This window comes from Dendrobates tinctorius, unplaced genomic scaffold (genome assembly GCF_039654945.1).
Source record: "Dendrobates tinctorius isolate UK_male_01 unplaced genomic scaffold, ASM3965494v1 ptg000155l, whole genome shotgun sequence".
Taxonomy (NCBI): Eukaryota; Metazoa; Chordata; class Amphibia; order Anura; family Dendrobatidae; genus Dendrobates; species Dendrobates tinctorius.
Genome location: NW_027361822.1, coordinates 18331132 through 18475310, shown reverse-complemented (window position 1 = coordinate 18475310; position 144179 = coordinate 18331132). Strand labels below are relative to the sequence as shown.

The following is a 144179-nucleotide window of genomic DNA, read 5'->3' as shown; positions in this document are numbered from 1 at the left end:
GATACATATAAACGCCATGCACAGGTATACACTACACTTACACTATACACTTTTACAAACAGTTGGACAGAAGTATGGCAATGCTCATAGATAACTGTAAATCTGTAGACATTTTATTACTTGCATATGATGTCCCTCTGATGTCCTCCGTCCTCAGCAGCTCCATTTTTGTGGTCTTCTGGCTGTCCATCCATCAGCACTTACTGGCCAGATCTCCAACTGTTGCCAGTCCTTCTATCTCTTTACTGCCTCTGTTGACTGCGAGGGGCAGCCTCCGGGCGGTCGGTGGGTCTGTCACTTCTACATCTTTCTGAGAACTTCTGGAAGCTGCTTGACCCATGTGAACATCGGCCATCACATCTCTTTTCTGCTGTCACCTAATGTATTGTACGCAAGTTACACCCAGAGCTGCAGTCACTGTTCTGCTGTTACCTAATGTATTGTACTCCAGAATATGTACAGGACTGTGCCTGTGTAATGAGCAACGCAGCAGTGATGCCTTTAACGGCTGTAATGTGCCTGTACAATAATGCGGTCGTTTTGCCACGATGTCTAAGCAACTGTTGCTGATTGGTCGCTGCCTAACTGCCAGGACCAATCAGCGAGGTGGGATTTCCATTACAGACAGACAGACAGAATTAGACAATTATATATATAGACTAGATGGTGGCCCAATTCTATCGCATCGGGTATTCTAGAGTCTGTTAAAATAAAAAATAGTAATATACTCACCTTCCGACGGCCCCCAGACTCTTTCTCTCCTCTCACCATGCTCCCGGCATCTTCCGGTCCCAGTAATGCTTAGCAAGAAACAACGCTGATGACGTCGCACTCTTGCGAGAGTGACGTCATCTCCGGCCCTTCTCGCTAAGCATTACTGGGACCGGAAGATGCCGGGAGCGTGGTGAGAGGAGGGACCCAGTCCAGGGGTCATCGGAAGGTGAGTATATAACTATTTTTTATTTTAACATTATTTTAACAGAGACTCTAGAATACCCGATGTGATAGAATCGGGCCACCATTTAGTGTACTATACTCCTGTTACACCCAGAGCTGCTGTCACTGTTCTGCTGTTACCTAATGTATTGTACTCCAGTTACAGCCAGAGCTGCTGTCACTGTTCTGCTGTTATCTAATATATTGTACTCCAGTTAATCCCAGAGCTGCAGTCACTGTTCTGCTTTTACCTAATGTATTGTAGTCCTGTTACACCCAGAGCTGCAGTCACTGTTCTGCTCTTACCTAATGTATTATACTCCTGTTACAGCCAGAGCTGCAGTCACTGTTCAGATCTTACCAAATGTATTGTACTCAAGTTACATCCAGAGCTGCAGTCACTGTTAGGCTGGAGTCACACTAAGCTGCGCAAAATCCGCTCCGTATTTTACATGCGTAATACGGATGAATCACCACTAAATAGTGGTCCGTAGGTCATCCGTAAGCAAGGTGTGGTCGCGCATTTTGCGCATGTGTGTATCCGTATTTAATCCGTATGCAATCCGTATGGCGAGATTTTCTCACAGCCTTGCAAAATGGACATTTAACGGTTTTGAGGCCTGCAAACAATTTAAATCATTAGCCTGCACCCTATTTAGACACTCAGAAACAGGTGGCTGCCTACATTCTGTACATTTGTCACCTTGCTTTCACGAGGTGTGTTGGTGTTCTTTGTGCAGCATGGCAGAGGGTCTGACATTCAATACAACTGAGCAGGTTCTCTTTACCTGGCTTTTGTCACGGTGCTTTGGGCAACCATATCCTGTGATAATGGATCCGCGGAGGAGGAGACGCATGTGGGTGCATCCACTTTTGAGGCAACGACTCACAAGAGGGCATTTTCACTGCCTCTATTCGTCTCTGCGGGAGCATCCGGAGAAATTTTACCAGTACTGTCGAATGAGCATTTCCACATTTGATCGCCTCTTGGAGACAGTGTGCCCTGGGATCACCTTTCAGGACACTAGGATGCGCAAAGCCATATCTGCAGAGGAGCGACTTCTACTCACAATACGGTATGTACTACACAACCACATTCTCTATGTTCATAATGTGTGTGTTAATTTATGTTTTTTGGCCTTCTTGGACAAAGTTTAATACCCTCATCTTACTCAAAATATGTTTCACCTGACACAGCAGAATGTTACATCTAATATGTCCTGCATATCACTTAATCATTGTGCCACCAAATATGTGTGTGTTGTTCTCTCTCATTTCCTACCAAGTTTGGTCGGCATGTAACTGATTTTTTTTTACTTTAGCCATTCTAAACTGTACTATTTCTGTTGTTCTACAGCTTCCTGTCCACTGGCCTGTCTTATGCCGCCCTCCACCATGAGTTTCTCATTGGAAAGTCAACCATTTCAGGCATAGTGAGGTCTACATGTGCACAAATCTGGACAAGACTCCATCAGGTGGTCCTACCCGAGCCCAGGATGGAAGACTGGTTAAGGATTTCAAGGGACTTTGAGGAGGACTGCCAGTTTCCAAATTGTATTGGGGCCCTGGATGGCAAACATATCAGGGTGCGTAAGCCGCCGAACTCAGGCTCCCAATTCTTCAATTATAAACAATACTTTTCTGTTGTATTGTTGGCTCTGGTAGACCCTCAATACAAGTTTATAATTGTTGACATTGGGGCCTATGGATGGACGGGAGACTCTAGAGTCTTCAATACTTCCATAATGGGTCGGCGGCTACGCACCAACCAGTTGGATCTACCACCACCACGCCAGCTACCAGGCTCCCCCGAGCAATCAGTCCCTTATGTCCTTGTGGCAGATGAGGCCTTTCAGTTATCACGCAATGTCATGAGGCCATATCCCCGGCGCAACCTTGACCACAGGCGCAGAATTTTTAACTTGCGCCTATCACGTGCTAGGCGACTGGTGGAGTGTTCCTTTGGGATTCTTTGTGCCAAATGGCGGTTACTCCAGTCTGCCATTCAGTTGAGTGAGCAAAATGTGAATGAAGTTGTCAAAGCCTGTGTTGTTCTGCATAACTTCACCAGGATACATGATTGTTCCTCCTCTGATGGTGTTGTGCGTAGGCCGGACATTGTGCGCAGGGTGAAACCACCTATCATCCCTCAACGTAGACCGCTCTCTGGCCTCAAAGTGCGTGATATATTCACGAATTACTTTATCTCACCTGAGGGGGCAACTTCTTGGCAAGAGAATGCTGTGACTGTCATGGTTAGGACATGGTTAATGTCCTGTTCTGACAGGGTTAACATTGCCGGCCTCTCTATGGATCTGGGAGGGGTATTTATGCTCACTCCATACTGGCATTCTCTGTCAGTTATACTGCTACTCTGGTGTGTCTGACCCCTGGTGTGTGTGTACTCTGCATTGTTTGTTTGCTTCCCGTGTATGACCCGGCTTGTTCCTTCACTCTGTACTCCGTCTCTCGTTTTTGGTACCATTGTCTTTTCTGGTTCTGACCTCCTGGCTTGGCTATCGTTACTCCGTTACAGTTTACCCCTATTGTACCGTCTAATACCTGTTCTGGTTTTCTGATCTATTGCTACATCCCGACTATTCTTTCTGTCTCAGCCCTTTGGTACTGTCCTGCTATCTCGTGCTTTGACCCGGCTTGATCTGGTGTCTGTCTCTGTCTATGCTCCTTGGTAACATTGTCCTGTAGTTACCCTTCTAGGAGTTTCCCTGCAGCTCCTAGCTCTGTGGAGCTTAGGCCACGCCCCCAGCAGTCACATGATTCAGGTCCTGGAGCATGCATTGTCACCACTGCTGCTCGCTCCGCAGGTATCTTTGTGCACAGTCTTTGTACTCAGGACACGCGCCCTGGCTCAGTGAGCAAGTGCAGTGCGGTGTTCCTGACAGTGTCTATGTTATAATTTGTTTCTTTAAAAGTGTGTCTAAATATATATTACTCAAGCCTTTATGATTCTATGACTGTTTCATTGCATTGGTTGGTGTCTGTTAGTATGTTGTGAGGGATTGTGAAAAATCACACAGAGACGTTAACTAGAGTAGACAAATTTTTAGTTTTGCCTTTTTTTGTTTTGTTTTGCTTAAAGGCAAACATAATTTTGCCATAACACAAATTTGGCAATGGCCAAAATGACCCTTTGTGCCTTCTTTAACTTGGTGTAACATTACAGAAAAAAACTGCAACAAACATTATGCAATAACAACATTGCTGCATGCCTACATTAACCTTGATTAGGCAACAAAGGGTGAGCTCCATCACCTAAATAAAGTCAATAAGATAACACTCACATTTCCTCATAATGTTATCCAATCATAGAAAGATTCCACCATGACAGGCAAGGCTACCTCACATCTTTCACACAGATATTACCTGTCTGTATAACAGACAATATTTAAGCATGCTATACTGGAAAGGATGAAAATACAAAACTCACTTGTTAAGACATAGAGAGAGCGGGATATTCTGAATGCTGGTCGCCTCAAATTGTTTTACTAGAGAATGCTAATAACAAAGTTGACTACTTAACTAAAGGCAAGCACGCCTTTCCTATGCGTTAGCAAGCGAATAGTGTATTTTCATCCTTTCATGTAACAGTATAGCGCATTTAAATATTCTCTTTTATACACACATTTAATATCTGTGTGAAAGGCGTGAGGTAGCGTTGCCTGTCATGATGGATTGTTTCATATGTTTGGAAAACATTGTTTAAAAATGTGAGTGTTTAGTTATGTTCTAAATGTTGGTGAAGGAGAACACCTGTTTTTTTGTCTAGATTAGAAGCACCAGTTACATGTCACTGGACATCTCCAAACTTTTGAATCATAAATCCTCATATGTAGGGAAGGGGAACATGGAGGAACAGCCTGTGGGTGCTGCTGGACATTGTGGGCAACATCACCCTGTGTGGGGCCATACTGGTGCCCATGATGCTGTAGTTGTCCAGCCTCCTGGGCCTGTTGGTGATACTGGCCAGAGTACTGATGATGGTGAGGGGCTTCTTGTTGGCTATGGTAGGCCCGTGGCTCATACCCACCAACATAGCCAGAACGTCACCAACCAGTTTGGGACCAGCCTCCAACACTGGGTGGGTACAAGTGGCCATATTGGTGGGGTTGGCTTGAGGAAGACATTTGGGGCTGCGGAATAGAAGGATGGGTAGGGGGAGGAAGGGCTTGAGGTGTTGGCCCACGTATTAGGGGCTGTTCAGACCCTGCTTGAGCATGCATCTGTGTGGATGGTCTCATGCGCATTAAATTTCTTGGTGAGAGCTGCCACCTCTCCAGAAATTCAAACACCTCATATGGGGTATTGGGGGGGGTGCTTGCATCAAGCAGGATCTGAATACATCCCCTAATACGGAGCCTGACCTCACGGGTAAGGGCACGGAGATAAAGGGTGAGGCTACGTGCATAGGCCTCCTCACCACCATCTGTAGTGACTCTGGACAAGTAATTCAGCACCCCTGTGTCCACATTGGTCCTGCTCTCTTGAATGGTGACCTGGCGCCTTCTTCTTATTCGCCGTGATGCTAGAGCAGCCTGTGGGGAGGGCCTGATCTGGGCAGTTGGGCTGCTGCTCAAGTTGCCCGGCTTTTCCAGGATGGGTGAGGTTGTAGCAGCAGACCGTCCTGATGGTGTGTTGTGTAGGGCAGCCATTGTGTGTTCTGGTGATGCCTCCTCTTCAGCCATCCTTCTTGTAGGGGGAGAAGATGGGCCAGCCACCTCATCCCCTACAGGATCTATAATGGGCTCTGCCTCTGAGGCCGTTCCTCGATCCGTAAGGTTGGATTGAGTTCTGTTATGAAATAGAACAGAGGCAAAAATACATCAATATTTTTGTCCCTGTAAAGTATTTGTGTAATGTTTTTGTGTCATGTGGTGTGAGGTATGTACTTACGGTCTCAGAGCCAGAATTGGGGCGAGGAAGTTCAGCTGGTCATAGTATATATATTTGCGCTTTACATGGCCAGCATCCCCACTCCTGGACCGCTGCTGGCGTTCCCGGCGGTACTGGTCCCGGATGCTTCTCCACCGTTTCATCACATCTTCCACTGCAATGTGACAGGAAAGATTGTCAAAATCACATATTTGAGAGGTCACATTTTCAAACAGTAGTCTAGGCATGGGGCCTTCTGGGGTGTGCGTTCTACCCATGGTGGCATATGTAATTGGGCCGATACCCAGGTTCTCATTAGCCCCAACTGAAACTAATTTTATTGGCTAGGAGGATGAGGAGCTTGTGGCCTAACCCCTAATTATGGCTGTGTGAAGCCACGTGTCACATCCTAGTGTAACGGCCTCATGAGGCTAAGAAAAGTACATGCACAGGAAGGGGGGGGTGCTGATTGTACATTCATTTTATAGCGCGCGCTAAGGTTAATTATATTTTTATGGTTGCACTTACGAATTTTATGCTGCTCATCACGTGGTCTGTCACCAAAGTCATGGTACATCTGGCGACAGATGCGCCTCCATGATGCCTCCTTTCTTGTGCGGTTCGCATAGTTTGTGTCGCGTGCGTCCCATATTTCTGGACGCTCCTGCACCAGCACAATGAGGAGCTCTACATTAATGTATGTGGACGCCATGCTGCTGTACTCCGTGGAGGCGTACTTCCGGGATGTCTGGAGCGGTTTTTTAGCTCATTTGCATGTCTAGGCTTCCTGATGATGGATTGGCCCATTTCCTGTTCACCAGCCAAAAGACCTGCATATTGCTCGCAGGTCACACGTGTGTTCCGTGTGTAATCCGTATTTTTTGCGCACCCATAGACTTGCATTGGCGTACTACGGGCGTAGTACGCTGACAATCGCAGCATGCTGCGAGTGGCACGCAGCGTAGGATACGGAGGAGAAATATACGCCTGGTGCGAGTGACCCCATAGAGAATCATTTGTCCGTGTCTAATGCGTGCTTTTAGCGCCTCTCACTCTCCCGTATTCCTTGCCAGTGTGACTCCGGCCTTACACCCAGATCTGCAGTCACTGTTCTGCTGTTACCTAATGTAGTGTACTCCAGTTACACCCAGATCTGCAGTCACTGTTCTGCTGTTACCTAATGTACTCCTGTTACACCCAGATCTGCAGTCACTGTTCTGCTGTTACCTAATGTATTGTACTCCAGTTACACCCAGATCTGCAGTCACTGTTCTGCTGTTACCTAATGTACTCCTGTTACACCCAGAGCTGCAGTCACTGTTCTGCTGTTACCTAATGTAGTGTACTCCAGTTACACCCAGTTCTGCAGTTACTGTTCTACTGTTACCTAATGTATTGTAGTCCAGTTACACCCAGATCTGCAGACACTGTTCTGCTCTTACCTAATGTATTGTAGTCCAGTTACACCCAGATCTGCAGTCACTGTTCTGCTCTTACCTAATGTAGTGTACTCCAGTTACACCCAGATCTGCAGTCACTGTTCTGCTGTTACCTAATGTAGTGTACTCCAGTTACACCCAGTTCTGCAGTTACTGTTCTACTGTTACCTAATGTATTGTAGTCCAGTTACACCCAGATCTGCAGACACTGTTCTGCTCTTACCTAATGTATTGTAGTCCAGTTACACCCAGATCTGCAGTCACTGTTCTGCTCTTACCTAATGTAGTGTACTCCAGTTACACCCAGATCTGCAGTCCCTGTTCTGCTGTTACCTAATGTATTGTAGTCCACCAGTTACACCCAGATCTGCATTCACTGTTCTGCTGTTACCTAATGTATTGTAGTCCTGTTACACCCAGATCTGCAGTCACTGTTTAGATCTTACCTAATGTATTGTACTCCAGTTACACCCAGAGCTGCATTCACTTTTCTGCTGTCACCTAATGTATTGTACGCAAGTTACACCCAGAGCTGCGGTCACTGTTCTACTGTTACCTAATTACCTAATGTATTGTACTCCAGAATATGTACAGGACTGTGCCTGTGTAATGAGCAACGCAGCAGTGATGCCTTTAACGGCTGTAATGTGCCTGTACAATAAGCAATGCGGCCGTGTTGCCACGACGACTGAGCAGCTGTTGCTGATTGGTCGCGGCCTAACTGCCGCGACCAATCAGCGAGGTGGGATTTCCATTACAGACAGACAGAATTAGACAATTATATAGTAGATTATATATATATATATATATATATATATATATATAGTGTACTATTATCAGTGTGTGCATATACACATACATACAAAGATAACCACAGTACACGCCATACATAAAACATTTTCGGCCATTACTGTGTGTATGTGTGTATATATATATATATTTATTATACAAACACAGATAACCACAGTACACATAGATACATATAAACGCCATGCACAGGTATACACTACACTTACACTATACACTTTTACAAACAGGTGGACAGAAGTATGGCAATGCTCATAGATAACTGTAAATCTGTAGACATTTTATTACTTGCATATGATGTCCCTCTGATGTCCTCCGTCCTCAGCAGCTCCATCTTTGTGGTCTTCTGGCTGTCCATCCATCAGCACTTACTGGCCAGATCTCCAGCTGTTGCCAGTCCTTCTATCTCTTTACTGCCTCTGTTGACTGCGAGGGGCAGCCTCCGGGCGGTCGGTGGGTCTGTCACTTCTCAGAAAAATGTAGAAGTTCTGGCAGCTGCCTGACTCATGTGAACATCGGCCATCACATCACTCTCAATCCCCTGTGGCCACTTACCGCCTCCTGTATGAGGGGGCTTTGTTGTGGAGTGGCTGCACTGGCCCACTCAGGCAGCAATCACACTGCTGCTATTGCATCTGAGTGGGCCAGTGCAGCAGTTTTCCATTGGAGCCCCCTCAGTGCGGGGGGGTGCAGGTGGCTATAGGGGGCAGGGGTATTGGTGTGATGGCTCAGGTGACCATCAGTAAGGCAGTTCAGTTGTCAGAGCTGCACGGAGGGGGGGAGTTGGCGGATGTACTGACTGCTTGGAGGTTTTTCCTGACGGCAGTCAGAGGCGGAATTGGCTGAGATCAACAATACTTACCAGGCCTGTTCCTGCCTGTGCCTGAACTAGCAGAGAAGCTGGGGGCATGTCCAGGAATCCCAGGAGGCATGTCCAGTGATCCCGAGGTCCTGCATCATAGGATGAAAGGCAGCATCAACTAGGAGGACAAGAAGGGGCCCCTTCTAACATATTCTGCCGAGTGCAGGGCCCTCTCTGATGGCACAAGACTCGGGTACGGGCCCGCTTCCTTTCCTTTTAGGGAAGATGCTGCCGCTGGCACTGAGAGAAAGTAATTTCAGCAGCTGATCAGGCCCCCTCTCCTCCGAGGCATGAAGTACAAAAAGAAAATGAAGCCAGCTCACCACATTCCAGGTGCACAGGAACTCCGTCCTGATGAGACGACATACAAAAGAAAAAGACAAATCTTTGTTCCAGCTCCTTGCGTAAAAATCTTCAAAATGTTATTCCAATAATTAAAACATGACAATAGACATGCTCCAAGACCGCACCATATGTGCACAAAGGGACAGCAAGTCTTGGAACATGTCTATTGTCATGTTTTAATTACTGGAATAAAATTTTGAAGATTTTTTCGCAAAGAGCTGGAACAAAGATTTGTCTTTCTCTCCTCCGGTGCCCCTGTCCAGCCGCACCAGCTGCACAGGTGGTATATCTGCCCCAGATGTTGGCCCATGCAGGCTGGATGTCTTCTTGCAAGTGTGGCAAAAGATTGAATCTCTGTTTATTTCTTCTAACTCTAATTCACACATCAGTGATTTTTTTTTTTGCAAAAAAATGCATCACTTGTGGGGGGGTTTCCACTCTTTAGGCACATAAGGGACTCTCCAAACCAGACATTGTGTCTGCTAATGATTCCAGCAAATTTTGAATTCAAAAAGTCAAATGGCTCTTCTTCCTTTCCGAGTCCTACCCTGCACCCAAACAGTAATTTTCTCCACATATTGGGTATATCAGGATAAATTGCACAACAAATTGTAAGGTAAATTTTCTCCTGTTACCCTTGTGAAAATAACAAATTGAGACAAAAAAAGATAAATGTTTGTTTTTTCCTTCCATATTCCATTAATTCCTGTGAAGCACCTGAAGGGTTAATAAACTTCTTGAATGAGGTTTTGAGCACTTGAGGGGTGCAGTTTTTAGAAAAGTGTCACTTTTGGGTATTTTCTGTCATATACGCTCCTCAAAGTCACATCAACTGTAATGTAGTCCCTAAAAAAATGGTTTAGTAAATTTAGTTGTAAAAATGAGAAATCGCTGGTCAACCTTTAAAATTCTGAAATTATGTTTCAAAAATTGTGCTGATGTAAAGTAGACATGTGGGAAATGTTGCTTATTAAATATTTTGTGTGGTACAACTCTGATTTAAGGGCATTCAACTTAAAAGTTTGGACATTGCTAATTTTTGCAAATTTCTGATATTTTCACAAATAAATGCAAGTGAAATCTAACAAATTTTACCAGAATCATGAAGTACAATATGTCACGAGAAAACATTCTAAAAATTGGTAGGAAAATTTTGACTGGTCAGGAAGGTGAAGGCTTGGGGGATAAAGGGGTTAAATGTGCTGTCTATAAGATTAGAATCATCTTAATAATACTGACCCGAACAATCATGTTACACACGGAACACTGCAACAATGAAACCCACGTAATATCAGAATTGTATTTTCTCCACCATTTCACCCCACTTGGAATTTTCTTCACGTTATTCAGCATATTATAAATGGATTTCACTTGTCTTTCGCTAGGTGGATTTGTCAGGGAGTCACAAAAACACTGAACTTTAGGAAGGAAAAGTTTGACCAGCTTAGAGATGACCTTAATCTGATTGACTGGGACAATGTCCTCAGAAATAAGAATACTGATAATAAATGGGAAATGTTTAAGAACATCCTTAATAGGCATAGGCACTGTAAGCGGTTTATACCTTGTGGGAGTAAAAGGACAAGAAATAGGAAAAACCCAATGTGGCTAAACAAAGAAATAAGAGGGGCAATTAACAGTAAAGCAGGATGGCCCCGTTGAAGCTCTACAAAACTATAGGGAGAAAAATGCGTCATCTAAAAAACTAATTAAAGCTGTCAAAAAGGAAACAGAAAAGTTCATTGCTAAGGAGAGTAAAACTAATCCCAAGCTGTTTTTCAACTAGAGCCCATGCCAGCTCACCAAACTGCCACAGGTGCTCGGAACTCCATTCAGACCCAACGTGGAGGTAACAAGAAGCAAAAGGATTGACATTCCAGCTCCATAAAATCAATTTTCTTAATTGGACAAATATTAAAACCATAGATTGGCAGAAACATCCTCCAATACGGCGAGTGTACACACAACTGCTGGTATAAAGGCAACGCGTTTCGATCATAGATGGATTTTTTCATAGCTAGCCTAAGTTTAGCAGCATCAAACATGTGTTGGCTAAAGCAGCCAATAAGGATGGTATGTTGTATCAGGTGACCAATTTCATTAAGGTCCTAGATAGGAACACATAACCTGAAACAAAGTATCCAACAATGCTACCATAACAGAAAGAATTAATTAAAACATTATTATACTGTTACACACATTTGAGTTAACACATAAATGAATATTAATAGTGGAACATTAGTTCATTTCTTTTATTTAAACCATCATTATGTCTCATGCCTAGATTATATATCCAGAACGCCTCTCTAGTGAGCAGGCGCCTGCGCATATCGCCTCCCCTCTTAGTGTTCCTAATTTATTCTATCGCTTTAATGGTTAGTGAATCTGTGTTTCCATTATGTTTATTAACACAGTGTTTTGCCACCATAGATGTATTGTGTGCAACATTATCGTTATTTATATCCCTAATGTGCTCTGCAAAAATGACACCAAAATTGTATTCTTTCCACCATTTCACCCCACTTGGATTTTTTCCATGTTATTCAGCTTATTATGAATGGATTATTTCAAAACCATGACTCATCCAGCAGTAAAAAAGCCCTGGTACAGCTATGTTGAAGGAAAAAGGAAATATATGATTCTTGAAATAAAACATTAACCCCTTTCTGACATTTGATGTACTATCCCGTCCACAGTACCCGGGCGCCTATGACCGGGGGGAGCGCCGCTGATCGCAGCCGGGTGTCAGCTGATTATCACAGCTGACACCTGGCACTATGTGTCAGGGGCGGTCACGGACTGCCCCCGGCATGTTAACCCCTGGCACACTGCGATCAAACATGATACCGGAGGAACAGGGAAGCATCAGCAGGGAGGGGGCTCCCTCCGTGCTTCCCTGAGACCACCGAAGCAGCACGATGTGCTGCGCTGCTCCGATGGTCTCCTTCCCTGCAGGCCCCCGGATCCAATATGGCCGCGGGAGCTTGCAGGGAGGCGGCTTCCTCAGTGCCTGCAGAGCGCAAGCATGAGGAAGCCTTGTGCAGCGCCTGTCAGATCGCTGATCTGACACAGTGCTGTGTGACATTGATGTCCCCCTGGGACAAAGTAATAAAGTAAAAAAAAAGTGTAAAAATAATTTATAAAAAAATAAAAAAAACAAATCGCTAAATAAATTTAAAAAAAAAAATATTCCCTAAAAAATTCATTTTTTGGAAATAAAAAAAACCAAAACAATAAAAGTACACATATTTGGTATATCCGCATCCGAAATGACCCTACTAGTCCTACTAATTAACCCCTTAAAAAATAAAAAACAAAGCAAAAAATAATGCTTTATCATCATACCGCCAAACATAAAGTGCAATAACGTGCAATCAAAAAGACAGATACGAATAAACATGGCACAGCTGAAAACGTCATTTTGTCCCGCAAAAAACGAGCTGCCATACAGAGTCATCAGTGAAAAAATAAAAAAGTTATAGCTCGCAGAATAAAGTGATGCAAAAATAATTAGTTTTTATATAAAATTGTTTTTATTGTATAAAAGCGCCAAAACATAAAAAGACCGACATAAATGAGGTATCGCTGTAATCGCACTGACCCGAAGAATAAAACCGTTTTATCAATTTTGCCACACGTGGAACGGTGTAAACACGCCCCCCAAAAGAAATTCATGAAACGCTGGTTTTTGTTCATTCTGTGTCCCAAAAATTGAAATAAAAAGCGATCAAAAAGTGTCACGTGCCGGAAAATAGTGCCAATAAAAACGACAACTCATCCCGCAAAAAATAAGACCTCACATTACTCGGTGGGTCAAAATATGGAAAAATTATAGCTCTGAAAATGTGGTGATCCAAAAACTATTTTTACAATAAAAAGCATCTTTTAGCGTGTGACAGCTGCCAAACATAAAAACTCGCCATAAATAGTAAATCAAATCCCCCTTTATCACCCCCTTATTTAAGGAAAAATAATAAAATAAAAAAAAGTATTTATTTCCATTTTCCCATTAGGGTTAGGGTTAGGGCTAGGGTTAGAGTGTTATGAGTGGCGGAAGGCACTAAAAAAAAATAAATAAAGTGCCTTCGCCACTCGGGGTCCACCGTGCGGCAGATGGCAAAACCGCTGCTAAGGGAGGCAGTGCACTACAGCGGTAGTGTGCACAGGGTTCTAAATCACCCAAGTGCAAAAGAGGCAGTCTCTGTTATGGGACACAGAGCTGCACAGAAAAATAATAAAGAAAAGGTAACGCTGAGCCTGTTAAACGCACAGGGGCACAGCGGCACACGTACGGTAGCCGAGCACAGGAGTAGTTAAAGTGGCACTACAAGCAAACGGACTTACCGTGAATGAGCGTGTGCACGGCGTCGCAACTGCGAACGCCACAGAAGTCTGCAACCGCAATAACGCAAGTGCGATGCAGGACGCTTTGCTGCTGAGATGGCTGAAGCTTGAGCGCGCTGGCGCTAGCGCTGCTACTGGCTGACCCAATCACTCACACACTCGTAATGACCGAGGGAAGGGGTTTCATAATAAGTCATCCACCAGACCAAGCATCCATCAACAAACATACAGCAGCAAGTATCAGAAAATACTAGCGCATGGCATAACGGCCATGCGCACTTTTTATAGTGACCGGGACCTTCCGGAAATCTCCAGAGACCTGAGCTGAACCAATGGAATCAGGAGCAGGACCTGAGCACCTGACTCCTGAACTCCAATGGGAGCTCATTCCAGGAGCATGCTCACAAGCTGGCAGAAAGGACTTAGCATCTGGAGATGAATGTGAGGATCTGGATCTCTGCATTAGTATGGCAGGACACAGATTCCTAACATTACCCCCCTCCTAAGGCCCCCTCCTCCCCGAGCCCTGGTAGGAGTTACAGTAACCCGAGACACCTGGAAGGCATCAGAGGAACCGAGGTCACCAGGTTTCAAGAGGGACACTTGGGAGATAGTAGGAGCGGGAGTGACAGAGGCATGCTGCCGCGTGTCGGCAGATGTCGCCACCCTCTGTCTAGGAGGGTTAGGCTGAGCACACAAGGTGCAAGCCTGAATAAATCTTTTTATGTCCTGAGCTCTATGGGGCCACCAATACGCACCAGCCAACAGTTTTGAGAACTGCATATAGCCCCGATGGTGGTGCGTGTTAGGCGCATGCGCCCAGGCGAGCACCTGAGCCCTAAGATGAGGAGGAACAAAGGTCTCGATAACCGGTTCAGACTCCAACCTTTGAGGGGAGCCGGCTTCCGGAGAAACCGCACAGACAAGATGACAACCGCAGATGGACTCCTGGTCGGAGTCTGAATTAAGGTTGGTACGAGATATCTCCATGGGCTCAGGAGGTAGAACCTCTGGCTCAGCCAGCTCATGGGGTTCAAAAAATTTGGGAGCTGAAACGGATTTGCGCTTGGAGTGCGCCCGCTCCCTATCGTGCTCCGAAAAATGGAGGTCAATCCGTGAGGAGACGGAGATTAGCTCCTCTAAGCTGGTGGGGATCTCTCTAGTAGAGAGAGCATCCTTCACATGCTCCGCTAGACCTCGCCAAAAAACGAGGATTAGGGCCTTGTCGGACCATTCCAACTCGGACGCCAGTGTCCGAAAACGGACGGCATACTGGCTAACCGAGAGTGACACCTGAGTAAGGGCGAGTAGCTGCAGGGACGTATCATGCGTGACCCGAGGACCGAGAAAAACTTGCCTGATGGCAGTCAGCAAGTTAGCCGCGGACCGAATCTCGGGGTCACCACGCTCCCACAGAGGCGTAGCCCATTCCAGCGCCTTGCCCGACAGTAGGGAGATGACAAAAGCCACCTTAGCCCGCTCCGTAGGGAATTGCGCAGCCAGCAGCTCTAGGTGTATCGAGCACTGACTGATAAAACCCCTACAGGAGGCGCCATCCCCAGCATATTTATCGGGCAACGGGAGGCGGGTAACTGTCGGCGCAAGGGCGGACATGGACATACGCCCTACCGCGTCCATAAGTGCCTGGACGGCAGCATCTGTAGCCTGCGCAGCTGCGAGAGACCTCTCAAGGGTAGCAAGACGAGCCTCGAGCTGACGCACAAGCTGTAACAGCTGCTGCTGATCCGCCATCTCTAGCCAGACCCTGGCGCTAGTATTATGTTATGAGTTGTGGAAGGCACTAAAAAAACCAAATAATTAAAGTGCCTTCGCCACTCGGGGTCCACCGTGCGGCAGATGGCAAAACCGCTGCTAAGGGAGACAGTGCACTACAGCGGTAGTGTGCACAGGGTTCTAAATCACCCAAGTGCAAAAGAGGCAGTCTCTGTTATGGGACACAGAGCTGCACAGAAAAATAATAAAGAAAAGGTAACGCTGAGCCTGTTAAACGCACAGGGACACAGCGGCACACATACGGTGGCCGAGCACAGGAGTAGTTAAAGTGGCACTACAACCAAACGGACTTACCGTGAATGAGCGTGTGCACGGCGTCGCAACTGCGAATGCCACAGAAGTCTGCAACCACAATAAGGCAAGCGCGATGCAGGACGCTTTGCTGCTGAGATGGCTGAAGCTTGAGCGCGCTGGCGCTAGTGCTGCTACTGGCTGACCCAATCACACACTCATAATAACCGAGGGAAGGGGTTTCATAATGAGTCATCCACCAGACCAAGCATCCATCAACAAACATACATCAGAAAGTATCAGAAAATACTAGCCAATAACGGCCATGCGCACTTTTTATAGTGACCGGGACCTTCCGGAAATCTCCAGAGACCTGAGCTGAACCAATGGAATCAGGAGCAGGACCTGAGCACCTGACTCCTGAACTCCAATGGGAGCTCATTCCAGGAGCATGCTCACAAGCTGGCAGAAAGGACTTAGCCTCTGGAGATGAATGTGAGGATCTCGATCTCTGCATTAGTATGGCAGGACACAGATTCCTAACATAGAGTTATGGCTAGGGCTAGGGTTAGGGATGAGATTAGGTTTAGGGGTGTGTTGAGGTTAGGGTTGGAGTTAGAATTGGGGGGTTTCCTCTGTTTAGGCACATCAGGTGCTCTCCAAACGCAACATGGCGTCGATCTCAATTCCAGCCATTTCTGCATTGAAAAAGTCAAACGTTGCTCCTTCCCTTCCAAGCTCTGCCATGCGCCCAAACAGTGGTTTACCCCCACATATGGGGTATCAGTCTACTCAGGACAAATTGCACAACAACTTTTGTGGTCCAAGTTTTCCTGTTTCCCTTGGGAAAATAAAAAAATTGGGGGCAAATATATCATTTTTGTGGAAAAAAAATGTTTTTTTTATTTTCATGGTCTCTATGTTATAAACTTCTGTGAAGCACTTGGGGGTTCAAAGTGCTCACCACACATCTAAATAAGTTCCTTGGGGTGTCTAGTTTCCAAAATGGGGTCTTCTTGTGGGGGTTTCAACAGATTAGGCACATCAGAGGCTCTCCAAACGCGACATGACACCCGCAGACCATTCCATCAAAGTCTGCATTCCAAAACGTCACTACTTCCCTTCCGAGCTCCGACGTGTGCCCATACAGTAGTTTTCTATCACATATGGGATATCAGCGTACTCAGGACAAATTGGACAACAACCTTTGGGGTTCAATTTCTCCTCTTACCCTTGGGAAAATAAAAAAATTGGGGACTAAAAGATCATGTTTGTGGAAAAAATATGATTTTTTTTATTTTCACGCCCGGGCATTATGAACTTCCGTGAAGCACTTGGGGGTTCAAAGTGCTCACTACTCATATAGATAAGTTTCTTGGGGGTCTAGTTTCCAAAATGGTGTCATGTGTGGGGGGTTTCCACTGTTTTGGCACATCTGGGGCTTTCCAAACGCGACATGGCGTCTGATCTCAATTCCAGCCAAAAAAGTCAAATGGCGCTGCTTCCCTTCCGAGCTCTGCTATGCGCCCAAATAGTGGTATACCTCCACATGTGGGTTATCAGCGTACTCAGGACAAATTGCACAATAACTTTTGAGGTCCTGTTACCCTTGGGAATTAAAAATTGGGGGTGAAAAGATCATTTTTGTGGAAAAAATATGATTTTTTAATTGTACGGCTGTACGTTATAAACTTCTGTGAAGTCCTTGGGGGTTCAAAGCGCTCACCACATATCTAGATAAGTTCCTTGGGGGTCCAGTTTCCAAAATGGGGTCACTTGTGGGGGGTTTCCACTGTTTAGGCCCCACAGTACCTCTAATTGGCCGACCATAGGGAAAAGTCGGAGGCCGACTGAAACACGAAACCCAATGCAAGTCAATGGGGAAGCAAAGTCGGCAGGGAGTGGAGGACAGGAAACACGCCTACAGTGCCCATTTCAATGCCAAAAACATCAATTCTTATAACTGAAGCTTGTCAACCTTAATTTACTTCCTAATAATAGTTACGCATTGAAAACTGGGGGTTATTTGGCTAAAGTTGTTGGGGGGTTGGGCTGGCTCCAGGTTTTCGTGTGCCCTGGGCCAAAGAGTGTCAGTGCTCCCCTTTAACACATACCACAACTCATGATGCTCCGATACGGCACAGAAATATAGGTATAGTACAATGAAAAATACTTCACTGCTTACATGCCATGACTGATCTTTTTTAAATTGTACAATAGCTCAAAAACAGGACAGTATATTACTCCATACAGTGTTATGGCCACCACATTGTGCGCCATACAGAATAATGAGCCTCATATATTTCTCCATACCAAATAATTAGTCACATATAATGTTCCATACAGTATCTGATGAGCTCCACATAATGCTCCATATATAATGTGCCCCATTTGTAATGCTCCAGTGTATAATGTGCCCCTTAGATGCTGCTCCAGTGTCTGATCTGCCCCATTTACATTGCTCCAGTACATGATGGGCCTCATGGATGATGCTCCAGTGTATGATGGGCTCTAATAATGCTCCATATATAATGTGCCCCATTTGTAATGCTCCAGTGTATAATGTGCCCCTTAGATGCTGCTCCAGTGTCTGATCTGCCCCATTTACAATGCTCCAGTACATGATGGGCCTCATGGATGATGCTCCAGTGTATGATGGGCTCTAATAATGCTCCATATATAATGGGCCCCATTTGTAATACTCCAGTGTATGATGTGCCCCTTAGATGCTGCTCCAGTCTGATCTGCCCCATTTACATTGCTCCAGTACATAATGGGCCTCATGGATGATGCTCCAGTGTATGATGGGCTCTAATAATGCTCCATATATAATGGGCCCCATTTGTAATGCTCCAGTGTATAATGTGCCCCTTAGATGCTGCTCCAGTGTGTGATCTGCCCCATTTACATTGCTCCAGTACATAATGGGCCCTATTTTTAACTAACCCAGGCATGGTATGTGAAAAGAGCTCCATGGAGTAATCTGAGGTGTGTGCTTCCACATCCTTCACTTTTGGTGTTAGTGAAGGACACAAAGAAAGGGGTTGCTCCTGACCAGAAGCCTGCAGTTACGACTCAGTGCTTGCATTTTTTACAGCTTCAGCATAGGAGGCTATAGAGCTGGAGGCTGTTTCAGCAATGTAAGCCACAAACAGTTCCTGATACTCCGGCTTTAAAAGCAGTCTACCTACTCCCAGAAAAGGGAGCCTTCCAGAGCTACACCATAACGCTGGCTCAACACCTCCTGCCTTAGCTGCTATTGTTTTTTGGCACTACCAGCAGATGCACCACCATCACCATCAGTACCAGGTGGCCCTCCATGCCCACATCCGCGTCCTCTTCCACCATACGTCCTCATGTTTTTGAAAATGGACCCAAATTACCAGCAGATATATGGTACTGTATCATAAATGTACAGCTCTATACAGTCTATGAATAACAGTAAATCTCCGTATATATTTCATGAGGCATACACAGACGCTCACAGGCTAAGTATGGATTACCCAATAAAATAACAAGTTGAAAAAGGTACAGTATCACCAGATAAAAGGTATATATAGTATAGTGTAAACATTCTGATTCTCCGTATACATTTCAGGAGGCAGACACAAACGTTGTCAGGCCCAGTATGGATTACACAAGAATATGAAAAGCTGTAAATGGGTTATGTAACACAAGCGTACAGCTGTATACAGTGTTGGGGTAATCGGAGTGACAGACGTTTACAGCCTCATTATGGATTACACCAGAATCTAAATAGCTAAAAAGGTTACTGTAACAGAAGCGTTCTGCTGTATACAGTGTTGGCCAAATTGAAAATATCGGTATATATTTCCGTAGTCACCCTCAGACGCTCACTCAGTTTGGTTTTGACCATAATAAAAAATGTTGTAAAAAAGTTCCTGGATAACAGGATAACAAGTATATATTTTTAGGGGACAATTGAAATCTCCGTATAAATAGTCCCGTAGTCACTCTCAGACGCTTACACAGTATGGATTTGACCGTAATGCTAAATGTCGAACAAAGGTACTGTATAACAAGATACAAGCTGCATCGAGTATAGTGTAAAAATTTGTTTCTCCGATTCACCGTATATATAGAAGGCGTAACCCACACACGCTCACTCACTATGGATGATATAGGGAAGGTGGACTGACAGACAAACTATCAGAGGTGTAGCGCAGTGTAGGTGTGAAACCGCTAAGAAAAAGAGAAAGGGTGCAGTGTTTTAGCTTGCCCATTGGAGGGCAGTGGAGAGTGTAGGAGTGGGACTGAATAACTGCCATAGGTCAGAGAAACTGTTAGGTGATGGTGGGCGGAGTTACCAGAACTGGAAGTATAAAAGGCTGAGGGAAGGTTCTGGAAGAGTCAGTCAGCAAAAGGAGCACAGTAAAGATGAAGTTCTGCTGAGGAAATAGAGACAGTGGAAAGGCTCCAGAGAGGACTGACAGTTGAGGCAGTCACGGGGGGGTGGGCCAGAGGACGGTAGCCGCAGACGAAGAGGGCCTGGGGCTATCATACGGACGGTGTGCTCAGACTGGTGCAGCGCTGGGGTGGTTGGGCCTAGGCCAGCCACAGTGGAAGAGCCACAGATGACACCGTGATTATAGTTACAAAGGAAGTGAAGGTACCGGGGCCTGTGTACAGAGAAATGTGAAACGGCTGTGGTGAATTGCTGTTGTTGACAGGATGGGCACTAAAAACGGACCTGTTCAATACAAACTCTATCTCAGTCTCGTGTTTGTCTGCGACAAGAAGAGGGTCCCCCCCACAGTTGGTTATCCTACAGATGATACCTTAATACAAATTTTTGACACAAGGTACTGTATCAGCACATACCAGGTGTGTCCAGTCTAGGGTTAAATTTCCATCTATACTTCCGGAGTCAGACACAGACACTCACAGGCTCACTATGTATTACACAAGAATTAAAAAAGTATAAAAAGGGAAAGGTATTCATACTGTACATCAGTATACAGTGTTGTGGTACTTTTAAATCTTCGTATACATTTCAATCTCAGTAAGCCAGTCAAGAATCTCCGCTACTGGAAACTACATGGATACAAGTATAGACGCAAAGTCGAGTGTTAGCAGAAATTTTGGAATTACTCATCGCGGGGAAACCTCCCGGTATATGTTGCAGAGGCAATGCAGACCCTCAATTACTGTGTCTGTGGAGAAAGCGAAAAAGATTCTTTGTGAAGAAAGGATTGCTTTATCGCAGTAGCGTGGATCACATCACCGTTACTCGTCTCCATCAAATTATGATCACAGGGAGAGATGTACCCATGGTCCTCACTGCCTATCATGATGTGTCTGGTCATTTTGGAGTGCAAAAGACAGAAGCCACAGGCCGTAGGCGATTCTATTGGATTGGCATGAGAGGAGACATTGAAAAAATGGTGGCAGGAATGTCACACGTCTGTGACTATCACAACTGTGAAAGGAGATCATAAACCACCACTACATCCGCTTGTAAGTTGACGTCCATTTCAAATGGTAGCCATTGATCATCTGAAGGTAGAGGCCAGCAGGACAGGCCATAGTTACATCTTAACCATCATTGATAAATACACCAAATTTCGAGTGGCCGTCAATGTGAAGGATTTTACTGCCCAGACTACACAGCGGTGGAGCAGGGAGAGGTAAGTATTGCAACTTGCAAGTGCTGTGGCCATGACCAAGCGGGTGGACACAATCGTGGTCGACTGTGCTGGCACAGGGCCCCTCATAGTACGCTCGTGTCTGACGGCAAGTGGGCCCTCCCACCATCTGAGACACTGTATTGCACTATGAGTGACCCTGTGCCATTGCCGGCGGCCATCAGTGGGCCCATCCACCTGTTCAGAGCAACGGCACTTGCCAGCAGGGCTGCCACTAGGAATTTCGGGGCCCCATACTGGCAAAATTTATGGGGCCCTCCTTGAGACTCCGCCCATGCTCCACCCCAGTTCGCCTCCACCCTAGCTCCTCCTCCACCATGCGAACCTTCCAAAATCCCACCGCCCTTTCTTGGAAAAACGGCTGAGCTGCAGGTGGAGACAGTCAACATGTTAGTACTGTGCAGCACAGTCTGTGCTGGCTAAAAGGATAGGACAACAGCTGAGCTGCAGATGGAGACAGTCAACATGCTGGTACTGTGCAGCAGCATCTGTGCTGGCTGAAAGGATAGGACAATGGCTGAGCTGCAGGTGGAGACAGTCAGCATGCTGGTACTGTGCAGCACAGTCTGTGCTGGCTAAAAGGATAGGATAATGGCTGAGCTGCAGGTGGAGACAGTCAACATGCTGGTGCTGTGCAGCACAGTCTGTGCTGGCTAAAAGGATAGGACAACAGCTGAGCTGCAGATGGAGACAGTCAACATGCTGGTACTGTGCAGCACAGTCTGCTGGCTAGAAGGATAGGACAACAGCTGAGCTGCAGATGGAAACAGTCAACATGCTGGTATTGTGCAGCACAGTCTGCTGGTTAAAAAGATAGGACAACGGCTGAGCTACAGGTGGAGACAGTCAGCATGCTGGTACTTTGCAGCAAAGTCTGTGCTGGCTAAAAGGATAGGATAATGGCTGAGCTGCAGGTGGAGACAGTCAACATACTGGTACTGTGCAGCACAGTCTGTGCTGACTAAAAGGATAGGACAACAGCTGAGCTGCAGGTGGAGACAGTCAGCATGCTGGCACTGTGCAGCACAGTCGGTGCTGGCTAAATGGATAGGACAACGGCTGAGCTGCAGGTGGAGAAAGTCTGGCCAGCATGGCCTATACAGAGAGGGTTCTGCAGCTGCTACCTGACAAATACAGGTCTGCTACATGCCTGTCTCATTATGGAGAGGGCTCAGCAGCTGCTACCTGACAAACACAACTCTGCTACATGCCTGGCCTATACAGAGAGGGCTCTGCAGCTGCTACCTGACAAACACAGCTCTGCTGCATGCCTGTCCCATTATGGAGAGAGCTCTGCAGCTGCTACCTGACACACAAATCTGCTACATGCCTGGCCTGGTCTATACAGAGAGGGCTCTGCAGCTGCTACCTGACAAACACAGCTCTGCTACATGCCTGTTCCATTATGGAGAGAGCTCTGCAGCTGCTACCTGACACACACAAATCTGCTACATGCCTGGCCTGGTCTATACAGAGAGGGGTATCTGCAGCTGCTACCTGACAAACACAGCTCTACTACATGCCTGTCCCATTATGGAGGGCTCTGCAGCTGCTACCTGATACACACAGCTCTGCTACATGCCTGGCATGCTGTGTGTGTCAGGTAGCAGCTGCAGAGCCCTCGCCTGTGTCTGCACCAGGCATGTAGGACTCAGTCAACATGCAGCATGCCTATGGACACTGGAGATTTGTCCCCCACAGCCCCACTCCTGCCCCATCCATTATGAACCCGGGCCCACACATACCACCGGAGACGTCAGAGAGAGAGAGAGAGAGACAGATTGAGACACAGACAGACTACTTACTCTGCCGCTGCCTCATGGCTCTGCCTGCCATTGGTCTGCTCCTCGCTGTCCACCATCTTCTGCAAGTCCAACTGCTCCCACAGCCTCCCAGTCCCACGTGGTGGTACACTGCAGCTCCTCTGCTCTGGGAATGAGGAAGTGGAGCAGAGCAGTGTGTGACGTCAGGTGAGGGCGGCGCTGTGGCTGGCCTGGACCATTGTGAAGGGGGGAGATTGCGGCACTGGCTGGACTATGGTGTGGGGGGGCCCCGAGGGGCCCAGCAGGCACTGGGTTTTGATTATAAATAAAGCTGGAGAAGCCTGAACAAAATTTAGGGGGCCTCTAGCGCGGACCAGGCTGCCAGCGTGCTCGGGCCCCCCTAATCACTGGGCCCCATACACATGTAAGGGCTGTCATGCCCTGATGGCGGCCCTGCTTGCCAGGGTGCACCAGGTCTTGACTCCAGCCGTTGGGGGAGGGGTTGCCAGCCCAGTTAGGGAGGTTTAAAAATTGGCATATGTAGATGTGTTGGCAGGACATTCAGCTGCTGCAAAGGGCGTAATTGGGCAAGTCTGAGGAAGAGGAGGTGTGCTTAATGGTGGTGGTGGGTCTTACAGTGGGGGTAGTGATGGAGCGTTGTTGGCTACCTTCAGTCGGAGCAGGTGCACATGTGCTAACTGAGGTTTTGTAGTGCATCCACGCTTGCAAGTGCATGTTGATTAAATGTCTAAGCATGCAACTGGTATTAAAATTTCTGAGTTGTTTACCTCGGCTAAAGGTCCTTCCGCACTTCTTACAGGTAACCTTTGCCTCATCAGTAGGATTTTGGACAAAGAAGTGCCACACTGCACTCTTCCTACTATGGTAAACATTTTCTGGCCTTGCACGCTGTGCTAAATTGACCGTCTGGTCAAGCTGTCGTGCATCTCTTTTAGTTTTTGTTCCACGTTTTAGGACAGCTACGGGCCTGCTAGATAACTGCTGCTGCAATGTCAAAATGTCAATAGCTGCTGCGGATCCTTCTCCTTATCTGAACTATTGCCAGCGCCACCCTCCTCCCCCAATGGATGCCAATCCGAGTCCAGAAATGGGTCATCCATCACCTCCTCTTCAAAGTCATCTGCACCTTCCTCTTTACCTTCCTCTGTGTCACCGTGTAAGGTGGTATGGTATGCGGGAAGGGGCACCTGGGTTTCATCAGGGTCAGATTCTGGATCAATAGACTGCGAGGGCAATGTGCTGTGGGTCAATGTACCAGCAGAATCATCTAGCAGTGGCTGTGCATCAGTGCAGTCCATGTAAGATTCATCTTGGTCTGGGGAATTCAGGATTTGACTGGATAACCCAGGCATGGTATGTGAAAAGAGCTCCATAGAGTAATCTGAAGTGTGGGCTGCCGCATCCTTAACTTTTGGTGGGGGTGAAGGACACAAGGAAAGGGTTTTTTTATGACCAGAACCCTGCACTGACAACTTCGTGCTTGCAGGTTTCGAAAATTCAGAAGAGGAGGCAATAGAGCTGGTGGCTGTTTCGGCAATGTACGCCAAAACCTGTTCCTGATGCTCCGGCTTTAAAAGCTGTTTTCCCACTCCAAGAAAAGGCAACCTGATAGGCCTTCTTGGGCCAGAGGATGACGCAGGCTCAACACCTCCTGCCTTAGCTGCTATTGTGCTTTTGCCAGAACCAGCCGATGCACCACCACCACCATCAGTACCAGCCGTGCCCCGCTGCCCACGTCTGCGGCCTGTTCCACCATACTTCCTCACGTTTGGGAAAATGTAACCAAAATACCAGCAGAGAGATGGTACTGTATGAGGAGCGTCCAGCTGTGTAAGGTGTATTAAACAAATTAAATCAACGTATATATTATGTTAGTCACAGACGCTCTCACAGTATGTATTGGACCGTAATCCAACAAGCAGATATACAGAACTGTTTGAAAAACGGACACGACTCTAAGGTGTAGGTGTGGAAAAACGGACAAACTCCTCGTTTTTTTCTTTCCAGAGTCACACACAGGTAGCTTCTATTTGGCCGTGCTAGAAGGCGTTACATGGTAGTGTGTGAGGAGCGTACACCGCTGTATGGTTTGTGTATGTAAAATTGTCAAGCTCCGTGTATTTGTGGAGCGCCCTCGCTCACCAGGGCCGTGGGGTACTCGGTACCGGGCCGGTTGATCTTCTCAACGGGGGTTGTCACGGCAGCAGTGACCCGGTCCGTTGCCCTGGGGCTCCATTACAAAAGGGGTTGTTTCAGTGTGGTTATGGTGGTGAAAATTTATAAGTGATTCGTGACGCCACCTGTGGTGTTCGGCAATAGAGATGTAAGCTGATGCTGCAGACAGATCCTCTGGGACAGATGGTGTGGTGCAGCAGTGATGTTATAGCCCTCCACAGGCAGGGCTGTAGTCCCAGGGCAGTGTAGGTGAAGTGACACGTAGATGGTGTAGTGTCAGGTGCAAGGGATGTAGCAGTGCTGGGCAGGTTGGCGCAGGAATAAGTGGAGGACACCAGGGCATGTAGTTCCAAAGCTTTACTCACAGTCTGTTGCAGGTACAGGTGCCCACATCTGTGACGTGTCCTCTGGGTCAGGAGCTCAGTCAACTTCCAGGCAAGATGAAGTACTCCTTTCCAACACTCCGCCAACATATGTGCCTTTTCTGAATGTCTACTTTTATAGCGCCTTTGAATGAAGTACTCCTAATACTGAGTTACACTGGAGTTCCTCCTGTCAGATGTTCCTATGAACTCTACTTGTACGGCAGACAGCTGTAGCCTGCTTTGGGGACTCCTTGCTACTAAGTCCCGGCTCACTAATATGTTGCTGTTGTGCCCGCAAGTCTTGAGTGGGAATAAAGTGGTCACTACTTCTATTCCTCCGGTGTCTGCTGCAGGACCATTAGTATCCATACAACCTCGGGGACCGGACCCCGGCCATGCGCTTAGAACTTCAAAAGGGTTCTCCTCTAACCCTGGTCCTTGTTCTCTTATTCTCCTCACATTCTGTGCTTATCCTTCTTCCCAATGGAGAATCAAGCTTCCTTTCTGTGTCTCTTTCCTGTGCCAGCAGACCCAGATCACTGTGGCCTGCTGCAGCACTTCCTTCTTCCGTCCCTCTCCCGGGGATCTTCTCTGTCTCACACTCTGTCCTTCTGCATCCTCACTCATTGACTGAATGAAAGACTGACTGACTGACTCAACTCTTCCCGCTCTTTTGTGCGAACTAAAACTCCACCCACCTCCCAGCACGTTTCGTGTTCCAAGCAGGGAGCCACCAAGGGGTGCTATGCTACACTCCAAGCAGGGAGCCGCCGAAGGTGCTTTGCTACACTACTTTGTGGTGTGGGGTGCAGGTGTTGGAGTGTGGTCAGGTGTCTCCACCTTACCTGGATGGTGGGGTACCACACCTCAGGAGGAGATGCAGTACCTCTATTGCGACTGAACCCTCAGGGGCGCCACATTTGTATATGGCCTGACACACGCTGTCTCTGTCTAATTTTGACTGTAGTCAAACAGCAGATATACGAAACTGTTTGAAAAACGGACACGACTCTAAGGTGTAGGTGTGGAAAAACGGACAAACTCCTCATTTTTTTTTTCCAGAGTCACACACAGGTAGCTTCTATTTGTCCGTGCTAGAAGGCGGTACACGGTAGTGTGTGAGCAGCGTACACCGCTGTACGGTGTGTATGTAAAATTGTCAAGCTCCGTGTATTTGTATAGGGGCTGACACACGCTGTCTCTGTCTAGTTTTTACCGTAATCAAACAGCAGATATACGAAACTGTTTGAAAAAAGGACATGACTCTAAGGTGTAGGTGTGGAAAAATGGAAAAACTCCTCGGCTTTTTCTTCCAGATCACACCCAGATAGCTTCTATTTGTTCGTGATACCAGCCGGAATACACAGTAGTGTGTGAGCAGCGTACACCGCTAGACGGTGTGTGAAAAAATGAATGCTCAGTAACTCACCAGGACAAAATAATAAAAGTTGGAGTGCTTTGAAAAAAGCAGTTTGAACAGCAGTGTGCACACAGCAATGCAGCTAGCAGGTAGCCTTACAATGCAGCCTAATCACCACCAGCGCTGCTGCACATAAGAAAAAATCCTCCCCTTTCACTGCACACTAACTGTACAGTGAAAAGCACTATCAGCAGAAGCAGTTTTTTTTTTCTTCTTCCCTGCCTAACGCTCTCCCTGTTCAGAATCAGCAGCACCTCTCCCTATTGTAAGATCGGCAGAAGATGGCGGTAGCTGGTCACAGCCTTTTATACCCACTGTGACGCCACACAAAGCCAGCCAATCACTTCAATGCCCTTCTCTAAGATGGTGCTGGCTGCTGCCCATGTCATCGCGTTGCCCACAGTGTGCGTTCTCCATCATTGGCTGAAAAAAGGCGCTGAAAGCTTCATTTGAAACGCAACTTTGGTGCTCGGGTCGCTGACATCATGGCCGACCTCACGCTATGGTCGGGTTTCGTTTCATGAAACCCGACTTTGGCGAAAGTCGGCGATTTTTGAAATTGACCGACCTGTTTCGCTCAACTCTACCTGAGGTCAATCTCATGACAGAAAGGTAAATGACAGCAGATAAATGACTGCCTACAGGTGTAGCAGGGCAAGAACTCAGTTAGGCGCCCCTCACCATTCACAATTTGTTGGAATAGTGGTTGTGACATCTCTACCAGAACCTGCTCCTGCAACTTCAGCTTCCGTCACCAGACACCATCATGTTCACCCTGCTGGCGGCACTGGTGATAGAAATGTCACATCCAGGAGCTCTGGACGGCGGACTCTGTGCAGTCACAAAGGTTACAGTGGCTGGGACCTGTAGTGCCATCAGTCTGGCAGTATGGGTGCGTGTGTTTCCAGCTGATGTTATCAGCTCCCTGCTCCAGCCAGTTGGAGAACAATACACCTTACTAAGGCTTACAACTTGCTGCTGGAAGTTGCCAGAAATAGCTTAGTGTTTCCCTGACATCATACGAAGAAAGCAATCACTGGAGAAAGACATTATGGTGAGAAGATCTGAAGGAACAAGACGAAGAGGAACATCAGCAATAAGATGGTTTGACACAATTAAAATAAAGGAGGAAAAGAGCCTGGTGGAACAATCTAGGCTTGCAGAAGATCGATCTTCCTACATGAAGGCTCGAGATCAAGCCGAAGGCTGATAAATAATAATAATATCAAGCTGTATTTCCATGCTGGGTGTCCCTTGGTTACGTTCTTATATAAACCACAGCTGCTTTTCCGGTAGATTCTGGCTCCCCCTTACCTCACGCTATAAATGTTCTCTGTCAGTTTTCTGATTGCTGAGCCCCTTGTAGACTTTCTCATATTATACTGGTTTTCTGTCTATATTAGGCCTGAGGAAGGGTCTGTGAGCTGAAACATTGCCACCACAAGAAAGACTATTCATGACTGAGGGTCTGGAAAACCTCACAATAAAGAGGCAAAACCTGGTGATTATGGAGCTGGTACATCTCTCTGTAAATGCTGTGAAGTCTCCTGAGCAAGTGGTCGCTCTACGGGAACGTGCCCCCTGTGTGCGCTGCCTGGACTCCGCTCCTCCAGCACCAGGACAGCCAGCACAGTCCTGTATATACTGAGGCCCCTGATCATGTGACCCTGACTCCTCCCCTCCTGTGACCTCATCCCAGGTCCTGTGCGCACAGAGCAGCCATATATGTGGTGTGCGGCTCTGCAGGTGGAGGTAGGTGCTGGAGATTCCCCATTCCTGGGCTGCACAGGGGGCAGTAACCCCTCCATTCCCGGAGATAGCGCCCCCTGCAGGTGGAGGTAGGTGCTGGAGATTCCCCATTACTGGGCTGCACAGGGGGCAGTAACCCCTCCATTCCCGGAGATAGCGCCCCCTGCAGGTGGAGGTAGGTGCTGGAGATTCCCCATTACTGGGCTGCACAGGGGGCAGTAACCCCTCCATTCCCGGAGATAGCGCCCCCTGCAGGTGGAGGTAGGTGCTGGAGATTCCCCATTCCTGGGCTGCACAGGGGGCAGTAACCCCTCCATTCCCGGAGATAGCGCCCCCTGCAGGTGGAGGTAGGTGCTGGAGATTCCCCATTACTGGGCTGCACAGGGGGCAGTAACCCCTCCATTCCCGGAGATAGCGCCCCCTGCAGGTGGAGGTAGGTGCTGGAGATTCCCCATTCCTGGGCTGCACAGGGGGCAGTAACCCCTCCATTCCCGGAGATAGCGCCCCCTGCAGGTGGAGGTAGGTGCTGGAGATTCCCCATTACTGGGCTGCACAGGGGGCAGTAACCCCTCCATTCCCGGAGATAGCGCCCCCTGCAGGTGGAGGTAGGTGCTGGAGATTCCCCATTACTGGGCTGCACAGGGGGCAGTAACCCCTCCATTCCCGGAGATAGCGCCCCCTGCAGGTGGAGGTAGGTGCTGGAGATTCCCCATTACTGGGCTACACAGGGGGCAGTAACCCCTCCATTCCCGGAGATAGCGCCCCCTGCAGGTGGAGGTAGGTGCTGGAGATTCCCCATTACTGGGCTACACAGGGGGCAGTATCCCCTCCATTCCCGGAGATAGCGCCCCCTGCAGGTGGAGGTAGGTGCTGGAGATTCCCCATTACTGGGCTGCACAGGGGGCAGTAACCCCTCCATTCCCGGAGATAGCGCCCCCTGCAGGTGGAGGTAGGTGCTGGGGATTCCCCATTACTGGGCTGCACAGGGGGCAGTAACCCCTCCATTCCCGGAGATGGCGCCCCCTGCAGGTGGAGGTAGGTGCTGGGGATTCCCCATTACTGGGCTGCACAGGGGGCAGTAACCCCTCCATTCCCGGAGATAGCGCCCCCTGCAGGTGGAGGTAGGTGCTGGAGATTCCCCATTACAGGGCTGCACAGGGGGCAGTAACCCCTCCATTCCCGGAGATAGCGCCCCCTGCAGGTGGAGGTAGGTGCTGGGGATTCCCCATTACTGGGCTGCACAGGGGGCAGTAACCCCTCCATTCCCGGAGATAGCGCCCTCTGCAGGTGGAGGTAGGTGCTGGGGATTCCCCATTACTGGGCTGCACAGGGGGCAGTAACCCCTCCATTCCCGGAGATAGCGCCCCCTGCAGGTGGAGGTAGGTGCTGGAGATTCCCCATTACTGGGCACAGGGGGCGCTAGGACATTTGTAGGATGCAGGGAGAGGGATGAAGGAGCTTACCGCGCTGAGAATGTGGAGCTGGAAATTTGGGCCGGAGTTCCTCCTGGTGATCACAGGGAGGGAGACAAAAAATGGGGGAAGATTCCGGCACAACCATCCAGGGGTAATATGGATCCTTTATATAACTGTAGGTAAACCTTACAAGGCCTCGTCCCTTTCCTGTACAGCGTAGTGTCAGCCATTGTAGTAATGCTGTCACCTATAAGCGCGGTGTCTAAAAAGGGAGTACTGGTGGCTAATGGAGTACAAGACATGGGAATGGAGACTGGCAAGCCACGAGCCCTGGAGATTCCTGTCACCTTCTAACCCTGCCTACTCCCCATACAGGACAGAGGACAAGTGCACATTTGCGGAATTTCAGAAATTTCCACAGCATCTCCGCAACTCCCGCCGTGGGAAAAACACATGCGAATTCACGTTTCTTTTTCCCACAGAAAATAAGCGTTTTTCACGCGATTTGAAGCATCACTTGAAATGTGATTGACAGGTTGGTCACACTTGTCAAACATAGTGTTTGACGAGTGTGACCAACCTTTTACTATTGATGCTGCCTATGCAGCATCAATAGTAAACAGAATGTTAAAAATATTTAAAAAAAAATAAAAAATCGTGATATTCTCACCTTCCGGCGTCCCCCGCAGCCGTCCCTGTCCTCGCAATGCTCCCGCCAGCTCCCTTTCCCAGTAATGCCTTGCAGCAATGACATGTGATGACATAGCATCTCACAATACCGCTACATCATCACAGGTCCTTGCTGCAAGGCATCACGGGGAACGGGAGTTGCCGGGAGCATCGGGAAGACTGCGGGGGCCATCGGAAGGTGAGTACATCACAATTTTTTATTTTAATTCTTTTTTTTTCATAGGGATATGGTGCCCAGGGAGTCTCCTCTCCTCCAGACCCTGGGTACCATCCGCACATGATCCGCTCACTTTGCTCATGGTGGGCATAGCCACATGCGGAATGTAAGCAGATCTCATGCATTCCTATGTGTGCGGAATCGCGGTGATTCCGCAAAAAAACCCGCAGCATTAGCACAGCATTGCGGAGTGCCATAGAAATGCATGGTGTGTGTTATGTGTTTTCGCTGCATTTTCACGGCGAAAAAACGCTTATAATCTGCAACGTGTGAACATACCCTTACACTCTCATGTAGGGAGCAGTGGTGAGAATGATCATTGTGACAAACAGCGGTGTGATGCTGGGAAGGACATGCAAACTTGCCCTCATTTCCCCATTCGCCGGTCAGATAAGGGGGATCTGTGGTGGCTCCAGATACCGACCTATACTGTTCTCTGGTTTGCTCTGTTCTCAGTGACACCAACACTTATTTTCCTGTAAGGTCAGATCCTACCACCGCTTTCAGATCCGCTCTTACACATTGCCTTAATGAGGGGATGAGATTGGGGGTATTAAAGGGGTTGTCCGGGCTTTTGACATAATCTCAGTGCATATCTGGGCTGCAGAATGCTGACAATAAATAATTTACCTTCTGTGGCCAGTTTGCAGGGTTTGCTAGATATCAGCTTTGATTGTAAGAAAAACATCCGGGGGGGGGGTGTTCTGGCATTGAAATGAGAACTGGTCGTTTCCTCCTCACTAGTTTCACTTTCCATAGATCACTGTTCATCGTGTGTCTGGGGGAGGAGCAGCTGGGTGGTTCTGCTCTCTGCACTGAGGCTGTTAGAGGGGGAGGATTTGTTACTGTGTGAGGAGGGCTTGTTCATGTGGTCAGGGAGGGCCTGTAGCTATGGAGGGTGGGGTTGTTGCTATAGAGGGCATGTTTTTAGAAGAGTAGGAGGAAACGACCAGTTCTCATTTCAATGCCAGAACACACCCCCCGGACGTTTTTCCTACAAGCAAGAGCTGATATCTAGCAAACCCTGCAAACTGGCCACAGAAGGTAAATTACTTATTGTCAGCATTCTGCAGCCCAGATATGCATTGAGATTATGTGAAAAGCCCGGACAACCCCTTTAAATTCCAAACTACTTAAGTGGCTCAATCCAGATTTTCTGGTCATTCCTGTGTTCCATGGTTTGCCCAAAGTTCATAAGAATTCTTCTTCACCACCCTTAAGACTCATAATTCCTGGGATTGATTCATTTAACGAAAACCTTAGTGCATGGCTTGATGGATATCTTCAACCCCTCCTTTCAGGACTCCTGCTTTTTTGAAGGACTCTTCCATTGTCCTAAAGGCTTTTCAAACATTTAAATGGCTGGATGGATATTTTTGTGCAACATGCGATGTTGTAAACTTATACTCCTCTATTCCTCATGCCACAACTATGACAGCAATACAATTTCATTTGGATAAATACAGTGCATAACCTTCACCTTTGAAACAGTTTATCTTACTGTCACTTGATTACCTTTTGAAACACAACTATTTTATGTTCCAATCAAAATTTTTCTACAGACACTTGGAGCCACGATGGGATCTAAATTTTCTCCTTCTTTGGCAATACTTTATATAGCCTAGTGGGAGGAAATTTATATCTTTACCAATAACAACCCTTTAATTCCACACCTGGTATGGAATGCCAGATATGTGGATGACGTCCTTCTAGTCTGGAAAGGTGATGCCTCCACTTATTCTGAATTCACATCATACCCCAATTCCTGTAATATCAGATTTTCTTGTACTCCATTAGCCACCAGTACTCCCTTTTTAGACATCATGCTTATAGGTGACAGCATTACTACCATGGTTAACCCTACACTGTACAGGAAAGGTACGAGGCCTTGTAATGTTTTAACTACGTTTATATAAAGAATCCATTTTATCCCTGGATGGTTGTGCCGGAATCTTCCCCCATTTTTTTTGTATAACGTTTGTATTTGTCATTCTGGGGTTCATATAAGGCAAGGGTCAGGAACCTTTTTGGCTAAGAGAGCCACGAACACCACATATTTTAAAATGTAATTCCATGTGAGCCATACAATATGTTTAAAACTAAATACAAATAAATTTGTGCATTCTAGGTAAGTCTTACATAAAATGCACACATTTACTTGTATTTACAATGTTTATATGTTACTATCAGTAAGCACAACGCAGAGGGATGATAGTAAGAGATAGAGTTGTACTGTAAAATGACATTCCTGAAGTGTATGCTTCAGGGAGGAAAGAGTCACAACCAGCAGAGCGTCCAGTGAGGTGGGTGGAGAGGGACCAAGCGCAGGTATGAGTGCTAGGAGACTCTTGGTCAGTCTGTAGTTGGCCCCACAGAAAATTGTCAAAAACCAGTCCAAACAGTTTTCGAGTGTTCAACCGATGAGGTTAGGAGAGCCTGTGTTGATAGTTGCCACAGTGGTATGGTAGATAGCAGTGTTTACCTTATCTTTTGCCAGAATTGAGGCTGCATACCAATGCGGAACTAGTGAGCAAATGCCGTTTGTAGGTATTGCTGTGGAGTAGATGAGGCAAGGACAGGAGCGGAGTGCTGTCCCGGCCTGTAACAGTCGCTCCATGCAGCTCTACCGGGCAGGCATGGATGTTCAGGTGCTGCGGTCGAGTCCTGTGGTAGGATGGTGACCGGATATTGCAGGACCTGCATGACGTCAGTGGTCACATGTAGCCCATATGACTGCCACAGATACGAGGCGCCGTAAGGACCAAACTTATCTTATGCGTTTCAGAAATCAGTGGTTTCCTTCATTATTTTTTGTCAAAGATTTGAGATGGGCGCACACCTGGATGTTTGGGTTCGGCAGAACAGTTACAAAAAGTTTGGGTTCAGGTACCAGAACAAACCCGAACTCGGGCCCTATTCACTTGAATGGGGGGCCCGAACATCCAGTGTTTGCCAGCTGTGAGTTTTGCCTGGCTGGTTAGTAAAAATACAGGGGAACCCATGCCGTTTTTTAAATTATTATTTATTTACAGTGCTGGAGCGGCTGATGAATACTTCCATCCGCCGCTCCTGCTCTCACTGTAATTAGTGGCAGCTGGTGTCGGATGATGGGATCAGTAGTCCCATTAGCTGACACCAGTGACTGGAGGTAAACTTTATACCTCCGATCAGCGCTAAGCTTTCATGATGTCTTTTGACAGCATGGGAACCGCGGCTTTCTGACTGGCGGGGAAGATTTCACCGCCGATCAGAAGCAGTGTTTGCCGCGCTATCATGCACATAACAGCATGACTAAAAACCCGGTGTTCAGGCAGCCGAACCCAAACAGTAGTTGTTCGGTATGGATGCCGAACTTTACTGCCCGGGTTTGCCCATCTTTATTAAAGATTTGTCTAAGAGCCAGATGCAGCCATCAAAAGAGCCACATTTGGCTCGTGAGCCATAGGTTCCCAACCCCTGATATAAGGGAACCTGTCACGATGAGGGTAGAAAATGTCAGCGATTCTCTCACTGTCTTCCTGCATTGTCACCAGTTAGAGCCGCGCTCGTTTCTCCTCCGTCCCATAGACAATGAATAGAGAGAAGCGCACACGTCCCCTGTAGAAGCCTCTCTGTGGCTCTATATACCGGACTTGTTTCTATCGCGGCTTCTTCAGGTGACATTTATAAGTGCGGTAGTTATAATGAAGGACTCCTGTAAATCCCCCTCATGGCCGCTCCACGGGACCCTCCCAGTGTCATTGCACTTTGGATTTTCGGAGTCCCTGTGACCAGAACGTCTCCTGTATTAATAATCTGCACCATTATCCGTGTAGATGGCAGATTCTGGGGAAAGGACACAAAACACATCGAGTTCAGCCCGCCCTCCATCTTTATGACATATTTCCACTCCATCTCTCAGGCGTCCATTGTTTCCTTCAGTCAGTTTACATCGCTGCAGTGACGATACTGGATGCCGGTATGTCTGAGATGTAACTGTTCTGTTACATGAAAGGGCGCATGCTCTCAGTAAACTATGCGGCCACCTTGAGGATTTGACATGAAAAACATTTATTAATAACATATGGAATAGAATCTTTATGATGTTATATCTTTTTTCCATTCAGGTCCCTACAATATTGGATCCTCTCAGTGGAGATATTTTATACAAGATACATTTCCTGATGGACCCATCAAGGACGGATAAGGACAGGAAAAAGATGGTGGAGAAGATATTACATCTCACCCTAGAGATCCTCTTCCGGCTTACTGGAGAGGTGAGAGATTCTGATGACGTCACATTACATCATTCTTATCTATGGGAATAACAGATGGACAGAACTGGAGAGGTGAGGACTCGGGAAATGTCTGTAGTGAGATTTATTAATGTGTCTCTCCATAACCAGGATTACACAGTAGTGAAGAAGACCTCTAGTGAGCGCTGTCAGGACCCTGCGTCTGAGGGATGGGAAAGACCCCTAAGTCAAATCACGGGGCCTCCACCCCTCCCCCTGATACATGAGGACATCAATGACCAGGAGATCTTGGAAATCGTCTACAAGATGATAGAGCTGCTGACTGGAGAGGTGACACTGCTGGGAATGCTGGGACATTTTACAGTAACACTATGAAGGTATCGAGGGATGGCGATATCATTGTATGTGTATCAGGTTCCTATAAGGTGTCAGGATGTCGCCGTCTATTTCTCCATGGAGGAGTGGGAGTATTTACAAGGACACAAAGATCTGTACAAGGACATCATGATGGAAGTTCCCCAGCCCCTCACATCACCAGGTAATAGACAGGACGAAATACACACGGTCTATAATTATCTGTATGTAACAAATTAATTCAGTCCCTGTATGTGTTTCCTCCAGTTGTATGCAGTAAGAGGATAACGCCAGAGAGATGTCCCCGTCCTTTTCTTCTGCAGGACTGTAAACAAGAAAATCCCAATGTTCCTCAGGATCATCAGGTAGATGCTGCCACCACGAAGATGTGATGTGGAGAAGATTTCATAACATTTTGAATAGATTTTTTTCATGATGTTACTTTGGTTAATCTTCTTCCCATTCAGGTCCCAACAATATCTCATCCTCTCAGTGGAGATCTTCTATACAAGAGAATTTTCCTGATTGATCCTTCAAGGATGGATAGGAGAAGTGACAAGATCGCGGAGAGCAAATTACACCTCACCGTAGAGATCCTCTTCCGGCTTACTGGAGAGGTGAGAGATTCTGATGACATCACATTACATAATAATCTACAGGAATAACAGATGGACAGAACTGGAGAGGTGAGGACTCTGGAAATGTCTGTAGTGAGATTTATTAATGTGTCTCTCCATAACCAGGATTACTCAGTAGTGAAGAAGACCTCTAGTGAGCGCTGTCAGGCCCTTGTATCTGAGGGATGGGGAAGACCCCTCAGGCCAATCATGGGGACTCTGCCTTACCCGCATAAACATGCAGGAGTCAATGACCAGAAGATCCGAGATCTCACTTACAAGATGATTGAGCTGCTGACTGGAGAGGTGACACTGCTGGGAATGCTGGAACAGTATACAGTAACACTATGAAGTGATCAGGGGGATGACGGTATCATTATGTGTGTCAGGTTCCTATCAGGTGTCAGGATGTCACCGTCTATTTCTCCATGGAGGAGTGGGAGTATTTAGAAGGACACAAAGATCTATACATGGAGAACATGATGGAGGTTCCCCAGCCCCTCACATCACCAGGTAATAGGACTAAATACACACGGCCTATAATTATCTGTACGTAAAGAATGAATTCAATCCCTGTATGTGTTTCCTCCAGTTGTATGCAGTAGGAGGACAACACCAGAGAGATGTCCCCGTCCTCTTCTTCCACAGGGCTGTAAAGAAGAAGATCCTAATGTTCCTCAGGATCATCAGGTAGATGGAGAGAAGGTGTCATGAGATCTCCCCTATGATGTGTAGACGGCTGTGAAGATCTTGTGCTCAGTCTTGTTTTATCCACCAGTATTATATGTTTTATACTTGTGTAATGAGAACGGTGGAGATGGCAGGATTAGAGCTGATCATAGATGTGACTTCTCCATCTGTCTGTGACTTTTACAATATTTGTTTCAGGGTAAAGATCTGACCCATATTAATACTACAGAGACATATGTGAGGGGTGATGAGCGGTGTAAAGAGGAGATTCCTACAGATAATCGACCAGGTGAGCAGTAACCACTAAATGCAGAGAAATCACAGATTATCCTTCCTACAGAATTCTAGTTTTCATTTTTAGGGTTTGTTTTTGCAATACTTTTTGATGTGCATTTTTACTGACCGAAGGATTTAGTGCTTAAACAAAAGAACACCCTCTTAAACACCTATTAAAGCATTTTAGCTACAACATTTCACAGGCTAAAACTAAAGTAATTCAGTTTCTCCACAAAAACGAATATAGGGCCGATCTCTGTACAATCTGCTCTGACCGTTTGGATATGTGATTGCTCCAGCCTAACTCATCCACAGCAGGAAAGGATTAGTCTCAGTGATTGGTTAAATCGGTCACTAGTTCATCCTAAAGAGGAGGCATGGAGACTGGCGGGGCACCTGGTCATCAGGGGAAGGGGATTATTAGTAATAATTATATCTCATGAGCGATAAACCCTTGAGGGCCATGGACTTGGCATCAGTGTGTATAGGGCATGTGTTGTGTATTAGTCCCACCATGGACTTGATGTGGTGACTGTACAGAAGAGGTAAGTAACCCCTTATACGATAGACGTCTTTGACCTCAAATTAAGGATTCGGAGAATATGTAGAAGCAAGACTTGTACAGCGATAATTGTTGTGAGTTCATTTTCCCCTTCACCGTCGATGTCTGATGAAGTCCCTCTTCTGGTGAAGGAAGGTAGTGAGGCTGATTACCAAACACCTGATCTGGTAGATGATGACTGGGTAACAGGAACTTCTGACTGGATATAAGGCAGCAGACGCCCTTCTGAGTCGCTGGTGATTTCTCTGCTGGATTCTTGGAGACCAGTCTGATTCCTGCTTCCCAAAGATAAGTTTTTGCTCTGCTTTTGAACTTATTAGTTTTGTTTACCTTGTTTTTTGGAGTTCAGCCATCCCCGGTCGGGGGTGTGCTGAGTTCCATTTTTGTCTCTGATCAGTTTGCCTCTTTGCTCTGTCTTCAGAATTTACCTGAGTGCTGATATAGTCATTTTGAAGTCCTAGCGACTTCAGGGCCTGTTTTTCCTATCAGACGGTTGGGACATTTTTTGGTAGGGTTTTTTACGGATTGCAGACAGCACCTTTTCTATCCTGTCCTTTTTAGTTAGCTTGGGCCCCATCGTTTGCTCAACCTATCTTTCTATCTGTGTTGGTGTTTTCATCCGTCATTGTATGTTGGGGGCTGCCTATTGCTTTGGGGTCTGCTCTGGGGCAGTTTAGATTTCCCCTTTCTTTCTTTAGGCCTATTTAGTTCTCTGGCTGTGATCGAGGGGTCTAGGGCATCGTAGGAACCCCCACGGCTACTGTTAGTTGTTGTGGATAGGATCAGGGGTCTGCAATCCGATAGCTACCAACCTCTCCGGTTTTCTGGACTTAGCTAGTATTTTTGTTTTTTCCTCCTTAGGTGACTCATTCATAACAGAATCACCAGCCATACCGCAGATCCTAGGGTACTCAATAGCAGGAAAGAATTGTAAAAATGAAAAAAAAAGAGTTTGTCAGAATTTTTTTTTTTGTGTGTGTATATTTTTTCCTCTATGTCTCTGAGGCCGTAGGGGGAATTTTTTTTTTTTTTTTTTTCTTGCTCAATGGAGATGAAGCAATTGTCTGATCGTGTGGAGCAGCTCACTGCTGAAGTGCGGGGAATTTCCGCCTATCTTACTCGTTCACATGCTGCTGAACCAAAGATCCCTACTCCTGATGTGTTTTTTGGGGATCGGTCAAAACTTTTGAATTTTAAGAATAATTGTAAATTATTTTTTGCCTTGAAGCCTAACTCGTCGGGGAGCTCCGCGCAGCAGGTTAAAATTGTCATCTCTTTGCTGCGCGGCGATTCCCAGGATTGGGCGTTTTCTTTGAAACCTGATGATCCTATTCTTACTAATGTGAACGCATTTTTTCAAGCCTTGGGGTTGTTGTATGATGAACCTAATGCTATTGATCAGGCTGAGAAGGCCCTGTTGGCATTGAGCCAGGGTCGGGATTCTGCAGAGTTGTACTGTCAAAAATTCCTAAAGTGGGCGGTCCTTACTCGCTGGAATGATGGTGCCTTGGCAGCTCTCTTTCGGAAGGGTTTGTCAGAAACCGTAAAAGATACTATGGTGGGATTTCCTGTTCCCTCTGGTCTTGACGATTCTATGTCATTAGCCATTCAGGTTGATCGGCGTTTGCGTGAACGCAAAACCACACGAGAGGTGTTGCCACCTGTTGAACAAATGTCTGAACCTATGCGATGTGATAGAGTTTTGTCTAGGGCGCAACATCAGGAGTTCAGAAGGCATAATAAGCTGTGTTTCTTCTGTGGTGATGCCTCGCATATTATTTCTGTCTGCCCTAAACGAGAGAAACGTTTTGCACACACATTTGCTGTGGGTGGTGTTCAACCTAAGTTTCTTCTGGCAATTACTCTGATCTGCTCCCTGTCCACATTTTCCGCTAAGGCTTTTGTGGATTCGGGAGCAGCTCTGAACCTGATGGACTTGGATTTTGCTAAACGTTGTGGATTTCCTATGACACATCTGCGGACGCCTATCCCTTTGAGGGATATTGATGCTACTCCTTTGGCGAAGAATAAACCTCAGTTTTGGACCCAGGTGGTAATGCGGGTCGCCCCAGACCATCAAGAGAATTGCAGATTTTTGGTGTTGCATAATTTGCATGATACCATTGTTTTGGGGTTTCCCTGGTTGCAAATCCATAATCCAGTTTTGGATTGGAAATCTGTGTCTGTGGTGAGTTGGGGTTGTCGGTGTGCCCTTAGTGATGCTCCTGTTTTCTCTACCTCTCCCCAGTCGCATGATGTTCCTGACTATTTGGCTGATTTTTATGAAGTATTTAGTGAGAATGAGTCTGCGTCTTTGCCTCCTCTTAGGAGTTATGACTGTGCAATTGAGCTGAGCCCTGGGTGTAAATTTCCCAAGGGTCGACTTTTCAATTTATCTGTACCCGAGCACGAGGCTATGCGATCCTATATTAAGGAGTCGTTGGAGAAGGGTCATATTAGACCATCCTCTTCACCCTTAGGTACTGGGTTTTTTTTTTCGTGGCTAAGAAAGATGGGTCATTAAGGCCTTGTATTGACTATAGTTCCCTCAACAAAATTACTGTTAAATATCAGTATCCGTTACCCCTGATTTCTGATCTATTCTCCAGAGTTAAAGGTGCTCGCTGGTTTACAAAGCTTGACCTCAGGGGGGCGTATAATCTTATTCGCATTAAGTATGGGGATGAATGGAAGACGGCGTTTAATACTCCGGAGGGACATTTTGAGTACCTAGTGATGCCTTTTGGGCTCATTAATGCCCCTTCTGTCTTCCAGTGCTTCATGAATGATATTTTCCGAGACTTGGTGGATAAATTTTTGATCATCTATCTGGATGATATTTTGATCTTTTCCAAGGATTGGGACTCTCATGTGGAACATGTTTGGACTGTGTTCCGGATTTTGAGGGAGAATTCCCTGTATGTCAAGGGATCGAAATGCCTTTTTGGTGTACAGAGGATTTCATTTTTGGGATTTATTTTGTCTCCGTCAACTATTGAAATGGACCCGGCCAAGGTACAGGCCATTTATGATTGGGTTCAGCCCACTTCTTTGAAGGCCCTCCAGAAGTTTTTGGGTTTTGCTAATTTTTATCGTAAATTTATAGCTAATTTTTCTGGTATTGCCAAACCATTGACTGATTTGACTAAGAAGGGTGCTGATGTGCTGAATTGGTCTCCGGAGGCTGTTTCTTCCTTTCAGGAGCTGAAGCGAAGGTTCACTTCTGCTCCGGTTTTGCGGCAACCTGATGTCTCACTCCCGTTTCAGGTAGAGGTGGACGCTTCTGAGATTGGTGCAGGAGCTGTTTTGTCCCAAAAAGATCCTGTAACATCTAAAATGAATCCCTGTGCTTTCTTTTCCCGAAAGTTCTCCCCATCCGAACGTAACTATGATGTGGGGAATCGGGAACTGTTAGCCATGAAATGGGCATTTGAGGAGTGGAGACATTGGTTGGAGGGAGCTAAACATCAAGTCGTGGTCCTTACTGACCACAAGAATTTGATTTACCTGGAGTCGGCCAAACGCTTGAATCCTAGACAGGCTAGGTGGGCCTTGTTTTTCACACGTTTTGATTTTGTGGTCTCTTTTCTTCCGGGCACTAAGAATGTCAAGGCACACGCCCTCTCTAGGAGTTTCTTTGCTGATTCTCCTGTTGTGACCAAGCCTGCTACCATCTTAGGTGAGGGGGTAGTTCTTTCTGCCATCTCGCCCGATTTGAAATGTGCTCTGGAAGAGTTTCAGGAGGACAAACCTGAGCGTTGTCCCATTGGAAAATTGTATGTTCCTGACCAGTGGAGGAAGAGAGTAATGTCTGAAGTTCATTGCTCTGCATTGGCTGGTCATCCAGGTATTTTTGGTACTAGAGATTTGGTGAGTCGGTCTTTTTTGTGGCCCGCCTTGTCTTGTGATGTCAGGAATTTTGTGCAGTCCTGTGGGACTTGCTCTCGGTCTAAACCTTGTTCTCGCTCTAGCGGGTTGTTGATGCCTTTGCCGGTGCCCAGGAGGCCATGGACCCATATTTCAATGGATTTTATCTCTGATATGCCTGTCTCTCAGAGAATGACTGTTATTTGGGTGATTTGTGATAGATTCTCTAAGATGGTCCATCTTGTACCACTCCCTAAGTTGCCATCTTCCTCAGAGTTGGTGCCCTTGGTTTTGCAACAGGTGGTTCGCTTGCCCGGGATTCCTCAGAACATTGTATCTGACAGAGTAGTTCAGTTTGTGTCTAGATTTTGGAGGACTTTCTGTTCCAAGCTGGGAATTCAGTTGTCCTTCTCCTCTGCGTTTCACCCTCAGGCCAATGGGCAGACGGAGAGAACAAACCAGACTTTGGAGTCGTATTTGAGATGTTTTATTTCTGCTGATCAGGATGATTGGGTTTCATTTTTGCCCTTGGCCGAATTTGCTTTAAATAATAGAGCTAGTTCTGCCACTTTGATGTCTCCTTTTTTTTGTAACTTTGGGTTTCATCCTCGATTCTCTTCAGGGCAGGTGGAGCCTTCTGCCTGCCCAGGTGTTGACACTGTGGTGGAGAGAATGCACCAGATCTGGGACCAAGTGGTGGATAAGTTGTCTCTCTCCCAGGAAAAGGCCCAGCGGTTTTCCAACCGGCATTGGACCATTGGTCCCCAATTTAAGGTGGGTGATATGGTTAGGTTGTCATCAAAGAATATCGCTATGAAGGTGGCTTCTCCAAAGTTTAAACTTAGATTTATTGGACCTTACAAGATTTTGGAAATTCTTAATCCAGTCTCTTTTCGATTGGCTCTTCCTGTTACATTTAAGATCCATAACGTGTTTCATAAGTCTCTGTTAAAGAGGTTTGTTGAGCCAGTAGTTCCTGTGGTGGCACCTCCTGACCCGGTATTGGTTGAAGGTAATGTGGAATATGAGGTTGAGAAGATACTGGATTCTCGCCTGGCTAGACGGAGACTCCAGTATTTGGTTAAATGGAAGGGTTATGGCCAGGAGGATAATTCTTGGGTCCCTGCATCCAATATTCATGCCGAAAGATTGGTTCGTGCCTTTCATCGGGCCCATCCTGATCGCCCTGGTGGCGTGGATGAGGGTTCGGTGACCTCTCCTCAAGGGGGAGGTACTGGTGTGAGTTCATTTTCCCCTTCACCGTCGATGTCTGATGAAGTCCCTCTTCTGGTGAAGGAAGGTAGTGAGGCTGATTACCAAACACCTGATCTGGTAGATGATGACTGGGTAACAGGAACTTCTGACTGGAAATAAGGCAGCAGACGCCCTTCTGAGTCGCTGGTGATTTCTCTGCTGGATTCTTGGAGACCAGTCTGGTTCCTGCTTCCCAAAGATAAGTTTTTGCTCTGCTATTGAACTTATTAGTTTTGTTTACCTTGTTTTTTGGAGTTCAGCCATCCCCGGTCGGGGGTGTGCTGAGTTCCATTTTTGTCTCTGATCAGTTTGTCTCTTTGCTCTGTCTTCAGCATTTACCTGAGTGCTGATATAGTCATTTTGAAGTCCTAGCGACTTCAGGGCCTGTTTTTCCTATCAGACGGTTGGGACATTTTTTGGTAGGGTTTTTTACGGATTGCAGACAGCAGCTTTTCTATCCTGTCCTTTTTAGTTAGCTTGGGCCCCATCGTTTGCTCAACCTATCTTTCTATCTGTGTTGGTGTTTTCATCTTGCTTCACCGTCATTGTATGTTGGGGGCTGCCTATTGCTTTGTGGTCTGCTCTGGGGCAGTTTAGATTTCCCCTTTCTTTCTTTAGGCCTATTTAGTTCTCCGGCTGTGATCGAGGGGTCTAGGGCATCGTAGGAACCCCCAATTGCTACTGTTAGTTGTTGTGGATAGGATCAGGGGCTGCAATCCGATAGCTACCAACCTCTCCGGTTTTCTGGACTTAGCTAGTATTTTTATTTTTTCCTCCTTCGGTGACTCATTCATAACAGGTAATCCAGCGCCACATAGGTTAAAACATCACTTTTATTCCCTGGTTAAAACTATTCCTTCTGTGCAGGTTTGTGCTAACAAAAAACACATACACTTATGGCGACATCCCAGCCGACGCGTTTTATGCTTGTTCACCACAGCCCTTATTCATAGCTCGGGGAACAATACCCATTATCAGAGTATTAAACACTGGTGATTACATGGTACAGGAATAATCACTTAATCCAACAGTAGAAAATACATCGTAACAACATAGAAAAGAGAGAGATACAATATATTTTTCTCTTTTTATTATTATAAGATGTTGACATTTTTACATGAGATCCTTCTCTTCGAGCTTCAAGTTCTAGTATTCATTTTGTCTGGTGTTTTAGAAGGATTCTTTTCAATTTTCGTCATCGTGAGGTCTTGTTAACCTTTTCAATACTATCAAGAGAAAAAAGCAATACAGAAAAAGGTGCACACCTAAGAGTACAAAAGCAATTACATTTTATTAAACACCATATAGCTCCAAGATTAAAAACAAGTAAAATGAAAGCCTCCCTATAGACATACAAGTGCTTCTCACAAAATTAGAATATCATCAAAAAGTTAATTTATTTCAGTTCTTCAATACAAAAAGTGAAACTCATTATATAGCGTCATTACACACAGAGTGATATATTTCAAGTGTTTATTTCTGTTAGTGTTGATGATTATGGCGTTTAAAAAGGTCCCTTAGTCTGTTTCCAGGCAGTTTGTAGGCTCCACAATCATGGGGAAGACTGCTGACTTGACAGATGTCCAGAAGGCAGTCACTGACACACTCCACAAGGAGGGTAAGCCACAAAAGGTCATTGCTAAAGAGGCTGTTCACAGACTGCTGTATCCCAAGCATATTAATGGAAAGTTGAGTGGAAGGAAAAAGTGTGGTAGAAAAAGGTGCACAAGCAAACAGGATAACCGCAGCATTCAAAGGATTAAGGGGGGGCGTGGCCTGCATGCAGACCAGAGAGGCCACATAACTCACAGGCTCCTGCTTCTCTGGACTTAAACCGGCTAATAACAGCACTCTATATTACCTCTCCTCCCTGTGCACAGCAACGGCTCCTGGAAGGTCCTGGGCACATGATGACCCGAGGGAGAGCGCAGAAACGCAGTTCCCCGCCAAAGCTCCCGGACTTCTTGCCCCGAGGAAAAACTGCACATGTTGCAGGTAAAATGGCTGCGGCTTCCCCCTCAGCTTCCTCCCGCTCATCGGGTGGCTCTGGGGGGAGGGGGGCTTCTGAGACTCACAGCAACCTGTCTCCTATTACTAAAGGAGACATGAGAGACTTTCTGGCCTCCATTCGTGCTTCCCTAAAGGAAGATATGCAGTCCATGCTGCAAGAGATTAGAGGGGAAGTCTCGTCCCTGGGGGAGAGAACTGCTCATGTCGAGAGCAAGATGGCTGAATATGCCAAGACTATAAATGCACTAGTGGATGAGAACAAAGCTTTGAGACAGGATATGGCTGTGGTCCAGGATAAGATGTATGATCTGGAAGATAGATCACGGAGGAATAATGTGCGTGTCAGGGGCATACCGGAGGACATTCCAGATAAGGATCTGGCTGACTTTTTGCTTAAATTCATGCAAACTGTACTCCCAACCTTGCTCCCCAGGGATTTCCTGATTGACAGGATACATAGACTCCCCAAACACCGGCATGTGGACCCAGCCTTGCCCAGAGACACTTTGGCGCGCGTTCACTTCTATACTACCAAAGACGCCTTCATGCAGGGGATGAGGAAACCCCCTGAGCGCCCTGCTGAATACCAAGGCTTACAGGTGTTCCCAGATTTATCAGCGTCCACGCTGGCAAGGAGGCGAGAATTCGCTCATGTTTGTAAAGCACTACGTGATGTTCACATCCGATACAAATGGGGATTCAATCCTGTCAGGCTGATAATATCTTATGAAGGTCATGGTGTGGTCTGCCAATCTCCCAAACAGGCTGAGAACAAGCTAACCGATTGGAAGATTTCCTTTGCTCCCCGCCAGAACCCGATGTGAAAGAAAATTGTTCAGGACTGGATTCAAACTTGAAGAGGAGGATGAGACGCTGTCCGGATGCAGGACTCTGCTGTGAGGGTGCTACGGATTTTGTCACCGTTTTTTTTTTTTTTTTTTTTTTTTTTTTTTTTTTTTTCTTTTTGCTCCAGCACCCCGTCCAAGATAACTCTCGGTTATTTTCCATCTTTTTGGGAGTGAACCTTGGAACTGCCCTGAGCTGGCATTTACCTGCGATCTAAGACTGACCACTCAGGCGTTTCACTGCCTGACTAGCCTGGCCTTTGGCCTAGTGGCTGCATGACTTTGTGTTTAGAATTTTTTTTACTTTTCTCTGTGTTTTGTTTCCCTTGTCTCCTGTTTTTTAGGTGCACCTCCGAGATGGGTCTTTTTAATGTGGTTACTGTGGTTCTCTATGTTGCCAACACACAAGCCCAGATGTGGATGATGTGGGTTCATGAAGATGTATGTGTGATAGCAAGTTTTATAATGTATAAATATGAGTGTTACCATTATGTCTTTAAATGTTAGGGGGTTTAATTCCCCCTGTAAGAGGTCCATCCTATTGAAAGAGGTGAAAAAATCAGGTGCAGAGATTATCTGCCTGCAGGAGACGCATCTGATAGAAGCTGATAATTTTAGGCTGTCACCCACAGTTCTCTAATATTTACTTTGCTAATAATAACACTAAAAAGGCTGGGGTGTGCATCATCTTTAAAAATACATTAGCCATCAATTGTATTCAGAAGGTAGCGGATCCTGCGGGCAGATTTCTGTCCCTCATATGCACATTGAATGGCGAGTTGCACACTATCACAGTCATCTACGCCCCAAATCATTCGCAACAGACATTTATCCGCAAAGTACTACATAGAGTGGATGGTCTGGCGTAGGGTGAAAATATATACTGTGGAGACTTTAATCTTCCCATGTACAGGGATCTAGACTGCTCACGAGGTGGCATTCGGCCTAGGGGGGAGTTGAAAGGCATAGCCAAAGAATATCATCTACACGATTTCTGGAGGTACTCCCACGCGAGTGAAAAAGATTATACCTTTTATTCCTTCCGACACCGTACATATACTCGGATAGACCATATTCTGGTGGATACTTCGGTTCTTCCTAGGTGCGTCTCCTCCAGCATAGGACTAATTACCTGGTCTGACCATGCTCCCTTTGTGTTACAGTTAGCGTTAAAACATCATGCGAACCCTGCTTTTCGGTGGCGTCTGAAACCGTCTCTTTTACTAAATGAGAAAGTGACGTGTGGTGTCTCTACTGAGTTGACTCACTACTTCCATGTTAACGATAATGGGGAAGTTTCAGATACAACGCTATGGGCTGCGCATGTGGTTATACGGGGATATCTCATACAACAAGCCTCCATACTGAAGCGTAATAGAGGGATACAGGATGACCTCTTAGCTAGACGACCAGTTGGAATCACTGAATAAAACCTCACCCTCGCAGGCGGTGTCGGATGAGATATATGGGGTTCGCTTTCAGTTGCGGGAGGTTTTGCTTTCTGCCTATGCCCGTAATTTACGTAAGCTTAAAACTCACTTTTACGCCACTGGAGATAGGGCGGGAGCAATACTGGCACGTAGGGTACGTAAACGAGAGGCTAAATCCAGAATAGATGGTTTACAAGATCAGAATGGGTGTCTGGTTAGGAATCCGATTGACATCGCGGAGACATTTGTAAAGTACTACTCCCATTTATATAACTTACATTCTGACCCGCAGACCCGTCAACCTACTCAGGTAGCAATCGATTCATATCTGCAATCAGTTAATTTACCGCGCGTATCCCAAGAACAATTATTATTGTTAAACGCCCCATTTACAGAAGAGGAGATAAAAAAAACTATTAAAAGCAGTAAGCTACACACCGCGCCTGGTCCGGATGAACTTTCAAATGAATATTATCGCACTTTTCAGGAACTTCTGGCCCCATATCTATTGAGGCTGTTTTCAAGTTGGCGGGATTCAGGCAAAGTTGCTGCCCCTAATTTGGAAGCTACTATTACCACTCTCCCTAAGCCAGGTAAGACCCCTGATAGTCCTGGGAATTTTAGACCCATTGCTTTATTGAATTGCGATTTAAAGATATATATACCAAATTGCTAGCCTCCCGCCTTCATTTGATAATCCCCTCTCTTGTCTCTCCTGACCAGGTCGGTTTTGTGGCTGGCCGGGAAACCAAGGATGGTACCCGCCGAATGTTGAATCTCATTAGGGTGGCGGAACTGTCGGGCCTTCCCAGTGCGTTCCTGTCCTTGGACGCTGAGAAGGCCTTTGATAGGGTGCACTGGGGATATTTGGGAAGTGTTCTTAGGAAGTTTGGTTTGGAGAGCCCCATCCTTTCGGCGATTTTAGCCATATATTCCACCCCATCAGCCAGAGTCCTAGCCTCTGGGTTTGTATCTACCCCCTTTTTGATCATTAACGGGACGCGACAGGGATGACACGGATGCCCACTATCCCCCATTATATTTGCATTATGCATGGAGCCACTGGCGGAGAAAATCCATCTTAACTATGATATCTCAGGTCTGATGGTGGGCCCGGCTGCTCACAAGATCGGTCTTTACGTGGACGACGTTATCATAGCCTGTGTGGACCTGGAACGGTCGTTTTCAGCCGTCATGGTTGAACTAGAGGAGTTTGCGTCAGTATCCTATTACAAATTGAATGCATCCAAATCACTGGTATTCCCTGTCGCGCGGTCCCTTTGGTCACCAAAGCTGAATTAGAGAATAAGTTTCCCTTTCGTTGGACTGATCAGGGTATCCCTTACCTTGGTATAAAGCTTACACACTCTCAACATATCATAGAGGCGAACTATACTGCTTTATTCAGACAGATAAAGACTGAGCTGGACACCTTACATCTGTTTATGACGCCCTGGGTGGTAGAATTAATATTTTCAAGATGAAAATTCTCCCCAAGATATATTATTTCAGATGTCTCCATTTGAGGGTCCCAAGCAAAATTATAACAAACCTTCAGCGCTTAACAAACAAATACATATGGGCCCACAAAACTCCTTGAGTGGCCAAGTCCCTTTTGTATTACCCTTATGATCTGGGGGGAATGGGATTGCCAAATTTGATGGCGTATTATAAGGCCTCAGTGGTAGCGGGGCTGCGGGATTGGTGGCAACTAGATAAGGATCATAGATGGTTGCAAATCGAAAATTTCTATGCGACTAGAGGCTCCATCCGATTTATGTTAGAGGTTGAAGCCTTTGGACCGTGGCCTTGTAATCTCCCTCTACCAACCATGTCTACTGCACTGCATTTTTGGAGACAGACGGTCCCGACTCTTATTAAAATCCTGTTAACTGAAGTGTCATTGAAGGCGCTAGAATTACATATCCCGTATATAGATTTACAGCCATGGGTACTGGCTGGGGTAAAATCACTTCATCAGCTGTGTGACGGCACAGCGATTAAGCCGTTTGACCGCCTAGTTGCAAAACACCCAGATATTCGACATAGATTTTATCAGTTTTTGCAATTAAGACCGGAGTCACACTACAGCGAGATATGGCCGAGTCTCGCAGGTTAAAACCAAGCTCTGGCACCGGCACTCAGGTGCGCAGCGTGCAGCTCCATGTATTGCTGTGCGGCTGCACGCTCCGCTCCAGAGTGCCGGTGCCAGAGCTTGGTTTTAACCTGCGAGACTCGGCCGTATCTCGCTGTGTGTGGTCCCGGCCTAAGACATCTTATACAAACTACACAACCATCGTACTTCTTTAATTCTAACCTAGTCCGTACAGTAAATGGCCTCTTCCTGATGCCCGGACCTAGTACTCACAATGTATCTATCTTGTATAGAGCCCTGAATGATCCTGACCCAGAGGTTAAACTGCAATTCATGAGACAATGGGAGGATGACTTGCAGGTCACCCTAGCGCCTGATGGGTTGCGGGAGGCGGTGTTAGAGGTTCGGAGAGTTTCTTCATGTTTAAACCATCTGGAACAATTGAAAAAAGTCCACTTACGCTGGTACTATTACCCAGTTAAAGTTGCTCACTTTGGCCCTCAGTGCTCCCCATTGTGTTGGAGAGGCTGCGGTATGTTGGGGACACTTAGCCACATGTGGTGGTCGTGCCCGAAATTACTAAATTTTTGGGCTAGCCTAGAGGACGTGATAGCTGAGGTAACTGGGATCCGGATGGCCTTACAACCCAGTATGGTTTTATTGCATATCGGTTTGGATGAGATCCCGTATGTGTTGAGAGGAGTGTTCTCACATTTGTTTATAGCCGCTAGACTGGCAGTGGCATCCAAATGGAGAGTGGCCAGCGCTCCGACCATACAATTTGTGATTGACAGAATGAACCTTCATTGCCAATACGAAAGGGCTCTGGTATTATCTGTGTCATCTAAAAAGAAAAAGTCCCAGATTTGGGAACCTTGGCTTGGTAGCCGTCTCTCCTTCAATCCACCGTGATGATGCTTGTGCTACTTCGATTCAGGGTCTGATATTCCCTGCCCGCGAGGAACCCTGCTATGTGTCTAGCTTATATGCCACTTTGATATTCAGGAACCTGCACTCTAGCAGGTCAGTTTCTGTTAAGACCTTTGATCTAAGTAATTTACAGTCGTATACTTAGGTGTACCTACCCCCTTTTCCCCCCTTATTCATTGCCTCCTACGTTTGTATGTCTGTTTTCTTGATGTATTATTAATCTACTCTGCACTGTTTGCGGAATTGATGTGTTTTCCTGTTTAACTATGTAAAATTTCAATAAATATGATTTTGGAAAAAAGAAAAAGGATTAAGAAAAGGCCATCTAAAAATTTGGAGGAGATTCACAAGGAGGCAAAACGCAACTGGTTATCTCTGTCTGGTCATACAAATGCGGTAAACGCCGGTGCGGCTTATGTATATGGATAATTCACATGAAATTACAGCCACAGCTGCTCCATATACACATAAGAACCGCACATTTATTAATTGCAGCACAACCTATGTGGTTTATGTTATCACATGCACGCGGTGCGATCTTCAATAGGTCGGGCGCACTACGCGATCTCTCAGGACGAGAATTGCAGAGCATATATATGATGCCACAAATGTTACAACAAGAAGGTGGTCAGGAGCTTCTCACCATTTCTTGTCTGTCCATAAAGGTTGCTTAGACTTTTTCCATGTTCCTGCATTAGAGGAAGTTCTCACCAGCGATCGAGGCGGTGATAGAGACAAAGCATTGCATTTCAAGGAAGCGCAAGTTATTTTCAAGTTTAATTGCAGAGTCCCTTCTGGATTGAGTAAGAGAACGGATATTATGTATTACTATTGAATTAATCTTTTTACATCCATGATATTATGTGTATGTATTTCTCTTGAATGTTTTGTGTCATTAGTAGAATTGTCTCATTTACAGGATTAATCGCTCGCTTCATTTCCTTTTCTGTGTAACTCTGCTTTTGTACTGACCACAGACATGGTTATGATTAAGGACACTTTTGTTCAAAACACGTAATCCTCAGGAATTACCATTTTAACCTCATGTTTTTAAAGGCATTGCAATAAACATGAAGTTTTAGCTTTTATTCTACAATCTATTTGGATGTCTGTTGCTGGAACCTTTTTGTTTGGTTTCAGTAGGCCAACATTTCGGAATTTAATATCATTTTTCAAGCTGGTGTTATAAAGTATTCTAATTTACTGAGATAATGACTTTTGGGTTTTCATTGGCTGTAAGCCATAATCATCAACTTTAACAGAAATAAACACGTGAAATAGATCACACTGTGTGTAATGACACTATATAATGAGTTTCACTTTTTGTATTGAAGAACTGAAATAAATTAACTTTTGATGATATTCTAATTTTGTGAGAAGCACTTCTATATGCAATAATATCATTTATCACAATAATGCATATATAGAGTAATAATCACTATTGGATCTCTCAGGATTGAAGCATTACAAATACATACCAATTTAGCAGTATAGGCACTAATGGATCCCTAGGTGAAATAAGTAATTGCAGTCAGCTATACAGTCATGGTCAAAAATGTTGGCACCCTTGAAATTGTTCCAGAAAATGACATATTTATCCCATAAAATTATCACAATCGTTCATGTTTTGTTATACACATGTTTATTTCCTTTGTGTATATTAGAACAACACAAAAAACCAGGAAAAAAAGGCAAACTGGACATCATTTTCACACAATACCTCAGACATGAGCCTGACAAAACTTTTGGCACCGTTCCAAAATTGTGGATTTTGGGGTTGTTTTACTGTCTCTGGCACTGGGTGCCCTGACTGTGGGCAAGGCATCATGACATCTGAAGATTTTGGGTTGCAGTGTAGTGCCCGGTGTCAGAAAGCTGGGTTTGCGTTCTAGGTCATTAGTCTTCTAGCAGGACAATGACCCCGAACATACTGCAAGAAGCATGTAGTAATGGATGGAAGCTAATCATGGAGAGTTCTGTAGTGGCAAGCAATGAGTCTGGATTGAAATCACATTGAACACCTGTGGACAAACAATTTTGTCCGGCTAAGTGAAGTAATGTCCATTTTGCCTTTTTTTTCTCTCTATTTTGTTGTGTTGTTCCAATAATCACAAATGCTGATTTCACACTTGCGTTGGGCAGAGCTGCGGAGGTGCTTCCTCCGTTAAGCACCGCCCACTGCCGCACCTCTTCCATTCAGCTCCACCTACGTCGGCATGCGTCCTGCGTACCTATCTTTAACATTGAGTACGTAGGGCGTGCGAATGTATGCGGATGTCTCCGCATGAATCGTTTTGACGCTGCGCCGACCGCAACAAAATGCAACATGTGTTCGACGCAGTTTGGCGCAGCATCAAAACGAAATGCCGACTTAGGCGGAGCTGAATGGAAGAGATTCGGCAGTGGGAGGGGCTTAACGGAGGAAGTATGCAGTCCTCCGCAGCTCTACCCAACGCAAGTGTGATACCAGTCAAAGGAAATAAACATATCTTTAAGAAACTGACTGTAGATCGATATGATAACAACCTCACAGTATACCACACCAAAGCCAATTGAAAGTCCAAATAAGTACAAAATATCCAGAAAATGCTAAAATAGCAACTCCAAATGCCCTAATCATGTGTAAGTAAAGTAATAAAACACATAAATGAAAAATAGATGTAATATCACAATAAGAAAAATATACATTCTTAATGTAAAGAGTTCCAGAAAGCCCTGATCTGATCACCTATCGTGAGCCTATAACAGCCGCAGATGGATCCGTGATCCACCTCGTCGCCTGCGTTCATAGGAGATCGTGACTTCTCCTATCCAAAGCAGTGCTGAAGCCCTGCCATGTGTAGCACAAGCTATCAGATGATCGCAGCTTCAAGTCTCCTAAGAGAAATATTGAAGCTAGTAAAAAGATACATAAAAAGTTTACAAAAAATAAAAAAAATGCATATTTGATATCGCTGCTTTTAGAAATGTCCGTTCTATCAAAGTACACTGCTCAAAAAATAAAGGGAACACTCAAATAACACATCCTAGATCTGAATGACTGAAATATTCTCATTGAATACTTTGTTCTGTACAAAGTTGAATGGGCTGACAACAAAATCACACAAAAATCATCAATGGAAATCAAATTCATTAACCAATGGAGGCCTGGATTTGGAGTCACACACAAAATTAAAATTGAATGTAATGTCCTTAAAACAAGTCAAAATGAGGCTCAGTACTGTGTGTGGCCTCCACGTGCCTGTATGACCTCCCTACAACACCTGGGCATGCTCCTGATGAGGCGGAGGATGGTCTCCTGAGGGATCTCCTCCCACACTAAAGCGTCCGCCATCTCCTGGACAGCCTGTGGTGCAACGTGACGTTGGTGGATGGAGCGAGACATGAGGTCCAAGATGTGCTCAATCGGATTCAGGTCTGGGGAACGGGAGGGCCAGTCCATAGCTTCAATGCCTTCATCTTGCAGGAACTGCTGACAAACTCCAGCCACATGAGGTTTGCCATTGTCCTGCATTAGGAGAAACCCAGGGCCAACCGCACCAGCATATGGTCTCACAAGGGGTCTGAGGATCTCATCTCGGTACCTAATGGCAAGCACATGGAGGGATGTGCGGCCCTCCACCCCACACCATTACTGACCCACTGCCAAACCGGTCATGCTGAAGGATGTTACAGGCAGCAGATCACTCTCCACAGCGTCTCTAGACTCTGTCATGTCTGTCACATGTGCTCATTGTGAACCTGCTTTCATCTATGAAGAGCACAGGACGCCAGTGGCAAATTTGCTAATCCTGGTGTTCTGTGGCAAGTGGCAAGAGTCCTGCACGGTGTTGGGCTGTGAGCACAACCCCCATCTGTAGATGTCGGGCCCTCAAACCATCCTCATGGAGTCGGTTTCTAACCGTTTGTGTAGACACATGCACATTTGTGGCCTACTGGAGGTCATTTTGCAAGGCTCTGGCAGTGCTCATCCTGTTCCTCCTTGCACAAAGGCTGAGGTAGCGGTCCTGCTGCTGGGTTGTTGCCCTCCTACGGCCCCCTCCATGTCTCCTGCTGTACTGGCCCGTCTCCTGGTAGTGCCTCTGGACACTATGCTGACAGACACAGTAAATCTTCTTGCCACAGCTCGCACAGATGTGCCATCCTGGATGAGCTGCACTACCTGAGCGACTTATGTGGGTTGTAGAGTCCATTTCATGCTACCACGAGTGTGAAAGCACAACCAACATTCAGAAGTGACCAAAACATCAGCCAGAAAGCATTGGTACTGAGATGTGGTCTGTGGTCCCCACCTGCAGAACCACTCTTTTATTGAGGGTGTCTTGATAATTGCCAATAATTTCCATCTGTTTTCTATTCCATTTGCACAACAGCATGTGAAATTGATTGTCAATCAGTGTTGCTTCCTAAGTGGACAGTTTGACTTCACAGAAGTTTGATTTACTTGGAGTTATATTCTGTTGATTAAGTGTTCCCTGTATTTTCTTGAACAGTGTATAAAGTAAATGAATCCAATCTGTAAATGGCCTAATTAGAAAAAAAATTGAAATGCCTGAATTGCGTTTTTTTGGCCATTGCTAAATTGCAATAACAGGCAATAAAAACACTGTATCTACCCCAAAATGGTATCAATAAAACCGTCAACTCAGGGAGCAGAAAATAAGCCCTCACACAAGCACCAAATCCCAAAAAAATGGAAACGCTCTGGGTCTCAGAACATGGTCACATAAGCTAATTTTTTTTCACCACTTACCGTATTTTTCGGATTATAAGATGCACTTTTCTTCCCCCAAATTTTGGGGGAAAGTGGGGGGGGGTGCGTCTTATAATCCGAATGTGTCCTATAGAGTAGGGGGGGGTGGCTCTGGCATGGTGTCAGGGGTGGGCTGACTGCAGGCTGCAGAGACAGCGGGTGGTCAGTGCTCCCACTCATTAGGCTCATGTAATATTCACTGCACCCGCTGTCCATCACCTTGGTGCTGAAGCCGCGCCGACTTGGTGGACAGGGGAGCAGCGCATATTGCATGTGCCTGCACTCCCCCCACTGCCCCGTCACTACGTCACTATAGTCTCCTTCTGATGAGGGGAATATAGGGACGGGGGGCCGTGTGCATGCCAGCAGGGGAAAATATAGGGACAAGGGGGGCTGTGTGCATGCCAGCAGGGGGGAATATAGGGACGGGGGGCCATGTGCATGTCAGCATCAGCAGGGGGCATATAGTGACCGGGGAGGGGGACATATCCAGGATTTGATGGGAGGGGGACTATGTGCCACCACAAGGTGGCCATGTACCTGGATGGGGGTTATATAGATACCAGGATGAGGGACATATATATGATTTGAAAGACACACAGGCATTATAAGACACACCTCCATTTAACATAAAAAACAAAATTCTCTTTTTCTTCACCAAATTTGGGGGTGCGTCTTATAATCAGGTGCGTCTTATAAAGCGAAAAATACGGGTAAATAAAAAAGAACCCCTACATGTTTGGTATTTACGTACTCAGACTGACCTAAGTAATCATATTGCCAGGTCAGTTTTAGCATTTAGTGAACATGGTAAATAGGAAACACAAAACAGAAATGTGGAATTGCACTTTTTTTTTGCAATTTTACCACACTTGGAATTTTTTTGCCTCTTTTCCAGTACGATACATTTAAAAAATTGTTTTATTCAAAACTACAATTCGTCCTGCAAAAAACAAGCTCTCAAATGGTTATATTGACAGAAAAACTAATATATGTCTCTGGGAAGAAATGAAGAAAAAATGCAATCGCAAAAAATGGAAAATCACAAGGTCATGAAGGGGTTAAAAAGGTTCTTAAGAGCATAAGAAGCCCACTCCAAATCACTCACCTATTCTTAAATAAAGGAATTTTAATAGTTAGCATATTTTGTTATTCCCATCATAGCATATATTCATACAACCACTTTTTTCTTTACAAAGTTTTGAATTTTTATAAGCCACTAAGCCACCGGCTTATCAAGGTGCAGAACAAGATGGCAATGGAGGCAGGAATAGGGGTCTGTCCTCTTCAGCGATGATTCCAACGATAGCCAGAGATTGGTCTGGAGACTATGATGACCATGCAGTGAGGAAGCCTTAACGAGGGAATGTCACGCTGGTCCTACTCCAATGATTATACTGTGTGGTGGCATAATGTACGGTATCCGGACCCCTATAATCTTTGTTCCAGGTACACTAATAGCTCGGCGTTGCAGTGATCTGGCCAGTTCTCCAAAGTATCTCAGGAGATGTTTTCCTACACACACAACCACCCCAGGCTGCATATTGCTTGTGGTACTGTGAGCTGCCTGCGTGGTCTAAACGTGCTCCCATGTTCTGCAGCGTCTCCTGACTTCTCTGCCATTGAGCATTTCTGAGACATCATTGGTTGGCAATTGCAAATTGAGCTGCCAGCAGCGGATCTTGAGGATTTTCTTGCCCATGTGCATTCAGTGCGGCAGAACATTCCTCATACGACCATTAATAACCTCACTGATAGCAATCAAAGCATGTAAGTGCATTTTTATACAGGACACTCATACTCGATACAGAAAAGATAGAGATGTTTTGAAAAATTTGTTTCCATTTTTTATCATTTCCAAATTAGTAACATGTATTTCAATCCTGTGTTTTCCATAACTTCACAACTTTTCTTTCTGGGTGCTACAATTTCAATATTGAGGCGTGTGGTAAGTCTGGCATATTGTGAGTCCACCGCAGATAGTATTTTTTAAAGCCAAATGCAGCGATGGACATATTTTAATTGTAAGGCAACAACCCCTTCAATGGTATTGGTCAGTTCTGCCATAATCATGCTTACAAGCAAGGTTGTGCAAACTGTGGAAAGCTGATGATGGCCGAAACAGACAGTGGATCCAAGGAATATCTGGTAGACAGGCATGCAGGGACTCCCTAGGAAACAGGAATTAGCCGCTGACTGGCATTTTACAGTTTATGAAGTTAACAAGTAATCTAGATTATGCAGAGAAGTGAGGCAGATGGAGGTATGAGCATTGGATGAGGCAAGAAGCAGTTCAGGAGCAACCCAAGATCAATTTTTAGCATTGATTCATTCCATGTCTATTGAAAAATAAATATATATTTAATTTTTTTGCAGCTAACTGGACCGTGATCTCGGAGAATTACCAGATATTTTCATATTTTAATGCAAATGATCCTGGTATCACAGCTGATACTTTTGAAGAGCATCCCATTACACCAGACATACCTCTCGTCCTTCTTAATAAAAATAAATATAACAGAAGGGATGGTGAACATCCAAGAGCACATACAAGAAAGAAGCCATTTTCATGTTCGGAATGTGGAAAATGTTGTAGATCAAAATCTGATCTTACTAACCATCAGAGAATTCACACAGGGGAGAAGACATTTTCATGCTCAGAATGTGGGAAATGTTTTAATCAGAAGACAAATCTTGCTGCACATCTGAAAATTCACACAGGCCAGAAGCCATTTTCATGCTCAGAATGTGAAAAAAGTTTTTCAAACAAATCCTCTCTTGCTCAGCATCAGAAAATTCATACAGGGGAAAAGCCATTTTCATGCTTAGAATGTGTGAAATGTTTTATAACAAAATCTGATCTTACTAAACATCAGAGAATTCACACAGGGGAGAAGCCATTTTCATGCTCAGAATGTGAAAAAAGTTTTTCACTCAAATCCTGTCTTGCTAAACATCAGAAAATTCACAGAGGGGAAAAGCCATTCTCATGTTCAGAATGTGTGAAATGTTTTATAACGAAATCTAATCTTACTCAGCATCAGAAAATTCACACCGGGGAGAAGCCATTTTCATGTTCAGAATGTGGGAAATGTTTTATAATGAAATCTAATCTTACTCAGCATCAGAAAATTCACACAGAAAAGAAGCGATTTTCATGTTCAGAATGTGGTAAATTTTTTAATCAGAAGACAAATCTTGCTGCACATCTGAAAATTCACGCAGGCCAGAAGCCATTTTCATGCACAGAATGTGAAAAAAGTTTTTCAAGAAAATCCTCTCTTGCTCAGCATCAGAAAATTCACACAGGGGAGAAGCCATTTTCATGCACAGAATGTGAAAAAAGTTTTTCAAGAAAATACTCTCTTTCTCAGCATCAGAAAATTCACATAGGGGAAAAGCCATTCTCATGTTCAGAATGTGGGAAATGTTTTATAACGAAATCTGATCTTACTAAACATCGGAAAATTCACACAGGGGAAAAGCCATTTTCATGTTTAGAATGTGGGAAATGTTTTACAAACACATGAAATCTAGTTGCACTGGAGAAGTCACACAGGGGAAAAGTAATTTTCATTTTCAGAATGTGGGGAAAATGTTCTTGCATGTTTATTTTTTTACTCAGATAAATCACACGGGCAGGTAGACATTTTCTTTTAAATAATTTACTAGGCAAATTGTATGAGTGACAGTTAATATAAATTCACATGATGTCATACAAGAGAAATGGAAAACAATTTAAATCACTAAATGATGACTAATAAATGTAATCAATTACTAATAAACATCTGTTATTAGAAAGCAAACAATGGAAATAAAGCATCTATAAGGTGCATCAACCAGTTTATTAGAGACAACCATCTATTAGTACATTGGACATCCTCTGGCCTTTCTAAGTGCAGCAATTTCTTGTCACAAAAATTTAAAATGTAGGATTGTTGGCCCATACAGGCTGGATGTCGTCTTCCAATTGTAGTTCACACATCAGTGATTTTCTTATTTGCAAAAAAAAAAAAAGCATCAGTCCTGGGGTGTTTCCACTCTTTAGGCACATAAGGGCCTCTCCAAACCAGACATGGCGTCCGCCAATGATTCCAGCAAATTTTAAATTAAAAAAGTCAAATGGCTGTTCTTCCTTTTCTGAATCCTGCCGTGCGGCCAAACAGTAGTTTTCCTCCTCATATTGGGTATCTGCATATCTGCATACTTAGAAATTGCACAACAAATTGTATGATACACTTCTGTTACCCTTGTGAAAATAAAAAATTTGGGACTAAAATAACATTTTTGTGGGAAAAAAAATTGATTTTTTTCTTATTATGGCCCAAACATAATAGACTTCTTTGAAGCACCTGGGGGTTCAAGGTGTTCACCACACATGTAGATAAGTTCCCTGAGGGGTATAATTTAAAAAAATGGGGTCACTTGTGGGGGAGTTTCCACTATTTAGGCACATCAGAGGCTCTACATATGCAACATTGCAACCGCTAATGATTCCAGCAAAATTTGCATTCAAAAAGTCAAATGGCGCACTGCTCCTTTTGAGCCCTGTTCGCCGAAACAATAGTTTTACCCCACATATGGGGGATTGGCATACTCAGGAGAAATTGCACAACAAATTGTATGGTGCTATTTCTCCCGTTACCTTTGTGAAAAAGTCAAATTGCGCTTCTTCTCTTTCGAGCTCTGCAGTGTGCCGAAACTCAAGAGAAATTGCACAACAAATTTTCGGGTCCATTTTTTTCCTGTTACCCTTACAAAAATAAAAAATGGGTTTAAAATAAAATTTTAGTGGAAAAAAGTTAAATGTTATTTTTTTTCCTTTCATATTCCATTAATTCCTGTGAAGCACTTGAAGGATTAATAAAACTCTTGAATGTGGTTTTGAGCACTTGAGGAGTGCAGGTTTTTGAAAAGTGTCACTTTTGGGTATTCTCTGTCATATAGGCCCCTCAAAGTCACATCAACTGTAATGTAGTCCCTAAACAAATGGTTTTGTATATTTAGTTAGAAAAATGAGAAATCGCTGGTCAACCTTTAACCCTTATAACTTTCTAACAAAATATGTATGCTTCAAAAATTGTGCTGATGTAAAGTAGACATGTGGGAAATGTTATTTATAAAATATTTTGTGTGCTACAACTCTGATTTAAGGGCATGCAAATTAAAAGTTTGAAAATTGCTAATTTTTCCAAATTTGCAATATTTTCACAAATAAATGCAAGTGAAATCTAACAAATTTTACCAGTATCATGAAGTACAATATGTCATGAGAAAGCAATCTAAGACTCGGTGGGATCATTGATGTATTCCAGAGTTATTACCTTATAAAACGAGTTTTTTTTTGTTATAAAACGCAATATAATTTTTTGGGGCTTTTTTTTTAATGGTTTTAGGCACTTAAACATTCCAAAATATTGTTCCTATCTAGCACTGATAACATAGAGTAAAAACTCCTGAAAGGGACATAATGGTAATCTCATGTGCTGTATAGTTATGTAGATGACAGCTGTTAAATGACGGCCGACAAAGGTGTATCTAGGTTTTCTGGCACCCGGAACAAGAATTCAGTTAGGCGCCCCTCTCACCTGTCTCAGTTTATTTGAGTAGTGGTTGTGACATCTCTATCAGGACCTGCTTCTGAGACTTCAGCTTCTGTAGCCAGATGCTGCCTTATTCACTCTGCTGGCCGTGGTGGTGATAGAAATTTCAGAACCAGAAGCTCTGGACAGTGAGGCCTTTCTAGCCACTATGGTTAGTTTGGCTGAGATCCGTAGTGCCATCTGTCTGGCAACATGGGTGTGTGTGCTTTTAGCTGGAGTTATCAGCTCCCCCTGCTCCAGCTACTCAGATTGTGCCACACCATACTAAGCCGTCCAGTTTGCTGTTGGAAGCTGCTAAAGATAGCTTAGTGTTTCGGTGGCTAGGTGTGCATCTGCTTCTGTTTTGTTAAGTGCATTCCTGTATTGACTCCGGCTAGTTTCTCACTATTATAGATTCTGATTTTGTTCTTGTCAGGACGTCTCTGCTCTGAACCTTGGTGACCTTTCCTACCTCTGGATAGCAGCCCATCCATGGTAGCATTCCACTGGGTCCTGTTGTAAAGTTAGATCCTAGTACAGATGTTAAAGGGTATAGGGATTTCTCTGGAGTTTTGCAGACAGTGGCTTGTGTCAAGTGCAGTACTTAAGTTAACCCACTAGATGGGGACACATAAGCACACATAGAACAGGGTAGGAAATAGCTAACATAAGGGAGGCCAACTGTGGGTAAGTCAGAGAGTTTCCCCCATTTTAGTTAGTAGCGCCGGACAGCCCGGACAGGGCGGTTGGCAACATGACATTAAGCAAGTAGCCCAGTCATCCAGGGCCTGTGGGCTGAAGGTCACAGCAGTAAAGGAATGCAGGACAGCTTCAATATGTGGCAGCCAACTACGTGGGCAGATGCCCTTATGTTTGTGGTGAAATGGACAGGGGAACTCCTGAAGTTAGTGAGACTGACCAGAAGGAATGCTGCGGTACCGGACGAGTCGGTGCGACCCTGGGACATTACGGAAGAAGTGAGGTAAAGCACAGGGAAAGAAAAGGATGTACTCTGTGATGAACCCTATGTTGCTTCTGTGACTGAGCTGGACGTACTGAGAATGGAACCAAGTAAAATCGATAATTTTAAGTTTGAACTGGACTCTGTCTCTCTTTGTATGAAACCGCCAGAAGGAAATCCTCAGCAGATCAGAGAGGACCCTGATGGGACCAAAAGTGGAAAGAAAGGTATGCTACAAAGGGGACACTGTGTGCATGTGGCAGAAGACCAGGGCGTGATTTATCAACCATTGTCAGCCACAACTACGGCCCTGGCTTCCCCCACATACCCGAGTCAGCTTTTTGAGCCCAAACAAATAATGGATCCACTGCAAATGCTGGAGCATTAAATGCAAGACCTTGCCAGTGTCCAAGGTCTTGCCGAACAGATTCAGCAAATACAATCCACTTGAGCCCAAGCCCTTGCAGCACCTTGCTTGATTTTCTTGGAGCCGAATGTAAACGTTCATGACACATTTTCAGGAGACAATAATTTTTTTTTTCTTTTAAGACAAGCCATAGCTTGTATTTCAGGCTCCACCATCTTTCATTTGATTCTGAGACCCAACATGTGGGACTCATCATATTCCTGCTGTAGCAAAACCCCAGGTTTGGGCCTTCTCTTTATCCCCTGTCACCCCAGAATTATTCAGTGTAGACTTATTTTTTGAGGCCTTAGAGCTGAGCAAAGTTACAACTGACAATCTGCAGCTCACAGTAAGCCAGCTTAATACCTTGCAAATCATTAGAGGACGGGAGGCACCTGGGGAATGCCTGCAGGCTATACCAGATTGAACAGCGGGTCTGTCAATTAAAATGCTGACAGCTCTACATGCCCCAGGATCAATCAGATAACATGGATTGTCATTCAAAAACTGACAATCCAGCTTATCAAAGATCCCATAGGGTGGCTGAGCTGTCACTCACAGCATCCCTAGGCAATAGTCAGTGATGAAACTTTGACAATTGTACAGCGTTTCGGTGTTGGGCCACAGACTAGATGAAATTACCAGGCTCTTCATGGTTGGTTTCTTTTTGGACTCTGACCAAGTTAAGGACAGGTTGGTTATATCTCTACTGACTCTTTATACTGCCATGTCCCTGGCCATCAATCTTGATAGACATTTGTGTGAACACAGACAGGAACATAATGCTGACTCTGTACCTTGTCCTAAGACTTGTTCACTTATTACCCTCACTGAGGAACTCATGCAGAGTGGGGTCACTCACAAGCCAGTGTTTAGTAACCACTGGAGAGTCTGGTCATCAGAGGACTTCCTTCCCAAGACAACTGACACCTAAAAAAATTAGCGTCTGGGTGGGCCCGAGGATGCCCACCTAGGTGGATATGTATTTCCTGATGATTCTGCAAGATTAGTGTTACCTGTTTGCTTATCTTAACTAGAAAATTCTGTGAGGCTTCAGGCCTTTATTTATTGCGGTTCGGCAGCAAATTTTGTTGATGCCAAGTTGGCAAAGGATCTTGATTTACCCTTGCTAAAATTAGGTGTTCCTATGAAAATCATTGCTTTTATACACCTCTGACCCAGGGTGTGGTGAAGTATGTCACTAAGGAGGCGTCCCTGTTGATTCTTTACATTTTGAATCTATGTAATTTTTTTGTCCTTGAGAACTTTTTCACGGCTGTGGTCTTGAGCATGCCTTGGTTACGTAAAAATAAGCCAGTAATTAACCCCTTACCTACAATTGACGTAATATTCCGTCCATGTGACCATGGACCTAATTACCATGGACGGAATATTACGTCATCGCGATCAGCAGCGCCCACGTGGTGAGCACCGCTGATCGCGGCCGAGTGTCAGCTAATTATCATAGCTGACACCCGGCACAATGTGTCAGGGGTGGTCACGGACCGCCCCCGACACGTTAACCCCTTGCACACCGCGATCAAACGCGATCGCGGTGTACCGGGGGTTAAAGGGAAGCATCGGCAGGGAGGGGGCTCCCTCCGTGCTTCCCTGAGCCCCCCACGGCAGCGCAATGTGCAGCGCTGCTGCGGGGGGCTCTTTCCCTACAGGCCCCCGGATCCAAGATGGCGACGGGTGCCTGCAGGGAGCTGACTTCCTCACTGCCTGCAAAGCGCAGGCATGAGGAAGTCTGCAGCAGTGCCTGTGACAGATCGCTGATCTGTCACAGTGATCTGTGATGTGACAGATCAGCGATCTGTCACAGGACAGTGATGTCCCACCTGGGACAAGGTAATAAAGTAAAAAAAAAAAAGTGTTAAAAATAATTTAAAAAAAATCGCTAAATAAATTAGTAAAAAAAAAAAAAATATTCCCCAATAAATCCATTTTTTCAAAATAAAAAAACCCAAAAACAATAAAAGTACACATATTTGGTATCGCCGCGTCCATAATGACCTGCCCTATAAAACTGTCCCATTAGTTAACCCCTTTAGCGAACCCCTTAAAAAATAAAAATAAAAAACGAAGCAAAAAATAATGATTTATTATCATACCACCGAACAAAAAGTGCAATAACGCGCGATCAAAAAGACGCATATAAATTTGCATGGTACCGCTGAAAACGTCATCTTGTCCCGCAAAAAACGAGCCGCCATACAGCATCATCCGTAAAAAAATAAAAAAGTTATAGCTCGCAGAATAAAGCGATACAAAAATAATTATTTTTTATATAAAATTGTTTTCATTGCAAAAAACCGACAAAACATAAAAAAAACGACCTAAATGAGGTATCGCTGTAACCGTACTAACCCGAAGAATAAAAACGCGTTATCAATTTTACCGCACGCGGAACGGTGTAAATGCACCCCCCAAAAGAAATTCATGAAACGCTGGTTTTTGTTCATTCTGCGTCCCAAAAATCGGATTAAAAAGCGATCAAAAAATGTCACGTGCCCGAAAATGGTACCAATAAAAACGTCAACTCGTCCCGCAAAAAATAAGACCTCACATGACTCGGTGGGTCAAAATACGGAAAAATTATAGCTCACAATATGTGGTGATGCAAAAACTATTTTTACAATAAAAAGCGTCTTTTAGCGTGCGACAGCCGCCAAACATAAAAACCGCCATAAATAGTAAATCAAACCCCCCGTTATCACCCCCTTAGTTAGGGAAAAATAATAAAACTAAAAGAAAATGTATTTATTTCCATTTTCCCGCTAGGGTTAGGGTAGGGTTAGGGCTAGGGTTAGGGTTAGGGCTAGGGTTAGGGCTAGGGTTAGGGCTAGGGCTCAGATTAGGGTTAGGGGTGTGTTGAGGTTAGGGTTGGAGTTATAATTGGGGGTTTCCACTGTTTGGGCACATCAGGTGCTCTCCAAAGGCAACATGGCGTCTGATCTCAATTCCAGCCAATTCTGCGTTGAAAAAGTCAAATGGTGCTCCTTCCCTTCCAAGCTCTGCCATGTGCCCAAACAGTGTTTTACCCCCACATGTAGGGTATCAGCCTACTCAGGACAAATTACAAAACAACTTTTGGGGTCCAATTTCTCCTGTTACCCTTAGGAAAATAAAAAATTGGGGGCAAAAATATAATTTTGCGGAAAAAATTTTTTTTTTTATTTTCACGCCCCGGCGTTATAAACTTCTGTGAAGCACTTGGGGGTTCAAAGTGCTCTCCACACATCTAGATAAGCTCCGTGGGGGGGTCTAGTTTCCAAAATGGGGTCACTTGTGGGGAGTTTCAATAGTTTAGGTACATCAGGGGCTCTCCAAATGCACATGACACCCGCATACCAATCCATCAAAGTCTGCATTCCAAAACGTCACTACTTCCCTTCCGAGCCCCGACGTGTGCCCATACAGTAGTTTTCTCCCACATATGAGGTATCAGCGTACTCAGGACAAATTGGACAACAACTTTTGGGGTCCAATTTCTCCTGTTACCCTTTGGAAAATAAAAAAAATGGGGACTAAATGATGATGTTTGTTGAAAAAATGCGATATTTTTATTTTCACGCCCGGTCGTTATAAACTTCTGTGAAGCACTGGGGGGTTCAAAGTGCTCACCACACATCTAGATAAGTTCATTAGGCGGTCTAGTTTCCAAAATGGGGTCACTTGTGGGGGGTTTCCACTGTTTAGGTACATCAGGGGCTCTCCAAACGCACATGACACCAGCAGACCAATCCATCAAAGTCTGCATTCCAAAACGTCACTACTTCCCTTCCGAGCCCCGACGTGTGCCCATACAGTAGTTTTCTCCCACATATGAGGTATCAGCGTACTCAGGACAAATTGGACAACAACTTTTGGGGTCCAATTTCTCCTGTTACCCTTGGGAAAATAAAAAAATGGGGACTAAAAGATCATGTTTGTGGAAAAAATACGATTTTTTTATTTTCACGCCCGGACGTTATAAACTTCAGTGAAGCACTGGGGGGTTCAAAGTGCTCACCACACATCTAGATAAGTTCCTTGGGGGGTCTAGTTTCCAAAATGGTGTCATTTGTGGGGGGTTTCTACTGTTTTGGTACATCAGGGGCTTTCCTAACGCGACATGGTGTCCGATCTCAATTCCAGCCAAAAATGTCAAATGGCGCTGCTTCCCTTCCGAGCTCTGCCATACGCCCAAATAGTGGTTTACACCCACATGTGGGGTATCAGCGTACTCAGGATAAATTGCACAATATCTTTTAGGGTCCTGTTACTTTTGGAAAAATAAGAATTGAGGGTGAAAAGATCATTTTTGTGGAAAAAATATGATTTTTTAATTGTACTGCTGTACGTTATAAACTGTGAAGCCCTTGGGGGTTCAAAGTTCTCACCACACATCTAGATAAGTTCCTTGGGGGGTCTAGATTCCAAAATGGTGTCATTTGTGGGGGGTTTCCACTGTTTTGGTACATCAGGGGTTTTCCAATCGCGACATGGTGTCCGATCTCAATTCTAGCCAAAAACGTCAAATGGCGCTGCTTCCCTTCCGAGCTCTGCTATGCGCCCAAATAGTCATTTACACCCACATATGGGGTATCAGCGTACTCAGGACAAATTGCACAATAACTTTTAGGGTCCTGTTACCCTTGGAAAAATAAAAATTGGGGGTGAAAAGATCATTTTTGTGGAAAATATATGATTTTTTAATTGTACCGCTGTACGTTATAAACTTCTGTGAAGCCCTTGTGGGTTCAAAGTTCTCACCACATATCTAGATAAGTTCCTTGGGGGGTCTAGTTTCCAAAATGGGGTCACTTGGGGGGGTTTCCACTGTTTAGGTACATCAGGGGCTCGCCAAACGTGACATGGCGTCCGATCTGAATTCCAGCCAATTTTGCATTGAAAAAGTCAAACGGCGCTCCTTCCATTCTGAGCTCTGCCATGCGCCGAAACAGTGGTTCCCCCCACATATCAGGTATCAGCGTACTCAGGACAAATTGCACAATAACTTTTGCAGTCCAATTTCTCCTGTTACCCTTGGTAAAATAAAGAAAATTGAACCTGAAGTATTTTTTTTGTGAAAAAAAGTTAAATGTTCATTTTTTTTTAATATTCAAAAAATTCCTGTGACGCACCTAAAGGGTTAATAAACTTCTTGAATGTGGTTTTAAGCACCTTAAGGGGTGCAGTTTTTAGAATGGTGTCACTTTTGGGTATTTTCTATCATATAGACCCCTCAAAGTGGCTTCAAATGTGAAGTGGTCCCTAAAAATAAAATGGTGTTGCAAAAATGAGAAATCGCTGGTCAATTTTTAACCCTTATAACTTCCTAACAAAAAAAAATTTTGGTTCCAAAATTGTGCTGATGTAAAGTAAACATGTGGGAAATGTTATGTATTAAGTTTTTTGTGTGCCGTATCGCTGTGATTTAAGGGCATAAAAATTCAAAGTTGGAAAATTGCGAAATTTTCAAAATTTTCGCCAAATTTCCGTTTTTTTCACAAATAAACGCAAGTTATTTGAATGCAATTTTACCACTAACATGAAGTACAATATGTCACGAGAAAACAATGTCAGAATCACCGGGATCCATGAAAGCGTTCCAGAGTTATGACCTCATAAAGGTACAATGGTCAGAATTGTAAAAATTGGCCCGGTAGTTAACGTGCAAACCACCCTTGGTAGTGAAGGGGTTAACTTGCACCAGGGCGATACTGTGCACTCGAGCACTGAGTGTCAGCAGAAATATACAGGGGTTGGAGAAAATAATAGAAACACCTAACGTTTTGGCATCATAATCTTCAAACATGTTATAAGCATGCAAACTGTGACACATGGTAATGTTTTGTAGTTGATTATTTGTCTTATGTGATATGTGTATGTAAATTAACTGTTTGTTTTGCAGAATTGTAACATTGATGAGAACCTGATACCAATGGCAGACCTCTTGGATTTTCAAAGAGGCCAAATTGTTGGTGCTCATATGGCAGGCGCTAGTGTAACAGAAAGTGCCCGAATGCTTGGCGTGTCAAGAGGTACTGTCTCCAAAGTAATGACTGCGTTTGAAAGAGAAGGAAAAACGTCCGCAGCAAAGCACAGGTCCGGCCGAAAGTCGAAGTTGACTGAGAGACCGTCAGACTCTAAAGCGAATTGTGAGAGAGGATCGCAAGACCATGGCTCCAAAAATCACTGTTGAGCTCAATGAACACCTACAGAACCCAGTTTCCACGAAAACTGTTCGTCGGGACTGCACAAATCTGGATTCCACAGAAGAGCTGCAATTAGAGAACCGCTGCTCTCAATGACAAATGTTTCCAAGCGTTTAGAGTGGTGTAGAAACCTCCAGAACTGGTCTCTCAAGCAGTGGAAACGTGATATTCTCAGACGAATCATCGTTTACCCTATTTCCGACCTCCGGCCGAGTGTACGTTTGGAGATAGCCGAAAGAAGCATTCCATCCAGACTGCCTTCTCCCAACCATAAAACATGGCGGAGATTCTGTGATGATCTGGGGTGCTATTTCATGGAGATCCGTCGGGCCAATGATATCCCTTCATGGAAGAATTAACAGCCGAGATTATTTAGGCATTTTGGGCGAACAAGTGCATCCTATGGTTCAAGCACTGTTCCCGGAGGGGAACACCATCTTTCAGAATGATAATGCACCAATTCATACAGCTAGAATCGTTTAAGCATGGCAGGAGGAACATTTTAATGAAGTTGAGCATCTCATCTAGCCCCCACAATCCCCAGACCTCAACATTATTGAGCATTTATGGTTGATTTTAGAGATTCAAGTTAGACGTCGATTTCCGCTGCCATCGTCGCTTAAAGAACTGGAGGGTGTTTTAACTGAAGAATGGGCCAAAATTCCTTTGAAAACAATTCACACCTTGTATGAAATCATACCTCGGAGAATTGAGGCTGTAATCGCCGCAAAAGGTGGACCTACACCATATTAAACTAACTTTTGTTGATGTTTCCAGGTGTTTACATTATTTTGTCCAACCCCTGTATGTCCTGTTCTGTGAATCTGTCTAAAGCCATACCCAATGGTTTACCTCATGTATTCATAAATTTAGCTAATGTATTTTCTGTGCCAGAATCTGAAAAACTACTACGCAGGGATTATGATTGTTCAATAAACCTGATACATATTTAATTAATGTCAGGCAGTGAAAGTATAGTAGACAGTCTGCAAAAAGGGATCATCAGACCTTCCATGTCACCAGTAGGCACTGGTTTATTTTTTATTGATAAAAAAGATGGTGGTCTCAGACCTTGTATTGACGATTGCGAACTTAACTCAATTACCATAAGGAATCAGCATCCTCTGGAGTGGATGGAAATTAAGTCTATAAAAGCCTTAGAGCATTTTCTTGGGTTTGTAAAATATCGTAACTTTATTAAAAATATTTCCAAGATTGACGAACCACTCACTGACTTGACTAAGAAGGGAGCAGATGTGGTTAATTGGAAGCCTAGGGCCATCTCTGTCTTTTCTGAGTTATGCCAGGGTCACACTTGTTGTTAGGAACGGCGGAATGCACTAAATAAAAAATGTAAATAAAGTGCGTTCGCCGCTCGGGGTCCACCGTGCAGTAGGTGATATAACCGCTGCTAGATGGTGGCAGAGACAATATGGCAGTTTATGCACACGGGTTTAACTTCACCCAGAGAGTGCAGGACGGGCTCTGTTCACACACAGAGGTACTGCAAAAAAGATACAAAACACTGAACCTGCTTGTGTCACAGGTTTCAGGTGGAGTAGAAACAAAACAGTAAACGGTCACAGGTGTAGCCCAAGATGGCGGTACTAAAACCTTCTAGACCTACCGTTAGTAACTGAAAGTATAGCGTCGCAGCCGCGAACGCATAAGAGGGCTGCTACTGCAGCGCGGCTTGGATACTGCCGCTCAATGACACCGCTAATGCGCAAGCGCAGTGTCGGACGCTAGCAGCTGTGCCTATGGAGCAATAGCGTGCTGGCGCTGGTACTGGTATAGTATATAACTCAATCCCTCACACAAGCGTAATATCCAAGGAAGGGGGTTTCAAATGAGTCATTCACCAGATCATGCATCCATCAACATATACACAGCAGCAAGTATGACTATACTAGCGCATGGCGGAACAGCCATGCGCGCTTTTTATAGCAAACGGGACCTTCCGGAAGTCTCCAGAACTCTGAGCTGGACCAATGGGATCAGGAGCAGGACCTAAGCACCTGACTCCCGAACTCCAATGGGAGATCGTCCCATGAGCATGCTCAGAAGATGGAAAGAAGGACTTAGCCTCCGGAGAGAGTTGCTGCAAGGCAATCTCCTCTGCAATCTCCTCTGCAGCAGACAATGAGCAGGAGAGTGCCGAATGTGATGGTCTAGATTCCTGCACAGTATGGGCAGAAATCTGACTCCTAACATTACCCCCCCTCCTAGGGCCCCCTCCTCCTTGAGCCTTCCGACCCACCAACCTATGCCCAACTATGGCATAGGCCTCAGACTCATGCGAAGGCGAGCCTGGTGTCCTGGTAGGTGACACAGTAAACCGGGACACATGGAAGGCATCAGAGGAGGCAAGCTCGCCAGATTTCAGAAGGGACACCCGGGAGACGATGAGAGCAGGAGTTACAGTGGAACGCCGCCGTGTGTCGGCAGCCGTCGCCATACTCCATCTGGGAAGGCTATCCCGAGCACATGAGGTGCATGCCTGAATAAATTTTTTAACGTCCCGAGCCCTGTGCGGCCACCAATATGACCCAGCCAGAATTTTCGTGGTCTGCATGTAGCCACGGTGGCAGTCCGCACCGGACGCGTGTGCCCAGGTGAGAATCTTAGGCCTAAGGTGAGGAGGAACAAAGGTCTCACCGACTGGCGCAGACTCTGACCATTGCGGAATGCTGTCATCCTGAGAAGCAGTGTGTAGACGGTGACAACCGCAAATGGAATCTTGAGCCGGGCGTGTCTCAAAAATGGCGCGAGACACCTCCATGGACTCTGGAGATGGAACCTCTGGCTCAGGCAGCACTAGAGGCTCGAAAAAATTGGGAGTCGGAGTAACTCCCCGTTTGGAGTGAGCACGCTCCATACCGCGCTCCGAAAAACGGAGGTCAATACGGGTGGAAATGGAAATTTACTCTTCCAAACTGGTAGGAATCTCTCTAGTAGAGAGCATCCTTTATGTGCTCGGCTAAACCTCTCCAGAAAACAGGGATGAGGACCTTATCGGACCACTCCAGCTCGGACGCCAGTGTCCGAAAACGGGCGGCGTACTGGCTAACTGAAAGGGATCCCTGAGTCATAGCAAGCAGCTGCAGAGAGGTGTCGTGCGTGGACCGAAGAAGACCTGCTTGATGGCTGTTAGCAGGTGAGCTGCGGTCCAAATCTCGGGGTCACCACGCTCCCATAAAGGTTTAGCCCATTCCAACGCCTTGCCCGACAGTAGGGAAACAATAAATGCCACCTTGGCCCGTTCCGTGGGGAACTGCTCAGCCAGCAGCTCCAGCTGGATAGAACAATGGCTGATGAAACCCCTACAGGAGGCGCCATCACCAAAAAATTTATCGGGCAACGGGAGGCGGGTTACTGTCGGCGCGAGGGAGGACTTGGACATGTGACCAACCGCATCTGTAAGTGCCTTCACAGCAGCTTCAGTGGACTGCGCAGCAGAGAGCCCTCTCAAGAGAGGCCATGCAGCCCTCTAGCTGGCGAATGCACTGTAGGAGTTGCTGCTGTTCTGCCATCACTAGCCAGACCCTGGCGCTAGTATAATGTTAGGAAAGGCGGAACGCACTAAATAAAAAATGTAAATAAAGTGCGTTCGCCGCTCGGGGTCCACTGTGCAGTAGGTGATATAACCTCTGCTACATGGTGGCAGAGACAATATGGCGGTTTATGAACACGGGTTTAACTTCACCCAGAGTGTGCAGGATGGGCTCTGTTCACACACAGAGGTACTGCAAAAAAGATACAAAACACAACCTGTTTCTGTCACAGGCTTCAGGTGGAGTAGAAACAAAACGGTAAACGGTCAGAGGTGTAGCCCAAGATGGCGGTACTAAAACCTTCTAGACCTACCGTTAGTAACTGAAAGTATAGCGTCGCAGCCGCGAACGCATAAGAGGGCTGCTAATGTAGCGCGGCGTGGATACTGCCGCTCAATGACACCGCTAATGCGCAAGCGCAGTGTCGGATGTTAGCAGCTGTGCCTATGGAGCAATAGCGCGCTGGTACTGGTATAGTAAATAACTCAATCCCTCACACAAGCGTAATATCCAAGGAAGGGGGTTTCAAATGAGTCATTCACCAGATCATGCATCCATCAGCATACACACAGCAGCAAGTATGACTATACTAGCGCATGGCGGAACAGCCATGCGCGCTTTTTATAGCAAACGGGACCTTCCGGAAGTCTCCACAACTCTGAGCTAGACCAATGGGATCAGGAGCAGGACCTGAGCACCTGACTCCCGAACTCCAATGGGAGTTCGTCCCATGAGCATGCTCAGAAGCTGGAAAGAAGGACTTAGCCTCTGGAGAGAGTTGCTGCAAGGCAATCTCCTCTGCAATCTCCTCTGCAGCAGACAATGAGCAGGAGACTGCCGAATGTGAGGGTCTAGATTCCTGCATAGTAAGGGCAGAAATCTGACTCCTAACACTTGCGAGTGCAATGCAAGAAACTCGCGTGAGTCTCTCCTCAATACCCGGCACTGCTGGTGGTAGTTCGGAGCAGAGCATTCAGCTGCATAGAAATACATGCAGCCGTACACTCTGGTCCCGACTGATGGCGGCAGTGTCGGGTATTGAGGTAAGAAACTCGCGCGAGTTTCTCACATTTCACTCGCAAGTGTGACCCCGGAATTAAAGACATTTTGGTGAAGATGCAGATGGCACTTCTATTTTTATAAAGGAATTCCAATAAGGAGGTCAGAGGGCTATCAACGAAAATGTTTAGAAAGTCAGCAGATTATTACTATTATTATTTTTGCTCTAAAGCCTTCATCAGGTATCTGCTATTTATTCCCTTATCTATTTCTTATGGGTGCAGTTTCCAAAATAAGGCGTCCCATCACTATTACCTTCTCTTTTAAAGGTCTCCCAGGATAAATGCTTGTTCAAACATTGTTTAAAAATTGTGAAATCTGAAAAGGAACCAACATTACTGCCAAACTCATTCATAATAGATGTAGACATACAAAAACCCAAAATTAAATGTCCAAATCATAGAATACTTCCACAGTATATTGTTAATAATCAAGTGGTTTGATAGTCTTCGTCTATCATGATGAATATTAAAATTTATCACAAGGATGATGGTCTCACAGAGGCAAAACGTCGCAGGGTTGGCTCCAGTTTGATTTTGGTTAGGTAACACCCATCCATCGCCCAGTGAGCTCTCCCATCGCAACCAGCCAGCCCAGCGAGACTCTCAGACCAAGTGACCAGATGTATCCACCACCCGAACACACAAAGAGACAGCAAGCCTCTCTGTTTGGCCCTTCTTTAATGTCAGGGGACAACCACACACAGGAATCACTGCTGTCACGGGGCAGTAGTGGGAACACAGGGGACGAGGAACCAGGGCCCCTGAACTTCCCCTCAGGCTAATGGGGTGTCCTGACTTTCCTTAACTTGGGGGATACACTTGATGGTAGTGAGGCCCAAGTCCCCAACCTGTCCCTATCTCCTGTTTAGCCCTGAACTAAACACCCAACCCCCTCCCCAGGATGTGAGACAGGGAATGAAATGAACTGCAACAGAAACCAAAGGAAAGATAATACAGACACCTGAGAGTTAAATAAACTGAAAAGCAAAACTTAGCTTTATCTGCTCCGAGCAGCAGAGTAAGGCACCAGAACAAAGGGAATAGCTGGAGATAAACTGCAACACAGCCTGCTCCTGACTCCAGCTTGATAGGTCTCCAAAGAGGAATAATATCACCAACAATGAGCTGCAGCACCTAGAGACCTTTTATAGGAAGGAGGGGGTGGTCACCGCCTACTGGCTAACTAAATATGTAGTAACACCAGCGGCCACTGGGGGAGAAGCTCACCAGCAGACTCACGAAACTTGTAGTAACACCAGCGGCCACCGGGGACAAAAACTCCCGAGGGCCTGAAAGGAAAAAGGTTTATATAAGAGAATCCAGACTCTGACACCGATCTAAAAATGGATCGTGATAGTACCCCTCCTTCAATGAGGGGGCTCTGGTCCCTCAACACTGCACCTCGCCAGAAAAACACCTACGGTGAGGACGCCTAGATCCACCAGAGTTCACCTCAGCAACCACCTGACTCTCAGGTTCATAACAAACGTGGGCTGATGGAGGTGGCAACGTATGTTCCGGAGGCGCCACAAATCTCCAGAGCGCCAACCTGTGGAATGAGCTGTATATGGGCATTACTGGGGTAGCTCCAGCTGGTAAGTCCCCGGGCCGAGAATGGCCAACACTAGAGTTGAGCGATACCGTCCGATACTTCAAAGTATCGGATCGGAATGGATCGGCCGATCTTAAAAAAAAGTATCGGTATCGCCGATTCCGATACCGGAAGTCCCATTCAAGTCTATGGGACTTCCGGTATCGGAATAAGAAAAATCCTGTTTTTCCCTTGTACAGCCTCTCTGGGGTCTGTACGGGCCTTTCGGGGGGCTGTGCCGGCCTGCCAGGGGGTCTGTGCAGGCTCCGGTGGTCTGTGCCGGCCTGCCGGGGGGCAGTGCAGGCTCCGGTGGGCTGTGCCGGCCTGCCGGGGGGGCTGTGCCAGCCTGCCGGGGGGCTGTGCAGGCTCCGGGGGGCTGTGCCGGCCGGCTAATGTGTCAATCACTGTCATGGTAGCAGGCATCGCCAGATGGGACTTGTAGTCCCATCGGACGATGCTTGCACAGACCCCCGGACATCAGCACAACCCCCCGGCAGGCCGGCACAGCCCCCCGGCAGGCCGGTACAGACCCCCACAGGGTGCACAGACCACCGGCAGGCCGGCACAGCCCCCCGGCAGGCCGGTACAGACCCCCACAGGGTGCACAGACCACCGGCAGGCCGGCACAGCCCCCCGGCAGGCCGGTACAGACCCCCACAGGGTGCACAGACCACCGGCAGGCCGGCACAGCCCCCCGGCAGGCCGGTACAGGCCCCCACAGGGTGCACAGACCACCGGCAGGCCGGCACAGCCCCCCGGCAGGCCGGTACAGACCCCGGGCAGTCCACACAGCCCCCCGGCAGGCCGGCAGAGACCCCCGGAAGGCCCGAAATGACGGCGCATCATGATGCGCACACACCGCGCATCATGATGACGTCAGGCTGTCAATCAACTTTGAACTTCCGATTCCGATGCCGACTTCCGATATTGAAAAAATATTGGAAGTCGGTATCGGAATTCCGATACAGCAAGTATCGGCCGATACCCGATACTTGCGGTATCGGAATGCTCAACACTAGCCAACACCCAATACGGCCCGATCACCCGAGAACTCCAGACCCCTGCAGCACTCATTCATACACAGGTCCGGACCTGAACGTTTATTGCCACACATACGCTTGCCATAAGATGGTGAACTCTTCACAGAACCGACAACAGAGGCGTCCCCGTGTCTTCACACACACCCCCACAATCCTCTGACCCCTCCTCTTAAGAGGACTCAGACACCCAGGGTTAGCATGTGATGAGGGTAGAGACTTACCCCTACTCCCTGGCAGCACCCCTGCTGCCCTCACTGGAGTAGAAGGGGATGGTTGTAGAATGACGGCAGAGACAGTAGGCCCCAGGCAGCAGCCCTCACACGACTGACCCCAGTCGACTACTTCCCTAGACCGCCTATCACCGGTTGTGTTTTTTCAACCACGGGAGGCCTAAAACAATAGGTACTGGCATTCCCTCCAAGACGTAGCATGACAGGGACTCTTCATGACGAGTCCCTATGTCACGTCGGCGGCGGTAGCCGCTGCCACCCCAGCAGCAGCGGGGCCTGCCGCCGCCTATACTCACCGGCACTCGCCTCCCCGCTCTGTGCCTGCCTCCTCCTTTTCCTCCGTCCGGCGTGTGCCTGCTTCCTGCGGGCGCCTTAGGCCGCGGGCGCGCGCTCTCCAGGTCTCTTAACCTTTGAGCGCCCGCCCAGAAGCCTAGGCATCCAATCAGCCGGCAGCACCGGGTATATCAGGCGTCTCCAACATGGTGGAGACGCCTGATTATCGTGTGCCTTTCCTACGGTATCCTGGCCCAGTGTTTAGGGATTTCCCCTTCTCACTCTCTGTCCTGTACTCCAGTGCCCCGTCCAGTACTCCGTGTCTCTGTCCTGTACTCCAGTGCCCAGTCCTATACTCCGTGTTACCGTCCTGCGCCTATTCTGTGCTTCCTGCTCCCTTCTTCATTCCGTGCTCAGTCCTGCACCCCTCCCTCAGTCTTTTGAGCCGCCCCTCTTGGGTCTAGCAGTCGCGGCATCTGTCTTCCGAGGGCCTGCCCCTAACGGCCCCTGTATAGGGGTCGGCACCACCTGGCGCTCGCCCCTGGGAGCTCCAGTGCCGTGATCCAGAGGGTCCACTCTTGGACGTAGCCTACCCGTGGTCAGTATACGTCACACCCTATATATGGGGGATGTGGAAAACCACAGAAGAAAATGCGACCATAGATCCATAATGTTAAAGTACAAAACGTCTTTATTACATAATGGACAGAAAAGGACAACTGGAGGACATGTGCAAATGGCAACCAAAGTGCAAATAGTGCAAAAATGCAAAACGAGCAGTCCAGCCACAGTCAAACCCTGTTACATAAATACATACCTAAAAGGACTCTATCAATGATAGGGGGAAAAAAAGATATAAAGATAGACTGTCCTATATATTGGACTGGCTACGCATGTTAAGTCTATATTTGATAATAACTATAATAGAAAAAATATATATATATAGTGCCCATATCCGTTTCCCATATGTGCTCTATAGGTCACACAATCAGAACCCATTCACATACTGCCACAAGGCAGAATCAGCTTTATTGCTAGAGCACACTAAGGGAACAGAGGGAAGATTCCCAGCACTGTTAAACATGCACCCAACCTACCCTGAAAGGGTTACTTCCCCGCAATGATGTTACCTCACTAACAGATTCAGGATGACCGGGCGGAGGCGAGTAGGTTGGGTGCATGTTTAACAGTGCTGGGAATCTTCCCTCTGTTCCCTTAGTGTGCTCTAGCAATAAAGCTGATTCTGCCTTGTGGCAGTATGTGAATGGATTCTGATTGTGTGACCTATAGAGCACATATGGGAAACGGATATGGGCACTATATATATATATTTTTTCTATTAGGCTGGAGTCACACTAACCTGCGCAAAATACGGTCAGTATTTTACATGCGTAATACGGATGACAGACCCCTAAACAGTGCTCCGTATGGCATCCGTATGGTGAGATTTTCTTGCAGGCTTGCAAAATGGACATATAATGGAGCCCTATGACAGTTTTAATAAAGAAATGAAAGAATAGATATAGACACATAGAATGCATATATATATATATATATATACACTCACTGGCCACTTTATTAGGTACACCATGCTAGTAAGGGGTTGGACCCCCTTTTGCCTTCAGAACTGCCTCAATTCTTCGTGGCAGAGATTCAACAAGGTGCTGGAAGCATTCCTCAGAGATTTTGGACCATATTGACATGATGGCATCACACAGTTGGCGCAGATTTGTCGGCTGCACATCCCTGATGCGAATCTCCCGTTCCACCACATCCCAAAGATGCTCTATTGGATTGAGATCTGGTGACTGAGGAGGCCATTTGAGTACAGTAAACTCATTGTCATGTTCAAGAAACCAATCTGAGATGATTCGAGCTTTATGACATGGCGCATTATCCTGCTGAAAGTAGCCATCAGATGTTGGGTACATTGTGGTCATAAAGGGATGGACATGGTCAGCAACAATACTCAGGTAGGCTGTGGAGTTGCAACGATGCTCAATTGGTACCAAGGGGCCCAAAGAGTGCCCAGAAAAAATTCTCCACACCATGACACCACCACCACCAGCCTGAACCGTTGATACAAGGCAGGATGGATCCATGCTTTCATGTTGTTTACGCCAAATTCTGACCCTACCATCCGAATGTCGCAGCAGAAATCGAGACTCATCAGACCAGGCAACGTTTTTCCAATCTTCTACTGTCCAATTTCGATGAGCTTGTGCAAATTGTAGCCTCAGTTTCCTGTTCTTAGCTGAGAGGAGTGGTACCCAGTGTGGTCTTCTGCTGCTGTAGCCCATCTGCCTCAAAGTTCGACGCACTGTGCGTTCAGAGATGCTCTTCTGCCTACCTTGGTTGTAACGGGTGGCAATTTGAGTCACTGTTGCCTTTCTATCAGCTCGAACCAGTCTGCCCATTCTCCTCTGACCTCTGGCATCAACATGGCATTTCCGGCCACAGAACTGCCGCTCACTGGATTTTTTTTCTTTTTCGGACCATTCTCTGTAAACCCTAGAGATGGTTGTGCGTGAAAATCCCAGTAGATCAGCAGTTTCTGAAATTCTCAGACCAGCCCTTCTGGCACCAACAATCATGCCACGTTCAAAGGCACTCAAATCACCTTTCTTCCCCATACTGATGCTCGGTTTGAACTGCAGGAGATTGTCTTGACCATGTCTACATGCCTAAATGCACTGAGTTGCCGCCATGTGATTGGCTGATTAGAAATTAAGTCTTAACACACAGTTGGACAGGTGTACCTAATAAAGTGGCCAGTGAGTGTATATATGTATTCTATGTGTCTATATCTATTCTTTCATTTCTTTATTAAAACTGTCAGTGTGAGTTTACTGTATAGCGCACTGAATTGCCGGCTTTGCTAAAAGACACCTGGTGCGTATTTCTCGCAAGTCACACGTGTGGTCCGTGTGTAATCCGTATTTTTTGCGCACCCATAGACTTGCATTGGCGTACTACGGGCGTAGTACGCTGACAATCGCAGCATGCTGCGAGTGGCACGGAGCGTAGGATACTGAGGAGAAATATACGCCTGGTGCGAGTGACCCCATAGAAAATCATTTGTCCGTGTGTAATGCGTGCTTTTAGCGCCTCTCACTCTCCCGTATTCCTCGCCAGTGTGACCCCGGCCTTATAGTTATTATCAAATATAGACTTAACATGCGTAGCCAGTCCAATATATAGGACAGTCTATCTTTATATCTTTTTTTCCCCTATCATTGATAGAGTCCTTTTAGGTATGTATTTATGTAACAGGGTTTGACTGTGGCTGGACTGCTCGTTTTGCATTTTTGCACTATGCACTTTGGTTGCCATTTGCACATGTCCTCCAGTTGTCCTTTTCTGTCCATTATTTAATAAAGACGTTTTGTACTTTAACATTATGGATCTATGATCGCATTTTCTTCTGTGGTTTTCCACATCCCCCATATTAAAAGTCTCAGCGATTGATCCTTGATTGTCCGGTTTTCTTTGCACCTGTGTGTCAATTTATGACATACAGGATGCAATGCCATATCATTGCTATTGTGGTTTGTCACACCCTATATGCAGATGTATGTTATCCATGACTTGGGTCAACCTCCCCTGGCTAAGTAGGACAGAGTCAATGGCCTGGATGCTTAGGGGCTTGGCTAGCGTCCTACACCTCAGGCCATGAGTCCGGACAAAGCGAGCATCGACCAGATTGACTCCTCCACAGTCCACAAGCACCGGCAGACCCTCAGTCTCCCCGCCAAGCACCACCTCCGCAGACAGGTTACACTGAGGGGAAGAAATGGAGGAAATATGTACTCCCTGGTCCCCTTCCTCCACATGGCCAGGGGGACGCTTCTTAGCTGGTACAGAAGATTTGGCAGGCATTGGGCAGACTCTGATGAAATGACCAGTCTGCCCACAGTAAAAACATGCCACACACCACGGCGAACTGCAGGTAACATGGTTTGGGCTCCTCCCACCTGCATGGGTTCATCCGTCAGCACTGGTGTGTCCTCCTCCCTACCAAGGACTACAGGGGGCACATTTGGTGCATGCCTCTCCCTGAGGCGTCTATCCTCCCGGATGGCAAGGGACATGGCAGCCTCCAATAACCTGGGGGCGACGTACCGCACCAGAGTATCCTGCAACTTTGGGGACAGATCTTGCACAAAATGACTCCTAAGGGCAGGGTAATTCCACTGTGTGTCAGTGGCCCACCTCCTAAACTCTGAGCAGTACTCCTCAGCAGGCCGGCCCCCCTGCTTGATCTTACGGAATCGGGTTTCCGCCAGGGAGACGCCATCAGGATCTCCATACACCAGCGCCAATGCCGCAAAAAAACTCTTCCACTGATCGTAAATATGGGGAATCGACCGATAGGGAGAAGGCCCAGGATTGGGGATCACCCTTAAGAAGGGACATAATTATTCCCACCCGTTGTTCCTCACTCCCTGATGAACGAGGACGGAGCCTGAAGTATAACTTGCAGGACTCCTGAGAAAACAAAAATGTATCTCTCCCTCCAGAAAACCTGTCAGAGAGAGATATATTGGGTTCTGGTTGAACCTGCACCTGAACCAAGGCCCCAAACTCCACCAACTGCTGCAGCTGCTGCACCACCTCACCACACAGCACCCTAAGCTCATCGGTGAGGGACTGAAGCAGTGTGCCAAAGGCCTGCATTTGGGCCATGGCTCATCAGAAAAAAAAATGTGTGGGTTGGTGATAATGTCACTGGGAAGTAGTGGGAAAACAAGAGACGTGGAACCAGGGCCCCTGAACTGCCCCTCCGGCTAAGGGGGTGCCCTGATTTTCCTTAACTTGATGGTACACTTGATGGTAGTGAGGGCCAAGTCCCCAACCTGTCCCTATCTCCTGTTTAGCCCTGAGCTAAACACCCAACCCCCTCCCCAGGATGTGAGACAGGGAATGAAATGAACTGCAACAAAAAACAAAGGAAAGATAATACAGACACCTGAGAGTTAAATAAACTGAAAAGCAAAACTTAGCTTTATCTGCTGTTAATGGTCTGAGCAGCAGAGTAGGGCACCAGAACAAGAGGAATAGCTGGAGCTCTACTGCAACACAGCTTGCTCCTGACTCCAGCTTGGTTGGTCTCCAAAGAGGAATAATATCACCAACAATGAGTTGCAGCACCTGGAGACCTTTTATAGAAAGGAGGGGGTGGTCAGCGCCTGCTGACTAGCTAAACATGTAGTAACACCAGCGACCACTGGGGGAAAAGCTCACCAGCAGACTCACTAAACTTGTAGCAACACCAGCGGCCACCGGGGGCAAAAACCCATATTAACCCCCAAGGGCCTGAAAGGAAAAAGGTTTATGTAAGAGAGCCCTATGGAACGCACGCTCTGTCTGCAACAAGCTATCATTTATCCATGACCTCTTTATCACCGACAAACTCTCCTTCCTCGCCATCACTGAAACCAGGCTCACTCCCTCTGACACAGCCTCTCCAGCTGCGTTTTCCTATGGCGGATTCCATCTCTCTCACACCCCTCGCCCCAGCAACAAACGTGGTGGAGGAGTTGGCTTGTTCCTGTCTGATACCTGCTCCTTTACCCCAATTCCTTTGCCACCCTCCGCTACTCTTCCCTCATTCGAGGTGCACTCCGTCCGCATCTATTCTCCCTCCAACCTCCAACTGGCTGTCATCTACCGCCCCCCAGAACTAGCCATCTCCACCTTTCTCGACCACTTCACCACCTGGCTACTCCATTTCCTTTCTGCTGACATCCCCACCATCATCATGGGTGACTTCAACATCCCCATTGACACTTCCACCCCGGCTGCCTCTAAACTTCTATCACTCACGGCTTCTCTCGACCTCACTCAATGGTCCTCTGCGGCCACTCACAAAGATGGTCACACGCTGGATCTTATCTTCACCCGTCTCTGTTCCCTCACTAATCTCAATAACTCACCCCTCCCCCTGTCTGACCACAACCTACTGACATTCTCCTCCCTCTCCTCTCCTACTGCGCAACCCCCGCTCCATAAACTCTCTCACCCTCGCAGGAATCTCAAACACCTCAATTTACAATAACTCTCTGAATCCCTTCTCCCTCTTACAGACATAGCTTCCCTTCATGACACAGATGCTGCTGCCACCTTTTATAACACCACAATAACAGCAACACTTGATTCGGCTGCCCCCCACGCAGAGCAAAACTCGAGCAATCAACAGGCAGCCCTGGCTCACCAGCCTGACCAAAGAACTGAGACGGGTTTCCAGGGCCGCTGAGCGGAGATGAAAGAGAACCCATTCTACTGAGCACTTCAACGCATACAAGCAGTCCCTTGCCAGCTTTAAGTCCACGCTCTCTGCCGCAAAACAAACTTACTTCGCATCTCTCATATCCTCCCTGTCTCACAACCCTAAACAGCTCTTCAACACTTTCAATTCTCTACTCCATCCCACAGCACCTCCTCCCCCTCCTCTCATTTCTGCCGAAGACTTTGCCTCCTTCTTTAAGCAGAAGATCGACACGATCAGACAAAACTTTGGCCCGCAGCCCTCAATGCCCCTCTTAGCCGCTCAGCCCTGTTCTGCAAAAGCCAGCTTCTCCACCATGACAGAAGATCAGCTCTCCACCTTTCTGTCAAGATCACACCTCACCACTTGTGCCCTCAACCCACTCCCGTCTCACCTCATCCCTAACTTGGCCTCAGTCCTCATCCCATCTCTAACACACCTTTTCAACCTTTCACTTACAAATGGTGTCTTTCCCTCATCCTTCAAACATGCCTCAATCACACCCATCCTCAAAAAGCCCTCCCTTGACCAATCCTCTGTGTCTAACTATCGCCCAATATCTCTTCTCCCTTACGCCTCAAAACTACTGGAACAGCATGTATATCTTGAACTGTCCTCCCACCTCTCTTCCTGTTCCCTCTTTGACCGGTTATAATCTGGCTTCCGACCGCATCACTCAACTGAAACTGCCCTAACTAAAGTCACTAACGACTTACTAACCGCCAAGAGCAAGCAACACTACTCTGTCCTCCTTCTCCTGGACCTGTCCTCTGCCTTTGACACCGTAGACCATTCCCTCCTGCTACAGACTCTCTCATCTCTTGGCATCACAGACCTGGCCCTATCCTGGATCTCATCATACCTAACAGACCAAACATTTAGTGTCTCCCTCTCACACACCAGCTCATAGAATCCCACGGTTTGCAGTTTCACATCTATGCCGATGACACGCAGATCTACCTATCTGGACCCGACCTCGCCTCCTTACTGACTGAAATCCCACAATGTCTGTCTGCTATCTCAGCCTTCTTCTCTGCTCGCTTTCTCAAACTGAACATGGACAAAACATAATTCATCATCTTTCCCCATCTCACTCTACCCCTCCACCAGACCTATCCATCAATGTCAACGGCTGCTCTCTTTCCCCAGTCCTGTACGCTCGGTGCCTTGGGGTGATCTTCGACTCTGCACTCTCTTTCAAACCACATATCCAAGCCCTCGCCTCCTCCTGCCGCCTCAAACTCAAAAATATTTCCCGAATCCGCTCATTCCTCAACCACGAAACCACAAAAACACTAGTGCATGCTCTTATCATCTCCCGCCTCGACTACTGCAACCTCCTACTCTCTGGCCTCCCCTATAGCACTCTGGCTCCGCTCCAGTCCATCCTACACTCTGCTGACCGACTAATCCACCTGTCTCCCCGCTATTCCCCAGCCTCCACCCTATGCCAGGCCCTTCACTGGCTTCCTATCGCTCAGAGGCTCCAATTCAAAACCCTAACCATGACATACAAAGCCATCCACAACCTGTCTCCTCCCTACATCTGTCACATGGTCTCTAGATACCTACCCGCACGCAACCTTTGATCATCTCAAGATCTCCTTCTATACTCCCCCCTTATCTCTTCTTCCCACAACTGCATACAAGACTTCTCCCGTGCTTCCCCCATACTCTGGAACTCCCTGCCGCAACACATCAGACTCTCACCATCAACGGAAACCTTCAAGAAGAACCTGAAGACCCACCTGTTCCGACAAGCCTACAGCGATCCTCGGTCTACTGAACCACAGCACGACCTGCTCTACCCTCTCCTACTGTATTCTCACCCATCCCTGTAGACTGTGGGCCCTCGCGGGCAGGGTCCCCTCTCCTTATGTACTTGGGTGTCCCTTGTCTTATACATGTTTACTATACTTGTCTATATTTCCCCTTTTCACATGTAAAGCGCCATGGAATAAATGGCGCTATATAAATGCATAATAATAATAATAATGAGAATCCAGACACTGACACTGATCCAAAAATGGATTGTGACAACTGCTGTTCACAATGCAACACATGCAAGTTGGCAGGTGCGGTTCTTCCTAATTGAATATGCAAGTTCCAATGTCTCATTGAGTCCTTCTGGATACAGACTGCCTAGTTGGATTTATTGGAGTGTTTATTAAGGCAATCATTCTGGGTAAGATGGAGATTATGGCAATATGCTGTCCGAGCCAATGGTTTAGGAAATCTTTTTTCAGTAAACCTGGAGAGTAGAACACGTGATTGTTGAATGTAGTCTGTGGTGGAAGCACAATTACATCTAATACGACAGAATTGGCTAGATGGTATGTTCTTTTTCCAGTTGGAATAATATAAACTGAAGTAATCTGAATATCCATTTCTACCCACCTGCTTGAAGTGAGTTCTGCTTTTAATAGACTGATCTTTTGTGATTATAATTCTAAATCCGTATATGGAAGCTAGGGTGCACCTATGATGAAAAAATGCTAGAAGGGAGGAAATGAATAGATATGAGGGTCACTGCTACACCTTTTATGGAAGACAAAGTGTATACTAAGGGGAGAAAAAGGCAATACAAAAAATAGTGTGCACACCTGATAAGATATCAGCAATATACTGTATGTGGTGCATTATTCTACTATGGGGGTGCATTATACTATTATGTGGTGCATTATACTATTATGTGGTGCATTATACTATTATAGGGTTGCATTATTCTACTATGGGGATGCATTATACTACTATGGGGGTGCGTCTCTCCAGATCTCAACATGTCTATTTATCCTGTGGTGACGCGAGTCTCCGCAAGATAAATTTCACCTGTACAATGTATTTGATGTGGTGAATCCGCACGGTTCAGAGCACACATGAGGAATCACCTGCGTTCAATAGCCGGCAGTGCTATGGACAGAGCGGACATGTGGTGCATTCAAAGCGCTTCCTAATACTGAGCGTCTGCACATTATTATTATTTATTATGGAGCTGGTACATCTCTCTGTAAATGGTCTGAAGTCTCCTGAGCAAGTGGTCGCTCTACGGGAACGTGCCCCCTGGAGCCCCTATGTGCGCTGCCTGGACTCCGCTCCTCCAGCACCAGGACAGCCAGCACAGTCCTGTATATACTGAGGCCCCTGATCATGTGACCCCCTGACTCCTCCCCTCCTGTGACCTCATCCCAGGTCCTGTGCGCACAGAGCAGCCATATATGTGGAGTGCGGCTCTGCAGGTGGAGGTAGGTGCTGGAGATTCCCCATTACTGGGCTGCACAGGGGGCAGTAACCCCTCCATTCCCGGAGATAGCGCCCCCTGCAGGTGGAGGTAGGTGCTGGAGATTCCCCATTACTGGGCTGCACAGGGGGCAGTAACCCCTCCATTCCCGGAGATGGCGCCCCCTGCAGGTGGAGGTAGGTGATGGAAATTCCCCATTACTGGGCTGCACAGGGGGCAGTAACCCCTCCATTCCCGGAGATGGCGCCCCCTGCAGGTGGAGGTAGGTGCTGCAGATTCCCCATTACTGGGCACAGGCGCTAGGACATTTGTAGGATGCAGGAAGAGGGATGAAGGAGCTTACCGCGCTGAGAATGTGGAGCTGGAAATTTGGGCCGGAGTTCCTCCTGGTGATCACAGGGAGGGAGACAAAAAATGGGGGAAGATTCCGGCACAACCATCCAGGGGTAATATGGATCCTTTATATAACTGTAGGTAAACCTTACAAGGCCTCGTCCCTTTCCTGTACAGTGTAGTGTCAGCCATTGTAGTAATGCTGTCACCTATAAGCGCGGTGTCTAGAAAGGGAGTACTGGTGGCGAATGGAGTACAAGACATGGGAATGGAGACTGGCAAGCCACGAGCCCTGGAGATTCCTGCCACCTTCTAACCCTGCCTGCTCCCCATACAGAGGGCCGGCGCTGGAGCTTTGGTAGAGAAGGATGTAAGACAGCTCCACTCTCCTGTAGGGAGCAGTGGGGAGAATGATCATTGTGACAGACAGCGGTGTGATGCTGGGAAGGACATGCAAACTTGCCCTGATAAGGGGGGATCTGTGGTGGCTCCAGATACCGACCTATACTGTTCTCTGGTTTGTTCTATTCTCAGTGACACCAACACTTATTTTCCTGTAAGGTCAGATCCTACCACCGCTTTCAGATCCGCTCTTACACATTGCCTTATTGAGGGGATGAGATTGGGGGTATTAAATTCCAAACTACTTAAGTGGCTCAATCCAGATTTTCTGGTCATTCCTGTGTCCCATGGTTTGCCCAAAGTTCATAAGAATCATTCTCCACTGCCCTTAAGACCCATAATAGCTTGATGGATATCTTCAACCCCTCCTTTAATAATAATCTTATTTTTATATAGCGCTAACATATTCCGCAGCGCTTTCCACACATTATCATCACTGTCCCCGATGGGGCTCACAATCTAAATTGTATGTCTTTAGAATGTGGGAGGAAACCGGAGGAAACCCATGCAAACACGGGGAGAACATACAGACTCCTTGCAGATGTTGTCCTTGGTGGGATTCAACCCCAGGACTTCAGCGCTGCAAGGCTACAGTGCTAACCACTGAGCCACCGTGCTGCCTCCTTTCAGGACTCCTGCTTTTTGAAGGACTCTTCCATTGTCCTAAAGGTTTTTCAAACACTTAAATGGCAGGATGGATATTTTTATGCAACATGCGATGCTGTAAACTTATACTCCTCTTTTCCTCATGCCACAGCTATGACAGCAATACAGTTTCATTTGGATAAATACAGTGCATAACCTTCACCTTGGAAACAGTTTATCCTACTGTCACTTCATTACCTTTTGAAACACAACTATTTTATGTTCCAATCAAAAAATCTTTCTACAGACACTTGGAGCCACGATGGGATCTAAATTTTCTCCTTCTTTGGCAACATTTTATATAGCCTGGTGGGAGGAAACTTATCGTATATACTTGTGTATAAGCCAAGATTTTCAGCCCATATTTTTGGCCTGAAAGTCCCCCTCTCGGCTTATACACGAGTCATATACCTGGTGGCCGGCGGGGGTGTCAGAGATTATACTGACCCCCCCCCCCCCATGCATGTCTGCAGCCCCCCCCTGCTTCTCCCACAGTTTCCCTTCCTTCAGCGGTTATGTGGTACCGCTCATTAAACTCATGAATATGCGCATATTCATGAGTTTAATGAGCAGTACCACGTGACCACTAAAGGAAGGAAGGGAGAAGCGGGGGGGGCTGCAGAGACCGTGCCAGGAGGGGGTAAGTATATCCAATATTCACCTGTCCATTGCTGCTCGCTACTGTCTGCAGCGTCCTGTATCGGTGACATTTAGGCAGCAGAAGACGTGATTAGTGCGTGTCGCATCCTCTGCTGCCTAAACAGTCACTGACAGAGGATACAGCAGCAAGCAGCAATGGACCGGGGACAGGTGAATATCTCAGGTGTCTGGTTCTGAGCAAGTGGTGACACCGACACTTGTCCCTCATAGCGCGCCAGTGTCTCAGCCTGCTCAGGACCTGACACCTGACCCCCAGCAAGGAGAGGTGAGTATGTCATTTTTTTTTTTTTTTTGCAGCAGCAGCAGCATATGGGGGCATAATCTATGGAGCAAGTTATGGGGGCATAATCTATGAAACATCTTATGAGGCATAATCTATGGAGCATTTTATGGAGCATCTTTTGGGGGAATAATGTATGGAGCATCTTATGGGACCATGATATTTATGGAGCAGCATATGGGGTATATTATTCTATGGATCATCTTATAGGGCCATTATTAACCTTTTGTTATGATCTGCTTAGTTTGTGGGATGAGGTAGTTCAGAGGTTAATCTGGACAGCCTCATTCTGGGAGGCTTCTTATAGCCTCAGTATGGGGTCATTCCTCGTCGCTTATACTTTGACCCTCGGCCTAGTGTGTGTGACCCTGGTGTATCTGTGCTGTGTGCTTTGTGCCTGTGCTACTCCATGCTTGTTTGGATTTGATCTGGTTCTGTCCGTTACAAGTGCTGCCCATCTCTCCTATATTTCGCTGCCATCTCTGTGTATGACCCTAAGCTATGTTCTGACTACCCTCTGCCTGCTCCTTGTGTACCGCATTAACTCTCTTGTTTACTGACCTCGGCTTGGATTTCATCTCCCTCTGATTCCCTGTCCTTTCCCTGGTGTCCTGTGGCCCCCTTTCCCCTGCTCCAGGGTCCCTGTAGCAACTTGCAGGCATCTCCAGCAGCAGGACGCTAAGCCCCGCCCACTGTGGTCACATGATCATATGTCCTTCTGCTCTCTGCTTCCCTCAGCGTCCTCTTTCACTGCACTGCTCAGGTCCCGTCTGTCTGAGCTTTCCCAGCAGCATCTGACCCTGGGCTTCCCCGCGGTGTGGGTAAGTCACCCTGTTCAGCCTTGGCAGTTCGTCGGCGCTGACAGGAACTTGACACCTTTGTGCAGCATTATATGAGGTATTTTGTATGGAGCATCTTATGGGGCCCATCATGAACTGTATGGAGCATTATATGGGGCTCCTGATTCAATATGGATTTTCAAAAACATTTAACCTACTGATGTCTCAATTAATTTTACTTTTATTGGTATCTATTTTTGGTTTTGAAGTGGCTTTCATGCTACTTTTGATCAAAAAACAGTATTACTAAAATCTCTGTATTATTTAGATGCACTTTTTCTTTTACTGATTTAGTTACAGCAGGGTTTTTGCTCATTTTGTCTTTTGCAGGTTTTATGGCCAATGTCAACATGCATTTATATGCTGCATGTGTATCAACTCAATCCAAGCTCAGTTTTTGTGTTTTTTCTTTGAAATTTACCAGTAGCTGCTGCATTTTCCACCCTAGGTGTTAGGAGTCAGATTTCTGCCCCTACTATGCAGGAATCTAGACCCTCACATTCGGCAGTCTCCTGCTCATTTTCTACCACAGAAGAGACTGCAGAGGAGAGTGCCTTGCAGCAACTCTCTCCGGAGGCTAAGTCCTTCTTTCCGTCTTCTGAGCATGCTCGTGGGACGATCTCACATTGGTGTTCGGGAGTCAGGTGCTCTGGTCCTGCTCCTAATTCCATTGGTCCAGCTCAGAGTTCTGGAGACTTCCGGAAGGTCCCGTTTGGTATAAAAAAACGCGCATGGCAGAACAGCCATGTGCTAGTATAGTCATACTTGCTGCTGTGTATATGTATGATCTGGTGAATGACTCATTTGAAACCCCATTCCTATGATATTACGAATGTGTCAGGGATTGAGTCTTAGCCAGTACCAGTTCAAGCGCGCTCTTGCTCCACAGGCACACTTGCTAGCGTCCAACATCGCGCCTGCGTCATTGCGGTGTCTCTCTGCGGCACTGTCCACGCCGCGCTGCGATAGCAGCTTCATTGTGCGTTTGCAGTTGCAACGCCTTACACACGGATAGTTACGGTAGGTCTAGACGGATGTAGTGCCGTCATCTAGGGCTACTCCTGTGACCGCTTACCACGTGTGTGTCGCTGAGTCCCTGTTTTCCTTTGTTGTTATTTCAGCTCTGTGAATTAAAACAGAGCTTGCTTGGTGCATCTGGGTGACGTCTTAACCCTGTGCACATTACCGCCAGATTGCTCTGTCACCACCTAGCAGTGGTCCTTACATCTTCCGCACGGTGGACCCCGAGCGGCGAACGCACTTTATATTTTTTATTTAGTGCATTCCGCCACTCCTAACACTAGGCTTATACGTGAGTCAATAAGTTTTCCCAGTTTTTTGTGGCAAAATTAGGGAGGTCAGCTTATACTCGGGTCGGCTTACACACGAGTATATACGGTATATCTTTACCAATAACAACCCTTTCATTCCACATCTGGTATGGAATGCCAGATATGTGGATGACATCCTTCTAGTCTGGAAAGGTGATGCCTCCACTTATTCTGAATTCACATCATACCTCAATTCCAATTCCTGTAACATCAGATTTTCTTGTACTCCATTAGCCACCAGTACTCCCTTTTTAGACATCATGCTTATAGGTGACAGCACTACTACCATGGTTAACCCTACACTGTACAGGAAAGGTATGAGGCCTTGTAATGTGTTAACTACCTTTAAATAAAGAATCCATTTTATCCCTGGATGGTTGTGCCGGAATCTTTCCCCATTTCTTTGTATAACTTTTGTATTTGTTATTCTGAAGTTCATATAAGGCAAGGGTCAGGAACCTTTTTGGCTGAGAGAGCCATGAACGCCACATATTTTAAAATGTAATTCCATGCGAGCCATACAATACGTTTAAAACTAAATACAAGTAAATGTGTGCATTTTATGCAAGTCTTTACTTGTATTTAGAATGTTTATATGTTACTATCAGTAAGCACAACACAGAGGGATGATAGTAAGAGATACAGAGTTGTACTGCAAAATGACATTCCAACAAGTGTATGCTTCAGGGAGGAAAGAGTCACAAACAGCAGAGCGTCCAGTGAGGCGGGTGGAGAGGGACCAAGTGCAGGTATGAGTGCAGGGAGACTCTTGGTCAGTCTGTAGGTGGCCCCACTGAAATTGCTGTGGAGTAGATGAGGCAAGGAGAGGAGCAGAGTGCTGTCCCGGCCTGTAACAGGCGCTCCATGCGGCTCTACCGGGCAGTCATGGATGTTCAGGTGCTGCGGTCGAGTCCTGTGGTAGGATGGTGACCGGAGATTGCAGGACCTGCATGACGTCACTGGTCACATGTAGCCCATGTGACTGCCACTGGTCACATGTAGCCCATGTGACTGCCACAGATATGAGGTGCCGTAAGGACCAAACTTATCTTACATGTTTCAGAAATCAGTGGTTTCCTTCATTATTTTTTTGTTAAAGATTAGAGATGGGCGCACACCTGGATGTTTGGCTCCGGCAGGTTCCGCAGAACAGTTACAAAAAGTTTCGTTTCGGGTACCAGAACCAGGGCTGTGGAGTCGGTAAGCCACAGTTGCGACTCCGACTCCGACTCCTGGATTTTATCAGGCACCAACTCCGACTCCGGCTCCGACTCCGCCTCCGACTCCTTCATAAATGGCCAATTCATAACAACAAATTTACTGTTGTAAAATATTAAACATCGTGCTTATTCAGTTTCTCACCGTCATATAAGTAATCAGACCACTTTGAGCAAAAACTACATTTATTAGAATACAATTAGAATATAGCAAATAACTTTTATAAACTTTTCTAAACTGTAAGTAAATATGCAATAAACACTTTTATGCAGTTAATAAGAAGAAATCTATAAATTTGTCATCAGAAAAAGTATTGCCTCTAACAGATCCTCCTTCATGGATGCACTCAAATCTGATCTAATTATTTTGGGAGCAGAGAACAACCTCTCTACACTAACTTGTGTTGGTGGCAAAGCAGTAACCACTCGGGCAACATCTCTGACAATGTCAGGATACAGAGGAATCGCTTGTTGCACTGTTATTTTTGATGAACGGTCAAATTTCTCAATTTCTTTTAGTGCACATGAAAAATTCTGCTGAAATGTACTGGCTGTGTTCCTTGATGGGGATGACTCTTCTTCTATGCGGGAACGCTTTGCACGGTCCTTGTGATCCAAATATTTTTCGAAATTAAATTCTTCATCAGTTGATGATGAGGGTGAAGATGTGGCAGGACGACCAAATTCTTCTTGTTCCTCCTGACTGTTCTGCAACCCTTTCATCCTTACTGCTATTTCAAACAGAGCTTCTTTTCCTTTACTTAGCTATTGATCATCTAGAAGAATCCGATGCATTGGGTCTACATAAACAGCTGCCAAAAGAATGTTATTTTGTAATAGTAGCTCCTCTCTCCGTTTCATTGATGTAGCAATGCCACTTGCAATTAACCCTCCTCTTTGGGACAGGCGAAACATCAGGTTCTTCCACTCCTTTAAGAAAATACCTGGAGTTAAGTCCTCTGCTTGTAATTTTTTAGTCACTGTAAATGGGTGCTCTAGCAATTTTTCCAGCTCAGTCACCTGATTCCACTGACTTTCATTTAGCGTCAGTTGAGGGTTAGCCATGTCTACAAGAAAGGTTTTCAGTTCAACCAAGCACTGAATCATTAAGTAAGTACTGCCCCATCGTGTGGCTTGATCAATAATTGCCCCTTTTCCAGCACGTCTCTTCAAAATTGAGTCAACTTTAGGGGTTCTGTCAACAGTAGCCAATTTTCTCACCTTGCCAATCAGTGCAGCAGCATGTCCTTCTTGCAGACTGTCTCTTATAGCCAGCTGTAGCGTATGCACAACACAGCGCATGTGATGAATGAAAGAACATATTGACACAGTTTCAACAAGATCATCTAAACTATCATGTTGCTGTTCATCTGAAGCAACTTCAGTTTGCTCCTCAGTTACAATACTGTGTTCCTCTATTTCAAACATTTCTGTGTCTGTGGACCCAGAATGTTCTTCTAGCTGCTGGTCACCATCATTACTCTCATTCATTAGCTTAATAGTACTTATCATATTTGAAGCATTGTCAGTTACGACAGAAAGAACTTGCTCTTTTTTAAGTTCATAGTCTTGCAGAACCTTTTCCACCAAGACCTGGAGAAACTCACTGGTGTGATGAGCTTTGGTGTCTTTTACTGCCAATGTCTTGGTAACTATTTCATTTTTGTCACAAACAAATCGGACATTGATGGCAAAATAGTTCACTCTGTGACGTGTGCAGGCATCCATTTTAAGAAACAGAAAGCGTCCCTTGAGAGTTTTTTTAAGTTCTTCCTTTTGTTTAAAAGCTTCTTCGATTACTAATTTCCTAATACTCTCTCTCTCCAGAGAAACACCAAGCTTGCGGGCCATTTCCCCATTCAGACACATAAAAGCTGGTCGTGAAAATAATGAAATAGGCACACTATCCTTTACAACAAGCTCTTTGATCTGTTTTTTAAATGTATCTACTGTCATTGTCACAGTAACTTTGTCACTGACAAAATATCTTGCAACTGATGGCTGCAAAGTTCTCTGCTCCTTTGTTTGGCTGGAAGAGCTGGGCACTGGTTCATTGGTTTGGATGCAGTCTTTCTCATCCACTGCTTTCAGTACTTCTGGATGAAAGCACTGTAAATGTCTCTTTAGATTAGAAGCTCTGGTAGGAGCATTTTTATCTTTGCCTGAATATGCACTCATCTTGGCTTCACAGCATTTGTTTTCGTCTGGATCATTTGTCATACACTGACAGACATAATGTTTTCTATCTTGAGTGATGGTGAAATGTTCAAATACAGCTGATTTAATGTGATGCTTCTTTGACATTCTCAGGTTTTTAATTCTGCATTCACAATCCAAATGACAATTGTTTTTCCTAAAAACAATTGTACAAAATTATTGCCAGGTCGTACAACTGATATAGTGGTCAGTAATACTGTTATTATTCCTCATGTACTCACAGTTAACTGATGCAAAGTTTGATGAAAGGATAATACTTACAGTCTTCCTCTTCTGAGTAGCAGGCAGCTGTGAGATGCTTGGAAGACGCACACCTAGTATGATCTAGTCTAGAGGAGGAGCTTTACTACTAAGAATTTGCAACACATTTTCACTTTCAGTTTCATACATTGTAAGTAGGGGGGTTGGGGCAGCATGAGGTTAACTAAGTATAAGATTAGATAAGGGCAGTGGAGAACAGTGACACACAAGAAGTAAGAAATGTCTCTATCTCCAGCAGAACTGCTTATCACTGTTGTTCATAGTTTGATAGAACATATATATTTGAGTAACATTTATAAAATTCATATGAAAGTTCAATTATGAAATATTAATACATTTTTTTTAAAGCTGGAGTCGGTACATTTCTACCGACTCCGACTCCAACCAAAACTAACTCCGACTCCACGACTCTGACTCCACAGCCCTGACCAGAACAGTACCCGGACCCAAATCTGAACTCTGACCCTATTCACTTTTATGGGGGGCCCAAACATCCAGTGTTTGCCAGCTGTGAGTTTTGCCTGGCTGGTTAGCAAAAATACAGGGGAACCCACGCCGTTTTTTTTTATTATTTATTTACAGTGCTGGAGCGGCTGATGAATACTTCCATCCGCCGCTCCTGCTCTCACTGTAATTAGTGGCAGCTGGTGTCGGATGATGGGATCAGTAGTCCCATCAGCTGACACCAGTGACTGGAGGTAAACTTTATACCTCCGATCACAGCTGAGCTTTTACAGTGTCTTTTGACAGCATGGGAGCCGCGGCTTTCTGACTGGCGGGGAAGATTTCACCGCCGATCAGAAGCAGTGTTTGCCGCGCTATCATGCACATGACAGCATGACTAAAAACCCGGGGTTCAGGCAGCCGAACCCAAACAGTAGTTGTTTGGTATGGATGCCGAACTTTACTGCTCAGGTTTGCCCATCTCTATTAAAGATTTGTCTAAGAGCCAGATGCAGCCATCAAAATAGCCACTTCTGACTCGCGAGCCATAGGTTCCCAACCCCTGATATAAGGGAACCTGTCACGATGAGGGTAGAAAACGTCAGCGATTCTCTCACTGTCTTCCTGCATTGACACCAGTTAGAGCCGCGCTCGTTTCTCCTCCGTCCCATAGACAATGAATAGAGAGAAGCGCACACGTCCCCTGTAGAAGCCTCTCTGTGGTTCTATATACTGGACTTGTTTCTATCGCGGTTTCTTCAGGCGACATTTATAAGTGTGGTAGTTACAATGAATGACTCCTGTAAATCCCCCTCATGACCGCTTCCCGGGATTCTCCCAGTGTCATTGGAATTTTTAATTTCCGGGGTCCCTGTGACCAGAACGTCTCCTGTATTAATATTCTGCACCATTATCCGTGTAGATGGCAGTTTCTGGGGAAAGGACACAATACACATTGAGTTCAGGCCGCGCTCCATCATTATGACATATTTCCACTCCATCACTCAGGCGTCCATTGTTTCCTTCAGTCAGTTTACATCGCTGCAGTGACGATACTGGATCATCAAGGATGGTTAAGGACAGGAAAAAGATGGCGGAGAGGATATTACACCTCACCCTAGAGATCTTCTTCCGGCTTACTGGAGAGGTGAGAGATTCTGATGACATCACATTACATCATTCTTATCTATGGGAATAACAGATGGACAGAACTGGAGAGGTGAGGACTCTGGAAATGTCTGTAGTGAGATTTATTATTGTGTCTCTCCATAACCAGAATTACACAGTAGTGAAGAAGACCTCTAGTGAGCACTGTCAGGACCCTGAGTGTGAGGGACGAGAAAGACCCCTGAGTCAAATCATGGGGCTTCCACCCCTCTCCCTGATACATGAGGACATCAATGGCCAGAAGATCTTGGAAATCGTCTACAAGATGATTGAGCTGCTGACTGGAGAGGTGACACTGCTGGGAATGCAGGGACATTATACCGTAACGCTATGAAGGTATCGGGGGGGATAACGGTATCATTGTTTGTGTCAGGTTCCTATAAGGTGTCAGGATGTCGCCGTCTATTTCTCCATGGAGGAGTGGGAGTATTTAGAAGGACACAAAGATCTGTACAAGGACGTCATGATGGAGGTTCCCCAGCCCCTCACATCACCAGGTAATAGAAATAAATACACACATCCTATAATTATCTGTATGTAAACAATGAATTTGGACCCTGTATGTGTTTCTTCCAGTTGTATGCACTAAGAGGACAACACCAGAGAGATGTTCCCGTCCTTTTCTTCCACAGGACAGTAAACAAGAGAATCCCAATGTTCCTCAGGATCATCAGGTAGATGCTGCCACCACGAAGATGTGATATGGAGAAGATTTCTTAACATTGTGAATACATTTTTTCATGATGTTACATTGGTTGATCTTCTTCCCATTCAGGTCCCAACAATATCGGATCCTCTCAGTGGAGACCTTCTATACAAGAGAATTTTCCTGATTGACCCATCAAGGATGGATAGGAGAAGTGATAAGATCGCGGAGAGCATGTTAGACCTCACCCTAGAGATCCTTTACCGGCTTACTGGAGAGGTGAGAGATTCTGATGACATCACATTACATAATTATTATCTACAGGAATAACAGATGGACAGAACTGGAGAGGTGAGGACTCTGGAAATGTCTGTTGTGAGATTTATTAATGTGTCTCTCCATAACCAGGATTACACAGTAGTGAAGATCTTTAGTGATCGCTGTCAGGACCCGGTGTCTGACGGATGGGGAAGTCCCCTCAGGCCAATCATGGGGCCTCTACCTTACCCCCATAAACATGCAGGAGTCAATGACCAGAAGATCCTAGATTTCACGTACAAGATGACTGAACTGCTGACTGGAGAGGTGACACTTCTGGGAATGCTGTAACAGTACAACAACAGTAACACTATGAAGTGATTGGGGGGATGACGGTATCATTATATGTGTCAGGTTCCTATCAGGTGTCAGGATGTCACCGTCTATTTCTCCATGGAGGAGTGGGAGTATTTAGAAAGACACAAAGATCTGTGCAAGGAGAACATAATGGAGATTCCCCAGCCCATCACATCACCAGGTAATAGACAGGACTAAATACACACGGTCTATAATTATCTGTATGGAAAAAATGAATTCAGTCCCTGTATGTGTTTCCTCCAGTTGTATGCAGTAGGAGGACAACACCAGAGACATGTCCCCGTCCTCTTCTTCCACAGGACTGTAAACAAGAAAATCCCAATGTTCCTCAGGATCATCAGGTAGATGGAGAGAAGGTGTCATGAGATCTCCCCTATGATGTGTAGATAACTGTGAAGGTCTTGTGCTCAGTCTTGTTTTATCCACCAGTATTATAAGTTTTATACTTGTGTAATGAGAACGGTGGAGATGTCAGGATTAGAGCTGATCATAGATGTGACTTCTCCATCTGTCAGTGACTTTTCCAATATTTGTTTCAGGGAGAATATCTGACCCATATTAATACTACAGAGACATATATGAGAGGTGATGAACGGTGTAAAGAGGAGATTCCTACAGATAACCGCCCAGGTGAGCAGTAACCACTAAATGCAGAGAAATCACAGATTATCCTTCCTACAGAATTCTAGTTTTCATTTTTAGGGCTTGTTCTCGCAAAACTTTTTTGATGTGCAATTTTACTGACCGAAGGGTTTAGTGCTTAAACAAAAGAACACCCTCTTAAACACCTATTAAAGCATTTTAGCTACAACATTTCAAAGGCCAAAACTAAATTAATACAGTTTCCCCACAAAAAAGAATATAGGGCCTGTTAGGACTGGCGGAACGCACCAAATTATAAAATAATAGTAGGTGCGTTCGCAGCCCGGGGTCCACTGTGCAGAGGTGGTACACTACTGCTAGGTAATGGCGGAAGAATAGAGCGGCGTAAAAACAGTCACACGTGGGTTACGTCACCTAATGTGAACCGGAGCGGACTCTGTTAATTCACAGAGCCGCACAGCCGCTGAACGTGGATACCGAAGCCTGTTTACCTCACAGAGCCCGGCCAAAGAGCGCACAGCAAGCGGCCACAGAACTCTACCCCAAGGACACGGGGTTAGAGTCCTTCTAGGCCCACTGAGCGCGCGGCGTCGCTGCCACGAGCACCACTATAGACGCTGACTATGGAGTGTGGAGCACGGGGCACTGAGGCGTGCCGAGTCACTGATGATGGCTAATGCCTGACTCAACTGACCTACCTAAGCCTGGGCGTTAGCAGGCTCGGCTGCACAACACTTGCGTACCAAGGGTAGGGGTTTCATAATGAGTCAGTCACCAGAGACATTCATACGTGCATACACCACTCACTCCTTATAGTCTGAAAATACAGGCTATCCTAGCGCATGGCCGAGCGGCCATGCAAACCTTTTATAGCCGCGAGCGTCCGGGACCTTCCTGGCTTCTCGGATGGGCCAATCTGAACACGAGCAGGACCTGAGCACGTGACCCTTGATCTCCAATGGGAGATCACTCCACGGGCATGCTCAGTGGCCCGACATGGGGACTTACTCCCTGGAGAATCTCGCTGCTGAGCAGCATGCAATGCCATAGCTGTGCCAGAGGTGGCAGCAGCAAGCAGACCCACGGAGCTGGTCTGGGCAGAGCGCCGGAACCGACGAGTTTGCTGAGCTGCCTCCTCTGCGGCTGGAGAGGAATGGGAGACCGCCGGAAGTAAGGCTCGGGATTCCCGCTGTGCAGCGACAGGAACCCGACGCCTAACATTATCCCCCTCCTAGGGCCCCCTCCTCTCTAAGCCTCGCTCCGCTCAAATTCCGCAATGAGAAGAGTAGCGTGGATGTTTTCCACCGGCTCCCAGGTCCGCGCCTCTGGACCATGACCCTTCCAATCCAAGTAAAATTTTTTGCCCCGCATCATCTTGCATCCCACGATGGCATTGACCTCAAATTCTTCTGACGACAGGTCTGATGTCCCGACAGATGGCTCAGAAAACCGGGACATGTGCACCGGCTTAAGGAGAGACACATGAAACGTGTCCGAGATAGCCAAGTGTGGTGGAAGAGCCAGGCGGTAGACCACAGGGTTGATCTGCTCGATGACCTTGAAAGGGCCAATATAGCGCTGTGCAAACTTAGTGGATTCCACCTGCAGCCTGATGTTTCGAGCGGAGAGCCACACTAAGTCGCCAGGGGCGAAGGTCCGAGCCGGGTGCCGGCGAGTGTCAGCGGAGGACCTCATTCTCTCCTTGGAGGCCCGGATAGCATCCTGCGTGCGATCCCAAATGTCACGTGCCTCCACCGCCCAGTCTGCCACCCTAGAGTCGGTGGACGACACAGGCATGGGCGCGCGGATGCTGGCCGTAATTTAAGAGGAATGGGGTCTGACCGGTAGAGTCGGCCACAGCGTTGTTCAAGGTGAACTCCGCCCACGGCAGCAAGGGTGCCCAATTATCCTGCCTGGCCGAAACAAAATGTCGCAGATATGTCAACAGGGTCTGGTTGACTCTCTCAACCAACCCGTTCGTCTCGGGATGATAGGCCGAGGAGAGATTTAGCTCTATACTGAGCAGAGAACAGAGCTCTCTCCAGAACCGAGACTCAAACTGAGGACCCCGGTTGCTGACAATCTTATCCGGCATGCCGTGCAGGCAGAAAACATGTTTAATAATCAACGCTGCCAGGCCCCGTGCCGAAGGTAGCCGAGAGTGGTACCAGATGCACCATCTTGGAGAAATGATCCGTGACCACCCAAATGACGGTGCTGCCACTGGACTTGGGCAGACCCACCATAAAGTCCATACCGACCATCTCCCAGGGCCTGGCAGCAACCGGCAGAGGATAGAGTAACCCAGCGGGCCGCTGCCGAGAGGGCCGATTCTGGGCGCAAGAGACGCACGCCCGTATATAGTCCCCGACGTCACGGGCCATATGTGGCCACCAGTACGTCCTTGCCAGAAGCTCAGAGGTCCGTTTGGTCCCAAAATGTCCACCCAGCCTGGACGAATGAGCCCAAGAGAGGACCTCCGGTCGCAGATGGGCAGGGACAAAAGTCTTGCCCGGAGGTACAGACTCGAGGGCGACCGGAGCCACGGTCCTCAGGCTCTCAGATGGGACTATCAGCCGTGGCTCCTCCTCCATTGACACCACGGAGCGGGAGAGAGCATCGGCCCGGACGTTCTTCTCCCCGGAGAGAAAATGCAGGGTGAAGTGGAATCAGGAGAAGAACAAGAACCATTTGGCGTGGCGAGAATTCAGCCGCTGGGCTGTTTGTAAATAGACCAAATTCTTATGGTCGGTGAACACCTGGAAAGGGTGGCGAGCCCCCTCCAGGAGGTGTCTCCACTCTGAAAAGGCCAACTTCATTGCTAGCAACTCCCTGTCCCCGATGGAATAATTCCTCTCCGCCGGTGTGAAGGTCTTGGAGAAGAAGCATGTGTGCTTCCGACCTTGCGAGTCCTTCTGGAACAGGACCGCTCCAGCATCGACGGAAGAGGCATCCACCTCCAGAATAAAGGGTTTATCCACATCGGGGCGATGTAGAATGGGAGCGCTAGCGAATGGGATTTAATAGAGGAGAAGGCCTTGGAGACAGGTTCTGACCACAACTTGGGGTTTGCACCCTTCTTGGTGAGGGCTACCAATGGCGCTACCAAAGTTGAGAAGTGGGGAATGAATTGGCGATAGTAATTTATGAACCCCATAAAGCACTGCACCGCCTTGAGAGAATGGGGTTCCTGCCAATCCATCACCGCCTGTAGCTTGGCAGGATCCATGGCCAAACCCTGGGCAGAGATGATATAGCCCAAGAAAGGCAAGGACTCCTGCTCAAACACACACTTCTCCAACTTGGCATAGAGGGAGTTTGCCCACAGGAGGTCGAAAACTTTGCAAACATCTCTCCGGTGGGAGTCAATATCTGGAGAGTAGATGAGAATATCATCCAGATAGACTACAACCGAGGTGGTAAGCATATCCCGGAAGATATCGTTCACAGTCTTGGAAGACGGCTGGGGCATTACAGAGCCTCCCAGTGGATGGCCATGGAACAAGGAGGTGGAATAAGATTCTGCAGGTGAACAACTGGCTACGTCGATGGTGCCGTCAGCAACGATTTGGATTTATGGATCACGGAGTGAATTACCTTTACGATGGACTACTTTCTAGAGATGGGGTGCACCTTACGAAGACTGGAAAACATGTATTTGGAAGTCGCCTTGCTACACTTATAAGGGGAGCTTTAAACTAGAACAACATGGGAAGGGAAGCAAAAGACCAGAAAAAGTAATACACCTGACAAATGCTATTGAGAACTCTGCTATTAGAAGTGGAAAGGAAGAACAAAGACAAAAGAATCTAATTAATAAAAATATTGGAGAAAGAGAAACCAATCACAAACTAAAATGTTTCTATACTAATGCACAAAGCATGGGCAACAAACAAGGAGAATTGGAACTACTAACACAGGAAAAGAAATATGATGTCATTGGAATCACTGAAACTTGGTGGGACAATACACATGATTGGAATACAAGACTAGAAGGATACAACTTATTTGCAAGAAACAGACTTGATAAACAAGGAGGGGGTGTCGCATTGTATGTTAGAAACGCGTATATCTGCACAGAGATTGAAGCTTCAGAGACTGGGAGTTCTGTGGAAACTGTTTGGGTAAGAATACAAGGACAGAACAATGGAAAGGACACCATTGTAGGCATTTACTACAGGCCGCCTGTGCAAGCTGAAGATATGGATGAACTCTTTATGCATCAAATGGCCAAGTTCTCCAAAAAATGACATAGTTGTCATGGGAGATTTCAACTATCCAGACATTTGTTGGGAATCTCTCTCAGGCAAAACTAACAGGTCAAGGAAATTCTTATCCTCTCTTGCTGACAACTTTATCTTCCAAAAGGTAGGGGAGAAAACAAGGGGAACTGCTACCTTGGATCTAATCCTTATAAACAGGGAGGAAATGGTTGGGGAGGTAAAAGTGGCTGGGACCCTAGGAGGTAGCGACCATGCTATTTTAGAATTTTGGATAACTAGAGGAGGAAGACCTGTGAAGACTCAGATGTCAAGGTTAGATTTCAGAAAGGAAGATTTTAAGGGATTCAGAAAGAGAATTGGAGGGATCCAATGGCTGGATATCCTTAAAGACAAAAATGTCCAGGAAGGATGGGAAATCTTGAAAAATGAAATTCTCAAAGCACAATCGTTAACAATTCCGAAAAGTGGGAAGAATAAAAAGCATTTAAGGAAGCCAGGATGGATGAACACAGAACTTAAGCACATGCTAAAAGGGAAGAAAAAAATGTTTATAAAATGGAAAGAGGGAGGCATATCTAATGAAGAATTTAATGCTGTCTGTAGAACCTGCAGGGCACAAATCAGATTATCTAAAGCTGAAAATGAATTGAGGCTTACAAGAGATGTCAAAAGCAATAATAAAGGATTTTGGGGATATGTCAAAAGTAAAAGAAAAGTCAAAGATGCTATAGTATTTTTACAGGATGAAAATGATGAAATGGTAAGACAGGATGTTGAGAAGTTCGAACTTTTAAATTCCCATTTTGCATCTGTTTTCTCTCAGGAAATGTAACATCAACTGTTCTTCACTGTCCTATTAAGGGAATAGAAGAATCCAGGATATCTATAAACAGAAAGATAGTGAGGAAACACTTAGCTAACCTAAATGAATTCAAGTCTCCAGGTCCAGATGAATTACACCCCAGAGTACTGAAGGTGCTAGCAGAAGAAATTTTTGAACCCCTCTCCATAATCTTTGAATATTCTTGGAGAACAGGAGAAGTCCCAGAAGACTGGAGAAGAGCAAATGTTGTTCCTATCTTCAAAAAGGGGAAGAAGGTGGACCCAGGCAACTATAGGCCGGTGAGTCTGACTTCTATACCAGGAAAGATCTTTGAACAAATTATTAAACAACATGTATGTCAGTACCTGGATAAGAATGAAGTGATTAAACAGTCAACATGGGTTTGTAACTAATAAGCCATGTCAGACTAACTTAATTTCCTTCTATGACGGAATCACTGATTGGGTGGATCAAGGAAATGCTGTAGACATAGTATATCTTGACTTCAGCAAAGCACTTGACAAAGTATCTCACACAAGTATGGAATGGACAAGGCAACTGTTAGGTGGATTCATAACTGGCTTAGTGATCGGACCCAAAGAGTGGTCGTAAATGGCTGCAGATCCAGTTGGAAGAATGTCTCAAGTGGGGTACCACAGGGCTCTGTCCTGGGCCCTGTATTGTTCAACATCTTTATCAATGATTTAGATGAAGGAATTGAGGGTAAACTGTTTAAATTTGCTGATGACACAAAGCTAGGAGGGATAGCTAATACTAGAGAAGAGAGAGGATTCAAAAAGATATAAATAATCTGGAGAAGTGGGCAGCAACTAACAATGGTTTTTAACAGGGAAAAATGCAAAGTACTACATCTGGGCAATAAAAATGAAAAAAGCATATACAGAATGGGAGGATTAGGGCTAAGCAACAGCACATGTGAAAAAGACTTGGGTATACTAATAGATCACAGACTGAATATGAGGCAACAGTGTGATGCAGCAGCAAAAAAGGCAAATGCAATTCTAGGATGTATTAACAGAAGCATACAGTCTCGATCACGTGAAGTCATTATTTCCCTCTACTCCTCTTTGGTCAGACCTCATCTGGAATATTGTGTCCAGTTTTGGGCACCACATTTTAAAAAAAGACATCAACAAACTGGAGCAAGTTCAGAAAAGAGCGACCAGAATGGTGACCGGTCTGCAAACCCTGTCTTATGAGGAAAGGTTGCAGGATTTGGGAATGTTTAGTTTGCAAAAGAGAAGACTGAGAGGAGACTTAATAGCTGTCTACAAATATCTAAAGGGTTGTCACATTGCAGAAGGATCAACTTTATTCTCATTTGCACAAGGAAAGACTAGAAGCAATGGGATGAAACTGAATGGGAGGAGACACAGATTAGATATTAGAAAAAAACTTTTTGACAGAGTGGTCAATGAGTGGAACAAGCTGCCACGAGAAGTGGTGAATTTTCCTTCAATGGAAGTCTTCAAACAGAGGCTGGACAGACATCTGACTGGGATGATTTAGCGAATCCTGCTTTGAGCAGGGGCTTGGACCAGATGGCCCAGGAGGTCCCTTCCAACTCTACGATTCTATGAAGGGCATCACCAGATATTCATAGTGTCCGTCTCTGGTGTTAAATGCCGTCTTCCATTCCTCCCCATCACGGATGCAAATCAGGTTGTAAGCCCCCCGCAGATCAAGTTTGGTAAACACTCTCACTCCCCGTAGCCTATCAAACAGCTGCGATATCAGGAGTAGAGGATACTTATTCTTAATGGTGATGGCATTAAGACCCCTGTAATCTATGCAAGGACGTCGTTCCCCACTCTTCTTCTGGACGAAGAAGAATCCCGCCCCCGCTGGTGACACTGACTTCCTAATGAATCCACTTGCCATATTCTCCCTGATGTATTGAGACATGGCCTCTGTCTCCGGGAGAGAGAGGGGATAGACAGTCATAGGGGTGATGCGGTGGAAGTGTCTCCGCCGCCTTTTTGGAGAACACGTCCGCATAATGTCGATAGTGTTTGGGAAGCGAGGAAAGATCTGCGGGAACCTCGGTGGAGGCAACCTGGACGCATTCCCTCAGACATCTACCCTCACATGACTTACTCCAACCAAGAATTCTCCCCGAGGACCAATCTATATGGGGAGAGTGATACAGCAACCAGGGGACCCCTAGAAGGACCTGGTCGATACCCTCGGGCATGACGAGGAGGGATATCGTCTCCTGATGAGATGGAGACACCCAGAGTAACATTGGAGCGGTTTGGTGGGTAATCTGTGAGGGCAGAGTTGCGCCATTCACTATTCTGACGGTGACTGGCTTGGACATCATAAGCAGTGGTATCGCGTGCCGTTGAGCGAAGGCAGATGACATAAAATTGCCCTCCGCTCTGGAATCCACGCAAACCTCCACCGCCAGAGTGGAAGAACCAAACCTAAGTGTCCCCTTAAAGGACAACTTGGAGGAAAACGCTGCGGATTCTAGTGAGCCGCCTCCTACAGCCACTAGGGGCGAGCGTCTTCCCAGCCGCTGTGGGCACTGGTTGGCAAAGTGACCGGACTACCGGCAACCATGACAGATCACGGGCTCGAGCAGGCCGGGGTCTGGATTGCTCGCTGGAAGCCCCCTGACGCTCGGACGCCCGATCGGGAGATTCCAGAGGTTTATCAAAACTGGGTGCCAACCTAAACCCCTGCCTACACTGGGACCGCTCCAACCTTCGCTCGGCAAAGCAAAGGTCTATACAGGTGGAGACGGTGATAAGCTCCTCCAGTGTAGCAGGAGTCTCCCTGGTGGCCAGAGCGTCCTTCACATGGCCAGCCAAACCTCTCCAGAATGCCGGAATGAGGACCTTATCTGGCCACTCTAACTCCGAGGCCAGCGTCCAGAACTGGATTGCAAAGTGGCTGACCATGGATGAACCCTGTGACAATGACAGCAGCCGGAGCGAGGTGTCATGGGTGACTTGCGGTCCCAGGAAGACATGCTTCAGAGTGTTCAAGAACAGAGAGGCACTCTGCACCACATGATCATCACGCTCTCACAGCGGTGTGGCCCACTCCAAAGCCCTGCCCGACAAGAGGGAAATAATAAATCTCACTTTGGCCCGCTCGGAGGGGAATCGTGCTGCCAGCAGCTCCAGCTGTATCGAGCACTGGCTCACGAAACCCCTACAAGAGGCACTATCACCCGAGAACTTCTCGGGCAGTGGGAGGCGGGACAAAGTCGGGGCAGTGATGGCATTGGTCACACAGCCTCTGTGGCTGCCTGAACAGCGACCGCAGTAACATCCGCAGCTGAGGCTGGACGCTCGAGAGCCGCCAACCTGCCCTGCAGCTGCCGGATGTACTGCAGCAGTCGCTGTTCGTCCGCCATTACTAGCCAGACCCTGGCGCTAGGGTAATGTTAGGACTGGCGGAACGCACCAAATTATAAAATAATAGTAGGTGCGTTCGCAGCCCGGGGTCCACCATGCAGAGGTGGTACACTGCTACTAGGTAATGGCGGAAGAATAGAGCGGCGTAAAAACAGTCACATGGGTTACGTCACCCAATGTGAACAGGAGCGGACTCTGTTAATTCACAGAGCCGCACAGCCGCTGAACGTGGATACCGGAGCCTGTTTACCTCACAGAGCCCGGCCAAAGAGCGCACAGCAAACGGCCACAGAACTCTACCCCAAGGACACGGGGTTAGAGTCCTTCTAGGCCCACTGAGCGCGCGGCGTCGCTGCCACGAGCACCACTATAGACGCTGACTATGGAGTGTGGAGCATGGGGCACTGAGGCGTGCCGAGTCACTGATGATGGCTAATGCCTGACTCAACTGACCTATCTAAGCCTGGGCGCTAGCAGGCTCGGCTGCACAACACATGCGTACCAAGGGTAGGGGTTTCATAATGAGTCAGTCACCAGAGACATTCATACGTGCATACTCCACTCACTCCTTATAGTCTGAAAATACAGGCTATCCTAGCGCATGGCCGAGCGGCCATGCGAACCTTTTATAGCCATGAGCGTCCGGGACCTTCCTGGCTTCTCGGATGGGCCAATCCGAACACGAGCAGGACCTGAGCAAGTGACCCTTGATCTCCAATGGGAGATCACTCCACGGGCATGCTCAGTGGCCCGACATGGGGACTTACTCCCTGGAGAATCTCGCTGCTGAGCAGCATGCATTGCCATAGCTGTGCCAGAGGTGGCAGCAGCAAGCAGACCCACGGAGCTGGTCTGGGCAGAGCACCGGGACCGACGAGTTTGCTGAGCAGCCTCCTCTGCGGCTGGAGAGGAATGGGAGACCGCCGGAAGTAAGGCTCGGGATTCCCGCTGTGCAGCGACAGGAACCTGACGCCTAACATTACCCCCCTCCTAGGGCCACCTCCTCTCTAAGCCTCGCTCCGCTCAAATTCCGCAATGAGAAGAGTAGCGTGGATGTTTTCCACCGGCTCCCAGGTCCGCGCCTCTGGACCTTGACCCTTCCAATCCAAGTAAAATTTTTTGCCCCGCATCATCTTGCATCCCACGATGGCATTGACCTCAAATTCTTCTGACGACAGGTCTGATGTCCCGACAGATGGCTCAGAAAACCGGGACATGTGCACCGGCTTAAGGAGAGACACATGAAACGTGTCCGAGATAGCCAAGTGTGGTGGAAGAGCCAGGCGGTAGACCACAGGGTTGATCTGCTCGATGACCTTGAAAGGGCCAATATAGCGCTGTGCAAACTTAGTGGATTCCACCTGCAGCCTGATGTTTCGAGCGGAGAGCCACACTAAGTCGCCAGGGGCGAAGGTCCGAGCCGGGTGCCGGCGAGTGTCAGCGGAGGACCTCATTCTCTCCTTGGAGGCCCGGATAGCATCCTGCGTGCGATCCCAAATGTCACGTGCCTCCACCGCCCAGTCTGCCACCCTAGAGTCGGTGGACGACACAGGCATGGGCGCGCGGATGCTGGCAGTAATTTAAGAGGAATGGGGTCTGACCGGTAGAGTCGGCCACAGCGTTGTTCAAGGTGAACTCCGCCCACGGCAGCAAGGGTGCCCAATCATCCTGCCTGGCCGAAACAAAATGTCGCAGATATGTCAACAGGGTCTGGTTGACTCTCTCAACCAACCCGTTCGTCTCGGGATGATAGGCCGAGGAGAGATTTAGCTCTATACTGAGCAGAGAACAGAGCTCTCTCCAGAACCGAGACTCAAACTGAGGACCCCGGTTGCTGACAATCTTATCCGGCATGCCGTGCAGGCAGAAAACATGTTTAATAATCAACGCTGCCAGGCCCCGTGCCGAAGGTAGCCGAGAGTGGTACCAGATGCACCATCTTGGAGAAATGATCCGTGACCACCCAAATGACGGTGCTGCCACTGGACTTGGGCAGACCCACCATAAAGTCCATACCGACCATCTCCCAGGGCCTGGCAGCAACCGGCAGAGGATAGAGTAACCCAGCGGGCCGCTGCCGAGAGGGCCGATTCTGGGCGCAAGAGACGCACGCCCGTATATAGTCCCCGACGTCACGGGCCATATGTGGCCACCAGTACGTCCTTGCCAGAAGCTCGGAGGTCCGTTTGGTCCCAAAATGTCCACCCAGCCTGGACGAATGAGCCCAAGAGAGGACCTCCGGTCGCAGATGGGCAGGGACAAAAGTCTTGCCCGGAGGTACAGACTCGAGGGCGACCGGAGCCACGGTCCTCAGGCTCTCAGATGGGACTATCAGCCGTGGCTCCTCCTCCATTGACACCACGGAGCGGGAGAGAGCATCGGCCCGGACGTTCTTCTCCCCGGAGAGAAAATGCAGGGTGAAGTGGAATCAGGAGAAGAACAAGAACCATCTGGCGTGGCGAGAATTCAGCCGCTGGGCTGTTTGTAAATAGACCAAATTCTTATGGTCGGTGAACACCTGGAAAGGGTGGCGAGCCCCCTCCAGGAGGTGTCTCCACTCTGAAAAGGCCAACTTCATTGCTAGCAACTCCCTCCCTAGCATGCTCAGTGGCCCGACATGGGGACTTAGTACCTGGAGAATCTCGCTGCTGAGCAGCATGCATTGCCATAGCTGTGCCAGAGGTGGCAGCAGCAAGCAAACCCACGGAGCTGGTCTGGGCAGAGTGCTGGGACCGACGAGTTTGCTGAGCAACCTCCTCTGCGGCTGGAGAGGAATGGGAGACTGCCGGAAGTAAGGCTCGGGATTCCTGCTGTGCAGCGACAGGAACCCGACGCCTAACAGGGCCAATCTCTGTACAATCTGCTCTGACTGTTTGATCATGTGATTGCTCCAGCCTAACTCATCCACAGCAGTAAAGGACCTGGACATCAGTGCAAGGGAATTATTAGTAATAATTATATCTCATGAGCGATAAACCCTTGAGGGCCATGGACTTGGCATCAGTGTGTATAGGGCATGTGTTGTGTATTAATCCCACCATGGACTTGATGCGGTGGCTGTACAGAAGAGATAATAACCCCCTTATACGATAGACGTCTTTGACCTCAAGTTAAGGAATCAGAGAATATGTAGAACCAGGACTTGTACAACGATAATCCAGGCCCACATAGGTTAAAACATCACTTTTATTCCCTTGTTAGCACATACTTGCACAGAAGGAATAGTTTTAACAAAAAACACATCCACTTATGGCGACATCCCGGCCGACGCATTTCATGGTTGTTCATAGCTTAGGAAACAGTACTCATTATCCGAGTATTAAACACTGGTGATTACATGGTACAGGAATAATCACTTAATCCAACAGTAGAAAATAGACCTCAGCAACATAGAAAAGAGATATATACAATATATTTTTCTCTTTTTATTATTATTATAAGATGTTGACATTTTTACATGAGATCCTTCTCTTCGAGCTTCAAGATCTAGTAGTCATTTTGTCTCCTGTCTTATGATTCTTTTCAGTTTTACTCATGGTGAGGTCTTGTTAACCCTTTCAATACTATCAAGAGAAAAAAGCAATACAGAAAAAGGTGCACACCTAAGAGTACAAAAGCAATTTCATTTTATTAAACACCATATAGCTTAAAAACAATTAAAATGAAAGCCTCCCTATAGACATACAAGTGCTTCTCACAAAATTAGCATATCATCAAAAAGTTAATTTATTTCAGGTCTTCAATACAAAAAAGTGAATCTCATATATAGAGTCATTACACACAGAGTGATATATTTCAAGTGTTTATTTCTGCTGTTAATGTTGATGATTATGGCATAAAGCCAAAAGTCATTATCTCAGTAAATTAGAATAACTAACACAAAAAACCTGCAAAGGCTTCCTAAGCATTTAAAAAGGTCCCGTAGTCTATTTCAGTAGGCTCCACAATCATGAGGAAGACTGCTGACTTGACAGATGTCCAGAAGGCAGTCATTGACAGACTCCACAAGGTCATTGCTAAAGAAGCTGGCTGTTCAGAGTGCTGTATCCAAGCATATTAATGGAAGGAATAAGTGGTAGAAAAAGGTGCACAAGCAACCAGGATAACCGCAGCCTTGAAAGGATTGTTAAGAAAAGGCCATTCAAAAATTTGGAGGAGATTCACAATGAGTGGACTGATGCTGGAGTCATTGCTTCAAGAGCCACCACACACACAGGTATCCAGGACATGGGCTACAATTGTTGCATTCCTTGTGTCAAGCCACTCATGACCAATAGACAACACCAGAAGCGTCTTGCCTGTGCCAAGGAGAAAAAAAACTGGACTATTTCTGAGTGGTCCAAGGTGTTTTTTTCAGAGGAAGTAAATTTTGCATTTCATTTGGAAATCAAGGTCCCAGAGTCTGGAGGAAGAGTGGAGGGGCACACAATCCAAGCTGCTTGAGGTCTAGTGTGAAGTTTCCACTATCAGTGATGGTTTGGGGAGCCATTTCATCTGCTGGTGTAGATCCACTGTGTTTTATCAAGACCAAAGTCAGCATATCCGTCTACCAGAAAATTTTAGAGCACTTCATGCTTCCCTCTGCCGACAAGCTTTTTGAAGATGGAAACCACATTCTCCAGCAAGACTTGGCACCTGTCCACACTGCCAAAAATACCAATACCTGGTTTAAAAACAACAGTACAACTGTTTGATTGGCCAGGAAACTTGCCTGACCTTAACCCCATAGTTAATCTATGGGGTATTGTCAAGGGGAAGATGAGACACCCGACCCCACAATGCAGACGAGCTGAAGGCTGCTATGGAAGCCCAGGTTGCTTTGATAACACATCAACAGTGCGACAGGCTGATCAACCCCATGCTACGCTGCAGTGATGCAGTAATTGATGCAAACGGAGCCCCAACCACGTATTGAGTGCATTTACTGAACATACATTTCAGGAGGCAAAAAAAAACGTTGTTTTGCTCACCATTAGATGAATTCCTGTGGCTTTGGGTGTGGTCTCCAGGATGGTGCTTGGAAAAAGTGGCTGTGGTAATCAAACAAAAATGTTCCAGCAACAGACATCCAAATAGATTGTAGAATAAATGTTAAAACTTCATGTTTATTGCAATGCCTTTAAAAACATGCGGTTAAAATGGTATTTCCCGAGGATTACGCGTTTCAAGCAAAAGTGTTGTGATGGTGTGATAGGCTATGTGGATATAATTTTGTGTATATTTCTATTTCACTGATTTTCATAATGTTTTCTTATTCCCTTGTATCATTTCGTGTATTCCCCATGTTGTATGGAGTCTCATTTACCTTCCAAAAGGCTGATAATTTGAATTAATTCACTTACTGTCTGCAGCCTGACTGTACATAATGTGTGTTTCTTTGTCTATTGATGTTTACTGATATGCTAATTCTGCATTGTACCGGGTGAGTCATAAAGGACGGACGTTTTTAAACTAATCATAAAATCATTAAATATTTATTAAATATAAATGTATTCACAGATTTGGTTACGTATACTAATAGCATTTGACAAATTCAAGTGTGGAAAACAACATCTGCCATGTGGTGGCCATTATCAGTGATGCATTTCCAAAGGCGTTCTTGGAAGTTGGCATCAACACGTTCCAACACAACTCTGTCGATTTGGGCAACTTCCACTCGAATAGCTTCCTTCAGTTCTTGTAATGATCGAGGCTTAAGCTTGTATACACGTGATTTGAGGTGACCCCATAAGTAATAATCGCACATGGACAGGTCTGGGGACCTAGGAGGCCAATTAATATCGCCAAACCTGGAAATGGTGCGACCAGGGAAGAGAGGGCGAAGAACGTTCATTGTTGCTCCGGCTGTGTGGGCCGTTGCCCCATCTTGTTGAAACCACACACTAGAGATGGGGATATGTTGCCGTCGTAACTCAGGAACAAAGAAGTTATTTATCATGGCGATATAACGTTGTGAGTTCACGGTAACAGTATTGCCATTATCGCCTTCGAAAAAGTACGGACCGATCACGCCATATTTGCCCATAGCGCACCACACCGTTACCTTAGGGCTGTGCAGCGGTACGTGCCGTTCGTGGAGCCCCCGGTGGTCGTTTGTTCATTAGTGTACCTCGTGTACGGAGTGCTTCAACCCAACGTAGGATAGTGTTACGAGCGGGAACAGCTTGATTTCTGTGAATATTGAAATGACGCCGAAACTCACGCTGAACGGCTGTGATACACTCATTATTCTTGACAAAACTGTCGTACGCAAAAACGCGATGTTCTATCGTCCACGGCACCATAGCTTAAACTGAAACTAAAATAAAAACAATGCTTTCACCTCACAAACATAACCCCGCCTCCCGCACATCTCTACCTCCACCTGGTGGTGAGTTATAGCCACTTCAAATACATCCGTCCTTTATGACTCACCCGGTATTATGAAACTAGTTTGACTTCTAAAGAGGGAACAGAGTGTGAAGGTGTACTGAAGGACACTGGGTAATTCTAAAAATACCTTACCTTTCTGGGGTATAAAAGATCCTGAGACAGAGAGACCACATCCCATCTCATCACACAGCACGTTAGAGAGAGAGAGAGAGAGAGAGAGAAAGAGGCTTATGGACCCATTTTATCCTCTGGCTGCTGGTTTTTGGACTCTCATCTCCCTGGACATTTTATCCTGTTGCTGAACATCATTTGTGTTCTGGACTATTGTATCCTCAATGTGGTGGATTGTTTATGGACCTTCTAATTTTGCCTATAATAAAGGTCTTGGGATTGTTCACACTTCCCTCGCTCTGTTGATTGTGTGATACCGGAGAAGGATCCCCATGACAACTGGTGGCAGCGGTGGGATCAACAGAGTGTAACCCAATGGAGAACCACCCACAGAGTGAGTACAGAAATTGGACTGTATCCAGTTTACAGGAGAGAGCCAGAGACCTGGGCCTGAACTACCAGGGACTAACTAAAGAAGCCTTAACTGATCTACTGGTGGGCGCAAGCCCGGCCACCTCCTCCCAGATGTCTGAAGGACAAGCACTGGAGACAGGGATCCCCATCCAAAAAAGCCAGTGGATGGTGTGGTACGAAGAAGAGATGGCGGTTCTGGGCCCAACCATCTCTCAGGAGTACAAGCAAGAGGCTGCCCGCCGGGCACAGCGGAGGCAAGAAGCAATGGAGCTTGAAAGAGGGAGTAATGCAATGTGGAGTGTAACCCCCAACGATCCAGGAACCTGTACGGATCACCCGGACAGAGTTTAAGCCATTTGATGAAGCTTCCGGAGATGTGGAGGGTTTCTTCAAGGACTTTGAGCAGCAGTGTGCTGTGATGGAGGTGCCCCACTCTAGCTGGATGCGTTTGTTAGTGGGACTCCTGAACGGTAGCATGGCAGAGGCTTACCGAACCATTTATGCAGAGCGGAATCGGGATTATAACATTGTAAAGCGGACTATTCTGGATTACCAGAAGAAAAAATCCGGCACTCTCTAATAGGACAAAAATCACTTTTTATTCTTACAAAAAGGCAATCCAAAACGGTTTATTGTACTGTAACGTTTCGGTCTCAAATAAGACCTTCTTCAGACTGAATAAACAATCAGTGTGAACTGGTTTACACAGCCATATATGTACATACATTAAATATATTACATCACACCTAATCGTAGAGACAGAAACAAATGGGTACTAAAACACCCAATCTCATGATATCCACATATCGAAAAATATAGAAGAACAGAGTATCACAAAAAAATACGCAAGAAAAAAAAAGGCAGAAGAAAAAAACATACCGTAAGTATATTATGCATAGTGCAAATATCAGGACTTCTGGTCAATCTGAGTTACAGCAACAAATTCACATCTGGACATTGTGAACCATTTAAGCTCTATACCAACTAGAGAACAACTAGTGGAGGGGTATGGAGAAAAATAAAATTCCAGCATTTCTTAGAATAGTAAGGGAATGCCCAGAAATGTCTGAGGGGCAAAATAAACTACCTCCAACAAGGAATAGAAAAAGAAGAAAAAAACAAGAGGGGGAAAAAATTTTTTGGGGCAAAAATACATTTGACTAATTATAATAATATAGAGCTTCTTACCCTTATAAACCTCAAGAAATACCCCGTGTGTCCCCTTTGATATTAAACCAGTGATGCCGCCTGTAACAGGCACTAACGAAAAATAATGTCATAGTTAGTGTCAAACAGGGAGAGCCCAGCCACAACCGCCCATGTGAAGGAGCTTACCATTGAAGTGCAGCAGAAAAAACGTCTATGAGAACGGCGTCTGTCAGGAGAGCTGATGAACCACGGTGGATAATGAGGGCGCTAAGGGCAAAGTGTCAGTACTCCGGTTTAAATAGTGGTGCCATAAGAAGATGTGATAGCGCGCACCTGTGTCGGCGTCCCGGAAATGAGTAAGACACACTGTTTTTTTTTTTATTTTTTATTTTTCCTTCTCCCTTTTTTTCTTTTTTTTTTGCGTATTTTTTGTGATACTCTGTTCTTCTATATTCTTCGATATGTGGATATCATGAGATTGGGTGTTTTAGTACCCATTTGTTTCTGTGTCTACGATTAGGTGTGATGTAATATATTTAATGTATGTACATATATGGCTGTGTAAACCAGTTCACACTGATTATGTATCATTTGTCTCTGTTGGTTTATTCAGTCTGAAGAAGGTCTTATTTGAGACCGAAACGTTACAGTATAATAAACCTTTTTGGATTCCCTTTTTGTAAGAATAAAAAGTGATTCTTTTTGTCCTATTAGAGAGTGCCGGATTTTTTCTTCTGCTATTTACTGGGACTGGTACCCCTTTTCCGTGCACCTCCTGAAAAAATCGGAGTGACGTGTCTTTTTTTGAGTTATCCTGGATTACCATGCTATCACCTCAGACTCATATAGGGCCAAGTTCCGAGACCTCCCATGCACCACAGGGGGATCGTTTAGGATGTATGCACATAAGATGTCCCAGGGATGTCGGAGATGGCTGGAAGCAGAAAACGCTTTTGCTGTGGAAGATGTTATACAGGCGTTCCTTATAGAACAATTTCTTGCCAAGTGCCCCACAGAGGTGCGGGAAAGGGTCCGGGAGCGCACGCTGTGTACCGTGGATAGAGCTGCAGCCCTGGCAGATGATGCCCTTACTATCCGGCCGCAATGGAGGAGGCTTCTGAACAATGAACCATGGCCTGCTCCCGCACCCCGTCCCCCTCCCATTATATCTGCCCTTCCACCTAGTCGCAAGCCGATGACAATCACGCCTCACAATCCTAGGCCCCAACAGTTCTGACCACGATCTGGGAGTATCACAGAGAGGAGATGTTATGGGTGTGGGCAACCTGGACATTTGCAGTCTGGCTGCCCCTCAAGGATTCGGAGGGAGCCCCACCTCATCCAGTGCATCTTGTACACTCCATCCCGCCTGAGGAAAAGCTACTACCACCCCCACCAGAGTGGACCACCGACCATGGCACCACAGATACCCCTCCTGGAATGTGTGGAGTCCGGCCTCTGTCCCTTAGCTACCCAGAGCAACGGCAATGCCACATGCAGGACGTCTTAATTGATGGATACAAAGTGTCAGGATTTAGAGACACGGGGGCATTCCTGACTATCGCTGACCCCCGTGTGGTTCGACCCAAGGCAATTTACCAGGGTCCAGGAATTCCCATTGTCTTGGCGGGGGTGCCCGCAAATATATACAGCGAGCTTCTGTGCATTTGGATTATGGTTGTGGAGAAAAACTGTGTTGCATTGGAGTTATGGGAGGACTTCCTGCAGATATCCTCCTTGTGAACGACATTTGGGAGTTACAGTGCCAATTTGTGGGGGCAGTCACCCGACTACAGGCCCTTCAAGCACTACGTCATCTGGACTTCACCGGGGAACAACCACCACGAACCACATCAGAGGTGGTAAGCAATACGTTCGCTGCTACTACATTGGGATCTTAAATAGGAAAAAAACAGTATCATTCAGGTGTTCGGTGCCAGACGAGTCAAATAGATCACCTGGTCAGAAAGAAGTCAAAGTTCATTGCATGGACACATGATAGACATATAACAAATTGTTATAATACTTATTATAACCACTGACCAATGCAAACAAATCAAATTATATTAATTATAATTTGATAGTTATACTGTTTTTTTTTTTTTTCTGTTTAAGATCTTTGTCATGACATTTGTATGTGTTTTTTTTCCTGAGGAAGGAGCTCTCTGAAACGCGTAGAATAAAGAGCACTGTATTAATAATCTGAGTTTTTAGTGATTCGCAGCGCGGATTGTCTGACCACATTTTTCCTGTTCTGAATCTTCTATGTTGGTCCCTCGTGGATCTGTGGTTCTGCAGCAGCGAATCCTCCATTGCCTGTTACAAAACTCCATTTGGTGAGTGTATTACTTGCAATTATTATCTGCACACCGGATAATGCACTATTGCGCTATTTCTCTTTTACACCAATCTTAACAAGTGCTCATGATTACTGCTTCCTCTGTCAACAAGCTTCAAGCAGTGTGGGAAGGCCCTTATCAGGTTGTCAAGAAAATTAATGACACTAACTACGTTATTGCCCTGGACTCTAGTGGTTGACGACAGAAAACCGTCCACATTAACATGCTGAAAGACTACCACGACCGATCTCTGCCTGTTCTAGCTGTCTGCCACCCCCCTAGTGATACCGCCGCCGAGTATCTCTCCGATCTTCTCCAGGTTGCCCAAGCGGGAGGATCACTGGAACAAGTGCCCCTGTGCTCCCATTTATTGGATATACAAAAGGACGATATTTTCGCCATATTAAGGCCGAGGGCTGCTGCTTTCTCCTCAAAGCCGGGGAAGACTACTCTCACCAGCCACCATGTGGAAATCCCCGGACAACGCCCCATCCAGCAGGCTGCCTACTGGGTTCCAGAGGCTGTTCAAGGCATGATAAAGAACGAACTGGAAGAGATGAAACGACTGGGAGTTATTCAGCCATCTCACAGTTCTTGGGCCTCTCCTGTCGTCCTGGTCACCAAGAAGGATAGTACAGCACGATTCTGCGTTGATTACAGGCGATTAAATGATGCCACCAAGAGTGATGCTTACCCCATGCCCAGGATTGATGATCTATTGGATCGTCTGGCCAGTGCCCAATTTGTGACCATGTTGGACTTGAGCAAGGGGTACTGGCAGATACCCCCTAACGGAGGATGCTCGGGAGCGCTTGGCCTTCATTACTCCATTTGGGCTTTTTGAGTTCCTGGGAATGTCCTTTGGGATGAAAACTGCCCCTGCTACTTTCCAGAGACTGGTAGATTGACTGTTACAACAATGTCAGGACTTTGCCTGTGCTTACTTAGATGACATTGCCATTTTTAGCACCACTTGGGAGGAACATCTTAAACACTTGGGCATAGTTCTAGACTGCATCCCTGTTGCAGGACTGACCATTCACCCTGATAAGTGCCAAATAGGGATGGCTGAGGTGCAGTACCTCGGGCATAGAGTAGGGGGTGGGACCCTAAGGCCTGAGCCTGGCAAGGTGGAAGCCATTAGCAATTGGTGTAGACCCCAGACTAAAAAGCAGGTACTTGCATTTTTAGGAACTGCTGGTTACTATCGCAAATTTGTTTCTAACTTCAGCGCCAAGCCCCTAATTGACCTGACCCACAAGAACATGCCTAGTAATGTGACGTGGAAGACTGCATTCGTGGATGCATTTTCAGCGTTAAAGACCGCCCTCATCACTGTGCCTGTCTTGGCTGCCCCTCATAAGCGCAGGATAATCGTGCAGACAGATGCATCCACCTTTGGGATTGGGGCAGTACTTAGCCAAGTGAAAGCCGCCAGATAAAAACATCCTGTTGCTTTTGTCAGTCAGAAACTACTGGATCGGGAAGTTGCCTATGCCACTATTGAAAAGGAGTGCCTTGCCATCGTATGGGCACTAAAAAAAATTGCAGCCATACTTGTATGGCAGAGACTTTACAATTGTTCCAGACCACAACCCCCTCATATTATCAGGGGACAATGGAAGATTGCTGCATTGGAGCTTGTCCTTACTACCCTACAGCTTCTCCATCCAATACAAGCAGGGAAGCCAACACCAGAACGCCGATGGACTGTCTCAACAAAAACCATAGGCTCCCCAGGCCGATCTACCCCTCCCACTGTACAAGGAACTATAAATGATTGAGCAATGTGGACTAAAGTGAGCAGGCCAGAGGTCTATGTAGCCCTCATGGCGTGCTCACTTATTATGAGGGGGGAGAGGTTGTGACGGTGTGATAGGCTGTGTGGATATAATTTTGTGTATATTTGTATTTCAATGATTTTCATAGTGTTTTCTTGTTCCCTTGTATCATTTCATGTATTCCCCATATTGTCTGGAGTCTCAATTACCTTCCAAAAGGCTGATAATTGAATTAACTCACTTACTGTCTGCAGCCTGACTGTACATAATGTGTTTATCTTTGTGTATTGATGTGTACTGATATGCTAATTGTGCATTGTATTATGAAACTAGTTTGTTGACTTCTAAAGAAGGAGTGGAATGTGAGGGTGTACTGAAGGACACTGGGTAATTCTAAAAATAGCTTACCTTTTTGGGGTATAAAAGATCCTGAGACGGAGAGACCACATCTCATCTCATCGCACAGCACGTCAGAGAGAAAGAGAAGCTTATGGACCCATTTTATCCTCTGGCTGCTGGTTATTGGACTCTCATCTCCCTGGACATTTTATCCTGTTACTGAACACCATTCTTGTTCTGGACTATTGTATCCTCAGTCTGGTGGATTGTTTATGGACCTTCTAATTTTGCCTATAATAAAGGTCTTGGGATTGTTCACACTTTCCTTGCTCTGTTGATTGTGTGATACCCGAGAAGGACCCCGTGACACGTGTCCTTAATCATAACCATGTCTGTGGTCAGTACAAAAGCAGAGTTAAACAGAAAAGGAGGAAAAGGAAATGAAGTGAGCGATTAATCCTGTAAATGAGACAATTCTTCTAATGACACAAAACATTCAAGAGAAATACATACACATAATATCATGGATGTAAAAAGATTAATTGAATAGTAATACACAATATCCGTTCTCTTACTCAATCCAGAAGGGACTCTGCAATTAAACTTGAAAATAACTTGCGCTTCCTTGAAATGCAATGCTTTGTCTCTATCACCGCCTCGATCGCTGGTGAGAACTTCCTCTAATGCAGGAACATGGAAAAAGTCTAAACAACCTTTATGGACAGACAAGAAATGGTGAGAAGCTCCTGACCACCTTCTTGTTGTAACATTTGTGGCATCATATATATGCTCTGCAATTCTCGTCCTGAGAGGTCGCGTAGTGCGCCCGACATATTGAAGATCGCACCGTGTGCATGTGATAACATAAACCACATAGGTTGTGCTGCAATTAATAAACGTGCGGTTCTCATGTGTATATGGAGCAGCTGTGGCTGTAATTTCATGTGAATTATCCATATACAGACATAAGCCGCATTTGTATGACCAGACAGAGAGAACCAGTTGTGTTTTGCTTTAACCTTTTGCCTCCCTGTGTGATCAGAAGGTGACATCATGTCACCGATAGTAATTCCTCTCCTGGATACAAAATTTACACCTTTTTCTAGCAGCTTTTTCAAGGTGTCATCAGCGTGTAACACAGGAAGATATTTTTTAATCACATCAGTAACTTGATGAAAATCATTGCTGTGTGTAGTTGAAATGGTTAAATTAGGCCGATTTTTGTGCAGTTTTTTTTTTGTTGCTGTTAATAATCTGCTCTACTTTTACTATCGGCCTTAATCTTTGCCTTTTCTAGCACATCAGTTGAATAGCCACGGTTTTTAAATCTGCGGTCAATAACAGCGCACTCCTTCAGAAAACCCTCTCTGTTAGTACAGCACCTTTTGGCTCGAATCTATTCTCCAGTCGGAACATTGTTCCCAACATGCCTGGGATGACCGCTGTGGGCAATATGGAGTTCCCAGCAGGAGGGTTACGGAATAAGGAGCAATCAATTTTACCAGGTATAATTGACCCATTGAGGTTGATGTCCAAATACAGAATCGACTTTTTTTCATGTTGGAAGTTGAAAAAAATATTAAATGGATTATTATTGATGTGTTGGACAAAATCATAAACTGACTCATCCGAACCCGACCATATTATTAAACCATCATCTATATATCTCATATAACCAATATAGAGAAGATGATTATGGATTTAGTTCTGTGTAGATAGAATTGTCCTCCCACCAATTCATGAAAATAATCACAATAGACGGGGAACATTTCGCTCCCATTGCAGAGTTTTGTCGTTACAGGAAAAACCTGTCTGAAAATTTCTAAGTAATTATTTTTCAACAAGAACCAAGTGGCATCCAATATAAACTCTTGCAGGCTTGTACTGTATATGGAATATTTCTCCATATAGATGCATATCGCATAAAGAGCTAAAGTGTGAGGAATCGCAGAATATAATGCATCTACATTGCATGTAAGCCAACTATTAGTGATTGTCCATTCCAAAGCATTCATGATATTTAACACGTTTAGAACCCTGGACAAAACTTGGGGAGCATCGCGTCAAAGGTCAAAGTCTCTCATCAACCCATTCACATAAATGTTCTGACAAAGAGTCAATACCCAAAACAATCGGTCGCATTGGGGGTGGGAATACCCCTTTATGTAGCTTAGGCAGTGCATGAAAAAGAGGTACTCTAGGTTTAAGAGGGCTGAAAAATTCAACTTGTTTCCGGTCCAAAATACCTAGATGTTCTCCTTCATGTAATATTGTATTTAGTTGGATCAGATGTTAGGCCATGTGCACACACTGCGGTTTTTGCTGCGGTTCTGCTGCAGTTTTGACCGCAGCAGAACTGCAGCAGTTCTGCAGACAGTGTACAGTAGCATGTTATCCTATGGGAGTAACATTCTGCTGTGCACATGCTGCGGATTTTTACCTGCGGAAAAGCTGCATTTTTTTTCCGCAGCATGTCAATTGTTTCTGCGGATTCTGCTACGGTTTGCCACCTATTCCATTGTCCAGGTGGCAAACCGCAGGGCTAAACCGCAGGCAAAACCACAGGTCATTTTACCTGCGGTTTTACCTGCGGTTCCGCAGATATGAATCCGCAGACGAATCTGCAGTGTGTGCACGTAGCCTTAGCGGCTTATATGTAGCTGAATCAGCATTTCACACACTTGCATTTCATACAATTTAGTGCCCATGATTACCACAGATCCACCTTTATCTGAATTTTTTATAATAACACGATCATTTGATTGTAGAGACTGTAAAGCACTTTTTTCTTTCTTGTTGGAATTTTCCTTTTTGGTTTTGCTCGCGGCATCCAAGTTTTTTAATTCGGCCTCCACTAGTGCTTGAAAATCATCCATGCAATTGCTCCTGCTTTGCACTGGATAAAAAGCAGGATTCGGAATTCTTTTCTTGAAATTAGCATCATGCAGCGATGAAATTGCAAGATCAGCATCAGACAAAGTTTCCAAATATCTAGCGGAAATTTGTTCAAAGAAAGTCGGCAAAAAAAAGAGTCAAAATTATGGGAAGGTATTACCTCTGAAATTTCCTGGCCTTCATTAGAATCAAAAAAATGTTTCTTTACAGTCATGTTACGAACAAACTTGTTTTTAAAGTGGAAAATAAATCAAAATGTGAACTAGGGAGAGAATTAAGTCCTTTACTGAGAACTTTTGTTTGGTCTTCATTAATTATAGTAGCAGACAAGTTTACTACAGTAAAATTCTCACCTTGATGAATTAAGTTCTCTTCTGGGTTAAATAGTGATGTACTTTATCTGTGGTGTTTACGGCCTGAACGCCTTTTTTTTTTTTTATAGGCTGTTTTTTCTTGGTTGTAGCATTTGTTAGCACTTACGAAAAAAAGGGACTCATTTAATGCCGTAGCTGACTCAACATCAGAAAAATCAAGTAGATGGATCACTAGAGTCTATTTCCGCGGAACTGAAAGCGACCCTTGGTGGAGTTTTTTCCAAATTATCTTTTGATTTCCTTTTTTCAGTATGGATTTTGGCGACTTCTCCTCGCATCTTGCAATGTGCCAATCATACACATGATTTGGGGAATAATCGATTGAATCCCGTTGGAATTTATTTTGTTTGATTTTTGTTGTATCATCTTCCAATTTAGTAAGATTTTCACTCATTTTCTTTTGAAAAGCCGTATACGCTGATGAATTGGCATAAGAGATTACAGAAGCTTCAATTTCTTTAATGTTTTTTCTAATTCGTCAAGTTTAGACTGCTCATATTTCAAAATAAGTTGAATTAATTTTAGTGAACAGTCTGATAAAATATCATCGCATAATTTCACAAATTCATCGTCCTCCACTGTGGCCGGCCTTTTTTTTTTTTTTTTTTTTTTTTTTTTAAAACGTAAACCATGGGGAATCATGCGATTGTCAACATAAGCTTGCAAGGTTTTAAAATCCCACCATGTTTTTAATCGTGATGACATTATTTTTTCCACATTCTGCACATGAGTGTTCAAATCAGGATTAGATAGGAATTCTTGGGCATTTGTCAATGAAAAAATAAAGGCAGCTTTGTTTAATCTAGCAGGATTATTTACATTAAAAATTGCTCATGGATTCGGTTGTTATATACTTCCCCGACCGCTAGGGTCAGAGTTAACGGGCAAATGTTTGGGAGCTTTGGCAGTGGAGCCCTTGTTGCAGACAATTAGGAGGTCGACTTTGGTTAAAGGGTTCAGATATGGCTTGGTGGAAGAAAAAATATCACTGTATGCAGATGATATGTTGCTTTTTCTGGAGGATTCCGGAGAGTCATTGTTGAAAGCAATGGAAATTATTAAACATTTGGCTCTGTATCGGGATTAGAAATTAACTGGGAAAAATCCACTGTCATGGCTGTAGATGATTGTGTTGTTGATTTGCCAGTGTCGGGGGAGTGTAGTAGGTTGGCAGTGGTGCGACAGTTTAAATACCTGGGCATTCAGGTAGCACTTCTGATTTCATGTTATGCAGATTTGAATCTGATTCCACTGCTGAGTAAGTTTAGGAGTAAAGTAGGGGCATGGTGTAAACTGTATATTTCTGTAGTGGGAAGAATTAATCTGATTAAGATGATTTTGATGCCCCAACTGCTGTACGTCTTGCACAATGCCCCTGTCTGGTTCCCGAAGAGGTGGTTTCGTACTATTGACTCTATATTTAGGATCTTGTGTGGGGGGAAAAAAGCAGCCAAGGATTAGACTTGAGATATTGCAGAGGCCCAAGGATGGAGGGGGACTGGCGCTTCCGAACCCTTGGATTTATTACTTAGTTGCTCAGGTCCAACATATGAGGGGGTGGAGGGATGTGTCTGGGGCTGGTTCAATACATAGGGCCTTGGTCCAGGTGATGGGGAGGGATCCCTTGGTTCATGGGTTGAAGGCAGGAAGTTTTAGGAGGATGGGTTTGATGTATCCTACTTTAGCACTTATACATAAAGTCTGGGAGGCAATTAAAAATATTAGGGGTTTGGAACACTTGACAAGTTTTTCCCCGATATGGCAAAACGAGACTCTACCGGAATTTGTTAAAATGGGAGAATTTAAAAATTGGATGAGACTGGGAATACAGTACATGGTTCAGGTGCAGGACGTGCAGGGACTGGTGCCCTTTGGAAAGTGGCAGGAAGATTATAGGCTACCGGAGGTCTGCAGATTTCAATATGAGTGGTTTAGGCATGCTTATGGTACGCAGAGTAGGACGATGAATATGGAGATTCACAAGGATATATATTTATTGATTATGTCTGTGCAGAGGGGGGGGGGGGCAAAAGGGGTAGTGTCGGGCATCTATAAGAATAAAATGCATACTTTTTTAAATAATTATCCTATTAGAGCACAGGGGAAATGGAAGGAGGAGTTGGGTAGGATAGAGGAAGATAAATGGGAAGTGATTTATGGAATATATACCCCAATTATTGCTGGGTGAACCGGGCAGACTCTCATAGATATATGTACTCCATAGAGTATATAGGACTCCTGAACAGTTGTGTAGGGCGGATCTGAGACAGACTTCTGAGTGTCCTCGGTGCTGAATGGAGGGGGATGGAATTCTCCGGATCCTGTGTTGTGTATACTGGGATATGTGGAGGAGGTTCAGGTACATAATAAATATAAGGTGGCAATAGATTATTATATATTGCGTGAAAACTGATAGCCAGACACTGGATAAATGAAGAGCCGCCGATGATGATGGAATTTTTCAGACAGTCTGACTTTATTGTGAATATGGAAAAAACATTTACGTTAAGAGAAAAGGCATAAGTACATTTGGGACCCTGTGGACACCTTGGGTGGAGAGAAGATGACCCTGAACTTAGGTGACACCATGCACTATTTGCTGCTCTTGTATGTAATGGGGGAGGGGAAGGGAGGGAGGGAATTTCTTGAACTAATGACCATTGTTAATGTTGTTCTCATTGTGATTTTTGTTCTATTGCTTTGTACCTTAAATTTGGTTAAATAAAAATGTATCTGATTTAAAAAAAAAAAAAAAAAAAAAAAAAAAAAATTTGCTCATCAGGTTGAAGACCTTCCACATCAAGGTTTGTCCAGGATTCTAAACATGTGTTTGGGTCGCCCTCCCAGGGCTGTGGGGTACTTGGTACCGGGTCGTCTCTCAGATGGGAATGTCACAGCAGCGGTGACCCGGTCCGTGGCCCTGGTCGCCCATGTAAAAGGGGGTTGAGTTAGTAATAAAGTTTATATGTGATTCGTGACGCCACCTGTGGTGTTCGGCAATGAAGATGTTAAGCCGACGCTGCAGACAGATCCTCTGGGACAGATGGTGTGGTGCAGCAATGATGGTGTAGCCCTCCACAGGCAGGGCTGTAGTCCCAAGGCAGTGTAGCTGAATGTTTAGGAAGAGGGTGCAGTGTTTGGCACAGTGATGTAGCAGTGTTGAAGATGTTGCAGGAAGGAGGCAAGGACACAACAAAGTGCAGTATCTTTACCTTTACTTGGCAAACGCAGTCCAGGGTCCTGGTTACAGATGGCACAGGAGCAGGCTAGCCTGGAAGCAACTCAGGGATCTCTCTATCAGATGGGTTGTGTAGTCTCCTTCCTAGCGCTGGCTTGAGGTACATCCAGTACTATGTTAAACTGAAGTTCCTCCTTCTTATCTTCTTTTAGAACTACCTGGTATGGCAGACAGCTGTAGCCCTCTATCTCTCTTAGCTCACCCTTCGCTGTTGTGCCTCCGAGTCTTAGGTGGGAATAGAGGATTTACAGCTTCCTATCCCTCTGGTGTCTGTTACAGGACCTTCAGTATCCATACAACCATGGAGACCAGTTTCCAGATCATGTGCTCTCACTGGGAGGGAGCTCTCTATCCTCAGCTCAACCTCCAGCTTCTCTCCACACACTAACTGACTCATTTCCCTTCCTGGCCCTCAGAGAGCACTCCTCCCCAAATTCTGGTTCAGAGCTCCCTCTGCTGGCCTGGAGTGGGAACTGTGTTGCATGACATGGTTAACTGTTTGAGAGACCCTTCATTGCCTCCAAGCCTGACATCACCCTCCCTGGATGAAGGCAGTGCCACTGTGGCGACCATACTCCTGGGGGCGCCATATGTTAAATATCATGAATGCTTTGGAATGGCCAACCACTAACATTTGGCTTACCTGCGATGTAGATGCTTTATATTCTGCGATTCCTCACACTTTAGCTCTTTATGCGATACACATCTATATGGAGAAATATTCCATATACAGTACAAGCCTGCAAGATTTTATATTGGATGCCACTTGGTTCTCGTTGAGAAATAATTACTTTCAATTTTCAGACAGGTTTTTCCTGTAACAACAAGGCTCTGCAATGGGAGCGAAATGTTCCCCGTCTATTGCGATTATTTTCATGAATTGGTGGGAGGACAATTCTATCTACACAGAACTAAATCCATAATCATCTTCTCTATATTGTTATACTGTATGAGATATATAGATGATGGTTTAATAATATGGTCCGGTTCTGATGAGTCAGTTTATGATTTTGTCCAATACATCAATAATAATCCATTTAATATTTTTTTCGCCTTCCAACATGAAAAAAAGTCAATTCTGTATTTGGACATCAACCTCAATGCGTCAATTATAGCTGGTAAAATTGAGTGCTCCTTATTCCGTAACCCTCCTGCTGGGAACTCCATATTGCCCACAGCGGTCATCCCAGGCATGTTGGGAACAATGTTATGTTGTGGGTTATGTTATCACATGCACACGGTGCGATCTTCAATATGTCGGGCGCACTACGCGATCTCTCAGGACGAGAATTGCAGAGCATATATATGATGCCACAAATGTTACAACAAGAAGGTGGTCAGGAGCTTCTCACCATTTCTTGTCTGCCCATAAAGGTTGTTTAGACTTTTCCATGTTCCTGCATTAGAGGAAGTTCTCACCAGCGATCGAGGCGGTGATAGAGACAAAGCATTGCATTTCAAGGAAGCGCAAGTTATTTTCAAGTTTAATTGCAGAGTCCCTTCTGGATTGAGTAAGAGAACGGATATTATGTATTACTATTGAATTAATCTTTTTACATCCATGATATTATGTGTATGTATTTCTCTTGAATGTTTTGTGTCATTAGAAGAATTGTCTCATTTACAGGATTAATCGCTCACTTCATTTCCTTTTCCTCCTTTTCTGTGTAACTCTGCTTTTGTACTGACCACAGACATGGTTATGATTAAGGACACTTTTGTTCAAAACGCGTGATCCTCAGGAATTATCATTTTAACCGCATGTTTTTTAAGGCATTGCAATAAACATTTACTGCCTTAATGTGAATAGAATCTAACACATAATTCACACCATTGAATGACAATTCATTAATCAGCTGTTGCTGCTGCTACACCACCATAGCCTTACAAATGGCTGCAGAAAATTGCATGCAAAAACCTGCATAGATGTGAATGAAATTTACTGCCTTAATGTGAATAGAATCTAACACACAATTCACACCATTGAATGACTATTCATTAATCAGCTGTTGCTGCTGCTACACCACCATAGCCTTACACATATGTGGATTCTAATTACCCACAATATGCAATATATGCAGCCATTGCTGCTACAGCACTACCACAGCCTCTCACCTCTCATATATGCAGGTTAAAATGACCCAAAGCATGAAAATAAATGTGAGGAATGCATTGCCAAATACATATTACCTAAGCAGTGTGCACAGTGGAGTTAGGCATAGAGTAGGATGCTGCTTCCCCGCACCCCAACGCACGTTTCGCCCCTGCTTCTTCCTGGGGGTGGAAGAAAGGGGCGAAACGTGCGTTGGGGTGCGGGGAAGCAGCATCCTACTCTATGCCTAACTCCACTGTGCACACTGCTTAGGTAATATGTATTTGGCAATGCATTCCTCACATTTATTTTCATGCTTTGGGTCATTTTAACCTGCATACATGAGGTGAGAGGCTGTGGTAGTGCTGTAGCAGCAATGGCTGCATATATTGCATATTGTGGGTAATTAGAATCCACATATGTGTAAGGCTATGGTGGTGTAGCAGCAGCAACAGCTGATTAATGAATAGTCATTCAATGGTGTGAATCATTGCAATAAACATGAAGTTTTAGCGTTTATTCTACAATCTATTTGGATGTCTGTTGCTGGAACCTTTTTGTTTGGTTTCAGTAGGCCAACATTTCAGAGTTTAAAATCATTTTTCAAGCTGGTGTTATAAAGTATTCTAATTTACTGAGATAATGACTTTTGGGTTTTCATTGGCTGTAAGCCATAATCATCAACACTAACAGAAATAAACACGTGACATAGATCACTCTGTGTGTAATGACTCTATATAATGAGTTTCACTTTCTGTACTGAAGAACTGAAATAAATTAACTTTTTTATGATATTCTAATTTTGTGAGAAGCACTTCTATATGGATCAATATGCATTAATATGATTTATCACAATAATGCATATATAGAGTAATAATCACTGTTAGATCTCTCAGGATTGAAGCATTAGAATCAAATTCCAATTTAGCAGTATAGGCACTAATAGATCCCTAGGTGAAATAAATAATTGCAGTCAGCTATACAGTCATGGTCAAAAGTGTTGGCACCCTTGGAATTGCTCCAGAAAATGACGTATTTATCCCATAAAATTATCACAATCTTTCATGTTTTGTTATACACATGTTTATTTCTTTTGTGTATATTAGAGCAACACAAAAAAACAAGAAAAAAAGGCAAATTGGACATCATTTTCACACAATACCTTAAAAAAAAAAAAGCCTGACAAAACTGTTGGCACTGTTCCAAAATTGTGGATTTTGGGGTTGTTTTACTGTCTCTGGCACTGGGTTCCCTGACTGTGCGCAAGGCATCATGAAATCTGAAGATTACCAGAGAATTTTGGGTTGCAGTGTGGTGCCCGGTGTCAGAAAGCTGGGTTTGCGTTCTAGGTCCTTAGTCTTGTAACGGGACAATGACCCCGAACATACTGCAAGAAGCATCCAGGAATGGATGGAAACTAATCATGGAGAGTTCTGAAGTGGCAAGCAATGAGTCTGGATTGAAATCCCATTTAACACCTGTAGACTAACAATTTTGTCCGACCCATTTTTGAGGTTGTAAGTGAAGTAATGTCCATTTTGCCTTTGTTTTTCTCTATTTTGTTGTGTTCCAATAATCACAAATGCTAATTTCACATTTGCGTTGGGCAGAGCTGCGGAGGGCTGAGTATTTCCTCCGTTAAGCACCTCCCACTGCCACACCTCTTCCATTCAGCTTCGCCTACGTCGGCATGCATCCTGCATACCTATCTTTAACATTGGGTACGTAGGCCGTGCGAATGTATGCGGATGTCTCCGCATGCGTCGTTTCGACGCTGCGCCGACTGAAACAAAATGCAACATGTTGTGTTCGACGCAGTTTGGCGCAGAGTCAGAACGACATGCCGACATAGGCGGAGCTGAATGGAAGAGATGCGGCAGTGGGCGGGGTTAACTGAGGAAGTACGCAGTCCTCCGCCGCTCTACCCAACGCAAGTGTGAAATTAGCCAAAGGAAATAAACATATCTATAAGAAGCTGACTGTAGATCCATATGATAACCTCATAGTATACCACACCAAAGCCAATTGAATGTCCAAATAAGTACAAAATATCCATAAAATGCTAAAATAGCAACTCCAAAAGCCCTAATCATGTGTAGGTAAAGTAATAAAACACAAATGAAAAATAGATGTAATATCACAATAAGAAAAATATTCTAAATGTAAAGAGTACCAAAAAGCGCTGATCTGATCACCTTTCATGAGCCTATAACAGCCGCAGATGGATCCGTGATCCACCTCGTGGCCGGCGTTCATGGGAGATTGTGACTTCTCCTATCCATAGCAGTGCTGAAGCCCTGCCATGTGTAGCACAGGCGATCGGATGATCACCGCTTCCAGTCTAAGAGAAATATTGGAGCTTGTAAAAAGATACAAAAAAAAGTTTACAAAAAAATAAACGAAAAAAATGCATATTTGATATCGCTACTTTTAGAAATGTCCGTTCTATCAAAGTACACTGCTCAAAAAAAAAAGGGACCACTCAAATAACACATCCTAGATCTGAATGACTGAAATATTCTCATTGAATACTTTGTTCTGTACAAAGTTGAATGGGCTGACAACAAAATCACACAAAAATCATCAATGGAAATCAGATTCATTAACCAATGGAGGCCTGGATTTGGAGTCACACACAAAATTAAAATTGAATGTAATGTCCTTAAAACAAGTCAAAATGAGGCTCAGTATTGTGTGTGGCCTCCACGTGCCTGTATGACCTCCCTACAACGCCTGGGCATTCTCCTGATGAGGCGGCGGATTGTCACCTGAGGGATCTCCTCCCACACCTGGACTAAAGCATCCGCCATCTCCTGGACAGTCTGTGGTGCAACGTGACGTTTGTGGATGGAGCGAGACATGATGTCCCAGATGTGCTCAATCGGATTCAGGTCTGGGGAAGGGGTGGGCCAGTCCATAGCTTCAATGCCTTCATCTTGCAGGAACTGCTGACACACTCCAGCCACATGAGGTCTGGCATTGTCCTGCATTAGGAGGAACCCAGGGCCAACCGCACCAGCATATGGTCTCACAAGGGGTCTGAGGATCTCATCTCGGTACCTAATGGCAGGCATGTGGAGGGATGTGCGGCCCTCCAAAGAAATGCCACCCCACACTATTACTGACCCACTGCCAAACCGGTCATGCTGAAGGATGTTACAGGCAGCAGATCGCTCTCCACAGTGTCTCCAGACTCTGTCACTTCTCTCATATGTGCTCAGTGTGAACCTGCTTTCATCTATGAAGAGCACAGGGCGCCAGTGGCAAAGTTGCCAATCCTGGTGTTCTGTGGCAAATGGGAAGAGCCCTGCATGGTGTTGGGCTGTGAGCACAAACTCCATCTGTAGATGTCGGGCCCTCAAACCATCCTCATGGAGTCGGTTTCTAACCGTTTGTGCAGACGCATGATATATAAGTATATAGGTGGGCACCACGGAAAATATGACATGAATATGATAACTGAGTGCAACACTGTGCCAAGAAGATTAAATAAAAAAAGGGAGAAAAGAGACACAGGATAACATGCACACAACAGCAGAATGTCCATGTGAAAAATGGCTTTTATTGACATACAATAGCCAGAGAGATCCAAGTGTACAATAACAACAATTAAAAAACACAAATGGAACAAAAGTGGGCAGGTATGCAGTATACAAAAGAAGAAATGTTTATATCAATAAGTGTTTCAAAATTTGCATTCACAACAATGCCCTCTGTCACCATATAATATGCATAACATGTTTGGTATAAACATATGGACAATTTGCAGCAGTAAAGTCTGATCAGTCTAATAGTCACGTGTAGGTATGTTCCATTTGTGGTTTTTAATTGTTTTTATTGTGCAGACGCCTGTGGTAATTTTGCAGGGCTCTGGCAGTGCTAATCCTGTTCCTCCTTGCACAAAGGCAGAGGTAGCAGTCCTGCTGCTGGGTTGTTGCCCTCCTACGGCCCCCTCCACGACTCCTGGTGTACTGGCCTGTCTCCTGGTAGCTCCTCTGGACACTATGCTGACAGACACAGCAAACCTTCTTGCCACAACTCACATACATGTGCCATCCTGGATGAGCTGCACTACCTGAGCCACTTGTGTGGGTTGTAGAGTCCGTCTCATGCTACCACGAGTCTGAAAGCACAACCAACATTCAGAAGTGACCAAAACATCAGCCAGAAAGCATTGGTACCGAGATGTGGTCTGTGGTCCCCACCTGCAGAACCACTCCTTTATTGAGGGTGTCTTGATAATTGACAATTATTTCCATCTGTTATCTATTCCATTTGCACAACAGCATGTGAAATTGATTGTCAATCAGTGTTGCTTCCTAAGTGGACAGTTTGATTTCACAGAAGTTTGATCTACTTGGAGTTATATTCTGTTGATTAAGTGTTCCCTTTATTGTTTTGAGCAGTGTATAAAGTAAACGAATCCAATCGGTAAATGGCCTAATGAAACAATAAATTGAAATGCCTGAATTGCGTTTTTTTGGCCACTGCAAAATTGCAATAACAGGCAATAAAAACACTGTATCTACCCCAAAATGTTATCAATAAAAACGTCAACTCAGGGAGCAGAAAATAAGCCCTCACACAAGCACCAAATCCAATAAAAATGGAACTGCTAGGGGTCTCAGAAAATGGTCACATAAGCTAATTTTTTTTCACCACTTAGGCTATGTGCACACGTAGCAGAAAATTTCTGCTTAAAAACCTGGACTCCCTTCCCAGAAACCGCGTTTTTTTCTGCGCGTTTTCCGCGTTTTTTTTGCGCAAAAAAAGCGCGTTTTTTATGCGTTTTTTTCCGTGCGGTTCCTAACACATAGAAATAGCCAGAAATGCGGAAAAATCCTCGAAATTAATGAGCATGCTGCGTTTTTTACCGCAAAGCGTTTTTTTGCGGTAAAAAGCGCATCAATATGCACAAAAATTGGAAAATGCATAGAAATGAATGGGAAGCTTATTTTTAGCGTTTTTATAGCGGATTTATAGGCAAATTCGCTAAAAAAACGCTGTGTGTGCACACAGCCGTACCGTAAATAAAAAAGAACCCATATATGTTTGGTATTTACGAACTCAGAATGACCTAAGTAATCATGTTGCCAGGTCAGTTTTAGCATTTAGTGAACATGGTAAATAGAAAACACAAAACAGAAATGTGGAATTGCACTTTTTTTTTGCAATTTTACCACATTTGGAATTTTTTTTGCCTGTTTTCCAGAACGATATATTTAAAAAATTGTTTTATTCAAAACAACAACTCGTGCTACAAAAAACAAGCCCTCACATGGTTATATTGACAGAAAAACTAATATATGTCTCTAGGAAGAAAGGAAGAAAAAATGCAGTTGCAAAACATGGAAAATCGCAAGGTCATGAAGGGGTTAAAAAAGGTTCATAAAAGCAGAAGAAACCCACTCCAAGTCACTCACCTATTCTTAAAAATAAAGGAATTTTAAAAGTTAGCATATTTGTTATTCCCATCATAGCATAGATTCATACAACCACTTTTTTATTGGCAAAGTTTTGAATTTTTATACGCCACTAAGCCACCGGCTTATCAAGGTGAAGAACAAGATGGCAGTGGAGGCAGGAATAGAGGTCTGTCCTCTTCAGCGATGATTCCAGTTTTTGTCTTGAGTACAACGATAGCGAGAGATTGGTCTGGAGACTATGATGACCATGCAGTGAGGAAGCCTTAACGAGGGAATGTCACGCTGGTCCTACTCCCATGATTATACTGTGGGGTGGCATAATGTACGGTATCCGGACCCCTATAATCTTTATTGCAAGTACACTAATAGCTCGGCGTTGCAGTGATCTGGCCAGTTCTCCAAAGTATCTCAGGAGATGTATTTCTACCCACACAACACCAGACTGCATATTGCTTGTGGTACTGTGAGCTGCCTGCGTGGTCTAAACATGCTCTCATGTTCTGCAGCGTCTCCTGACTTCTCTGCCATTGAGCATTTCTGAGACATCATTGGTTGGCAATTGCAAATTGAGCTGCCAGCAGCAGATCTTGAGGATTTTCTGGCCCATGTGCATTCAGTGCGGCAGAACATTCCTCATACGACCATTAATAACCTCATTGATAGCAACCATAGCATGTAAGCGCATTTTTATACAAGCCACTGATACTCAATACAGAAAAGATAGAGATGTTTTGAAAATTTTGTTTCCATTTTTTATAATTTCAAAATTACTAACATGTATTTCGATATTGTGATTTCTATAACTTCACAACTTTTCTTTCTGGATGCTACAATTTCAATATTGAGGAGTGTGGAAAGTCTGACATATTGTGAGTCGACCGCAGATAGTTTTTTTAAAGCCAAATGCAGCGATGGACATACTGTATTTTATTTGAAAGGCAACAACCCCTTCAATGGTATTGGTCAGTTCTGCCATGATCATGCTTACCAGCAAGGTTGTGCAAACTGTGGAAAGCTGATGATGGTCTAAACAGACAGTGGATCCAAGAAATATCTGGTAGACAGACATGCAGGGTCTCCCGAATAAACAGGAATTAGTCGTTGACTGGCATTTTACAGTTTATGAAGTTAACAAGTAATCCAGGTCATGCAGAGTAGTGAGGCAGATGGATGTATAAGCATTGGATGAGTCAAGAAGCAGTTCAGGAGCAACCCAAGATCAATTTTTAGCATTGATTCATTCCATGTCTATTGAAAAATAAATATACATTTATTTTTTTGGCAGATAACTGGACCGTGATCTCAGAGAATTACCAGATATTTTCACATTTTAATGCAAATGATCCTGGTATCACAGCTGATACTTTTGAAGAGCATCCCTTTACACCAGACATACCTCTCGTCCTTCGTAATAAAAATAGATATAACAAAAGGGATGGTGAACATCCAAGAACACATACAAGAAAGAAGCCATTTTCATGTTCGGAATGTGGGAAATGTTGTAGATCAAAATCTGATCTTACTAAACATCAGAGAATTCACACAGGGGAGAAGCCATATTCATGCTCAGAATGTGGGAAATGTTGCAAAACCAAATCTGATCTTACTAAACATCAGAGAAGTCACACAGGGGAGAAGCCATTTTCATGTTCAGAATGTGAAAAAAGTTTTTCAAACAAATCCTCTCTTGCTCAGCATCAGAAAATTCACACAGGGGAAAAGCCATTCTCATGTTCCGAATGTGGTAAATTTTTTAATCAGAAGACAAATCTTGCTGCACATCTGAAAATTCACACAGGAGAGAAGCCATTTTCATGCTCAGAATGTGAAAAAAGTTTTTCAAACAAATCCTCTCTTGCTAAGCATCTGAAAATTCACACAGGGGAAAAGCCATTCTCATGTTCCGAATGTGTAAAAAGTTTTTCATACAAATCCTCTCTTGCTAAGCATCTGAAAATTCACACAGGGGAAAAGCCATTCTTATGTTCAGAATGTGCAAAAAGTTTTTCAGACAAATCCTCTCTTGCTCAGCATCTGAAAATTCACACAGGGGAGAAGCCATTTTCATGCTCAGAATGTGGTAAATTTTTTAATAAGAAGAGAAATCTTGCTACACATCTGAATATTCACACAGGTGAGAAGCCATTCTCATGTTCAGAATGTGTAAAAAGTTTTTCAGACAAATCATCTCTTGCTCAGCATCAAAAAATTCACACAGGGGAGAAGCCATTTTCATGCTCAGAATGTGGTAAATTTTTTAATAAGAAGAGAAATCTTGCTGCACATCTGAATATTCACACAGGTGAGAAGCCATTTTCATGCTCAGAATGTAAAAAAAGTTATTCAAACAAATCCACTCTTGCTCGGCATCAGAAAATTCACACAGGGGAAAAGCCATTCTCATGTTCAGAATGTGGGAAATGTTTTATGATGAAATCTGATCTTACTAAGCATTGGAAAATTCACACAGGGGAGAAGCCATTTTCATGCTCAGAATGTGGGAAATGTTGCTTAACGAAATCTCATCTTACTAAACATCAAAGAATTCATACAGGGGAGAAACCATTTTCATGTTCAGAATGTGGTAAATTTTTTAATCAGAAAACAAGTCTTGTTACACATCTGAAAATTCACACAGGGGAGAAGCCATTTTCATGCTCAGAATGTGGGAAATGTTGCTTAACGAAATCTCATCTTACTAAACATCAAAGAATTCATACAGGGGAGAAACCATTTTCATGTTCAGAATGTGGTAAATTTTTTAATCAGAAGACAAATCTTGCTGTACATCTGAAAATTCACACAGGGGAGAAGCCATTTTCATGCTCAGAATGTGAAAAAAGTTTTTCAAACAAATCCTCTCTTGCTCAGCATCAGAAAATTCACACAGGGGAGAACAGGAAAGATGTATATCTTTGTACCGTGTTAGCCAGTAGATAGAAAAATATTCAGAATTGAGAGTCCTCAGTGGTTGATACCTTTTAATGGCTAACTGAAAAGATGGTAACACATCGCAAGCTTTCGAGACTACTCAGGTCTCTTCATCAGGCATAGACTAATACAAAATCTAAAGAGTCACATATTTATGCACAATACAGCACAGAAAAAATGCAATAGATGAGACAAGTGACGTGAAGCAGAATTATGATTATGGGAGAGAGAGAAACATAAATATTGGACCAGTTCATAGATAAGGAGTCTGCATGTTTTATTGTCCTCTGATTGGGGTTTCCTAATGTGTTGTGATGCCCCCACAAGGTCTTAGGAGCAAATTCCTTAATTGATGTAAAAAGACATACCGTAAATCCATGCGACACATTCATTCCAGGATTGAGAGTGTCAAAGATCTTCATAAATTTATACTCACAGACTCTTCTCTCTCTCTGAGATGTGAAGTTACCTTTCAATACCAGTAATTTCATATCCCTGGTGTTGTGGTCCATCATACAAAAATGTTTTGCCACAGGTAGATCCATTCTTTTTTCTCTTATTGTGTGATGATGAGCATTCATCCTTGTTCTAAGCTTTTGCCCTGTCTCCCCCACATGCAGACCCCCAGTTGAACATTTAGCACAAATGTTTAAGTACACCACATTAGATGTAATGCAGCTGAAAGTACCTGGGATCTTGTAGTCCTGATGTGAATTGGGGATCTTTATTTTGTCCGTGGTCATTATAAATGAACAGGTTTTACATTTTTTCTGGTTGCAAGGAAAGGTTCCTCCAGCTGTAGGAGAGGACAGGGAGCTTCTGACAATGATGCTTCTTAGATTTGGGGGCTGCCTAAAGCACAGTAGTGGGGGGTCTGGAAAAATGGATTGTAATCAGGCATCTTTTTGTAGTAAAGGTTGTAATTTCCGTCCAGCTCCCCTTAGCACTTCCAGATTTGGGTTGTAGGTGACTACTAGAGGCTACCGGTTATTTTCTTCTTGAGCTTTGTAATGTAGCAGGTGATTCCTTGACATTCTGGTGGCTCTTGTAATTTGGTTTTCAATTGTTCTTGGATGGTAGCCCTGATTCAAAAAGGTCTTTTTGAGGCGACCAAGTTGTTTGTCTCTATCCATGGGGTTGGGGTCTGTATGTGGGGGAGACAGGGCAAAAGCTTAGAACAAGTATGAATGCTCATCATCACACAATAAGAGAAAAAAGAATGGATCTACCTGTGGCAAAACATTTTTGTATGATGGACCACAACACCAGGGATATGAAATTACTGGTATTGAAAGGTAACTTCACATCTCAGAGAGAAAGAAGAGTCTGTGAGTATAAATTTATGACGACCTTTGACACTCTCAATGTTGGAATGAATGTGTCGCATGGATTTATGTCTTTTTACATCAATTAAGGAATTTGCTCCTAAGACCTTGTGGGGGCATCACGACACATTAGGAGACCCCAATCAGAGGACAATAAAACATCCAGACTCCTTATCTATGAACTGGTCCAATATTTATGTTTCTCCCTCTCCCATAATCAGAATTCTGCTTCACATCACTTGTCTCATCTATTGCATTTTTTCTGTGCTGTGTTGTGCATAAATATGTGACTCTTCAGATTTTGTATTAGTCTATGCCTAATGAAGAGACCTGAGTAGTCTTGAAAGCTTGCAATGTGTTACCTTTTAATGGCTAACTGAAAAGATGGTATCAACCACTGAGGACTCTCAATTCTGAATATTTTTCTCACAGGGGAGAAGCCATCTTCATGTTCGGAATGTGTGAAATGTTTTATAACGAAATCTGATCTTACTAAACATCGGAAAATTCACACAGGGGAGAAGCCATTTTCGTGTTTAGAATATGGGAAATGTTTTACAAACTCATGAAATCTAGTTACACATTGGAGAAGTCACACACGGGGAAAAATAATTTTCATTTTCAGAATGTGGGGAAAATTTTCTTGCGTTTATTTTATTACTCAGAGAAATCACACGGGCAGGTAGACATTTTCTTTTAAATAATTTGCTAGGCAAATTGTATGAGTGACAGTCAATGTAAATTCACATGTCGTCATACAAGAGAAATGGAAAACAATTTAAATCACGGATTGATGACTTAAATGTAATCAATTACCAATAAACATCTGTTATTAGAAAGCAAACAATGGAAATAAAGCATCTATAAACTGATTTGTGCACCTTATTAGAGACACCCATCTATTAGTACATTGGACATCCTCTGGCCTTTCTAAGTGCAGCAATTTCTTGTCACAAAAATTTTAAAAATTTTAAATGTAGGATTGTTGGCCCATGCAGGCTGGATGTCTTCTTGCAAGTGTGGCAAAAGATTAAATCTCTGTTTACTTCTTCCAATTGTAGTTCACACATCAGTGATTTTCTTATTTGCAAAAAAAATAAAAAAGCGTCAGTCCTGGGGGGTTTCCACTCTTTAGGCACATAAGGGACTCTCCAAACCAGACATGGCGTCCGCCAATGATTCCAGCAAATTTTGCATTCAAAAAGTCAAATGGCTCTTCCTTTTCCAAATCCTGCCGTGCGCCCAAACAGTAGTTTTCTTCCACATATTGGGTATCTGCATACTTAGGAGAAATTGCACAACAAATTGTATGATACACTTCTCCTGTTACCCTTGTGAAAAAAAAAATTGGGACTAAAAGAACATTTTTGTGGGAAAAAATTGATTTTTTTTCTTATTATGGCCCAAACATAATAAACTTCTTTGAAGCACCTGGGGGTTCAAGGTGTTAACCACACATCTAGATAAGTTCCCTGAGGGGTATAATTTAAAAAAATGGGGTCACTTGTGGGGGAGTTTCCACTACTTAGGCACAACAGAGGCTCTGCAAATGCAACATGGCAACCGCTACTGATTCCAGCAAATTTTGCATTCAAAAAGTCAAATGGCGCACCGTTCCTTTTGAGCCCTGCTGTGCGCCGAAACAATAATTTTATGCCACATATGGGGGATTGGCGTACTCAGGAGAATTTGCAGAACAAATTGTATGGTGCAATTTCTCCCGTTACCCTTGTGAAAATGCAAAATTTGGGGCTAAAAAACACTTTTGTGTGAAAATGTTTGTTTTTTTTATTAAAACGAAAAAAGTGGTTTGGTACCGTGTTAGCCAGTAGAAAAAATATATATAAAGTGCTCTCAGTGAGAGAAACAAAATAGGAATCTTGTGGGTATGATACCTTTTAATGGCTAACAAATAATAGTAAATGATGTTACAAAGCAAGCTTTCTGGACAGCTTACGTCCCTTTATCAGGCTGATATAACAAAATATTTGAAGAAACCTTATTTATATACAGTTTAAAGCACATGCTGGTGTGATACATGGACATTTCAATAGACAATACAATTTCAATAAACAAATACTGCGCTTGAAGAGAGAATCTTTAATTAGGTAAGATTACATCAAAGGTGTGAAAGTTCTGTGGGATTAAAGGGCAGTGTGGAGGAAATAGCTCAGATATGGTAATAGGCCATAAAACCTTCTGACAAATTGAGTCCTGTGTGAATAGAATCAAAGATTGTAATGAATTTGTACTCTCACACCCTCACAGAATCACACAATCACAGAAACACAGGAGGGTGTGAGAGTACAAATTCATTACAATCTTTGATTCTATTCACACAGGACTCAATTTGTCAGAAGGTTTTATGGCCTATTACTATATCTGAGCTATTTCCTCCATACAGCCTTTTGATCCCACAGAACTTTCACACCTTTGATGTAATCTTACCTAATTAAAGATTCTCTCTTCAAGCTCAGTATTTGTTTATTGAAATTGTATTGTCTATTGAAATGTCCATGTATCACACCAGCATGTGCTTTAAACTGTATATAAATAAGGTTTCATCAAATATTTTGTTATGTCAGCCTGATGAAGGAACATAAGCAGTCCCGAAAGCTTGCTTTGTAACATCATTTACTATTATTTGTTAGCCATTAAAATGTATCATACCCACAAGATTCCTATTTTGTTTCTCTCACTGACAGCACTTTATATATATATTTTTTTATTTTCACGGCTCAATGTTATAAACTTCTGTGAAGCACCTGGGGGTAACTTGTGAGCGGTTTCCGCTGTATAGGCACATCACGAACTCTTCAAATGTGACATGGTGTTCTGTTATGAATGAGTCACCGAAGGAGGAAAAAACAAAAATACAAGGTAAGTCCAGAAAACCGGAGAGGTTGGTAGCTATCGGATTGCAGACCCCTGATCCTATCCACAACAACTAACAGTAGCCGTGGGGGGTACCTACGATGCCCTAGACCCCTCGATCACAGCCGGAGAACTAAATAAGCATAAAGAAAGAAAGGGGAAATCTAAACTGCCCCAGAGCAGACCCCAAAGCAATAGGCAGCCCCCAACATATAATGACGGTGAAGCAAGATGAAAACACTAACAGATAGAAAGGTTGAGCAAACGATGGGGCCCAAGCTAACTAAAAAGGACAGGATAGAAAAGCTGCTGTCTGCAATCCGTAAAAAACCCTACCAAAAAATGTCCCAACCGTCTGATAGGAAAAACAGGCCCTGAAGTCGCTAGGACTTCAAAAAGACTATATCAGCACTCAGGTAAATTCTGAAGACAGAGCAAAGAGACAAACTGATCAGAGACAAAAATGGAACTCAGCACACCCCCAACCAGGGATGGCTGAACACCAAAAAACAAGGAAAACAAAACTAATAAGTTCAAAAGCAGAGCAAAAACTTATCTTTGGGAAGCAGGAATCAGACTGGTCTCCAAGAATCCAGCAGAGAAATCACCAGCGACTCAGAAGGGCGTCGGCTGCCTTATATCCAGTCAGAATTTCCTGTTACCCAGTCATCATCTACCAGATCAGGTGTTTGGTAATCAGCCTCACTACCTTCCTTCACCAGAAGAGGGAGTTCATCAGACATCGATGGTGAAGGGGAAAATGAACTCACAACAGTGTCCGCTAATTATTACAGCAAATTTTTCATTTTAAAAAAGTCAAATTGCACTTCTTCTCTTTCGAGCTCTGCAGTGTACCGAAACTCAAGAGAAATTGCACAACAAATTTCGAGGTCCGTTTTTTTCCTGTTACCCTTACAAAAATAAAAAATATGGGTTTAAAATAAAATTTTTGTGAAAGAAAGTTAAATGTTCATTTTTTCCTTTCATATTCCATTAATTCCTGTGAAGCACCTGAAGGATTAATAAACCACTTGAATGTGGTTTTGAGCACTTAAGGGGTGCAGTTTTTAGAAAAGTGTCACTTTTGGGTATTTTCTGTCATATAGGCCCCTCAAACTCACATCAACTGTAATGTAGTCCCTAAAAAAATGGTTTTGTATATTTAGTTGGAAAAATGAGAAATCGCTGGTCAACCTTTAACCCTTATAACTTTCTAACAAAAAATGTATGCTTCAAAAATTGTGCTGATGTAAAGTAGACATGTGGGAAATGTTATTTATAAAATATTTTGTGTGATACAACTCTGATTTAAGGGCATACAAATTAAAAGTTTGAAAATTACTAATTTTTTCAAATTTGCAATATTTTCATAAATAAATGCAAGTGAAAGCTAACAAATTTTACCAGTATCATGAAGTACAATGTGTCATGAGAGAGCAATCTATGACTCGGTGGGATCCATTGAAGTATTCCGGAGTTATTACCTTATAAAACAAGGTTTTTTTTGCTATAAAACGCAATATAATTTTTTGGGGCTTTTTATTTTAATGGTTTTATGTACTTAAACATTCCAAAATATTGTTCCTCTCTAGCTTTGATAACATAGAGAAAAACTCCTGAAAGGGACGCAATGCTAATCTCATGCACTGTATAGTTATGTAGGTTGTCATGGTCCAGTCCGGAGTTTATTTTCTGCTGTTTTCACTCTGGACTGGTCATGCGGGGGTTAATCTCCTCAGCCTCGTTCTGGAGCTCGCGGGGCTATTTCAGTCTCTCACAGCCTGCTGACCAGTGTTAGTGATAGCTCAAGCTTCCAGTTTAGATCCTCTGACCCTTGTACCTTGGTGATCCTCCTGCCTTTGACTGGTATCCACGTGTATGACCCGGACTGATCTCTGACCCCGTCTCTTGGTATTCGTCTCTGCTGTTACGTTCTCTCTCTGGCATCTGACTCCCCGGCTTGTACCCTGACCACGTATTTCGCCTCATGTTTTTGGACCCCTTGCTCATGTTCTGGCTTTCTGACCCTCGGCTTGGTATTTTGACTACGTGTATTGCTGCTCCTCCTGGTACATCTGCTCCAGCTAGTTTCTGACGCGGTTCGTCTGACCATTCTCTCTCGTTACCTGTCACACCTGTGCTGTTGCTCATTGTTGCTGCTCTTAGTGTGTAACCTCTCTTCCCTCACCAGCTCCCCCTGGTGGAGGTTTCACTACATAGATGACAGCTGTTAAATGACGGCCGACAAAGGTGTATCTAGGTTTTCTGGCACCCGGAACAAGAATTCAGTTAGGCGCCCCTCTCACCATTTTCAGTTTGAGTAGTGGTTGTGACATCTCTATCAGGACCTGCTTCTGAGACTTCAGCTTCTGTAGCCAGATGCTGCCTTATTCACTCTGCTGGTGGTGGTGGTGATAGAAATTTCAGAACCAGAAGCTCTGGACAGTGAGGCCTTTTTAGCCACTATGGTTAGTTTGGCTGAGATCCGTAGTGCCATCTGTGTGGCAACATGGGTGTGTGTGCTTTTAGCTGGAGTTATCAGCTCCCTGTTCCAGCTACTCAGTTTGTGCCACACCATACTAAGCCTTCCAGTTTGCTGTTGGAAGCTGCTAAAGATAGCTTAGTGTTTCCCTGGCTAGGTGTGCATCTGCTCCTGTTTTGTTAAGTGCATTCCTGTATTGACTCCGGCTAGTTTCTCACTATTCTTATAGATCCTGATTTTGTTCTTGTCAGGACGTCTCTGCTCTGACTCTTGTTGGTGACCTTTCCTACCTCTGGATAGCAGCCCATCCATGGTAGTATTCCACTGGGTCCTGTTGCAAAATCAGATCCCAGTACAGATGTTAAAGGGTATAGGGATTTCTCTGGAGTTTTCCAGACAGTGGCTTGTGTCAAGTCTGTCTGTTAGGAGTGTACCAAGTCTAAGTGGTGCCCCACTCCCCTTGCCCTGTGTTGGTGTTATAATGTGGAATGTCATGTATGTTTTGTAATGTTGTTACTCTGTAGTGTAATGTATAAATATATATGTTGTAGGGAAAGTGCAGTACTTAAGTTAGCCCACTAGATGGGGACACATAAGCACACATAGAACAGGGTAGGAAATAGTTAACATACGGGAGGCCAACTGTGGGACGTCAGAGAGTTTCCCCCATTTTAGTTAGTAGCGCCGGAGAGCCCGGACAGGGCGGTTGGCAACATGACGTTAAGCAAGTAGCCCAGTCGTCCAGGGCCTGTGGGCCGAAGGTCACAGCAGTAAAGGAATGCAGGACAGCTCCAATATGTAGCAGCTAACCACGTGGGCAGATGCCCTTATGTCTGTGGTGAAACGGACAGGGGAACTCCTGAAATTAGTGAGACTGACCAGAAGGAATGATGCGGTACCGGACGAGTCGGTACATCCCTGGGACATTCCGGAAGAAGTGAGGTAAAGCACAGGGAAAGAAAAGGATGTACTCTGTGATGAACGCTATGTTGCTTCTGTGACTGAGCTGAACGTACTGAGAATGGAACCAAGTAAAGTCATTTATTTTAAGTTTGAACTGGACTCTGTCTCTCTTTGTATGAAACCGCCAGAAGGAAATCCTCAGCAGATCAGAGAGGACCCTGATGGGACCAAAAGTGGAAAGAAAGGTATGATACAAAGGGGACACTGTGTGCATGTGGCAGAAGACCAGGGCGTGATTGAGCAACCATTGTCAGCCATGACTACAGCCCTGGCTTCCCCCACATGCATGAGTCAGCTTTTTGAGCCTGTGGCCTTAGACGTTTCATTATATCTGGCCCAAACAAATAATGGATCTATTGCAAATGCTGGAGCATCAAATGCAAGACCTGGCCAGTGTCCAAGGTCTGTCGAACAGATTCAGCAAATACAATCCACTCGAGCCACTTCATGACACATTTTCAGGAGTCTATAATTTTTTTTTCTTTTAAGACAAAAGCCATAGCTTGTATTTCAGGCTCCACCAACTTTCATTTGGTTCTGAGACCCAACATGTGGGACTCATCATATTCCTGCTGTAGCAAAACCCCAGGTTTGGGCCTTCTGTTTATCCCCTGACACCCCAGAATTATTCACTGTAGACTTATTTTTTGAGGCCTTAGAGCTGAGCAGTTACAACTGACAATCTGCAGCTCACAGTAAGCCAGCTTAATACTGTCATGATCCAGTGTTGGATCTGGCAGTATTAAAAGCACAAAGTGAACTTTTTTTACTTTGGTTAAGTTCAAAGGTGTTTTGACTGTCCCCGGTGGTGGTTGTGGTATTGCACTTTGGGTTTTTGTGCACTTAATTAGGTATCAGGTGTGACATCCTATAAAGGTGTGCTAGAGGTGTGCAATCACTGCCTGTGATATTGTGAGTTTGTGTTCACTCTGTTTTTGGAGAGCCTGAGGAAGGATGGAGCTGGTGAGAAGTCCTGCGCAGCTTAGCCAGGGGGACGTGTTGCAGCTATGGTGTCTGGACGAAGGGCTGGCATGGCGTGGTGGGGTCGCAGTGATGGAGTCAGCGGGAAGTGTCTGCATGGTCTGGTGGAGTGGCTACTATGGAGAGTGGCACTCACCATGTGGGACTTGGCCGCTGAGCTGGACTCAAGCATGCTTGACTTCGTGGCAGAAGCTGAACACTTCCTTGGGACTCTGGTACTAAGCAGCTGCAACTGGTGTTGGACTCTGCTCCAAGGCTGCACTAAGGTGAAGGGTCCTGTTATGGTGATGGATCCGGGTGGAGGAGAAGACGCACGCAGGTGGAGGGCTCTGTTGCTAGGAGCGCACGCAACAGAGCAAAGCTAAGTGGTGTTTCCCCTGTATTGTCTCTTTCCTCATGTGTGTTATTAGTGCAGTGGTGGGAGTAGTCTCCGCACCAACCCATTCCCTAGTGAGGGTTTAGGGTCAGGGTGAGCAAGGGCGTTAAGGTACGCGTGCGGTGACAGGTGCGGAGCCTGTTTAGG

At 45.3% G+C, this 144179-nt stretch overlaps 1 pseudogene; it reads left to right on the top strand.

Annotated features, from left to right (window-relative positions):
- Positions 1-28725: 28725 nt before the first annotated feature.
- Positions 28726-135253, top strand: LOC141051182 (uncharacterized; annotated as a pseudogene).
- Positions 135254-144179: the final 8926 nt, after the last annotated feature.